Genomic DNA, 117,693 nt, shown 5'->3' on the forward strand with positions numbered 1-117,693 from the left:
AGCTTTAAAAAAAACCATAATAAAATTACTCCCCATAGCACCCTCAGCTTTGCTATACCCACAGCTCACGGAACCCGTCGAATCTGGGTTTGGTTCAACTCGAGCTGAACGTAGCCACATCAAAGCCGCTGCGCCTCCGCATGGAAAGGGCCCACCTTACATCGAGGTAACCAGCGAAAAGGCGCTGATCGTGCACGTTACATCAGCCTTAACGCCAGTAGATTCATGTCACTGGGGGAAAGACAGCCTTGGGAACAGCTATTTCTGCATTGCTAATGGGAGCAAACTACAGCCAGCCAGCGCTTGCACGTCTGAAGCCTAGCGAGCGAGTGACATAAACCAGTTTAGGACCTAAACACGAGACTAGCATTTTCAAGCAATTTCACCGGTGAAGCTATTTTCCTTTCCACAGAACCACCGCTTGTTCTTACCCCAGCTGACACAGCTGCACAGCAAGAGTTAACATTATTAATCAGCTCTCTGCCGAGCCAGAAAACGTACAAGGTTACGCTCTCCGCTGCTCCTTGAAGACTGCACGGTTCCGCTTCTCATCTGCCAGCCCCCAGCGCGGCTGCTCCAGCCGTCGGGCTGAAGTCAGCCTTGCCTCCTCAGCTCCCCAGGGGCCCAGATCCCTACCCCTGCCGTTTGCAGAGCCCCCCTGGAACAAGTCACAAGGCAGAGGCTTAATGTTTTTATTAGAGTATGCAAAGATGAGAAGTTCTGACAGGGGAAGTACCAAATTCAGCCTTTTCCTCCCCAGAAGATGGAAGTGATTGCGTAAGCTCCCCCTCCCCTTCTAAACGGAGCAAGAATATTTAAGTATATTTAAGAATCTTTCAACTTCCTCTTTCTCAGTATTGACACCAGCGGCCATCGTGATTGCTGTTTACCAGAGCACACAAGAGTTTGCTTTTAAAGGTTAGCTATTGTTCCCAAAAGAGGGAAAAACCAGTAAAACAGCTGCGCAATAATTAATTCCAGTTTCTGGGGGTGAGGAGGAGGAAAGCGGTGAAGGTTCTGTATGGTCTGTTGGCCGCCGGATGGAGGTTCAGCTTACCTAGCACCGGGGCAGCAGCGGAGCGATGTGGTATCAGACAGGGCGTCAGACCGGAGTTCCAGCCCAGATCTTCCAGTCAGCGCCTTCTCTGTGATGTGCAAATCGCTTCAACCAGTTTCTCTGGAGGGTGGAGAAAGAAATCTCTATTCTTTTTGTTCTAGCACTATGAGATCATATTAATATTAAAGAGGGGCATGCCCGTCTCTAGAATTATGGCTCAAGACACTTTTCTTCAAAGATCTGATGCATAAATCAGACAATTATTCCGGCAGCAAATCAGGCAGTTACGGAGCTAGATTACCGGTTCCTACTACTGAGGTACTATGTCTCAGTTAGACTAGAGGATCGAACCGTGACAGAGTGGGAGCGCATCCGTGAGACTCTCATTCAAAAAAAGGTGCCTTGCCCGCTCCCACGGGAACCAGTAACTGAAATGGATAGTAAAGGAGGTAGGACGGTGGAGGTTAATTCCCTGGACCATTTCCAGGTTACAGCTGAAATGCCCTGTGACCCTACATCATTTTCACAACCCTCTTACGATTTCTCAGCGTAAGCCGACGCCAACCAAGCAGCCAAACAGAAAGTCCCCATCTCACAACGTCGCCTTATTGCCGCTGTGGAAAGGGCGAGGTCACGCGCTACCAGGTTCCATTTTAATTATCTGGGGAAAAAAAGAAAAAGGTAAACGAGATGGGAGAACTGTGTTCAAAACTACTTGAACGAGTTGATGGAAGAATTTGCAGTACGAGTTCCTTAACCAGCTTCCTTTGCCTTGAAGAAAGTGCCGACCCTCAGTGCTGCCCCAACTGTCAAAATAAGCATATTCATATCCCTCCCAGGTTCAGCTGCAGAATGCTTTGATATCCCTTTGATGAAAGGCTCGGTGTGCTGCTATTGCCCCATCCCACATCTTCTCCTTCACGTAGGGTTTTGGGTGCCGGTTAATGCTTATTAGAGAAGAAAAAAGCAGAAAGCAAAGAAGCGAGGAGTGCCTAACCCACACTTCCCACTGCTGGCTAAAAGACTCGCGATACTATTAACTCTGTTTGCTCAAGCCTGCGTTAGTGTTTTAATACAGTGTGAAACCTCTTATTAGATACCGATACAGGCAAGGAGAGAACTACCCGTAACATGCAACCTGGGGTAGTCCAACTACGTTTTACATCTTTCTTATTCCAATTGCAAACCAAAAAAAATACTTCCTCCATCTTTTTCCTTAACAAGCACCCATTTTCCAGTCAAAAGCCAATGAGGTGGTGACGTAAAAAGGTCATTTAAAACTCAGCCAGCGCGACCCACATGCAGAGCAGCGAGAGGGAAGGAAGTTCACCCTGACAAAATAAACGCCGTCAGAAGGCTGCTTAACACCTCACTTGCTCAAAACTTGCTGTAGCAAGGAAAGTTTTGGTTCGTAAAATTTTTCTTTTTTGATATAAACAGGTGCTCTTGAAATTACTCAAGCCAAGCGTAACACAGCAATGCGGCTATGCAAGTGTAACAACCCACTAACATACGCTCTAGACCCTGGTATGCAGAACTACAACCTGACAGATAATATCAGAACTAGCACAACGCTTATTACTCAAAATAACTCTTGCGATAGTTAAAACCTCCCTACCGATCAACACTGGGCAAGGGAGATTTTACATCAGCCTGCTTCCTCTTTATAAATAAATATGTAAAAGGCTGGCCCAGCTTTTGATGTGTGTTTAAACACAAAAGTTCACTAAACAAATATTTTTAACTGCTTTGATGTAAAGAATAATGGAAACGATAGCCTGCACACATTAGAAAGTCTTTGGCTAGGAAAGGACTGTTTCATTATCAGCAAACAGCACGGACCAAATTAACCAGATGATTCACAAAAAAAAAAAAAAAACCAAACAAACCAACAAAACCCAAAGCTGGCTGGTTTGGAATAGACAGTTATTTCTCTTTAGGACAAACATGTATTTTTCAATGTGAGCTCTGCACTGCGGGCTTTAGCCAGTCTCAGATCTGCACATATTTCAGAGGAGTTCAAAGCAGCTCTGAAAAATGAAAGAATCCAACATAACAAACCAACCCAAAAGAAAAAAAAAATGAACCAAAGAAATTGTTTCTGTGCTTCCATGGCAGTTCCAGAACAGAGCCTTAAACCTTTATTACTTTTAACAGAAAGGTATGCTAACGCTGCCCAGCAGCAAACCGGTAATCCAAAGCCACAGCCAAGACTTGCAAACTGCTCACTTTGCCCTAGCTCAGCTTCCAGCCGCTTGTGGGTTTTTTTTTTTCCTAAACCTGATTTAGGAAATCAGGTTTGTGGTTCAAGAGCACGTCAGACCACACCTCTGCCAGTCACCTGGGTGCAGGTGGGGTGTTGATAAAGAAAAACGCAAAGGCAGAGAAGACGACCTTGGGCTTAAAGTAGAGAGAGAACAGAGACATAGGGTAACAATACAGCCTGGATGTCACAGCCTCACGTAAAGCACCCATAAGGTTTGCAAACGGGCAACTTTTAGCATAGTCCTGCTGCACAGACAAAAAAAAGAACAGTTTTGAGCAGCGACACCATCTAAAGTCCAGAAATGACCATGAATGCAAAGCTTTTTCCCTGAATAGCTGCATTTCTGAGAGGATCCAAGAGGCAACTTTTTAAAGTAACTAAGCTCTAAATACACAGCTACAAAGAGCCTAGGAGCCTCACAAGTCAGTAATTACAGTGAGAATGATGCAACTATGCACTTTTGAGAAAGTCCACTCGTATTTGTTCCGACTCTCTAGGCTCTAACACCTTTAAGCGATCCAGCCCTACATTTCTTATTGTTACAAGATCACTGTTTTAAAAGGAGGATGTTCCCGTGCTATCAGTGAGGTGAGGGGAAACAGCATTGTAAGTAACATAAAATATCCTAAAGGAAAAATCAAGTGTTCTTAGCTACGTAGGAAATAATTTACTCTACCCAAGCCCCCCATAAACATATGGCATTCACTTCTAAGGGTGCATGCAGGTATGTTATTCAGTTAAGATTGAAACTAAGTTGTAATTACAAGGTTGAACTATAGATGACAACAGCACGCGATGATACAGACTGTGTGTGGTTGCCCTCTGGTTTCTAGTACTTGAGTTAGATGGATTTGGAGAGGAGAAAGGCAAGAAGAAGGGCAGCTTCAGGATCCAAAGCTGTCAGCAGTAATAGTTTGGGGCGTACTCGCTCAAGACCATCCACAATTTTCACAGATGCAATCAGTGCGTTTGCCAGTTTGCAACAGCAAGCATAAGGTCTTTTTCCTAACCGGAATGAAATGAAAAGAAGTAACTGAAGCGATTTTGTAAACTCAACGTGTGTCTGTTACTGCATAATCGTCTAAACCTCTCCTGTAGGTATCTGTTACAACCAGGAACAACATGGGAAATTCACAAAGGTCCAAGCAAGAGCAAAGCAGAAATAATGGAAAGTTAAAACTGCCATCTAGACTATGTGCTTGTACCGCTTTTTATCAGTTTATTCACTGGAAGCACTTAAAGAAGCCATCCAGAAAATATATGCTAAAACTTTATTGCAAACTATTAAATGATTCTATCTTAATTACTCTTGTTTTTCTGACAAATACTTCATTAAACGTCCTTATACCTCTTGTAAGTCCACCGAAAAGGTGCTTTTTACTCCCCTCCTGGCCCAGTATCTCGAGCCCATACAAAAGACACCAGTAAACATACCTCAGGCTAATTCTTCCTCCAAACCCAGGTTCACTTGCAGCCTCGGTTTTGCTTGTTACTAGGAAAGACCCTTTTGCAGAGCCTGAAGATTGGGAAGCATTAGCAACCTTACTGCAAAGCACCGTCAGAAACATCACGCAAACAGGCTGAAAGAAAAAAAAGAAAACAGATTCTGCCTGCCTGCTAGAAGACTTTTGATTTATCGCAAAAGCGGAAGTTGTTTATAGCAGAAAGATGCTGTTCAATCGACAGTGTCTTGCTGTCAACTGCCGAGTTGCTAACTCTCGTAAGGACCTGCATTATGCTACCAACTCTAATGCTTATGGATGCGAGTCATCTTATTAACCTAAATGAGGATATCCACAGCCGTAAGTATACGTCAGTAAGATTTGTCAAAATCGCTTCGCATAAAATATCCGTGGTCACACTGATTTTGAGAGAACGATGAAAGAAAATTGCTTATAATTTTATTTTAAACATTTTTAAAAAGATAAGCATGAACTAAAAAGTTACATTTCCTTAGCGCATTAGCATACAAGTTACAAAAGCAGTATTAAAAAGCACCGTGCAATTAAAAATTACCTCTACCTTAAATTAAGAAATAACTTGGGTATCGCTAACACAAGAAAAACAGTCCTTGCACACAAGCAAGGCCTGATTTTGAAACATGAATGCACGAAGATGCGTATGCATGTTTCTGTGTGAACATTTCCCAATAGCCATGTTTGCACATCCAGGTGACCGCGTAAATAAAACCAATCTTCATTTTTCCAAAGACTGAACGCATGATCACTTGTATCCACAATTCCGGTTAGAAATACGTGTTCATACCAAAACTGCACAAGCACAAACTATAGCTATTTTGAAACCCCACTGAAAAGGTGGGCCTTAATTTATTATCAGCTACCTTAAATCCTGGTTAAAGCTTTATCTGAAATAACCTCAATTCGCCTTACTGTTGTAAAGATCATGTGAATAAACCATGAACTTCCTAACACAGAGAAAGGATTCATTTTTACTAAAATAAATGGTGTTCAGAAACAAGCAAAACACTGAATAACTGCGGCGGCTAACAGATCACAGAAGTGGTTTTAACTGTTGCTGTCAGCAGCTGATATGACTTTTTAATAGTACCAAAACATACGCAGATCTAAAATTTTGCTTAGTAAATATTACTTTACAAGAGATTCTTCTTTCTATAAATACTACGCTGGTTTGTACAATATTTATGTTTAATTCCTAAAGACTTAACAGAATTATCTTCATTACAGTTCCAAAGGACTAAAATACTTCATTAACTAAATTTTCTTAAAAAGTTTGACTTTGTATTTTTATTCTTCTTCATTATTTTGAATCGCTTCCTACTTTTTGCATATGCATTCCAAACACAAATTTGGCTGTCCACCCCTGCCATCAAGGTAATATTTCAGACTTTGACTTCTTAAGCCTTCGCAGTTTTAACTTCCCGAGACCATTTGCAACCTCTTTCTTTCTTTTTTGGGTGAGCTTCTCTGAAGACACAGGCTGCAGTTCTAAACAAGGTGATGGCATCACAGGCAAGTCTTCAGTGGTTGTGCTTAGCTCATTTTTGTTTGTCTGCACTATATTGTTCCTCACGGAAAGAGGCCGGGAGAGGTTTTCTCCCAAAGTTAGCGACTCCTCATCAGACGCAGTCTTTGTCAAGTCTTGTTTAGAAAACAACTGGGAATTAAGTGGGGTCTTCTCCTCCGGGAACGGACCTAAACAATCATCATCACACTTACTCATTTCTGTATTGCTAGGAATTAAAGGAGTCCCTTCAGAGGATACTTTTTTTAAATGCTCTAACTTTTCTTCTGAACCACAGCTCTTCTGTTGAGCCTGTGTTTCGGTCGCTTTTTGACTTTGTTCTGGACCTAGCAGTGCTGACTCAGAGCTACAAGGAAGGTTCTCGCTTAGAAGACTCGACTTCAACCACTCCACGGAGTGAGGTTTTTGCTGGCTGCTAACATCATCTGGCTGTCTCTGATTAACATAATTTTCCAGCTCTAAAACAGGAAGCCCCAAGCTGCTCTCGGCTGTAGTTATGCAGTCCTTCAGCAGTCCTGCACTCCTACATTTCACTTCAGATTGAGGACTGAGAGAAGTTTGACAGTCGTTCTTTCTGTTCCCTGTCTGCGAGTCCACTGAGCCAAGATACACTTTCTTGGAGTCCTTGCTGATCTGAGGTTTGCTTGTGCTACTTTTCCTTGGTTTTGTCCTTTTCACACTGCAATAAAAAGGAATTTTGTTTTTAAATTAAAAAAGAATCTTCGCTGCCTCAGTCTGCCCTTCTTACAAACTCTGAAACACCACTAGGGCAACCTAGACTGAATGTGGAAAAAAACCCCTGTATATCATCTTGACAAGCAGCAATGTTTGTCTAGTGTGGATAATATCAAGTGTTATGCATCTGATTTTCCACTGCACTAGGGGAACCCTATTTATTAATGACTAAGCCATGAAGGAGTTCACATTCTATTCCAAGAGGCAGAACTGGATTCATTACAGATGTTAAAGGTCAACGCGGCATAAGTATATTGAATTCCTTCCCAAACTGGCTAGATAAAATAGTATTTCATAAGTGCCTAAATTATTTCAAACCATTCCCATATATTCACATGCATAACGTATATCTAAAGAATAGAGGGGGCAGGCAGGGAGAGGCAGTGTGCGCGTCTCTCTGTGAGAGTTTCTAATCTCTATTTTAGAATGTTCCTCTGGAATTTTTCCCAGGACATTTCAAAGCATGACTTTTAAGTTAACCACTGCTCGTCTAGTATCAAGCGCGTTCATCTGGGAAGGACTTAGGTAATGCAAGTAGATGATATTCTAAAAGGAATTATACAGGAAAATGGGATCACAAGGGACCTGATGGAGTGTCAGTACATAAACACTCCTCAGCAGCGTGTTACCTACAAATCTAGATTTCACGTAGGCCGTAAGATGAACTTTGTGCACAAGTACTGAAGCTGCCTATGTAAGATTTTGAGTCTAAAGATATTACTACAGACCGTCCCATGCTGGGACCGCTTTCTGCTGCTCTGCTGATGCCGAGCAGTTCCCAGGTCGGCATATCTAACTCTTCAGAAAGAGGACTCTTCCAAAATAGGTAGAGCTGGCATACCTCCAAATCTAATCTCATTTCTAAAGACAACACAGATGAGATAACAAGGGTAAAAAGAAAAGTTGCCAGTGTTCACAGCAAATCCCCGATTCCACAGTTGATTTGGGGCTACTGGCAGCTTGCGCAAGTAAGAATGGCATCCGGGTTACAGCAGAGGACCAGTAAAATGTTCAGCTGACCAACTAACCCTCCCCATCCGCTACACCAGGGACACTCTTTAATTGTGACCAAAGATCCGGAACTAACATTGTGGTACGCTGCAGACTCTCAAAATGAACAAAAAGTAGATTTGCAAAGTGTTTTTCACCAGATTCAAACATCACATATTTATTTTGGCTCAGAGCTTCATTCAAGGGAAAAACACCCTGTTTTGATTCTGCCTAGCGCTATGTGACATATCTATGTGGGTTGTAATAGCTTTTTTCATGCCGTACAAAACAACAACGATCATTTTATGTGCTTATCCACACTAGAGTAGTAGTCGCTTAGTAATTTAAAACAATCTTTTGTAAAGGAGTTTATATTATTTGAAATTTTATTACATAGGCTAGATTCTATTTACCCAAATTTTACCAGATTATAAATTTAACACCTTAGAAAGAATAGTGACGTACATTTCTTTCAAGATGTCTTGCTTTATTTGTTCGTTCAGACTTATCTTAAGCTTCTTGTTCTCCGCAGATTCAGTAAAATATTCAGACGTCCCATTGGAAAGTTCTTCTTTCTGCTCCAAAAGAAAACACAGGTTTAAAACGTGACATATCAAGCTATGATTCTTCAACGCAAAACTCCATTTCTAATACTAAGACTTACAGATGTTCTTTATTATTTTGATCTGAGCAGTCTAAGAGAAACAGAATTATTTTTAATCTTTTAATATTTGGGAGTCTAGCCAGTGCCCTCCCCTTTCAGACTCCCAACAAACATATTTCATACGCTAAAATATACCGCAAACAAACAAGACTGTAATGTAAAGGATGTAGCTTTCCAAACTGTCTGAGGAAACTGTTGGCAAATATTTGACATCTTTGTGGCTCAAACTGTGACAAATGCCAGGAATCTCTCTTGCAGACAGGAGCATGTTTGTCTGTTTTTTTTCTGAAGAGACTGACTGGCGCAGTGGTCTATACACTTATTCTCAGAAGAATCCCCATAATTTTCCATACTGACAAAAAAATATACAGAGTGTTATTTGCTCATTTAAGAAGGCAAGGGTTAAAACTTTTAATACTAACATTCAAACGCTCACAGCTTGTAGTGGTTGGCTACTACAGGACAACAGGGGAATTCTTTCTGGTCTCAGCTAACAGCAGCACCATGGTTTTATATAATACGAGATTGGGGCAAGAGGGAGGGAAGGAAAATGCTCTTTTTCTTCAAGCTGTGAGCATTTCCTTTCACAATGAAACAATCTCAATGAGAGAGGGGCCATTTGCTGACTTCACTATTTACCACATACTTCAAAAAAGTATTATCTCTGAGGCTATGGAGAGGAGAGAAAAAAATGTGGCAAAGTCAAGAAGAGAAGAGGCTTTGTGCATCTCCTTTTCTTTGATAGCACTTTTCTTCATCAGCCTGCATGATGCAATTTCTGATTGGGGCTCATCAAATGTAGGGAGCGCTTATTTACACCGTTTCTTGCTCCTCACCGTGAAGCTAGCACACTGGAGCTGGGCGGTACGAAAGAACCGAAGAAAGCAGAGAAAGACTGCAAGGCCGAAGCGTGTACATGACTGCTGCCTGGAACGCCCCTCAGGAACCTGTCACTTACAGGGGATTAAGCCCTGCCCATTTGTATTTTTATTTCTATTTTGAAGGAGAGGGTAAACCTCACCGCTCTTTCCAGAAGAATAAGCCAGTGAAAACAACTTCCTGTTTTGTAAGCAGAAAGAGGGCAGTCAGGCAAAGAAATAAAGCCATTTCGAGTTTAAAAAACTACAGCTGTTTTGAGCCTTCCTTTCAGAGGCAAACTACGCAAACGTGTTTGTGTGGATGGAGAGATGCATGAAGTTCTGCCCGCTAATGGTGCAACACGTGTGTTCACAGCAGGCAGAAAACATATGGGACATACATGCAATGCGATTTCAACCTCAGAAATCAAGCCTAACTAGTTTAATCTGAGGGATTAATTGCTGCTTCTATTCTGTTAGCGGTATGGACTCCCCTAATTTGACTAAATACCTTTTCATATTCTGTAAACTATTAAAGACGGGAATTTTATTAAGATACTCAAGAGCTTTGCTAATTTTAAGAGGAGACACAGACTCTGAACCGTAAAGTCTGTAGAAACTATTCTGATTTCCAGTAACGTTCACACAGCTCAGACTGAAGGATCTTGCACAATCATTCTGCATCAAAGGAGCTGGAGAGCACTCTTACTTAGCCAGAGAACAGAAGCACAAGCAGAAGCATTTGAACTTTCCTTATTCTGCTTTATGGTAAGGCTAATTCTATTAAACCTTCTTCAGTCCTCAGCTGAGGACATCAGCATGGCACACTGAGACAGGATCACCAGTCCGCTAAAGGCAGTTCTTGTAAATGTGGTAAACAATGGGTGGAAAGTAGCACTTCGTACAAAATCCAGAGGAGGATTGGGAACGGTTCCTGTCCACATGTACTCACTACTGCAGATAAGCAATAAACCTCAGTTCTAACTTGCATCCCATTACACACAGTGCATGATCGTTGCCTGGAGTGTACCGTCATGCCAGGGTGTGAAGAGCAGACCCTGGAGAGAGGCAAAGATGACGAAGCCATCTCACTTGTGAGTTGAGTCAGACTGGAGGTTAATGGTCCAGAGCTGAAGGGCTAACACATTCCCTCACTACGCCGTCATCAACCTTTTATTTTGTTTTCAAATAACTTATCACATAAAGTAGCGACAGAAAAGGGTTAAGGCGTTAAAAAAATTAAAAATCAAAATGATTTATATGAGAAACACTTCTGAACATGCCCTCTAAGTACAGTAGATTTTCCCCTTGGAACCACACCCTCTAAGTGCTGTATTTTGAGAGCTGAACAATTAACATAAGGCATATGAGTCAGTCTTTGAAAAACTCTGTGGGAACCAGAGAGCCTTTTGCTATTAGGAGTGATGTAAACTCCCTAAGGCTGGAATAAGTCCACAATAGAAGGCAAAGAGAGTCATAAATAACAACAATGGGCACTCCATATACTCCTAAGACACTCAGCCATTATTGGTGCTACTTCCTTTACTTTCTTTATTAGACTTAATAATTTTAGTTAATTAAAAAAAATAAAAAACACCGTGTGTTTTGGGAATACTATTTATTTCCTATGGGAACTTCAGGACTTGTTAAAGAAAGAAAAAAAGCTAATCTGTTCTCATCCTGTCTAGTAATCCCAAATTCCTTTTAGGCAGTGAAATAATTAAAGAAAAATATTCCAGGCATAAAAAGGAGGACAGCAGAAACAGACATCATATAAACAATGACACCATGACAGAGAAAAACGTCAAAGCACCGCCAGACTTGTGACTTGACTCTGAAAGAGCTGCAGGGAGTGGGATTGCTGCTAACAAATTAAAACCACATTTCCTGGCAAATTGTTAAAGACAGACATATTTACATTTGTAAAGAGACTGGGTGGGCACAAAAGATTAAAATGCTTCTTTAGCCCTTGAACTGCCAAGTTCTATTAGAAATATGTGCTCTTAAAATCCTAGGGTAAGCTCACTCCTTTTTGTCACTAAAACTCAGCAAAGAAGGGCCTGCAGAAACGAAGCTTACAAAGTCTTACTACCCTACCTGCTCATAATACTGGCCTCTCAAAACCTGATTTTAAGATCCTTAGTATTTTTCCAAAGAGATGTCTGGGAAAAAACCTCTATTATAAAGACCTACAGAGAAACATGACTGCTAGGCACACAATATACTTGCTTTAAGGCTTATCAAATTGAAAATTCATTCCTTTACTCTCTTACTCAACTTACTATCTCACTCAAAATGAAAAAGAAACCCTCAAAAATGTAAAAGTGGTGACTGCCATCTGCAGCTCTCTCCAGGACAGCTGAATTCAGCAATACAGCATTAAGTACCTGTAAAAGAACTACTCATGGATCTGCACTTGTGAAGAATCCTTACAGCTCATTATCCTGAAGAAGAGCGAAAGGTTTGGCCTTTTCAGCCTGACAATAATACTCATACAAATATTGATTCCCCCCCCCCGTCTAGAGTTTGGGATGCTGGGCTGAAAGAAAAATTTCCAAAGTGAACAACGCTGCCCCACTTCCCGCCTCTCGTTCGGTTTCATACTTTCTAGTTGTCTCTTACTATGCTCAGGATAACAGTTGCACAGGCTTATGTACCAATAAAGTAACACTAAGGGATAATTAAATTTTGTGTCTGGTTAGCAGAAACCACACAATTAAAAACACACATTGTTTCTGAATTGCATTTATCAGTGTGGCTCAACTTGCTCATCAAAAATACTTAATAGAAAACATCAATGGGTCCAATAAGTCAAATTTAGTATCAGAGCGGCATACGGGAGGGGACTCTGAATATAATAATGTTGACAAAACAATGAAATAAAGTATTATCCCAGGCACACACAAGTGAATAAAATTAACATTAGTAAAACGAATCAGACAGAAACACTTATTCAGGGGAGCTTTATGTGAGCTTGCAGTTGCATGATTTGTCTTAGTGTCACTCTAAGCAGTATCATGAGCTCAACCATCTAAGATAACCTTTAGGTTTCAGAACTGTCCTAACAGATGACTGGCAGATCAGAGAGGTCAGACAGGACTCTTTCCAATCTGATAAACAGAAAAGGGCTCCTAAAGCAAGTGAGGAGGCTTGTCAGTGAAGGATGAATCAGATACTATAATCTGATAGAAAAGCAACAAAGACAGGACTTCGGGTCTAGTCTTCTGCCCTCTCCCATCCCACATGAAGGAAAAGCTTCCCACAATTTCACGATGCAAATTTTTCAGCAATTCCAATGTAGTGATGCATCTGTCCTAGAAATTCTACTTATGAACTCCTACTACATCATAAAACATTCGTAGAAGTTCTCCAAGTACAGAAATGGATATTATTCTCAACCTGAAATACAGTTCCTTGCTTGGACTTGCAGAATATTGCTCTACATTTTAAAATGGACTGTCCTGCTCTGTATGTCAGTAAGTTCCAGTAAAAAACATTAAGGATCATTCCATGTTACACATGGGAGTACTGATTTTTCATTTGAAATAAGTATTTTTAAGGAATGCTGGTGGTTTTAAAAAATACATTCTTTTCAAGATTGAAACTGAAGAAACAACCAGAGAAAACTGCATCTCTCCGGTGAGGAGCAGAGCTGTATAACCTACCCGTGGCCTAGCACAGAAAGCAAAATCTAACTCCTGGATCAGTACAGTCTTCATTATCTACTACCAAACTTCATTTTGATTTGACACCACGGATCTTAACTATTAAGTTCTTGCTTGTCAAGAGTCCCTATGGTCTGTACTATTTAGTCCAAGAGTTGGCCCAATCTGTTACAAGCCCCTGTGAGGCACATTCCACTTTCTCAAAACGCAAGGTGTGAACCTGGGATTCTCACTCAATACATAAATCCTGGCAATTCCAAACACTCCAAAGGTCCCCAAAGCATCATCAGATTAGCTTAAAGCATATGACTTCTATGAGGAAAATGCCCTCTTGCTTTTGAAGTCTTTTGTTTGGATTTTAATCATATTGTACATACAGCAGGAATCCCAGACCACTCTGAATGTAGGAAATTCAGAGTTCTCTAGATTTGCATTTGAACGCTTGCCAGATAATAGAAAATAGAAAAATTCCTAATAAGCTGTAAATGGCATAAAACAAATAAAATGCGATACTTCATAAAAAAACTAAAGTTGGGGTGGGGTCTTTTTAAAAATTGATACACATCTGTAACACAGATAGCAAGAACATACATAACACTTTCTAAAGCCGCAGAAGGTGCTCCAGAAACAAACGATTTATTTACATACTGAGAAGCACGTGATACATGCTGTGTGTATTTGCTTGAAGGCACAAAGCGTTAAAATTGATGTTAAGTAATTGAGCTATTAATCATTCTGATTTTATATACTGATGCTACACGACTCAGATTCTATCTTCAGAGAAAGTGTCCACTGATAAGAAACAGAGGAAAAGACAACAGCTTTTCAATCAAAATAACTTCTCTCAATGACACTGAAGAAAAATGTAAAGCATATTAATGCTGAATTTTTATTTTTTTTTAAAGAAAACCAATGTCTTAAAAGCATACAGCTTTAGCTAGCCTTTCCCATCAATTTTAAGGTTCCTGCCTCCAGTAGTCACGAAAGAGGACAGGCATGCTTGCATATGTTCTATACTATATCTATATCATATAGTATATCTATACATATGTTCTATACTTCAAAGACTTTTTTTATAAAATAAGAAGATAGCAATTTTATGTGGAGCTCGACCTCTTCCCCCAACTTACAAACCATGAGGGAAGGAATCTACTACTCAGTTGTCACATGAGTACCTGAGAAAGCAAAGCATTCCTGTAATCCTGTACTACAGCTTTTAACAGTCTGACATGAGGATCCTCTATCTGCCTACCAAATCTACATGGATGTCAGAGTCAACCAGTACAGATGTCTAAACACCTATCAGTAATACTAAAGTAAACTTTGTATTTATCCTTCCAGATACACCATGGGTTATATGACGTAACAGAATACTACTTAGAGTACATGATGTATAGAACCACGATTCATATACTTAAAACTTCAATTCTTACAGAAAAAAAATCTGGAAAAGAATAAATCAATTTTAAAAACCAACTGTTCTCTTTATACAATTACAATAGCGTTTAACAACTGTAGGAGATCTTGGAAAGAATAACTAAAACTCTTGATCTTGCTGGCTATACAGAAGCAAAATATGTAAAATAGGCAGAACTGCACAGCCCAGGAGACAATTACTGTTCAACAGTTTAGTCAATGTTTTAGCTTAGTCTCCAAAACAAACACTACCACCGCCACCCCCAAAGCCCCCAAGATTTCTGAGCTCACACTGTGGATCTGTCCCTCCAAATAATTTCAAATCATGACAAATCGTTCAAAAATCCTTCCGTGAACTTTATCATCATATATTTCAGCTTACTGTTCAGTCAAGTTATGAAATTCCCATTAGTCGTAACAGATTTCTTGCTGAAGGCTGAGGAATGGATTGCTCTTTAAAACAATAAAAAAAAAAAAATCCGTCAAATATTCTGTGCCCAACAGGAATATAGAGAATTATTATCAAAAACTAAAGTAATTTAAAACTTTTTACGTCCTAGAGTCATCAAAATCTCGCAGAAGCACAGTAGCTAAATAAACCCTTTAGCTCACTGTAGCTTTAAACATTATCACTGCCAGCCTTCCACCCTGCAGCTTTGCTGGAGGTGCCCGTTCTCCCAAAGCCTGCAGAGAGGAAAGAACATCATTCAGTCCGAAGTCCAGAATCTTAGCTCAAATTCGCATTAACCACCAGCATAAACTGTGACAGCAAGAGAGTGAGAGGGGAGAGGAAAATGAGGGAGGTGAAAGGATGATGACAGATGATAATATCTTAAATAACCACAAGGCTTTGACAAATGAGATCTTGTGAACACTGCTAAGTAGTTACATTTAAATCAACGGGAGCACTCATATAAGAAGCAACTACCAAAATCAGTAAAAGATTACTCAATTTGCCCCTACTTTTTGAAGATTGCTTCATATGGAAATCATTTTATGTGCTTAACCATTTGTAGTGCAGTTACAGGACCTTTTGTATTTCTGCTATCCTTCATCTGGATTTTGCACAATGAGAGGTGCATAATCTTTTATTGAGGATGTATTCAACCTACTTATTAGCTTTTAAGACAATTTAAGTATTACCTTTTACTTCATTCCCTATATACTCTAATATTCTGTCTGCTTTTCAGATAAGTAACGCTACCGAACAAGGATTTTCAAATCAGTTCCTTGTAGCAATGTCTTGGCCTTTTTCCACAAATCGTACACTTAATTCACTCAGCGGTATACATGAACACTGTAATTGCTCTTTTCAGTAAAAATACTGTGCATTTATCAACAGGTGATTTTCATTTACAGTCCTAATGCCCTTCTACCCATCTCTGTGAGGTTTCTCTGAAATTCTCCACAGCCTTCTCCAGTCTTGACTAATTGAAATAATTGCGTCAGATTTCATCTCATCATTTGTCCACTTCTCTGGATCATTAATATAACAAACAGCAGACAGCTATTAGACTTTTGCCATGCGGAAAATAAATCAGTCCGTTTGTAAGCTCTAAGAAGAAACTAAGACAAGTTCAGACAAATCTCACTGAGGCAATTCACAGCATTACCGCTCTCAGGTATCCTCCCTCCCCTTTTGCAGGAGGTTCCTACCCCCACTGCAGGGTTGGCAGAAGGGAGCGCACACACACGCCCCAGCTGCTCCCACCCGCAATTCAATGCACTAGCTTAAAAACCAGGGAAGTTTGGTTTGCATGAATCCACAAGACTGTGATATGCAGCAAGATGAGATGCAGGCACACAGCCCTTTTGGCAAACTCTGCTGTAGGAGTGGTAATCTCCAAGGAGAAGAGGCAGACAGCTGGGACAAAAGGGAATATTGTAAAACTGCCGTAGCTTTCTTCTTTATGACCAAGTCAAAGACATTAGTATCATTACTTTGTGATGTAGTTTCTCAGAGAGAGCAGTCTTATGATTCAAGCTAATTTAAAGCTATCCTAACACTGAAAGGGAAGTCTCACCCTTACCCAACGCATGGTCCTGCCAAGTCTCTGTATCAACACTAGCAGTCATGCAGCCATGCTGTGAGAGTCTGACCGAAGTGATCCAGCTTAAAGCTAACCATGCAAGCAACAAAAAAACCCAAAGCAAAAAACCCCCCTTGTTTTCAGAGGGATGAATGAATCAACCCAGCTCCCCACACATGCCAGTACTGACAGACACTGAGGACAAGAATGCATCGGTAAGAGAAGGCAGGAGGGACTGCATGTTTCAGTATCATCAGTCTTGCATCAGCATGAGCAGAACATGAAGGATGAGTAGAAAAAAGGGTCAGAAGCTTGAAGTGTCAAAAGTGAAAACTCACCAAAGAGAAAAGCAACTCTACCTGTTCCACTATGGGGTATTTGGATAGAGTTCATTAGTCTGCAGTTTCCCCTCTCTACCTTTTTGAAAAAAGTAGTGAACCCTGTTCATAGAGTTACCAAACTACAGCTTAATATTGTTTTCCTCTAGCTATGTTTCCTATAATGACTGAAAAGAATTAAGCATAGTATCTGAAAACACATGAAAACTCGATTTTATGAAATTTAAAAAAGGATAATGAAATCAAAAACCATCAACAAGACAAGTATTACAACAAATGTAACATTAATGTGTGTTTTGGATGTTACTTCCAAAGCGGGGTAACTATCAGCTGCTACCTAAAGGGGTAGGTCCTGCTCTCTTCATCCAAATCCTGGCTGCGTGCTCCTGCAACACGTTTTGTGTCACAACTGGCAACTGTGTGGGTACAGAATGAGTTGGTTCAGCGAACTGACATGACAGAAAACTAATCCTCCACTGAAAAACAGAGAAACTTCACAAATTTTTCTGCTGGATCAAGTCAATGAACTAATTCATTCTCGACTGAAGAATCACTTGGTCCATTGTAACCAGAAAGGAAAGGAATATGTAAGCTGGAACTAGAGGGGATGTGGACTGGTCTTTTCAGTCGTAGCCCACCATTACAGCAGTTTCACTGTAGTATTGTATATATACACACACACAGTTCCATGCCAAGATTAGCACTTACACAGTGTGAATTGTGCAACTGTATTTCACAGCGCTTCCTTCTTTCCCTACCCAATCTGATATCACTTAACAATAAAACAGTCTTTAAAGTATTTAAGATAAGTAAATTCCACATAAAGTCTTCTACTAATCTTTACAAATTGCTGCTATCTGAAAAAAGTTTGCCTTCTACCTTCCAATAGACACACTATTCCAGCAGCATATACTCCAATGTTGTCTCCTGTTAATTACAGCTAAGTGTACGTGTTTTCATGAAAGAACCAGAAGCCTCTTCCCAGCGTAATCAAGATCCAAGCAAATCATGTCATTTATGCTCTTATGAAAGTTAAGAAAGAGAATTCTCTAATGTACCCAAAGTATGTTACAACGACACAATTTATAAAATCAGACATGTATGAAGAAGATGAAATAGTTTGCTTTTATTTCTCTGTTGGGGATTTCAAAAGCACTGGGCGTACCTTTAGCACTTTTCTTCTCCTTGTGTACCTATGCGGGCTTTTTTGTTTGGTTGGGTTTTTTTAAGAGTAATATTCTGTTTGGAAAAGAATCTTTACTTTTGTAGAATATTCTCTGAAACTTAACAAGGCTCAGTGGAATCCCTGAGATCTTTTTAATCAAGACAGTATCTCCTACTCGCCACTTTCTTTTCTGATTTCACATGAAGGGTAATTCCAAATTTCCACTTTAATATCATCACTAGCTTAACCTCCTTCATGCTTTCCCTACAACTGCTTCCTCTCATAGATTCCAGTATAAAGCTGATGTGGTTATCAATGAATATTCCATTGTTAGCACATTTTCAAATGCTCACAAGCGTCCAGTAAGCCTTCCACCCATTTCCACTGTTTCTTCAGATAACCGATTTCCAACTTTCCATTTTAGCTCTCTACATAATAATCATCAAGAAAATGTCATCATTGACAAAGATGACTAATCTCTCCAGAGCTCTTATATATTTCCCTGGGTTTCCTCTTCTGCCATGTTCCCAAAACCCTCTTCTTTTTCAAGATAAGACTATTCAAGATTACAAACGTAGTTTGCCAAAACAGGAAACAATGGTTTTATGTTTAAACTTAGCATTAATCAGTCAGGCTATTCTTCCATCTTTTCCTTGAGACTTCCAATTTGCTTCTGTATTTTCAATAACTTGCTGTATTGTTTCTTTAGTAGAGAATTCCCTTCTTCCAAAATGATTATTACTGCCTGCAGCCTGATTTTTCGATATGACCACAGAAACAGAAATAGATTTTAGAAAATAGAAAATTACATATCAATAGATTTTCTTCTATTTTATTTTAGCTCTACTCCTTAGAAGTGCTCTCACATCTTTTATTAGTTTATGCTTAAAGCTAATTTGACAGAGACTGCCTAATCCATCTTTTCCTTGGTCTTACAAGATGCATCACAGAAGGCTTCAAATTGCTTCTCTCAGCAATTGATGCTAAGGTCTGTGCTTGTGAATATCTGAAAAAGCAATCTAATTATGATCTTTCCTAAGGTGTAGGACATAAGAATTTCATTTCATATCTGGCTACATCCCTTGAAACTCTTGGTTTAAGCACAGTCTATTTCAGAGATACAGAGAATAGCCGAAAAGGCAGTGAAAAGGCAAAGAACAAAGGCCTGAAGATAGGTGAAGAAAGAGAGACTTGCAATGAGTGGAAAAAAAAAAAAAAAATGTGTATCAGGCTGACATAAAATTTGTTCCAAGTAATGGGAAAGCAGTGCATTGAGCCTGACTTGTCTTGACAGAGCTCAGGACTGAAAGCTTGACCCATAAACCAGAATAAAAGCCATTTAATAAAAAATAAAATAAAAAAAATTGTTAAGTCTTGACTAAGTCAATTACAGTGACACTGAAAAGTGACAAAGTCTCCATTAATGTAGTCAACTACTTTTATAAAACACAGACAGGCCCTCAAAACCAAGGGTGCGAGCTGATTAAACGTTTAAAAGAACTTGCATGCAACATTATGAAATTATTCAAACCCAACAACATACAGAGGAAAACAACGCATATGCCTCATTTTTAGCCCATGACAGAATACACCGGAGTATATCAACGGAAAGGTCTTCTGGGTGGTCTTTTGTAGTCTAGTTTAGAGTTCAAGCATATTCACTGCTAAATTGCCTAGAGAAAAGTACACACACAAAGTGCAGATCCTTTGCCTTTACTTCTGAAGTGCCAAAAACTTGAAATTACCTCTCAGTGGCAATCCAACACTCCCCCAATTTGGCAAAGTACTGAACTCGAGTATATGACAAATTTGGTAGTAACATGCTGCAGAAATTCTGGATCAACAAAACAGGCTGGAGTGGACCCTTTAAGTTAGAGTGGTATGAATTAAAATGATACTCCAAAACATTTGCTGAGGGTCTGCTGACATCTTGTTAGTTCTTCAAATCAGGGAAGATGGCTTAGGGGTAACTTTATCTTATTCTCTCCTACCAACATACTACACTGACCGTTCCAGCCAGTTCTACGCTCACGTATTGCATCTGTAAGTAAAGCAAACTCCCAAGACTTTACTATTGATTAGCTTATGATCCCACTACGAGATTTATTTATTTATTTTTAAACATAAAAATGTTCAAACTCCCTCTTTAAACAACAAGAAGTTTCCATAGTTCAATATCAGATTTTGAAATAGTCAAGCTAAAGCCCCTAACATTGTATTTTTCATTTGCCTTCTCCTTACTAGACAGACTCATGTGAAAGAAATTAAAGAAAACTTCTCATCTTTTATTTTATGGAAAGATTAACAATACCAAATGAGGGAATTGGATACTTCATAAGAGATACTTAAGCAAGGAAAAAAACAACATAATTATTTCTCAGTCAAAATGCAGAGACAGGATTTTCTACTTAAAGCATCTAAGTAGTTTTCAAGAAAAAAACGAGAAAGTAATAATTTCCAAAATAGCAAATTACTTCTAAAGCAGTTAGATTTTTTTTTTCTGAGAGAGAAAAAAACATTTGCTTGAGCCTTTGACATTTAAGGATACTTACCAATCTAGGAATCAAGATAAAATCTGCATTTAGTATAATAAATAAAAACACCCTGCTTGATACTAAGAAAATACTAAATTGAACGAGTAGAAGAAAAACTTTTCTTTCAAGGGTCAAATATATTTTAACACATTTAAGATAAATTACTAAAATATACATAGACGTCAGCATGTAATTCTGACTCTTAACTGTGAGCACACAAGAGACCGCCTGCCATATAGCAGGCCACCTGGGTCAATGTGAGCACTCCTGAGACAATCAGCAGTTAACTGCAGCATAAAATTCATAAGCCTTTGACCCTGATAAAGCCTGCAGGATGAAATATTTAAGTAGAATTGTTTATGGTATTTAACTACACACCAGTGCCTTTTTCTGCATAAATGTTTGGGGATTTTTTTTTTTCCCCAGCAGGGCTAGCACTGATTCATTTGAGTTGTTTTGCAGAACAAGTGCTAAGAAAACATACAAGAAACCCATGGACATTAAAACCTGCCCCATTATAATTTTGGAAAGTAAAATGTTACAAGGACAAAATATAAAGGAAAAAAAGATCCTTAAATCAAGGTGTTAAAATCATACCTAGGTTTCTAAATACACGGTCTTTTTCCCTGAGCCTTATATGGCTCAGAAAATGCTGAGCTTCCAAAAATTCCCATTTTTGTCTGCTTCAGACTCCCTTCAGGACGTTCTTTTGAATACTTTGGCCCAACTGTTAATGTGACTTTCTGGTTCCAAGATGACAGTCACAAATATGTGAATAACTACCTCTATATATAAACATTCATCTTACCACTGTAAAATAAACCAGAAAATTTACAGAATGGTTTTGTACATACCAATACACCATTTTCACACGTCCAAGCACTTGGATTAGATTCAAGTTTACTGACACAAACTATAAATCTGTCTGGAAACACACGTAGCTCTATACAAAAATAATTGAAAAGAAGATTACAAAAATTATTGAAAAGAAGATTACAAAAATTATAACCATATTCAAAACCACACATAATGACAAATATACATGTTATTTTAGTAAATAAAATAATTGATTTTTTAAATTGCACGCTAACTCAATTCAGGCACTCCACTCGTTTCTTACCTACTCTCTTCAACATCCCATCCCTCCCTTTTGTTTTGCTTTTTTAAACCATTCAAAAAAAATCAATAAGTCAGAGTAAGTTTAGTTCCCAAGAGGATAGTCCTGGCTGCAAATTAGTCCACCTGCACCCTCGGACAAATATACCAGACAGAACCAACAGACAAACCACTCAACGATGATTTCTTTTGTGCTATTCTGGCAATGAGTCTTTTCATCACAAAAGCTGTAAATTATGTTTGTAATACAGCACAACATATTCAATCGGGACTTGGCATAAAAACTCAGCATAAGGCTTAAGTGTTTCAAACTCTGACTACAGTGATTTTTGAAGTCATTAAACAAATTGGTTAACTGCTACCAAATTACATATTTTACTCAAGATCACATGGTTTGTTATGAACACAACAAAGTTTCTATTGACAAAGGATTAAAAATTGAAGGGTTCTCAGATTAGAATAGACCAGACAAAGCTTTACTCAGTACCTAGCAACGCTATGAAAACAGCATAGCTGGATATTCTGTTCTTTTACGTATCAGATTATTTCCAGATTACTATCTTCATATTTTCAGCTCAGATGTTTTTGTTGTTGGTTTTTGTTTTGGTTTGCTTTTATAAAAAGAGAGTTACTAATTTTTAAAGTTTGCTATACTTCAAAAACAAGCCATAACACCCTGTTTTCTGGGATGAGAAAGAGACAAGGCATGCAGAAAAACCACGAGGTTGACCTCATAGATTTTTTTGGTAGAGTATCTCTTCACAAGGAATTGCATATAGGCATGATGTGCACAATTTGCCAGTGACGATCAGGTCATCCATACGGGTTACTGCCTCTCTACAAGGTACTGCTCCTTCACCAACAGCGTATCTCCATTAGCATCTGACAAACCCCTCTGAGCGCGTACCAGCAGTGACTTTTCTAGAGTCATTACAATGAAAGATAGGGAGGTTGAAACAGATTACCTCGCATTTGCCATTGGTTGAAAAAGCATACACAGAGACCTCAGATGCATCTGTACTGGCACAATAGCTTGTTAAGCTGCTGTAACTTGATAATGAATATAAGCCTTCCATAATCCTTTCAGAAATATCAACTCTCTTAACAAAACTGTGTCCAAGGAAGTATTCGTGCTGTGCCTTATGTCCAGACTATTCTTTCTCTGCTTGTATCCTCAAGACCTGAAAAGCCACGCGCAAAGGTCTAGTACAGTGGCTTTCAAACTGTGAGCAGTCTACGGACATCTTCCAAATGGGCTACAAAAGAAAAGCTGCACAACTGTTGCAAGGACTGAATTTGTTATGTGGGGTTCCAATAATAGCCTCTTAGGTAAGTTTACTTTAGATATTGAGTGAGCATCACCGATTAAAGTATGCAAGATTCTTCTGTAAGGCTCAACCTCTAGTTTTTGTTTGTGAAGTACTAGGTGTATCTTACAGAAAGGAAACATTGACACCAAATTATTTATTTTTTTAGGATATGTGGTTATTTTGCTATTTATTGGGAGAGAAACCCAGCAAAATGAAGTTCCTTTCTTGTTAAGAACTTCACGTGAAAGCAAAGTTTTGACTGCAGCATCAGAGCCTCTCTTTTTGGCACCACGAGTAGGGCAAGTTCATTCCAGTTAGACATTTTTATTGTTACATTTTATAACAAACTCACTTGCTGGCTAACAACACAGAAGTATCTTTAGGTATTCACTGATGCTTAAAAAAAGTTCAGATTTAATATACAGAAACCAATGCTGAGATACCAACACAGACACTCTGCTATTCTATTCTAACTATTCTTCCAGGAGGCTGGGAGAACAAGTTTGATGAAATATTTAAAATCAACACTCCAATCCCTTCAACCAATATGGACTTAGAAAACAACTAGTTGGCATTTGAAGAGAGATTTAAACATTTACGAATATAATGAATTCCTATAAAAATAAGAAATTCTTTAAAAATATCCATTCAAGTATTCAGTATTTTTAAGGGCACCTAATTGATGTACTTTGCTTTTTTTAATATTAAAAGCTCAACACAAAGGGCGGCGATTGTTATAGCTCCTTTTTATTGCTGTTGGCAGGACAGGATTGATATCACTTCCTTACAGAGCATCTTGGCTTGAGAAAACATGAAAAAAAGATCTGGTCCAATGACATCACCTACATAAAGATTTTATAGCACTGAGGTGAATGAAAGCCTTTTCTTGCATACACTTGTACCGTACAGTTGATGTCACAAGACACTCGAGCAATAATGAAGTGATTCATACTGCAACCTCTGGCTGATTCACTCTGCAGAGACTCCGCAAAATGCTGAGTCTCATCATACTTACAGAATTTGGCGTGGCTTAGCTGATTACCCTGGGGCAAGGCATAGACAAATTTAAAATTAAGTTTAAAAAAAAAAAATCCATCATATGTTAAGAAACACTTCTCTTTTTTTTTTTTTTTAGGAAACATCCTCTGGAAAAAAAAAACAAAACCAAGCTCTGAAAGAAATTCTGATTAAGTCGACCAAAATCTGACAAAGTATTAGTTTATGTTCCTTTTTTTTCCTCCCAGAAATGCAAAATTCTAAGTAACACTGTAAGAAACTGATTTCTTACCACGATAACGTTTCCCTACAGCACAACGGAGATTAACCCATCTCTTCATAAAGTAGGCAGTAATGTGAAAACTGTTGGCTGCAACATAAAACAAAGGGATAATGGTAAGCGTAAGGGTATCTTGGGCATTCTGGTCTCAAAGTGTTGCACATCTGTGAAGACAGGATTGAGAGAAAGCAGCAGCAGCAGCTCAAGAATACAAAAGAAAACGTAACTTTAAAGGAATATTTTTAAAAAGAAACTGCTCATACTGAAGTCTCAAGAAATTAGTATCTGAAATGGGAAAAATCTAAACAAATTACTAACCACCAAGTTCTGGTATCCAACCACAGAAATAAATTTAAATCGATTAATTGATCAGAGATGTCATCCACTTAATAGCCTAGTGGCATGGTCACTAGTCCAATAGGCTAGAGTCCTATTCACTATGATGTTTTCATACATATTCTACAAGAACGCTACAGATGACCACTCACTTAACTGCCTTCTAGAGAAAGGTAACGTACTCAAAGCTGACAGAAAAAACGCCGGCTATAAAAAAAACCAAACCAGCAAACACGAAAGGTCTTAATTATCTACAATTCCATTGAATTAAGTGAGAAATGCATACATTTAAACACCTCATTATCTACAAGTAGACAGAGCTAGCCTGGCTGACCCAGCAGATACCTGTAACATACACAGAGTCTTCTTCAAGTTTCTATTCCTGAGAACGACAGAAATCCTTGTGCACCAGGAGCGTAAGAAAAGGGCAGAAAGGATTATATTACGGCAAAGAGACTGTTAGACTACAGCTAAGGAAATCAGCTTTTACTTTTGTTCTACTTAAATTCCAAAATGATCCCGAGTAAATCAGTTAGGACTTGATTCATAAAGGTATTTAGCAACCTAACTCCCACTGCAATTGAAAGAAGTTAGCATCTGTGACTCCTCCTCCATAGTCTCTCTGTACACCTCACTAAAATGAACGTGCAAAAGAGGGTTAGTGGTGTTTCCCCTAACTCTGATGGGTGTTGCAAGACTTAAATTATTGCTGCTTCCGAGACAGTCAGATACCTTAGGTGCTATTACCACAGAAAAGTTAGAAAATTAAGTGCTACTGCTGTTCTCCTAATCTAACTATTTAAAAAGAAGTAAGGAAAGCTTGTTTGTTCCAGTCTCAATCTCTACTGAGCAAGTGCCAAGGCATTGCCTTATTTCTAAGTATAAACCCCCAAATGCATGTCCTCTCCTGCACAGTCTACAACTCTCCTACTTGTACAAGATCTCCTGGAGCTCACCATCAAGTGCTACTTGGTCTACTTAATCAAGTGCTGTTCAGCATCGCCTCTCATTAAGAGCTATAGTTATTGATCACAATCAATCCCTTTGAAATTTATCAGCCATCTTTTTTCCTTCCCCTCAGGAAGATACCTAAAATTTGACTTCCCTTTAGAGATCAAGTCAAGATGTGACAAGTTGAACCATCCCTTAAAAATGATGAGCGCTAGAGAAAAATTTGGATGTAATCCACCAGCTTTATTAACTGTATATTTACGAGCACAATTAAAGAAAATTACTTTTAGCTACTTCCAGTTTGGCATCCACAATTCTTTAACGCTGTTAGTAGAGTTAGCCAAATCAAAGAATTTGCCCCGTATATAAGTAAGTTATTAGTGTGATAATAGCATCTTCCACTGTGACCTCCGTAACACTGAAAAAGTAACATTCCTAAAAGTACAACTTCGCAAACAAATCTTCAAACAGAGAGTAGACATTAAGAGTCTTTCCACCTCCATTTGCCTGGGATATTCCAAATGTATTTTTCTTGAGAGGAACTTAAAGTGAAAAAGTGTGAATCTTTTGCTTTTCACGGGGAAAAGCACGATACTTCATTCCTGAAATTCTTTTATGAATCAGTGACAGGTATATCTGTTTATTTTCCTCGCTATCCTAGTATTCTCTGAGAGGTTAAGTGTTTAATCATATTTGATTGACTAATGGCCTGAAAAAAGTTTAAATTCCTCTTAAAGGCCCTTGATTCAGCTAGCTACTGTTCTCTGGAAGAGAACACCTACCTCAAAGCTAACAAAATAAATAATTATGTAAGAGAACAAGACACCTCTAACGCTATTTTTGCAGTGTCAGCTCAAGTCTGAAAGTCTTATAAAGCCTTCACAGGGAGTTGCACCTGAGCTAATAAGTTCAGCCCAGAAGGACTAACACTAGAAAATAATTTTAGTTTCCATAACTATTTACTATTTGACTTTGCTGAAAAAGCCTGAACAGATGATTTGCTGTTACTTATTGCTAACTGTGAGAAAATTTTAAGATGCATTACATTCAGGATACCTATATTTTGAAAGTATCACACAGCTACACTCATCTGATGTTTTGAAACCCTCTTGTATGTGACATCTGATCTAATCCACAGTCAGCTGGAATCTGCAAAACTTCCCTAATTTTAAAGTTGCCAGAGTTACTGCAGAACTATAAAAACTGCGATATCCTCTTTCTGCTTCCTTCAAGAGAAATATATTATCCAATTAATCATTCTGCTTTGTGAAATAAGAAACTAAAAAATAAGCCCCACAAGAAAACCTTCTTCTCCAACAACCTCACGCAACTTGCAGCTTTTTAAACTTTCTACACAGTTACTCAGCATGAGTCTAAGTCTGTTCTCAATTTCAGACTTGTCCACCATCAACACTGTTTATATACTAGCGTATACTAACGTTGGCTTTGGGTAAGCTGTGGATTATGCTCCAGGGAAGACAGCCAGCGTGTACTCAGCAAGGACCAAAAGCTGCTGTTCATGATATCTGGAAGGAGGGACCAACTGATATGTACCAAATGATCCATCACTAACTCCTTTTAAGCACACCATAGAAGTTTTAACCTCCAGCTACATACAGTGTTTTGCAGCCTGTAACATAGAGAAAAAGTTCACAGATCTTAGGCTCAGCAAACCCAGTTGGCCCAATCTTCAGCTTCCTCTTCATCATGCAACCTAGATGAAGCTCCATTCGTAGATTACCAACACAGAAGCAGAAATAAAATTGTTGTTAGTGATTTGGAGTTTTGTTTTTCTTACTTCAAAACTGTGCACCTATATCATGAGATCCAGGTTCCAAAAACAAACAAGAAAAAAAAAGCAAACAAGAAACCCCAAACAAAAAAACCCAAACCCAACAAAACAGATAGACCCTGAAACCCAAAATGTGACTGAATCAAAGTGGTTCTAGAAAAGCCACAGTTCAGTTTCAGCTGAAATACGCACCAGTGAGTGCTGCCTTTTAAGGGAATGGTAATTTGCCCCGCTTGTTATATTTCATAGTCCCACGACACCGAGAGGAAGTATCAGACACTGACTCTTTACTGTAAGACTATCCAGCAACACTTGTTTTCCAAAGGAGTCACAGCCAAGCTGACTTGCGCTTCCAGAAGGCTGCCAAGAAGAGGCTGTGGTACAGCGTGGAGCAATGGGAAGCCCTCTCCCACGGCTGTTACAGACCATTCATCTGGGAGCCTGGGAAAATGCCTCTGAGCTGCTGAGTTATCTGGAGCAGCCTGGCAGGTGTTCACTTCCCAGCGCAATCTGGCACCTGCATGGCTCTGTAACTAAATTCAGTCAAGTCTTCTCCAAAGCCACAGCACAAGCCCAAGAAGGCCAGCTGCCCCCCGAACATTTCCATATCTGACAGGCACCTATTTCTCATCGCACAGTATTTTTATACCATCTTTAAAAGAACATCTATTTTTCCTCCCAGCCTAGATGTTTCACATTTCTGACAGGTTGTTCTGGATTAGGACTGCCTCTACGTTTGGAAAGTAACAAATCGTTGCAACACACAGATATTAAAAAAAAAAAAGAGGATGAATTTCTTATGTTACAATGTGAAAGTAAATACATGGGTGCGTTAGACTTTCTGAAACACTATATTGTACATTAAAAAAAAAAAATCTACATTTTGCTTATGCTAGATTAATTATTCCACACAGATTAAGCTATACCAGTAATAATGTTTACAGTATATAGAGCTTTTCATCTTCAAAGTGCTCTACAGACATATTATTACACTGCTTCTTAGCAGTCATATTTCTCCACTTAAAGTTATTCACCACCAAATTCAAATTTCCGATTGTTAGTAAACAGAACAAAAAAGGAACATTTTATTCTAAACCTACTGTTAATCGTGCAGCTTTCCTTCCCCAAAACAAATGTTCATGTTCATAGCTTGTGCTCCAGAGTAGGTTGCCATTTCTAATTTAGAAGAGATTCAAAACCAAACGTTGGCACGTAAGTTTAAGTCCAAGTCTAGGATAGACCAGGGACAGCAGACGCAAGACAGCAGATACAAAAAGCTGTCGAGACTTCCTGAGCCTTTTCTGGTGTTCAGAATGGGTACAGAATTTCTGTATCATCTCAGACACACACACACACAAAATAAATTAAAAAATCAGTCATAGTTAATGACAGCAGCATCTTCACCTAATGAAAATTTTTATACACCAAATAGTGGGTTTCAGAACAACTTGAACAGCTCAGGATGGCATCCATTCTTTCCATCCATTCTGCCTTCAGTTCAAAGAATTTTTTAATTTTTTAAAAATTTTTCATTATTTCAAGTGATAATCATAAGCAAGTACACAGGAAAATGTGTACTGAACAACGTAAAATAAAGCCCATAAACTTCTAAAAAAATGTTTAATACCTAAGAAAAAAAACATTCAGGCCATTAAATTTATATACATAAAGTATGGACAAAAAAAAAAAAAAAAGACTTGGGTGCACTACTGGGTGAGTGAGTATTGCTGCAGGGTCTGATCTTGCAAACTCTTATACCTGCAAATAAATTCAGTGATGTAATTTGCCTCTGTTTTTTTCCAGGGTGCCTTACAGTCAGATTAAACCAAGTACAGAAAAAACAGATTACTGATTTTTTTTTTCCCTCCTTTTTCTTTCACAATTTTATTAGTATTAGTGCTATTCTTCTGTCTACTAAATCTTCTGAACACAGGCCAGTTGCCAACACAAATAGGTGAGAGATCTGTCCCATCGAGGATGGGGGGAACACGATTTAGTTCCTATCAGGGAACAGGGTCCCTGACTGGAAGAAAGACATTAACCTTTAAATTAATCTGATCAAGACAGGATGAGATACGCCCAGCAAAATCCTCTCTGCTATCAGAACATTGATAGCTGGACATGGCACACTAAAACCTTCAAAACGTGAGCCATTAACAGTGAAACCAGACTGAGCCATTTTATGAAATCCAAGAGCAAGGTTGTAGGGCTCTCCTTTAGCAGGAGAGGTGCGGAATTCACTCTGAAATCAGAACTATACTGGCCAAACTAGATCCAGGGTAAGGCATTTCTCAGCCTGCTTGCCATGGGTACTCTGGAGGAAAGAAAAGCATGTATGAGACCATCTGGCCGCAAGATGAGAAATGCACCTGATGGAAGTCCTGAGAACGTACCAGCTCTGAAGGAAAAAGACCATCTTCCCCTCACTAATACTTGAGATGGAAAGGCAGGCTGACCCAGTCCTGGAAAACAGTTCTTAAGATAGTCTCTCAATACCCATTCATAATGTATAAGCAATAACAGCTAGCACCACCTGCTAATGCATTCAAGCAGATAAACATAGAGCAATATATTTGATAGTGTACCATTATCAGAGACAACTGTTTTCTAATAGGAGACAAGATTTGATTTCACCTTTTTGTTGATCTCAGACTCAATGACTATATTATTAATTGCATGTGATGGGCTTTAACACATGAACTGAAAGCTATTTATGAATCCTCACTGTTTTGAACATATAAACTGTATTCCAGAGGAAGCCACGTGCCTAGACTTCTTTAACCACTGGAATGAGCCTGACAACTGAGAGAAAGGCTGAGAAAGACATCTGTCGCTACCAGCCAAAAGGCAGAGAGAATTGGAAAACAAACCCTGTGGTAAACGCTGTCTGACAAGTCAGCAGCAGAGGAGAATCTGAAGTCTCTTCGAAGTGGCTGTATCGCCACGAAGGAGCAGCTTAGTTAAAAACTGTCTGATGCCACATTTGCACATCAAGCTGAGCATCTCCCCTAAACTGGCCAGACACAGCTGTGTCCAAATGGAGCAATGTCACTTACATCACTGAATTCCTCACAGTGATAAAAGTAAGGTAGATTCTAGCTAAAATGAAACACAGACACTGTGATGGTGACAAGTTTAACTTCCAGGGCACTAGGGAATGCATACAGTGGCCTTTAAAGCACATGCCTCTTTCAAAAAAATATGTCCTTTCAGCCTGTCTCTGTGGTTTTTTGCCTTGAGGAAAAGGGATATCCATGAGCTTCATGAAATGTTTTGATGCCATGAAATACTTGAAAGGGAGGATTTCATATTTTAAATGTCAGGAATCTCTACAACACGAAGTCTCTTCTAGCACAAAAACTCAACCAAAATGTGGAAATGAGCCTTTCAGAATTTAACAGACACGACTGGTTCCCCTTCTTGTTCATTAGAACAACATAATCGTGGGTGCCAATACTATGATGCTGAAAGACTTTCAAAGTCAATCAAACCCTTCACAGGTCTCCAGGCTCTATTGTTTTTTTCCTCGGCAATAGGAAATAACTTCTGCAAAACTTCTTCCCCAAGAGGAAAGGGTTTTAACCCTATAGCTCCCACAGCTGACAAGACTTTCATCTTCTACCACTAACAAGGTCTCTAGGCAAGGGTCACTAAAAATGTCAGGGATATATTGCATCACATGGCTACAAAACCTATGGGTTTGGTGAAAAAAGCCCGACAGTCTGCCACTGGAGACATGATGGGAGACAATGAGAGGGAAAGAAAAGCTAGTAGCAGGTGTCTTCAACAGAACTTTAAAAAGATGGCATGAACATGAAAAGGTAGTTTCTTCAAAGCTGATCTTGATATATGGCAGCAATAAATGTTCTTGTCTTTCTTTTTTGAGGAATCCTGTTAGGACAGCCCAGTGGAGCTAAGAGGTAGATGTTGATGATCATGACTCCTCTTTTTTTCTACCACTATCATCTAGAGGACACTTCAAAAGAAACTGAGTTCGAAGAGACACATGTGGACTTGAACCAGCACACGTTTCACGCTGCTGTCTGAATAAAGGAAGTGGCGCCAGAGGTCTTGTCACACAACAGACTCCTGTTAGGTTTATAACAACTCGGAATATAAGGAAATTCTGGAGCATAGCAAATAGGTGGAAACTCACCACAATGGAGCCTCTTGTATTTTCTCTTTTTAAATGCTGGCAAATAGACCGTAATTAAGTCAGCTGCTGAAAGGCTCTATTTCCAAATAAGTATCAATCTCCTTCTGCTCTCACAAGCTCTGATGCAAAGAGGATACCACCAAAAAGACCAAGAACAACCCATGATTGTGAGCATCTGATCAGTGCCACTCAGCTCTAGCAGTGAAGCAGGTGCTGGTTGTGGTGCAAAGAGCTGGAGCCTGACTGCAAAATGGTTTGTAACAAACTGCTCATTTTAGCTCACTCAAGAAAGCAGTGTTAGAAGGGACCACCTGAATTACACAGCTCAGCATCTTGCAGTTTCTGGCATCAGTGTAACAGATGCTAAGTGCAAAAAAAGTACACAGAACATCCTCTTTCTCAATATTAAATACCAAATTTAAGGTCTTTTATACAAAAGACCAAAAACCACGAACCTGTCTTCTGCCATGGGAAGACAACAGAAAAGAACAGACAGGCATTGCCCATATCCTATGACCCACACATGCGCACAAAAAAACCCTAAGTATCTTAATTAAAAGAATAAGAGAAAGATACTCTGTAAACAAATACAAGACTGTCACCCCTTCGATCCTCTCTAAAGCAAGCTTTGTCATTTAAACAACTTTGTTTTCCACAGATTTATATAGTGAATATTTCACAGGTACAATGTTTCTCTCTGAATAAATGTAATTTGCTCTGCATTAGAATATCTCTTATCTGTTTGAAGTTGATGGAATACATCAAGTTCTGTTACTATGCCCACAACGCATATTCAAGATTGCACTGGACTTTTTTTCCTCCTCTTTTCAGGTAAAAGTCTTTATTATTTGTTGCACTACCAAATTTTTGTTTACTTCTATACGTTTTTAATAAATTAAGGCCCAGGCCCTGCAAAGCTTTGCTGGTGTAGTTTTGTTTATGGTCTGCCACTTGTGCCTCTGTAGTCAATAGAAACACTCAGTGTGTAATAAACACATCTAGTACCTTCAATGGTGAATCAAATGCACACACCAGCTCTCACTGAACTACTTATGCAAAGAAAGTATGCGTAACTTTTTTCAGGAATTAGCCCCCCATCTCTATCTGGATTTCTGTAATGCCTTATAAAAATTTTCCAAATATAAATAAACCCACAAAAATGTTTGCAATTTAAAAAGCTGTATTTTCTCTCTACCTTTGTCATATGATAGTGAAACTTAAGAACAAAAGAACAAAGGTGAGTATTATTGTGTAATATGGTAACATGGAAAGTTTAAAAGAATTCCTATTCATAGTTAGCCATGAAATTACACCCATAATTACTTCCAGTTATAATGAAAATAGAAAGGACTTCAATGTTCAACATACACCTATAATGATTTTTTTTTTCTGAAAATGTAATGACAATTTTTGTTCTTCTTGGACCACTGGTGATAGTTTGGGGACTTTTATATTGAGACTTTCAGGGAATGCAAGGGTTAAAAGATGTGTAAAACAGATTTTTCTCACAGCTTAAAGAGAGCAAAACAACACATTTAGGAAACCAGACAGCTAAAAGGTCAAAACGTTACACTTCCAGGTCAAACTTCTGGTTGCAATTAAGTAAATTCCTCTAAACATTTCTAGGGAAATCATATTGCTTTTAGGTTTTATTTCAAATCCCTATTCTTTCTTGCTTACATTGTAACCAAAACAATATTGCTCTCTTTAGAAACATTTAATAAAGAGTACTTACTTTTCTTTTTTTTTTTTTTAAAGGAACCTGACATTTCATCTCAAAACAAAAATCAAATCCTTATTTTTTTCCATCTCATTTAATAGACAGTTGAACTAATTAAAAAAAGGGCAAAAGAAGCTATCAAACCTAATTAATTTTTAAAAAATAGATACAGTCTTTCTTTTCCCCTTATAAATTGTATTTGCCTTTTCATCCACTTTCATTACCTGTATTTTCATAGTAGGGTTTGGTTTGGGTTTTCTGGGGTTTTTTACTAAACCAAGCTATGTTCCCCCCTTCCTGTGTACTTACATGAAAAACCCTCAAACCTAAGATGCTGACAATGGTCCTGATGTAAACGCTGACGTGCCTGCTAAAACATACAACAATCTCATGACTCCTATCACTGCCCGACAAGACTACTTAGGTCTAAAGAAATAGAATCTCTGCCCCCGTAACACACAGAGATTTTCAGAGTTTTTTTCAGAAGTCCCAAATACACAGCCACAGCATTATCTGCTCACGGACAACAAGCACAACAGGAATGCAGTGTATGTGTTTTTTGTAACGCACAAGAGGTAGACCTGGTACGCATCTAAACAACGCAGCCCACTATGTGTTAGCAAGTGATATGTGCTATCATATGTACCCAAGCTGAAAAAATGAAATCCTAAAGGCATATTCATACTACAGTAAAAATTTAGCCAAACACAGAAGACACAATCAGATTCAGACATTATTTGCAAACGCTTTACTTCAGCAGAATGCACGTATTATGTTAAACCGCCCTCACTAGAAGAGGATGACTCCTGTACTTTATCTGTAGCATATTCCAGGCATCACAGTCTTTGAGCTATCCCACACACATATTTGTAAAGGTCAGACAGTTAAGGAAAGTCAGGTCTATCACACTGACCAAGTAATTTCTTCTCTGGTATTTTAGACATTTCAACACAAGGAATTTGAGCATCCATTAAATGCAGACCACTGAATGTACAAAATGCTTCTAGCAGAAATCCTATTTGCCATGTTCACAAAGGATGGGAGAAGATAATTCAAAGTCAAACTTACTCTTCAGAAAATTTCAGCTGAAACAGTGAGCACTCCAAAAAAACCCCAAACCTATCTGCTACCTATTCCAACTGTGCCTAGTGCTTAAACAGGTCCAAAGAAGCTGTACACTGATACTCTATCCTCTGTATTCCTGCTTCGAAGTGACTGCAGAAGCTTTAAAAAAAAACTATACAGAGCACACAAGAAAGAGTACCTTCAAGAGGAACAGAAGTTGTAAAAAAGAATCAGGCAGTCAAATGAGAAATGGTAAGTGCTCAGGGACAGGTTTTCAAAATCACTTTGTGTGGATTCAAAAAATGCTGAATTCCCACTTGGGACAAACGGATGCTAAGGGCTCTTTCAAGAGGTAGCTGTATGTTCCCTGGCCTGGATGAGAGTCACTTTGATATTCTCAAGTGAATATCAAATCAGAAATTAAAGGTGGGGTTCATCTCGCCTAACTTGCAACATCTGCATCAAACTAGCATCTTAAACTTCGTTTTTAACTGATAGAGATTAATTGCCTATTAACTTCTAGCCAGCTTTTATAACCTGAAAGAGGAGACGTAATTCCACTTTGTAAATACATGATTAATGGATACTGACTTTCTGCCTAACTATATAATGAAAACTCCAAAGATAAACTTTAAATTTGCATAAATATATGTGCCGTCACATAAACTGAAGTACTAACAGCAAAATTGCTGTTCAGATCTACTTGGATGCTATAGAAAGACCTTTATTGCTTCTATAGGTACGCAAGATAGCAGCTGTCAAAATGTGTGTTTGCACGCACAAATGTGGGGTTTTTTGCACACACACACACACACACACACTCTTAAGAGTAATTTTCGTAATTTTTTTTCTTTCCTAAAATGAAAAAAGTCGTATGGAAACAAGAGACAAACAAAAGATGGAAACAAGATGGAATTAAGAGAAAGAAACAAAATTAATTAAGGCAGATATTAATTAACGGTTAGAGATCAAGGCTGTTTTCAAAACCAACACCAAATTCTTTCTTTTCACAAAAATACACCAAATTAAACAACTCTCCTGTTGTTTTAAACAAATGATATTTCTTTTCAATACAATACTAACTACATAAACCACTTTTTTAAGGGTATCTTTAAAATAAATACACTATTTCATTTCCTATCCAAGTCCATAAATAACTTCACATGAGCGCTGCAACTAGGGAAGAAGTAAAATAAGGAGAGTGCATTCAACCCACCTGGTGCTGCAGCTGTAAATGTCCCGTGTAAGACAGGGATAGCAATTGCTGAAGTCTCTGCAAATATCAGTGTAATAACAGGAAGACAAAGGTAGATCCTTCAATCTAGACAGTGCAGAACTTTCTCAGACAATCTTTGAAACACACCAACTCTCTTTGACATATTAATGAGTTGTCAGTTTATAGTGCAGGCTTTTTCCAGAAAAGTATGATGATGAGAAAGGCCATACTGGGTAAGACCAAAGGTCAATATAGCTAAATGCCTTGCATGTAAAAGTCGCTAAAATGGCTACAAGGGGAGACTAAATACAAGAGCAAAGTGCATGTGGTTATTTCCCCAATACTCTCCCAGACTCCAAGCACTCTCAGCTAAGGCCTTTATTGAACCAAAAGAGGTTTCTGTGAATTCTGTACCCTCCCTGGATTACTCTCCCATGTTCTTGTCCAGTTCTGTGCGCTCAGCGTAAGCTTTTATCATACCCATTAGCCTTTGGCAGAGAGTTCCACAGTTGTGCTAACTACCATGGCACTTCCAATATCTTCATTAGACGCCTTCTTGTTCTCAAATTGGAAGAGGAGAAGAAATTATTTTGTAGATCTCTGTTGCGTTCTCCCTAATTCATATATTTTCCAGGCTGAAGACTCCTAGCACACTTAACTGTTCCCTGTATTTTGTATGTTCCTTGCATTGCATTTCCTCATCTTGGATCATCTTTGTTGCCCTTCTTGGAGTTTTTCCCAATTCTACTGTATTATGAACTAAGGTAAGAAAAAAAAAATCACTAAAAAGAAAATACCCAAACAGTGCATAAATATGGGGGTTTTGTTCTTGTCAAATATCCTCTACCCTGAGAAAAGAACAAAAAAAAAAAATTCAGATATATAACCTTGGTCTTCTAGAAGAAAAATGTTTTGGTGAAAAAAAGATGCCTTTATTCCCCATTAGCTGGCTGTAAAAAATGGAAAAAAGTAATCTAAAGCAAATGCAGGAAATATTAAGTACAAGATACTAATCAAAACATTTTTCATAAGTTATTGCATAAGTTACTGCATACTTCAGGGAGCTATGAGGCTCTGTTGTCACAGACAGATGAATGTAAGTTTAAAGTTCACAAAGATCTGCAGGACTTGGCCACAAATCATAAATGAGTCCATTGTAAAGAAGCTGCAATATAATTCTTTTGAGAGACAGAAATTACAATGTGCAACTGCAAACATCAAAGTTCATTTAAAAGACTTCTGTCCTCCTCAGTGCCCTGTGGTAGCTTACCTGCTATAGCTTACTTTCCCTCCAGTTGCACCCAAATTTTTGTGGAGTTGCTCTTTAAGCAAGACAGGTGAAATGATGCTAGTTAAAACCAAAAAAACCCACTGTTTCACAGCAGAGGAGTAAGAGTTAACAGCTGGGAGGCTGGGAATAAATCAGTTTTGCTGCTACAGGATTGTAACGTGGAACATACCCTACAAGCACCTTACACATTTCACATTCTGCAGTAATAGTGAACAAGCCTAAAGCAAAGGAGGGCAGTCTGAAAAGGATGTTTTCCTTAAAAACATCATAATGTTCAAATTGAAATGCAAGGCCAAAACAGTTTGGAATATTTACTATCATGATTTATTGTATATTTTTTGTGTGCTTACAGGAGCCAAACAAATAGTTTCATAAGCAACAGAACAGAAATGCATTTTCTTATGAAATTGCATCTTATGCATTCTTTTATATTAAATGAAACGTGAACTTTGACTCCAGATCTTTGTAAGGCAGAACTATTCATAATAGCACTGTACTTCTTCCAGTTTCTCATTTTATTAAGCTTATCAGAAGTTAATGTCTGAAAATTTAGTGTCTGAGACTTCTACCTGTTAATAAAGTTCAATCACATTTGCAAAAAGCAACTGGGAGAAAAGATGGACAGACAAGACACACACAGAGAAAACATGATCACAATAAGCCCCATTTCCTTAGAAAACGAGGTTAAAAATACATAAAAAATATACACAATCCCAGAGAAAGCAGATAAAATCAAGCTGGGAGCTCATTGTGCCATGTGACAGCATGCTCTCTAATTATTTTAACTGTAGAAGAGACTGTACAATAAAAAGATCTGAAATCAGAGCAAAAATGTTCCACCTTCAAGCCAAGAAAAACAACAAGGATGCTAGGGAAGGAATGAGAAAAGATCTGAAAATTACTTGTAAGATAAACATAGTTAAGTTGACCCCCTCCCTCAAGTCGGGGAAGAAGGTCAGTTTACAAGATACCTTCTTCCTTCCTTCCATTTCTAACGTGGACATTTCTACCAGCCCTATTTTCTTCCCACATCCTCCTTTTTGTTTCTTCTGTGCCCATGTAAACTTTGCCTTCTTCCTTAATTTTCCACAGTCCTCCCTTTGTCATTCTGTGTTTAATATCTCCACTCTGTCCTCTTTATAGCCTCTTGTTATTAATTCTCACTGCTCTTAATCAAAAACAGCCACCTTCTGTGGAACATGAAAAAACAGGCTCTGCTTTTAGCTTGTTTAAGTCTACAGTAGGTGAGCATTATGACACACTAAGATGCTTGACATCATCACTAAAAACAAGTATGTGATTCTGAGTAGCACAAGTAGCGCAAAGTGAAAATGTATGGTGCATATATATATTAAAAAATAAGTTCTAACTTTAAAGATTATACATTTGAAAAGTGAAGTAGTGGAGTTTTAATGAATGAGAGAAATTCATTAATACATGGGGTTTGCTATTGGATGGCTTACATTCACTGAACTTCAAATAACGCAAGTGAATGATACCTCATCGATGCCCTTCTTCCATGATTTTGGCCGTGAAAATTGGATGCAGGCAAAATTAAATCTTTGAAAAATGTACCCTATTTTAATTTTCTCTTAAAAAAATAAAACAACCCAAAATCAAACACGTTTGGACATTAATTAAACACAGGAAACAGAGTTTATACCAAAGCCTATGTCCAAAGACTAAATTAAAGCTTACTTTGGCAAATTGTTCATGCTGGTCATTTGGGAGGGGTGGGGAAATTGTTCAGACAGAAAGGAGAATAGGAAGAACTTGCTTGTCTTGGCTACTTTCTCTCATTTTTCCATTCTTTCTTTCTTTCTTCTCCTGTGTGTAACACCCACAGATTTCCTAATGAGATGGTATGCGACCCACCACACACTGCTGTGTGGGTGTAACTTAAATGAAAAAGAAATGCAAATTAACAAGTAACATGCATGGATATTTGTATTATGTGCCACAAGACTGAAAGGTGGTATTAAATAATATTAATATTAAACATAACATGACATTAATACTAAAAATAAATTGTGATAGGTGAAAATTTTCTCTTCAAAATAGTTATGGTAGCCAGTTTAACAACAGTCTTCTCTGCTCAACAGATCTAGACAGCAGGATGAGATGTGCTCATCAAAGTAAGGTAGCTTGGCTTCTATTTCTGAAGAAAATCCTAATACAACATGTTTTGATATTAGAGGTAGTCTAAAATCTTACTAATGCTGGTCTAATAATTCTGATTCTAATAAATTTTGAATACATCCTGCAACGTGGAGAGCAAACAAATTAAAATTCACTGAAAAGATGCGAGTTCAAATAGGGGTGGAATGCTGACCTGGGATACTTGAAGTAGTAAATAACCAGCTAATAAGCACCCTAATGTTCCTTCTGTAGATACTCTTCCTTACAATAGCGGGGGTTTTACAGCAGTGAAACTCTAGACACAGACTTGCATAACTTTGAGCAAAAGAAACCACATACAGTTTGAAGAGCTCAAAAACTTTTAATAACCTCCAAATGCAACAACAGCTGCAAGCCTGAACATTTCAGCAGCAGCACCTATAGTATGTGTATGTAGTTAGCCACATACCAGGCTTGCACATTTCTTTGTATACTACAAAACACTGTAAGCCAAACACTGGCCAGCGATCTTGCACTTCATCTGTTTGTGAAAAAACACAAAAACGTATCTTTGTACTCTACAAACAGCACCTGTGATCCTAGGGAGGAAGGCAAAACACAAGAGGTTTTGGAGCCACATTTGAGTGATGAGAACTGCTAAAGACTATTAGACCTGTGGCTCACCTAAAAGTGTCAGTCCCTCAGAGGTAGGTCCCAGTTGCTCCAGTGAACACCCACCTATTCTGTTATTTCCTTCTCAGGTAAGAACAGACTTGAATGTAACTTGAATAAACTTGATTCTTGGACTTGAACAAAGCACTCCTTTCCTAAAATTCCAGCCCTGAGCAAAGCAGGCTGAGCGAAGAGGAAAGAGAGAGATTTGGAAATTAAGTTCAACATGAATGTTTGTTATCACAGACGGTTTTCTTCCTTTATTTGTTTAGCGTTAATTAATGACAGTGAGATTAACAGTAATTCTGCCTCATCCAAAGTAAATATTCTTTAATCTAAAACTGTCACAGATAGTACTGATGACCTCCTCAAATGCATATCCTTAAGTTTTTCATTTTCAGGAAATAAGGGGAAGAGTCAAGCAGAAGATCAGTTCACAACCCTGGGACAGCATACCAGTATTTTTACTGAAAAGTTCATGATATAAAAGAAAGTATAAGACCCTAAAGTCTCACAAACACCCTCAAATTAGCGTTGCATCTGTCTGCACATATAAAAACTATTATTATATCTGGCAGTTCTATCTTTCAAAATCATTGTTTCTGAAAACCTACTTTTTACTGAGGCAGGAAACTTTAAAAAATAAATAATAAAATATATCACTCAGTAAAAGAAAACACAGAAAAACCTCAACAAATCTCAGAAATTCTGATCCTACCCTCTGTAATGTCCCTCTGCTTTCACTAAGAAAATTCTATTTGTTCACTCAAAACCAGAAGAGTACAGGGATCTGAAAGTGCAAGTGTTTTACAAACATTAATACTACTTTAAAGGGATAAAATGTAGTTACAACTTGCAAGGAAAAAAAGGGTTTGGAAATTCTTTAGTGTCCTGAAGCGCTTTTTGCTTATGCGGTGTTGTGTTCTTGTGTGCAGAAAAAAACCTCCTGTCATGCCGTAACAATCTGGCTCCCATATATGCCTAAAATTTTGCAATAAGCCAACCATACAGTATATAACCTGTGTTTTCTTTATTAAAAACACTCATGAGTATTGATAATAGTGTTTAAAGCTGCAACCATCGACTAGAATTCTATAGGAATATACCTTTTCAATAACTGAAAACATTGAGAGGCAAAGAATTTGTTCGGAATTAAAACTGTTACTATAATATACATTGAATTAAAAAATTTCTATCAGTATACTGATTGTGTACTGTAAGTATGTAATTACATTCATTGCAGAATTCGTATTTCAGTAGAGATCTATTTCAATATGTTTAAGGAAATGTGAGAAACCATAGCCAGCACAGGGCTTTACTATTGCAGCCCTTCTTTTCTGTTACAAGTTTATAGCACGCTCCAGGCTAGTAATAAAAAAAAAAAAAGGTCATTATTTCCTAAGAACTATTTAAAAATAAATTGCTTGTGTGATATAACACCAACAGATAAGCCTATCAACTGTAAAACCCACCATGATGACCACAACAGCTAGAGAAGTAACATTAAACAAAAACTGGCAAGCCACTTAGCCCCAAAGCTGATCTAACATTAGAGCACAAGCTATAGTGATCACTATCTTTAGTTTAAAACATGCGTGTACTGAAATTGCACCTATTAGTCTCACCACCCTCACACACACACAAAAAAAAGTTCCAGTTGGGTAAATGCTCTTACTCCTGTTCTCTTCTGCACAGTAATTACTCCCAAGGTCATTGACACTACTGCCAAACCTGCAGTAACACCGGTGAAATGACAAATGCCATTTATCACATCATAGCAACTTTTTAAGACTGAACAGATTGTTAGAGGAGGGAGAAGTAAAGATACTATTTCCAAATTAAAAACCTCTAAACTAAATGTTCAAGTGGAAAGGAGACTTAAACCAGCAAGATTTCTATCCATTTTGGAGGACCCAGGATTATACCATTTATTCTTTTTAATTCTAATGAGAGGCTCTCATACTAATAGTACAAGTGTTATGTTCATTCTTCAATAACACAGAAAATTAAAACCCACTTAATTTTTTCAATGACATAGCTAAAGTAATTTCAGACCCCAACACCAGCTATTTCAGGCTTACTGGCTTTCCCGATGGGAGATTTCTCGTGGAAAAAATAAAGCACAGCAGTTTCCACCATACTTTATCTTACTTTATTTCACAGTAAGTTAAATAATTTATTTTACCGGTAAGAAACAAAGGACCAGATGGTGCACGTTCCATTGATTTCCATTGACCACGTTGTTTAGGCGTTTCCAAGTAATGTTTGACCCTTGAAGCAACAACTTCTTCTAGCAGCATGCAGACCTCCTGAAAGAGTAACCGTTGGCCTACTTAGATCTAAATTTACATACATGCCCACAGACACACAGCAGAAATCAATACAAAATCACTCCCTTTCACATAAAAAGGAACAACATTATCTGCAATTAAGTACTGAGGTATTACATAGAGGTGAGAAGCACATAATTTAGGAAATGAATGGGAACAAGGCAGGGAGGATTAAACAATTTTGCTCCAAAACAAGAGAGGAAGTACATTAGGAAATTCTCACTTGGCAGATGAAATACATTATGTTACAATACTAATAATTTCTGAACAGCAAATTAGTTTCATTTGTATGCAAAGTAGGAAAAAATACATGTTAAAAATGTATCATAACGTTAGGTATTTAAGCAAAATATTAGTAAAAATCCTCCCAGGAATTGTCAACACACTATTTCTCTGCAAGAATCCTCATAAACCACAACAGATATTTTGGTTTAATTCAGTGTAATTTTGGGTGAAGACTCAGAGCTAATTAGGTCACAGCAACCTAATTTCTCTAGTTCATTTTGATTTTTCTGCTCCTAAAAAAAACGTTCATATCTTTCATACTTCCTTCAGCAAAGCACAATAAAAACCACATACAATTCAAGAAGAACAAACCCTTCAGCCAGAGTAACCATAGGAAAAAAAGTTGGAGTAAAAGCAAAATATTAATCTCTTGAATACCAGAATAAGTTTTCAGATTAATACATACACACATATTTGAGACTTTTCCCTCAGCGTTCTCATTTTCCACTGTGCATAACTATGTGCTCACAGAAATGATGCTTTGTGGCACACAAAAACATCATTTTACTTTTTTTACAGTGTTTGGACAATAGATGAAATTATATTAGCACTATCTAAACTAAAATATCTTGGCTTGAAATTTACTTTTGATTAACGTAGAAAGTATGCAGAGCAACTAATTTTTAACGTATTGCTCTAAATGAAAGCAATGCACATATATTGGTCAACCACAAACAATATTTTCTCCTTACAGTAAGAAATACATTTTCCTTTCTGCTTGAAGAGTACCATTTATAAAATACTATATTTACTTATTCTTCTGTTTAACTCATTAAAGTGATCTCATTACACATTCCTTCACAGGACTATGCGTTCAGATTAGAATAAAAAGGTCTAGAAAGCAGCGGAAACATAGTGTGGATTTGGTTCCTTCTGCAACAACAAATATTAGCATGCACTTCCTTAATTTACATGGAAAATATTTTAATTGTTATAACTTGTGGAAATATTATTTAAATGGTTCTCCACAAAGAACTACACAGACCTATATTTAAGAAAGCATAAACAAGAGCAGGCTTCAAGAGAATCGTCTCTATGTACTTTCCACCACTAAAAAGAACTTGCAACTGAGACCTTCTATATGCATACGGAGAGATCATAGCAATGACATGAACAGAAATCAGTTTAATAAATGTTTCTTGAAGTGCAAAGATAAAACTTTGACTTTGTTATTCCAGGGAAAAATAGATGGGACAGAAGGGGCAGGGAAATTTGAAGGGTAGAAAGAGAGAAAAGCTCCCAAATGCCTCAATTTGCACCTCGCAGCAACCCCAAGATGACTCTACATACAACGCATGTGACAGCAGTGTGCGAACTGTGGTCTTTACAGTGCCCAGTCAGACAACGTGCACTGTATTTTCTTACACCAGCCTCATGCTTATGGGCACTCATTTAGTTCCCAGCCTGCTCTACGCAACCCATGCTCCAGCGGGAGCTGGCAGCTGACAGGCCAGCACTGCTCCCTCCTTCTGCCTGGGACCGCTTCGCCAGGCTCCATTTGCTACAAACAGCAGCCGCTGACTTTCACCCCGGGTAAGCAGGGGATCAGCAGAAATCGTGTTTCTGTTACAAGGGGTCTAAGAGGCATCCGCTTTTCCCACAGACAAGCGAAGAGGGCTGTACCACCATTAGCATTTTCCAGAATTTGGAAACAACAAAAATGTAGAAAACTGCTTGTGATGAATATGTAAAAGCTCTCATAAAAAACCATGTATGCGTAATTTACCCACAATACCTTACTGACCTTTTTCTTCGCACTTTAACAAAGATTCTGCACAGGACTTTTAGGAAGCGAATTGTAAAGCTATTGGAATCACACTTCTCGGTTGTCAAAAATACGCAACCTTTGTACTTCACTCAAAATGTGCGGTCACGGAAATGTAATGAATGCTGCCCTGTCATGCCTCTTTATTAAATCAATCATGATCTAATTTCCTGAAATTCGTATCTTTTGTTTTGGCAGTCTTACAAAATACATTTTGAAAACGCTTGAAAGTCAGATAACCAGGATAGTAAAACTGGTTATAAATAGAAGGGGTAATGAGTATTCATTTAGTCAGAAAAAAGAAGTCTAAAAGATTTCCCCTATTTTCTTCTTTCTCCGCTTAATAAAGCGCAAATCGGATGAACCACATGCTGTTAAATATTCTGCTTTCACTCCCTCAGGATATTAATTTATTGTTTCTTTTAATTTTATTTAAACATATTACTTTGAGACATACGGGGATGCTCTGCAGTGACAAGTTAATTGTGCCATTATTAGGAAAGCTATCTGCTGAAAATTACCGTAACAGAGACTTGCGGGAAAGTCCACAGGCATTTGAAACATGTCCTGCATTCGTTTTCAATAGGGAACTTCTCAAGTTCCCACACAGACTGAAGTAGGGGAAAACTCCTGCCAGTAACTTATCACAAGATCGTAGCAGAAATCACACAGAATCTGATGAAAGTTACATTCGTAATTTTGCTGGTCACTGATGCACTGATTTTCCAGAATTTCATCTGTTGCCAAGACATACAAATGATTAAAAACTTAAAGATCGGGAGTTTCTTTTCATAAGATACAATGGTTCTAGTATAGTTTATCATGCATACTCATGTTTTCTTGCACTCTCTAAATGCAACATCATTCACACTTCTCGGAACGAGAAAAAACAATTAATAGAAAGCTATTTCACCAACAAGCTCTGCAAAAATGATACCTGTCACAATCTATTTTATATCACTCAGCATTATTTACATTCATGAGAAATATGTTTTTAAAATTAAAAGTTAAGTCAGAAGAATCAAAACAGCACACACACATGCGTGTATGCACACACACAGAGTGTAAAATTAAAAGGCAAATTGAAAGTGGTCATTAGTGACCCAAAAAGCACATATGGTTGACTTAGGGGTCCCACAGCAACCGTTGACGGTTAGGTATAACTAACAATATTCTCATAACAGTGAAAAATTCTGAGCAGTTCAAGGCAATCCAACTTTTTCCCTGCAGCCACATGCTTTTGAAGTAGAATTGATATTTGTTGTACCTCTTTCTCATGATCTGAAAACCAGCTGGTGTCTTTACTGGAGCCTTGAGGCAAAATATGAACATCCACCAAAACAGCAAAGTTCCCACACTGAAAAAAAAACAAAGAAGAAAAAACGTTCAACTGTAGCTGCCAGGAAGCACATGTCAAGCAGACAAGGAGGTAAACAATCAGGTAAGCATATGCATCTGGTTCAGAGATACAGCAGGCAGGACATAAAACTGTGGAAGCTTATGAAGTATGGAATTACAAATTTACCATTGTTCGTGAGCTTAATGAGAAACAAGAGCACCAGACCTATCTTGGATAGCTCACTGAAAAGTTTAAACAATAACAACAAGCACAAGTACGTGGAGTTTTCTTCTGCTATCTATATGCCACTTTTAAATCTGAGTTCAAGCAAATTTTAACGTGTGAAAAATTAGCTATCCCTTCACCAAACTCCCATCATTCTATTTTCTGAGAATGTAGTACCATATTAGTTATCTAGTTTGCATTTTAAATTTATTAAGTCCTTAAAAACTCAGCCTCTTCAGAAATCTTTTTCTCTCTCCAAACTACCTAATGTAAAGAACAGCAAGTTTGAAGAACTTGTGGTAACTACCTAATATGCATCGACATCTGTCATTTGAACGGTTAAATGGTAAGGCTAACCTATTAATAAACATTATATATAGTTGTTAGGATGATACAGGCTACATCCCAAGACACATCAACTGAAAACTCCTTGATAGGCTTCAACTGAGGACAGTGTGACGTACGAGGTTTAATTATTTTCTTTTGTCAGTACACGAGTCATTACAATGACCTTTAATATAAGGAAGAGTGAACGGCACAAACACATCTCCTTAGTTCCGCTGTGCACTAACTCAGCCCTAGCAAGAGATTACTGCCTTTTTTCACGCACAGAGGTATGGTGCATTACAAGCTAATGCTCTCCCTTTCTTCTACTGTAACACAGCACCAACTCTCACTCAGACATCCTTTAACTAAACAACTTGCGAGGTAAAAGCCAATTTCATCATTCTGTTTTGGCTGCTTGTGCCGCACTTGTGATGCAATAAACCCACTCTTTGAGAAGACTGAACATGGGCGGTCATGGCAATTGCACATCTGGAATGTCTGATGGAATAGAAACAACATCCTGATTCCAGACAAATCTCAAATGTATATGTACAATCCAGCGTTAGATTGGTCTCGTTTCAAGCGGACGTTGCAGCACACACTTCCTGTCCTCTCCCTCTCCCCATATTTGCTCTTCACTGCCAAACATCTGCAAACCCCACGCCAGAATTCCAATTGCTAACAGAATTAGTTCTAGAAATGGTATGATACATATTTTTACACTATATTTGTACATCACCTACAGTCTAAGAGGTACATCTGTATCTTAGGCTTATGGCATAGCAGAAGTACAGTCTTTGAGAGTACCCTTACCTGTACAGTTAGTACAGACAAAGAACAACAAGATTTAGCATCAATTTTATTAATCACGACAGCGTATTTGGCAAATTTGAAATCTCTGAGTTTACAAAACACTTAGATCTGTAAATTAACCGTGAACAGAAGTATTTAAATAATGATTTAAATATAGTTAAAAATATAATTCATGACCACTATTGTAACTAGAATGCAAAAGTTTGGCAAATGAGACAGGCATTGTGAAATCATTTTGAGAAACTTCTAAGTTACTTATAGGTATCAGTCACTGAAAGAGCAGAATGCTTTGATCTATTTTATCAAAAGGCTTCTCTTTCCTCCAGAGAACCAAGAATTACCAGATGGCTGCAACAGCAAACCTCTCCAAGCTTTAAATTGATGACAAAATCTCTCTCAAAAATCTCTGGTGAATCATTAGTCAGCTCCAGCAGACTTTTGAGTTGACTACTGAACTTCAAAGTTAGCAGACACTGCGTATTATAGAGAAAGCCAGTAAATTATTTGTGGTTCAGCACTTACAACAACGAACAAGTATTTGATACATCAAGAAAATTCAAAATATCAAATGCTATATGTTAACTTGCATCATTTTCCATTGACTACAGAAACTTTATATATAGATACAGATGCAAAGTATAGACCTGTTTTTCAAGGAGAGATAATGTTTGTAATTATTTTCTTTTGAATGGCAGCATTTGTCTCATTTGCCAATCTTGAAACAACTGGAAAATAACAAACCATATTTGAAACTATATAATGGAACAGTTCAAAATTATCTTAAAAATATTACAAATAGACCAAACGTTTGTAGTACTTCAAAGGAAAACAAATGTATATGAATAATGCATAAATCCTTGCAACAGACAAGCTTTTCCAATTGAAGACTTCCATCCTTCTGAGTTTTGGAGCACTTTTCTTGTAGACGGCATACCTGGAACTACTTCAACATTCAAAAGCCAACAGTTTTGCCACCCAATTGGAAGAGCTTTGGGACAGGACATGAGGAAGCATAACTGTCACAGACAAAGAGGAATATGGGCAGTAAGAGAATATAAGCACAGATCTTTCTGGGTCTTGTTACCTCCTATTTTTCCTAAGTCCTGAACGTGATATAAGCAACAGCTCCCATGCAGGCTCCTTTGCACTCTCAAATTATCCAATACATTGTATACCCTACACCTGTACTTATACTTTATATGCCTTCACGTGGTACAGCTTTATGTAAGATATTTACACTAAGCAGCTCAATACAGCTTTGGCTGCTCCAGCAGCAAAGGAAGAGTTCTCTGTACAGACTAAATTCCAATACAAATAATTGTGGGGAACAGAGGGAAATGGAAGAAAAAAGTATACTGTTTATATTAACAGATTTGATGATCTTATACAAGTTTCTAAATAATTTTAATTTTTATTCTGAAGACACGCAATTCCATGAAAATACTAGCTTTTAGAAAATACTACGTTTTAGAAGAAATGAAACATTTCCAGTCATTGTGGCTGCAAGAAGCAACTTGTGACTCCTAAGTACTGTAACTGAAAGGCAAACAAAAAGAACAGAAAGTTTTAATTTTATGTTTTCAACCTCAATCTCAAAATTTGCAGTGGAAATTATTTTTAGAGGTGCGGTTGTCAAAACTGAAAGCTGAATGCCTGATCTGATGGGAAACACTTTTGTCAAGAATCAACGGGAAAACATTTCACTGAAAGATTAAAGACAGAAACAGATGCGCCAATTTGATTTCCTCCAAAATTCTAAAATTCCAAAACTCTTCATTTTTACAAGCTGTTTTTTAATGTTAACTTACTTACTGTAACAGTCTAATAACATTCACTGTGTTATTAAACAAAGGGCTTTAAATGATCTCAGAATGTTGTTAGTGTATTGTTGTACAGTAATGGCATCTAATTCAGAACATATTTTCAGGAATCAAACTGTTTATACAAATACATCAAACACTTCATAGATTCTGCAAATGGAAAAGATAACCAGACATGTAACGTAAACAGAATGAATACCAACGCAAAGTGGTCAGTCAGTCAAGGAAAGTCATCTGCTCATAACCTGTTAAAACCTTGGCCCAGGATAAGCACATATTAGATGGTGGATTATTATCTCAACTCCCCCAATGAGTAGATAAACCCAAACAAGTATTTTTTATTGCTATACTCATTTTTACAATCAGGGGGCTCCTACATGGGTACTCTCATTTCTTTAAACTGTACCACTTCAAATAGCGTAAAAACAGTCATTATAAACAAGACTACTTGGGATGCCGGGGATAAGCATGCTGAGTTTGTACTCAGTTACATCATTCCAAATGTGCTGTATCATTAAACCAGACAGGACTGGAGAGCCAGCCTCCCAAGACACATATTAGCGTTTCCCATTTCTGTGATTACTCTACAGATGCGGGCTGTAGGGTCAGAATTAATTGAAGCTTAGTTGAAAAGGAAACATACAATAGTTTGGCTAGCTTTTGGGGGCGGGTGGGAAGGAGGCGAGCTGCAACTGTCACACACGCTTTCACTTTCCAGAAGGATAGCTGCAAACATAGGTGACACCATCAGCGTAATAGTAGTAGTTAGCTTGAAGTTTGCTGTCTCTGCTTCAGATCAGAATGGTCCTTGTAGTACCAAAAGCTTGGGAAGTTTGTTATATTAATTAGTCTACAGAAAGACAATACTTTTCTCTATAAACCTTACTTTGTTTATAACTGTCCTGGTTTTGGCTGGGATAGAGTTAGTTTTCTTCCTAGTAGCTGGTACAGCGCTGTGTTTTGGACTTAGGATGAGAATAATGTTGATAATACACTCATGTTTTAGTTGTTGCTAAGTCGTGCTTACACTAGTCAAGGACTTTTCAGCTTCCCATGCTCTACCGACTGAGAAGGCTGGAGGTGCACAAGAAGCTGGGAGGGGGCACAGCCAGGACAGCTGACCCCAACTGGCCAAAGGGACATTCCAGACCATGTGACGTCATGCTCAGTACATAAACTGGGGGAAAGCTGGCCGGGGGGGGGCGCTGCTTGGGGACTGGCTGGGCATCGGTCGGCAGGTGGTGAGCAATTGCATTGTGCATCACTTGCTTTCTATATTATTATTATATTTTACTTCAATTATTAAACTGTTTTTATCTCAACCCATGAGTTTTCTCACTTCTACTCTTCCGATTCTCTCCCTCATCCCACCGGGGGGGGGTTGGGGGGGGGGGATGAGCGAGCAGCTGTGTGGTGCTCAGTTGCCGACTGAGGTTAAACCACAACAATAAACAAGTTTAATTAAAGACGATTTTGAAACACGTTTCCCAGTTCCACTGGGAGATGAGCATGCCCTACACTGTAAAACTTCAGTTCTCCAGGCTAAGCATACAGGGACTGTTTCTTTCTAATCTTACCTCTTCCCTGAAAGGTGTGATATTTAGTTGCAGTGATAATGTTATTCCACTCTTAGATGATGGCAATAGGAAAAAATAGACTAGATCGTGATGACCACTCAAAAACGTCCTCAATGCTGAGCCATTCGCTCTCTTATTGGGGAATTCACAGCTGCTTGTACTAGATGCAAAATGGGACTAAAGGATCTTGAATCATAAAAATGGGAAAAGGTGGAAGATGTGCACATCTGGAAGAGTAACTAGAAATTCATACCCACAGACTGAGCTCTGCTACGTTTCAGAAAACTTTACAGCATCTGGGCTGTATACTGCAGTTTCATGAGTGTCCAGCAAACAACCAGGCTGCCCTTCTGAAATCTCAAATGGGATTCCATTTTATTTGCTAGAGTTGTAAAAAAGTTTTGACAAATAGCTGGTCTTGTTAAAGAAGGATTATAGCCACCAGCTGACATCACCTAGATCTTTTTAGTCCCCTGCTTTCAAAAATCTTTGGGATCACTGTAACAGTGAAAAGGGAGCAGCAGATCAGCAGTAATGGCGTAGGGGGTTCTAACTTCAAGATCTATCCTCAAAGATAGCTCTACTAAATTATACACAGATTCAGCAGGAATCAGTCAACCTAAAATGCATTCAGACTTTCCAAAAGCAGGGAGGAAATTCCCCCTTCTATAAGCTGAATACAAGTTATATCTAAGTAATCTTTCGCACGTGGTTAGCTTGCTTTTTTAGGTGTACAGTTTATGTCTGAGAAATTCCTAAAGGGAGGAGTGTTCAATTTTCTGGTGTTTTAGTCAAATGAAAGAAGTAGTATCTGAAAATTCAACCAATGAGCTATAGAAGTATTAAGATCACATTCAGGAGTTCCCATGCCAAGCAAAGAGGTGCAAGCAGAGAACAAGCCTTTAGAAGAAACTTTTGTGAGAAGTGGTCCGAGAACACAACAAGAAACTAGGATGTAATATCAAGGCAGTATGTTAGACTCTTAGAAGATGCAGATAAACAGGATATTAAGTGTAAGAAATGATGGGAAAAAGAAAACAAGAAATACACGTGGATGATTCAACCCCTAGGAAAATGTAAAGAAATCTAAGTAGTTTCAAATCTGATGAAGCTGTGTACGATACTGGAGACTTTCAAATTAAGGACTAATACGCTGCTGTTAAAGCACATAATTGTGAGACAACCACCCAAATCAACAGATTAAAATAAATTAATCAAGACAACTCCTTCAAAAACACCCTAAGTATCTGCCGTGCTAAAGGATCTGCGTGTTTTTTAGCAATATAAGAATGCTTCAGTGCAAACACAGCCCTTCAGTTCATCACCCACAGTCAGGCTAAGCAGTAATTACTTAATCTAAACATCTGAACTGGTCTAGGAGAACTGCTCTATCAGGTACAATGTTGAAAAAGAGGCCTAAATTGCATGCGCGAATTAAGCTTAATTTAGGTTGTCAATCTATGCTGGTCTGGTTCCAATTCCGTAGGAGGTTTTGTAGCCTACATCTTGAAAGGAGCCATGTAGCTGGAGCTCAAACAATTGCAAAAAGCAAGTTTTTCCTCAGGGCAAAGTCTCCAAGTAACAGTGCAATCTCAACATTGTTTTGAAAGCATATATACCATGTCCCTGCCTGTGTCAGAACTGATCCAGAAAAACAGAAATAGCAGCACAGTATTTGTCCAAGATAATAGAAAGATAATTTGAGATTCTAACAAGCTGCTTTCACCCTTTTGTCGTAAAATATTATTATAAAAACTGTGGCATCTTTAAAATCATAGCTAGCAAGCCACGAAGAAATACTAATCTCTGCAGCAACCTGCATTTACGACACTTTGGGTTGGGGAGGGCGAGAGGCCGTATTAACTGGATAGCTGAACATATTCACGACCTGTTTAAATGCAGTTAATTCTTAATTATAAATTTTAAGGACATTTCTTGGGGCTTGGACACACCAATAGAGTGTCACAGGATAACACGTTATTGTGTATCACCTGATCTTTGGTAAGTGAGTGCAGACAAAGATTAGAGCTACCTTACTGAGCTCTCACCCTAAGCTATCAGCAACAGAAGTTTGGTATTACGAAAGTGATTCATGATGAGAAGAACGGCCTTGTCACTGCTGTACTAAACTGGAATTTGGGATGTCGTCTGTGGTTCTAGAAAGTCCATGCTGGGATTTAGTTACTAACCCAGGTGGAAAGACAAAGGAACTAGCACGCACCCTGTACAAAAAGCTCTGCATGTCTGAATCACTCATTTTGTAATGATCAGATACTACAGTAATAGGTATCACCACGTTAAGTATTGAGAACTGGTAACCCTAACAATGATCATTACTTCCTTTGATTTCTGCACTGAAGATCAGAGAAGTACCTAGCTCATTATCAGCTTCTTCAATACTTCCTCAGAGTAACTAAACTGAATTTCAAATTTAGCTATTTCTAACTATCACAGGTCTAGTGATTGGTTAAAACAACCAGAATGATTAGAGGTTCATAATACATAAAAGGGCTTGCTTAAAGTCCTGCTAAGAAACAGCAGGGATGACTAAAGCTTCCAAAAAAAACCTAAAAATCACAAACAGTAAAGTGACAATATAATTTTCTGAAGGAAATTACAGCCAGTAATAAAAAGGCTTGAGGGCCTTTTTCAGACCTTTAACTTGTTAAATGATTTTTCACAGGTCTTCGCGTACATGCTCTACATGCTATATTTTAATATTAATGAGCCAAACTTTAAAGAATAAACAAAAGATCACCAAGTATGGATTGGCAAGCTGATGTATTTGTTAAGCATATGAAAAGAAGAACCATACAGGACGGCTAAGGAGCTGAGTAATGCACCACCTGATTTTATGTGTTTCTGCATATGCTAGTCGTGACTAGTTCTTTAACATTAAAACATGACAAATTAAGTGCAATAAAAATTAAGGTAAAAAAGACCATCCTCAGTATCTTTTGATGTAAACTCTGTCAGAGGAAATAAATCCAGCCATTGGATAGCATGGAGAAAACAATTTACAAAATTCTCGTAAAGGTGAAGAAGAGGTAAACCACAATGTTTGTTTCGTAAGGTAATGTGCACATTACTAAGATGAAGGGAGCAGCAGTTCTCAAGCATATGATGCATCCAGTAACATATTTCTTGAGTTTATTGTACAACAGCTGCAGGGATGGGCCGACTTCCCTCTCACAAAAACAGAACAGGGAAGTGAGGGCAGGTCCCGTGCAGGAAATTGTTCCACGTTCCCCAACTTTGCAATTATTTCACAAAGCCTCTGATTTCTTTTTATACTGAGAGACAAGGTCTCACCTGCCCTAAAGTTTACTTCCTTCCCTCCCTCTCATGAAGATGTTACCTACCGCAGCATGCAGCTACTGAAGTGGGAAGCAGGAGGCAACAGAAAACCAAACCAAACATCTGCAGTCCATGTTTCAATATAAAATATTTGCAGATGTTAAATCTTTATGCCAAAATAATTTAACAGATTACAGATACATTGATCACACATGCTCAGACTTTAAGACAAATACATAAAGCAAACGTATTTTTTATTTGCAAAAAAGGACTAGCAAGCCAAATTTCTTAACATTGTTAAATTTGCTTAAGTGGTTGAAATGTTACATTTTCCAAGTGTGTAAAAGAGGTACTTTTTAACTCTGCGCTTTAACTAATTTGTCTTTGAAACAAAGCTAAGCCAGGAAAGTTTCAGAACTGCATGAAAGCTTTTTCAGAAATAACGTAAGAAAGAAGTGATTCACTTCTGAAAAAGGCATATTACAAAAGTGACGCCCTTTGGACAAAATCCTTCTGCTAAGTGGGAGCATATTTAGTCCACATAAAGCAGAGGAAAGCTCAACAAAATAACCAATGCTTTATCTACAAAGGTACAAGGGAAGAAATAGATGAGCCTTTCAAGTGAGCAAGTGATGCTCTAAATCTTATGGCTGAAAAAGCAGAATCAAATGGATGGAGAATACATCGTATTTCAAAATGGAAACAGATGAGCAAAAACCTCAAGGAATTACCAGCTGGAAAGCAAAGAAATATATTTTTTTTAAATGTCCAAGAGAAAAAATTGTTTTCATCTGGCATTGAACAGAGTATGTAATAGACTTTGTGCATAAATAAAGAGAAAAATGGATACAAAAGGAATAGGAGCAACAACTTTTATTTTAATTTTTATTTATAAAAGTATGTAAAATATTAACACAGTTGAACACTGAAGAGTTAGCAAGAACGCGCTGTGAAATGTACCACTGCTTCCTGGTGGAGGGGTTTGTCACCAGAAAGGCTGCTTAGACTAAAACTTAACCTGCTAAGAAAGCTATTTCCCCATTCGGCTGTCCTTGCCCATTCTGCCTCCATCTTACTTACTTCTTTAGTTACGTCCCCTAACTAAACCAGTTTTGATACAACATCTGTTTTAAAAGGCATACTAAAACCTACTGAGTTTGATAGAAATAAATAGGGAATGACTATTCATATACCTCTCCTAGCAAACTTAAGAAGTGGTAACCTCTGGTAGGAGAATAGGGCAATGAAAAGCAGGTGGCAGGTGACTAGATCTTAAATCAGATGCAGCTGAAAAAGTACACCTGACTCCATTCTAACACCAGGCCTTCAGGAGGCATCCAGTAACACATCACCTACCTATAAGGAAGGCAGGTGTGTACAGCAGTAGATGGTACACATGTTAATCAGTATTTACATGCACCTAGCAGGCACATCAAAAAACCTGAATCCTTCTGCAAATATTCCTCTTTCTACAACACAGTTTTCCCAGGTTGGGGGGGTTAAGTGCCTACCATTTTTCTTCTAAAGATTTGTAAAAATGAGTTAAATCAACTCAAGTCTCTTCCACTAGGGGGAAAGAAAATCCAAACTAAGTGTGATTGTTTTTAACATGAAAACAAACATTGAATGGACACAGAAAGAAACAAACCGTGTATACTTTACACAAGTATAGTTTAATCTGTAACTGGTTTTGTCAGTTTCTATAATTCTTTTTCACGCTAAGTGCATTGATAGGTTATATTCACATGTGGTCAATCAAGTAATGAAAACCCAAGGGAAAACACTTGTTTTTAATACAATGTACAGACAGTATGGGTAACACATTGCTCATTTTCACCTATTATGAAGTATAATAGAAACAACATGCTCCCAAGATTTCAAAGAAGTCCTATTGTAAAGCTTGGGGGGGGTGGGGGTGGGGGTGGGATGGCAAGAAGGACTGATTTATTCTCAAAAATATTTATCTATTTCACTCAGATCAAAAAACCTGTTGCCTCAAAGAAGAAAGGACGTAATTTTTAGTAAGGTTAAAAAGGACTACCAGTACCTAGGATTTCAACTGATATTTGGGAATGCATTTAAAAAGAGTTGACGCTTTAAATTTCAAAGCCAATTGTTTTCAAATTTCCCGTGGATTATATTACTAACTGGGACTATGTGGGAAATATTTCCCACAATTATGTTTATAAAAGTTCCAGTGATAATTAGTAGCAATCCTAACACACGTGGAAAACATTAAAATCACCAAAAATGATGAATAGTGTTGATTTGATGTAACAAAATGTACACTTTAAAGACATAAAAAGTTATATTGGGTCAATCCAAAGGTCCACAATGACCCGTATGCTCTGACAGCGACTAGTAGTAGATGTCTACAGGAAAGATAAAAAAGATAAGCAAATAATGATACTTTCCTCAGTAGATGTATTAGACATTCAGCAATGTGAGATTCTGGGGCTCTATATCCCATAGGCTGTATCTGTATTTAGAAGTCATCAGCAATTGTTTTCTCCCAGAATTTGTTAAACTGGTCTATAAAAGTGCATGAATTTTTGCATCCACAATATCCTGTGGCAGGCAGTCCCACAAGCTGATCACACATGCATGAGGAATCATATCTTCTAGTTCATTTCAAATCATATTGTTGGTTTAATTAAATACCTTCAGTTGTTAAATTAGAACAGTCATTTCTTATTTCTCTCTTCCTACCATCTGTGATTTAATAGACCACTATTATTCCCCACCCGCTCACCTCCAGCTTTCTCTCTTCCAGGCTGAAGAGTGTTAAATTGTTCCTTATACTGAAGGTTCCTTACACCTCTCACTAATTCTCTTAGTTCCACTAAGGAGAAGTATAAGCATACACAGTGTTTAAAAAGCAGATGTGCCCTCAATTTGCACCATGGCACAGTGATGGTATTACTTATGTTTTCTTCATTCTGTTCCTACTAATTCCCCAAATTGACTTTGCTTTTTAAAATGCTGCTGTGAATTGAGCTGATGATTTCAGAAAATATTATAAACTTTAAGAAGTCATTCCTGGGTGGTGGTCCTGTGTTCAGGACCCATCATTTGCATCCGTAAGTTCAAAGCTGTTCTCCCTCACCCCCACATACATTGCATTTACCTATTCATCTGTCATTTAATTGTACAGTCACTCAATACTCTGAGATTTTTTGCCATACTTCATTGTAAGCCTTTGCTATTTCTGCTCCCTTCTCAGGTCATTTACAAATACAGTGTCTGCCCCAGAGTTCCCTGTTTGACTCCAGTATTGCCTCCATCCACCCTTATCCTTTAGCCAGGTAATCTATGTAAGGACCTTCTTTTTCAGCTCACTTAAAGAGACTTTGGTGAGGCACCCTGTCAATCACTTTTTGGAGAATCTAAATGAGTTATAGCAACCAGATTTCCCTGTTCCTTACACTCACCAGTTCCTGTAAAGAAGCCAGAAGGCTGTGATGCATGACTTCTCTTCACAACGGGTGTTTTGACTTGTTTCCAATGTACTACACAAATCTGTATATCCATTCATTCTGCCTTAATGGAGTTTGTGCTGATTTGCCTGCTACAGAAGTTAGACATTGATCTGACAACTTTCTAGTCCTATCATACGAGGCACTCTCAAATACATGGAACTAGGGCAGTTTAAAAAGGACAAGATCTGCCAAAGTTTATTATTCACACATATGCTAAAATCCAGCTTTCTGTGTATTTATTCCAGTGCAGAGTACAAATTAACTAAAATAGACAACTATATTAAACCCCATTGTTTCTTTTGCAGCTAAGAACACTATGAAACTGGAAAATTAGTTTTCAAAGTTAATGCATCTGTTTCAAAAATTTCACCTTTTTAACGACATCTTAGTAAACAGCAAAACTCTACAAATGCATCTCAGTACCCTCTCCTGTTGTGTGCAAATACAGAGAATCACACTCAAGCTAGTGCTTTCTTCCTCAAGAGACTAATTCTGCTTCACTCGTCTCCCACATTCCCCCCATAGTGAACCAAACTGCTGAAAAAAAAAACCCAAGTTCTGTACATAAGATTATAATCTTGTGTAAAACAGTCCCTTAACTTTTTTTATTTTTATCATTTTCTAGCCAAAAATACATCTATTTCTACATTTATCAGATTCTTTTTCTCCTTGCTCTATCAGTAAGCCTATCGCAAAAAAGTGCCATAGGTCTCCTAATGCTTCACGACTTTCTTCATGAATTTAAGTTCATCATTCAAGACTTTCTCCATGCCTGCCAAGGTCACAATTCCTCCTTAACGCATCTTCTCAATGTGCGAGTGCTATAGTAAAACGCATCTTCTCAATGGGCGAGTGCTATAGTAAAACTGACAGAAGAAAGCAGCTCAGTAAAGTAAGGTATGCCATCTGATAACAAGCATCTAAGATGTCACCTAGCTGAATTAAATCTTGCTTAATTGCAATGTTTGTATCTATCCAGCAGTATGTTAAAATGGAAAACTAAAACTGAATTACTTAACGTGTCTGCAGTATACCTAATTTTCCATAACCTGTATCTACCTGCTTAGCTCTGTAAGGGGGAAAGAAATACAGTTTACACGCAACAAACTTCCCTACCTGCTGCATTGCAATTTAATGCCCATAATCAATAAAAACAAGACAACCATCATCAGAGGACAACTCCTCTGAAAAATGAAATTGAGACTGATACAGCATTTTGCATTAATAAAAACACTGCATTTTTCTTTAAAAAAGTCAACAATCGGTTGCTAGAGCTGTAAAAACTAGGCCCAGTTTACGCTACATGCCAACAAAAACAACTGTTTCTTAACTTGCTAGTCCTTTTAATTTATTACCATAGGAAGGAGATATCACTCAAATTTGTAATCAACAAAAAAATAATTATTGGTGCATCAGCATAAGAGAAGACTTCTCCCCCTGCTTGCTGAAGTACAGTTCTGGTCTATATCACTCTCAGTTCCCAAGCCTCTTTCCACCTCTCCTTATCTCGGTCTTCATTTTCCCACTGTCAAAGCCTGTTTTTCCAGGAAGGAAAGTTATGGTAAAGATGAGGAATATTGTTCAGCACCTCTTTGCCCTTTGGCACTGCTATCAAACACTGGGATTTTATCTGCCACATTAGCAGAGATCTTACAAAAAACACATTCCTTTTTGTATAATGTACATGGTGGTCACTCAAACAATAACCAGTAACAGATGTCTGAAGTGAGGAGAATGGACTATTTAAGTAGAACTTTATAAATTCTGATGATACTTTCCCAGATTTGAAACCTTGACACTTAATTTATAACCATCAGTATGGCCATATACGTTCCTTTGTGTGTTTATTTCTAGTTCCAACCTCGGTAAGTATACTTTGTCCATCATGCTTTAAGTTTCACTGTGACCTTGCAGATAATCTTACCCTCAACTTGCATTCATTTAATAGCGTAAAGATAGTGGTAAAAAATGAAAAACCCACTGCAAAGAATCCAATACCCAAATAAGGAATTCTGACAGGGGCTATGAACTTAAATGCTTACATAAAATTACTGGTCACATTCAGTACCCTGCAATGACCATCTGGGAAAGTTTTTCTTTCAAAGGAAACACAGAACTATGAAAGAAATGTAACCTGCCAGAGTCTTTTCCATTGAAGTTTTAATGTTACAAGATTGGTATTTAGGTCTGCTTTCCAGGGATTTTTAAAAAGCACTCTCACTCAATATGCATGGGAAATTCAATAACAACTGCTTTAGATATCCTTACAGTTTAGTATTACAAGAAAGTGTTGGAGGTTTTAGAAGAAAATTCTCCATGAATCTGTATATGTAAACCGTATCTGCCAATAGCACTTTTACTCGTATACAAACAGTAGAACTAAAGATCAATTTGGCATAATACAGAAGCAGTTTTTTAAGACTGAAGTCTTTATAATGATGCATTATGTTTAATTACCTTGTTTTCACAATCCCTTTTAACAAATAAAGATTCCTATATGTATTTCTGATTACAGCTGCTTAAGGAAAAAGTAATTTTTTTAACACATCATTAAAAAAATCCATCTCAGCTACAGAAACAAAGGATACCAACAATAGTAGCAGCAATGGAAAAGAATAGATTTTAAAAGACAAGGTCAAATTCTGCCATTGTAACATCTCTGCATAGATGCAGAAAAGGTTTACAGACATACGCTTAGAGACAATTTGTTGTACTTGAGGACAAAACGTATCCTTCAGGATCTTTAAACTTGCCAATATGTAAAATCAAGCAGATCCAGTAGAAGTTTCACGTTCCTGATTAAATTTTTAAAACAGTTGAATAAGATGAATAATAATCCCAGAAAACATGCAACTCTAACATTTTAAAGCTTTGCAATCAGCTTCAATAGCATAAATCCACTTGCATTTTGCTCAAGACATTTGGCCATGAATTTCAGGGTCATTTTTAGGGAATACACTTCCCCTTTCTTCTAAAGGCAGTGCAACAATAGTATCCTGTGTAAAGGTTTTACCCTCTGTAGGCAGTAGATAAACAGATCTATGAAGCATTCTTCCAATAGACAGATCATATTACAGGTCAGAAAGTTTCTTTCCTTCCTATTACAATATTCACCTGTACCCATGTTATTGGAAACCCACAAAGTTGAAAAAGACAGGTTGACGAGATGGAAAGGCCTCTTTGTATACAGCAATAACATTTCTGATGGAACTTAAGCAATGCCTACCAGTAGTCAGAAATTTTATATTAAAATACACGATGATAGATGCTGCTGATATAACGCGATTTCATTGGTTTTAGAAAAAAGTTATAGCTGTCATACAATTGTATGTGTGAAAATCAAAGGAGCAAAACCAAAGGATGAAGTCTCTCATGCTGCAAAAATCACCTACCAAAGACAATGGCTGATAAAGACTATGCCAACTAAGGGTCTTCAACGATATCTGCAAAGCTAGACTGCCATGGCTGAGTGTTCACTTCCTACATGTCTGCATCCTTTTAAAGAGTCAACGCAGGAAAGAGTACACTTTATAAATTAAGTTAAAAAACCCTAAATTTTTTCCATTGATTTCAACAGAAAAAAACCCTACATTACAAATTGAGAGGGAGTTAACCCTTGGAAAGCAACAGCTCATCTTTTAATTAAAAAAAATTGATAGTATGCTAGCCTCACAACTGTCTTTGTTAAAAGGAATGAAGAAACAGAGATGACAGCACATGACAGATTACAATTCCTGGATGTCAGGAACGCAGAGTACCACAGAGACAGGACCAAGTGAACACACTGTCCATTTTATCTGATTCACATTAGTAAGAGGAAGACAAAAAAAGAACTTTGCTTTAACATGTCCGATAATGTCGTTAAGCTTCATTATACTTACATATCGCCAAGTATTTATATCTTTATATTATTTTTTGCTTGAACTTACTAACAAAGGTCCACTCAAAGCTTTTTAAAAAGACAAAAAGATGAGCATTTGTATATAGCAAACACAGCAAAAATACGTGTTATTAATCAACTAATAAGACCTACTATGTTGCTAAGGGACACAGTTAAATGAAGAGGAAATATCTCCTTACTTGTCTGACACGAAGAATGAATTTATGTAATCTACTGTAAAGTAATTAACATCAAAGAGGACACTAGAGACCAGGGTGTTTAAATATTTTAATTCATTAGTATTAATGATTATCACATGATAAAAGTGCTAGAAGCTCCAAAACTTGCTAGCTTTAAAGTCTTTCAATATGGCTTTCAACCTTCCTTTATTAGGCTGAAGATTACTCTGAAATACTTATGCGCTAAAAATTAATAGATAAAAAGTCATCCTGAACTTAACAAAAGTTACATCTTCTTGAAATTATACAATATGTTATGAACAGCTGAATAAGCATCACTAGCAAAAAAAAAGTTATTAATTGATAGTATTCAGTGAAAAGTCTTTCACAGACCAAAGTTTTATACTTGATGCTTCAGAAAAACAATTAAAAATAACAACCTACAAAAAATCTGCAATTTTATCAACCAAGCATTTTTGAAACATTCAGGCAAATATACAAGTGTTTAAAAGCCATTAAGAGAAATATACACTACTTGGATAAAATGTTAGATCTTTTATATAATTGCAGATGACAAAAACATAATAAAATCAAAATAAAAATTCTATTCATACTGATTTTCTGTTTTAAAAGGGGTTTGATTTGTTGTTTAAAGCAGCAGTGTCTTTCTATACTACCGAGGATGTGGAGATTATCCAAATTTATTTTATCCTCCATTAACTGATTAAAAGTAGGAATAGCTAGGAGATAAATGTTCAAGAACAGGTCTGACCTTTCTAACCAAGTCTTGAAAAATGGACTCCTGGAATAGCTTACCTATATTCCAGTTAAGTACACCTTTAAAGACTTGCTCCTGTAAGAATACCACACTGAAGTGAACTTTATTTTTTCCAGCCTTACACAGATACTGTTCATCTCTTCGTAAGAAAAATGCACACAGTGAAGCAGTGGTACACTAAAACCACAATCACAATATACCACAGAAAGACTTCAAAAAAGGCCAAGGACACCACACATGCTCCTAGATGACCGCAGGTAGATTTGTTAAGTTAAACAGTTCCTGAGTATGACCTTGGTAAGGGCAGGCGGAAAACTGATTAAGGAAAATCTACCATATGGTGACACGCTGACTCCCACAGGGAAATTAGCAGGATTGGAAGCACCACAGAAGTCTCCGCCAATTGAACCCATACAATTAACCCACAGTAAACCACCATCCTTTCTTTGTATTAGTACTGGAGAAGGATAAAACATTTTGGAACTTTGTTTCACTTCAGGGGCCTTATGTTCTCCTTCCAGGGTGCAAAGGAGAGCACAGACTGTAAAGCAGACAATTGTCCCCATCATCCCCCAAAAGTGACACTTTCCAGCATCTGGATATTCCTAATCTCTGCCCTATTTCAAGCTGCCAAAACCAGTCTTTCAACCAATTAATCTTGCCACTCAAGATTTTCCATCAGTTTGAATAGTTTACTACTCCTAATCCTCATCTCATTATCAAGCCATTGCCAATTCCTGGTTTACTCCCCCTGCTCCATACTTTGGAAGAAGAAAGGGCAAGCAGGAGACTACTGCCCTGTTCCTAACCTTCTTTCCATTCAACCTTTTAGTTCAGCTTTCAGTTTGATACTCCCTGCACATCCCTGCTCCAGTGTTGACGTCCATCATTAATTTTCTCCTCGTTCCTGCTCCACCGCTCTTGTAACATCCAGTCTCTGTTCCTCGCCCAAACTACTGAATCCCTGTAGCCCATTCTCATGCCAGCTACCCCCAGTCTCTGCCCCATAAATAAGGATCCTCAGCAGTTTTTGGTTCATTCGCCTTTTGTTGTTGCTGGGTTTTGTTTAAGTAAGTCATCCCACCCTTTCTCTTCTTTACTTTCAAATTGGACAGACTCCATCTTCACCCTTCTAATCTCCAGTCCAGCAGAGGCCACTAAGATCACAGGAGATTCACTCTCAGTAGAGGGTTTTCTTAACTGAAAATTGAATCTACTGAATAAATGTAAACTGATTTTCCCAGATGTGTATAACTTGGTGGGGAGATTTCCAAACCAATGGCAAAGGGTTCATCACAAAACTCAACTTACAATTACTGTCACTTCTTAAAGCCTGTGATTTGTTACCATTCAAAAGATTACAATACATAGCTGGTAGGTATGTCCAAAATTTACCATTTGCAGGGAAAAAACAAGTAAAAACATCAACAACTTTTTTAATATATGTATTAATACATACATTATATAAACGCTATACAGTATGTATAGATGTTGAAGAGGCCAAACGTTGTCAGTTGACACTGGGGGAAAAAAAAAACAACCAACAACAAAATGGTCAGAACATCTTTAAAGGAGCTCTTTTACCATGCCATAACATGCAGCTAGAAGAAGATCTACTGGTTCTGGAAAAAATATTCTGTTCCAATTACTGTACTAAACAAATTATTTGCACAAAATTCACAATTTAAGTTAAATGTTTAAAATCTTGGAAAACAAAACTGGTATCAAGAATTTAGTTTTAACTCACAGATAAAGATGATTTGCTGCCTCACTTGGTAATTTATATTTATCATTTTTCCATCAAAGGAAACGAAGCTGGGCCAGACAGCTGAACAGGAATGATGAAACACATCAATTCTCTTTGTTCAAATGCTGTTTGGGAGAATGGTATGTTTGGTTTTTACTGGGCAAAAGATTTATTCAGATTTTAGCACTTACAAAACATCTGGCCTGAGTGGTATTCAGTAACGGTAACACAATTTAAGCAGCAAAGAGCATTTAAGTCTTAAAAAATGAAAAGATAGTGATCTACAAACAGAAAGCTTTACTAATCTCCTATAGTAATAGTGACACATTTATTAAATACTTTATAAGAGTGACTTTAAAAATACAGGTTTGCCTTTTAAGAGTTTCATATAATAGTTTATTCGATCAGCTGACTATTCCTAAAACTGAATTTCCCCCCAATAATTTAGCTCATCCATATTGTAAGTCTGTCTGTATTTTGAGATTTTTAAAGCGGCAGCCGTATGGATTTGTGTGCATTTTATACTACGCTGTTATTTTTCTCTCTTAAATAAAATACTCATAGGAAAATAAATACTTTAGGTTCGTACAAACTTATAAGAAAAGCTCAGGTGAAATATTTTAACAAAGTGCCCCTGAGACCATGGAATTAATTAATGACAACTTTCTCAGGAGCAGCGGCAAGTTTTAGTTGGCAATTATACAGCCTACTTCTAAGTAAACAAAAAATCCTTACCAAAGTTCTGCAGATATATCTAGTAAGCTTTGGGGTTTGTTTGGGGGTTTTTGTTTCCTGTAAAACCTCAAAGATACACGGAAACTAAATTCATAAATATATTAATAAAGACTTTGAGAACAGAGATAAAAGACTATATAAACCCAAATATTTATTATTTGACCAGATACGATGTCCGTAAAAATGCTTCTATGCCATCTTACTCTTATTAGCTCCATACTATAAACAAATGAACAACAGTCTATCAGGACTTGTAGTCTTCACAATTCTTTGTGATGAAGACGATATGGCACTTAGATAATATTGCACATGACCGGTGCACTCGCAGTTTCTAATGGTAATAAGAATGCTGAAAACATGCATTAATTACAAAAAATAAACAAAACAAAAAATCCTAGCCATGTTGAAGCCATGCCAGGTCTCACGATAACTGAGGCCTGGAAGAGACGTACGCTCCTGTCTCTATAGCTAAATTCATGTCAAACAGCAGTTACAGAATCTTATTTAATGCACTGTACCTGTGCCTACTAACATCAAACAGGTATAAGAACAATATTTATGAAATTTATTGCTCCAACGTCCCTTTAAAGAGCCCAAAGCCAGCTGAAAAAAAAGATAAAATCCTTTGTTTTACTAAAACCAGAGTGATGATGCAAAATAATTCTTTGATCTATTATCTATTTGAAAGTACTAAGCTAAATGCAGACAGTAATTGCTGACAAATCCCAGTAGTAAACAAACCAGTTTCACATTTTACATATTATCAAGAGGCTACAGAATTAATGGTTACAGCCAAAGAAATGTTGACACAGTTGCAGATTGAGCCTTAACATGCTGATCATGTTAAAATACTGCACAAGAAATATTTTTCCACTTTGTAAAAAGCCAGACTGTTTACACGCTTAAGTGGCTAGAGACCTTGTTGTCTGTGTGTGGTCTTAACATTTCAGTATCATAACCATGAATATAAAGAGAAGCAGCACGAAATAACCTATTACACTTACAATGAATGCCAGACTGCCAATATTAGAAGCATTGAGATTTAAGTGTCTTAAAACGAGCATTACAACATACATATACCTACATCTTTACCCCCTTTCATAAAAGTAATTAATAAATAAATTGAAACAAAGCTTTTCTAAAAGTAAACAGAGGACTCATATTTCACAAAAGTTATTTTTTCTTCCCTTTACACTGTTTAGAAAGGAAAAGAATTGGGGGGGGAAAAAATCAAGAAATTAAAAATAACAAACATCATCATCATTAAGAACCGAGACATTCTGAAACTATGGTAACTTCACTCATATTCTCTAGGCACGTAAGATGTATTAAATTATTCTAATTTTTATTACAACTGTAACTATTATATCACAGCCCTAGTACCTGAATGTCTTAAATCTCTAATTTGCTAATTTCCAGCAAGCTTTTGCTGAAAAAAATTTCCCACAAGCTTTTGTGGCAAACTGCTGTTGCTAATTTACTTAGAAATCACTGGAAAGTCTTCTGCAGCTACCGGTAACTTTTTTTTTATTAATAAAAAACAAAGCCCTACTGCTCTCATGTTTTACTGAGGACAGCACTGTGAAACCACTAGGGAAAAGAAGATGCAAGCTATCTGCAACACAGTGAGATCAACTAGTAGCTTTACCATTCACACACTTACACCTAAAGACTGCCATAGCTAAAGCATATCAAACTGTTCCATCTTCCCATTCTATAGCTAGCAATAAAACATATAATTTTAAAAAGTGTGCAGTATGAATCAAAAATATTTTCTTCAATCACTCAATACAAGAATTCTCAGTATTTTTCCACACTAACTGAGATTTCCTCACACAGCCAGCAATAAAAAGCAAAGGCCACCATCTTTCCAGCATCTATCTGTGAACCCCACTACCCATGGCTGAAATTTCTAAGAGTACAAGGTTGTTATCAAGAAGCTGGGTGTAAAAAGGTCAGAGACAGATTTCTGGTTTGATTTGCCTTTTTTTTTTTTCCCTAACGTTCATTTGCGTATGTGGGAAGGTGAAGGGGGAAGGAAAAATTCCCTGTTAAGTTTTCCATATGCTTATACCCCATTGATATTTTTAATGTGTGCACAGAAAACAAGGTTCTTCAAAATAGTTTCTTCCCTAAAATTACAGCAGTAAAGTTAGAAGACAAAAATTCAGAGATATATAACACTGTGTGACCATTGTAATTCCATTTGGGACACACATGCCTCATGAGGTTGTGTTTCTGTTCCATAAGCATTCAAGAAAAATAAACATGTCACCAAAAGTCTTTAAAAGTATACTTCCCAAATTAGAGAAATGATCAAGAAGTCATTAGAAAAGAAATATGTATGCAGGGTAACCCACTATAAAAACAAACAGTAAATGACCCTTGAAAGGGGTTCTTCTGCGTTTCCCCAAAGGAAGCAGTATGGCTCCGTAACTAGGCAGAACTGAAATGAACTAACACCCCTTTCCACCTCTCCGTCTTTGAAGAGGGGGGCTAGTTAGCTAAACTACACCAGGCAGGAAGAAACCAAGCGGCATTACTCGATCCCCACGTCGGTGGATCCACACCGGCCGGTCGGGCAGCAGGGCGGCCCAAGCCTAGAACGCAGGCCTGCCCACCGCCGAGGAGCCCGCCCTTCCGCAGGAGGGCCGCGGGGCAGGGGCGGGCGGCGGCGCAGCTGGGAGCCGCTGTCCGAGCCGGGCCTGGTGCTGAAGCCTCCCCCCGCCCCGCTCCGGCTGCCGCCCGCACCAGCGGGGGTCACCGCCTAGCGTACTCACGGCCCGAGGGCAGCTTCCCCATCACGAACATCATCACCGCCTTATTTTCAGTGCCTGCTGCTTTTGTACCATTGGCCAGCTAGACCAAGCTTCCTCAGACCAAACTTTATCTTGCATCGAAGGAGGAATTCAAGAATTGTATCCCACCACAACTGGACTCTCTAACAGAGGTTTGTTTGGGGGGGTTTTATTATTTTTTTAGCTAAATAAAGCTTGATGCTATGCATTTCTTCAGTGTGGAATTATTTGTGAACATTCAGCTTTTGCTCTAGTCCGGAAACATTAATGGATTGGTTGAAGACAGCTGCAAGCAGCAAAGAAAGGCCTGAGATTTTATTTTGCGTAACGCCAGATTGCAGAAGCTTCCTATGGAAGTCACAGAGGGAAACTCCACGACACACAAGTATGCAGTGACAGATTTTCTTTCCATTTAGGTAGCAGCATAACCATTCCAATCCCATTACCTGTTCACATGCAATCTGTTCCTTTGAATATTAATGGCACATTATTGCATTTTCATGCTTATAATCTGCAGTTTATCTGCAATTTAAAAAAGTTAAACGTACACCCCTGCATTCAACAACAGTTATACAGGTGAAATCCCAAAGTTGCTCCCCCCATGGAACACTGACCTTCCACAGGCTGTTCCACAACCCTGCCACTTTTCATTTTACTCTTTCCGAGTTCTGTCTGATTTGTAAGTCTCTATAAGGTGCCGCTATAAACATGAAAATAAAAGCAAGGGAGATCTTCGCTGCTGAGAACAAGCTCTCACAGAACAGAGTTTTCATAGCCCTTTCACTTTGTGGAAAAGCCTGGAATCCTCACCTTAAATACATGGGAACCTCCATCATGCAGCCCACAACAGAACTACCATTTGAAAAAAAAACCTTGCTGTTTTTCACCACACTAGTAAGATAATAGACACCATCACATTTAAACTACATTATATTTTAATAGATTTGGACTGATGTCTTACTACTTTAACATTTAAACACATGGCATACTGACTTTTTGAAGAGATCCAAACTATTACTGAAAAGACAAAGGGAACTAATCTAAGCATCTTGAGGATCACTGAACTCACTTACAGATGGTCAAATTAGAGAAATGAGCATGGCACTTGCTGATCAAGGTCTAACCACTACATCTGTGTGGCAACCCAAAGAGAAAGAAGTAGTATTTCAAAATCAAGTACCAATATGACGACAGCCAGCAGCAGCAGAGATTTTGATGTGGGCATTACTGTGAAGTAGGTGGTCACGGTGAATGAGCTTACCCTCTTAAATACCATTATGTTGCCTATTCTGAAACTACCAGTTGCATCAATTTAAAGTTCACTAGTATCTACGCAGATAAAGTCTGGTGTTAAGGACACAACCACTTCTTACATGGAATAGAAATACTCAGGAGGAGGATACAAGCTGAAGTTATTTCAGGAACACCGGTACTCTCCGAAGAGTAGGCACAGCTCTGTATCACTACTCAGGCATCATTTCAAAAAGCGCCGTGTAACAGAGCCCACAGCTAATGAGGGCTAATGGTGAGACTGAAGCTCTCCATGTTTTGCTTCTTAATAAAAAAGGTTAAAGTGTTTGACAATCTATTATTCCTAATATCTCCGTGTAAAGGAGGAATACCAAACTGGCAGAGCAACTGAACGTGAAGCGAGGCTCTGCTTACACGTGAGTCTCCAAGGAACAACGATGAGCAATGCCGCTGGTAATTCCAGAAGTATTTTCTCCTTCTAAACTAGTTTTGAATTTGTAGCCCACTGTGAAGATCAAACTTTCTATTGTATTTTAACAGTCTGATCATCAGTGGTACCCATAACACTTTGTTACAGATCCAACGGCCTAGCCAACTTACAAATCTGGAAATTATATTTTGCCACCTTCATTTTCTCTGCTTGGGGTGGGAATGCTGTCTCATAACGGTACGCGAAAAACGGTTGCCTCACCCTGTCACAACGCTGGCTACCAACAACAGAGCTTTAAGTGATTTTCTAGGTGTACAGCTTGAAATACTGTGAGATTTCTTGATGCTTGCAAAAGATACTCTAACAAAAAGGTAGGTTCTAACGATATCGGAGTATCGTTTCACTTCTGAACTTACAATGTGTTTTAATGTATTCTTCATCACTGGGTTTTTCCTTCCCAAAATTTGTATCATAGTTCAAATAGGAATTTACAAACCCAGACTAAATCCCAACAGCTCCTACATGCTTAGTAACGTAGGCCTCTATAAAATCATAGAATCATAGAATCATAGAATCATTGAGGTTGGAAGAGACCTCTAAGATCATCGAGTCCAACCGTCAACCCAACACCACCAGGCCCACTAAACCATGTCCCTAAGCGCCTCATCTACACGTCTTTTAAATACCTCCAGGGATGGGGACTCCACCACTTCCCTGGGCAGCCTGTTCCAATGTTTCACCACTCTTTCAGTAAAGACATTTTTCCTTACATCCAATCTAAACCTCCCCTGCCGCAACTTGAGGCCATTTCCTCTCGTCCTATCGCTTGTTACTTTGGAGAAAAGACCAACACCCACCTCGCTACAACTTCCTTTCAGGTAGTTGTAGAGAGCGATGAGGTCTCCCCTCAGCCTCCTTTTCTCCAGGCTGAACAGTCCCAGTTCCCTCAGCCGCTCCTCATAAGACTTGTGCTCCAGACCCCTCACCAGCCTCGTTGCCCTTCTCTGGACACGCTCCAGCACCTCAACGTCCTTCTTGTAGTGAGGGGCCCAAAACTGAACACAGTATTCGAGGTGCGGCCTCACCAGGGCCGAGTACAGGGGCACGATCACTTCCCTACTCCTACTGGCCACACTATTTCTGATACAGGCCAGGATGCCATTGGCCTTCTTGGCCGCCTGGGCACACTGCCGGCTCATGTTCAGCCGGCTGTCGACCAACACCCCCAGGTCCTTTTCCGCCAGGCAGCTTTCCAGCCCCTCTTCCCCAAGCCTGTAGCGCTGCATGGGGTTGTTGTGGCCGAAGTGCAGGACCCGGCACTTGGCCTTGTTGAACCTCATACAGTTGGCCTGGGCCCATCCATCCAGCCTGTCCAGGTCCCTCTGCAGAGCCTTCCTACCCTCGAGCAGATCAACACTCCCACCCAACTTGGTGTCGTCTGCAAACTTACTGAGGGTGCACTCAATCCCCTCATCCAGATCATCAATAAAGATATTAAACAAGACCGGCCCCAGTACTGAGCCCTGGGGAACACCGCTCGTGACCGGCCGCCAACTGGATGTAACTCCATTCACCACAACAAAATGACGATGACATATGAGCCATCTCCAATAGCCTTAGAGAAAATGGCTTCAAATTAGCAAAGAGTTTTCTGAACTGCATAGAATATGCTGGGCATCTGTAATTAAATCTCTTTTCAGGTCATAATCAGCAAGTACCCCTAGCTGTATCCTCCAAACATTCTACAAATCAAATCACAATTCCTGCCAATTATCAGGGTGAAGTGTTATAGGCAAAGAAACATTTTGCTTAACATTTTTTTTGAAGTCTTTTAAGGTCATTTCTTAACAGCACCCTCTGTTTTCACCAAACAATAAAAGCAAAATACATTATTCAACTCAATTTTTTGAAAGATGTGTAAACTGACATATAAAGATTTAAAACTAATGACAAATTCTAACAATTTTCTGAAGAAATCTATAAACCAATGTTGTTCTTTTATTCCAAATCCTCCTATAAGATGTCTCTCCCCTGGGACGCCCACAGCAGCCAATGATGATTTAATCACCAGTCACTGCTATTCAGTCTATTTCATATTATACTACAAACACTCAGTACTCAGCACTTGTTTGAGGCGAGAATCTGGTTTTGTTTGACTGCTTTTTTAAATTATGGGTTTCATTTTCAACTTTTGATGTGTCAGACTTACTCCTATCGTCTAAACTGTTTGTAAATTCCCCAAGACCTGGATTGCGACTATGTGACAGTTTAACACCCAGCAAAATAAGAACCAGAGACTTACAGACAGTACCACAAAGGGAATAACTCTTTATAAGCTTGTTTTCCACTACTGAAGATTACCTTATAATGGCAAGGCAACACACTATGGTAGCGCTACTTATATTACTCTCCTTCCTATTTTTATACTATAGGAACATCAAAATAAAGAAGGGAAAGTTATATACTGCATGACCCTACCAACTGTCAAATCCTGGGATCTTGGCATTGAACAGATGCTCTTTAATGGCCCAAGGCTTAGCTCTTTCCCAACTCTTTAGTTCAGCAAATATTTTATGTTCAGAGCTATACACTTCTATCAGCCTTTATCTGTATGATACAAAGCAGGATAAACCACAACCATGTATATTTGGTTAACTATGAGTGCTATTAAATCACTGGTATATTCAATGAACACAGATGACCCTCTGAGTTTAAAATAGGAGAATATTGGCTTGAACTTGAAAGGCTGTATTTAACTGTATCTTATATAAACTATTGTTTCACCAGTTGAGTGGTGCCAGATACGCCAGGCACCTTACTACTTCCCGGAAACTAAGCAGGACCTTGCATGTGGAACAGAGCTTAGTTTAGTTTAGTTGTTGCACAGGTTTTTAGAGCAAAATGAGGATAGAATTCTTGAAGTACCTTTACAGATATCCCCCAACCTCAGTCATCAACAATACAAAAATGCTGAGAAAATGTTCTGTGGCTATGCCACATTTTCTCATGTGGAAAGCACCATGTCATTCTTCCTTACCTCCGTTCTTTTCCTCACTCTCCCTCAAGACTAACAACTAACTATTCTTCAAGGAGTATTTGATGCAACATCTTTACAGCGATTCTCCACTTGCATGCTATTTCCTATGTATGTGGCAAGTTACATAGAAAAAGGAATAAAATCGGTGTTTTGCTGAAGCTTGTAGATTCAGGACTTCATGCAAGCGGATCTGTCTGTAAAACGTACAGATAGCAGAAACAGCAAAGAAGCCTCGACGAAGCTACAAAGACAAGAAAGTACAAAGCCAAGAAAGATAACAGTTGCTCTTAGGGCTTCACAAATAGACCATGCTTCCCTAGCAAAGTGTACGCAGCCAAGAGGAAAAGATAATCTTGAAGCACTCAAATCACTGAAGTTAAGGTTTTGGTTCAAAACTGTCTGCGCATGATCTAGACCACAAACTATCCTTTTCCCACTTTCCCACGTGAAAACCTCTCAGCTACAAATACTGTTTCGTAGTAAGAAGGCAGCGTTGTCTTTTGTGTAGGCCTCATTAAAAATATTGTGTTCTGTGAAGCAGGGAAATAAAAAAATAGGTTAGCTTGACATACAAAGGTACAGACAACATGGCTTGGCAAGATCTATCTTCATTTACCATTTCTTTGTATGACTAAATGAACCTATGCAGCTAATCTGATTTTTATTCATTATATAAATTTGTTTATTCTTTCTGTTTGTTTGGCCAAGCAATATCGCACAGAGGCAAAAGGAGACAGATTCTGTTAAAAAACAGAAGGATAGAACAATACACAACAGCAGAAGAGCTAGAATACGGACAAGCTCTACAGAACTTGCCTTCTGTAGTAAGAGTTCTTTTTTTTAATCAAGATATCACTTCACTCCATAGTGCAGCTTGGTTTTCAAATGTGTTTCTGACATTATTACTAAATTTTTTTATTAAATCTGTAAGTTTTTGCCTTTTCATTACCACGCTGCTTGTGGTAAGGAAAATGGTGGAGAGGGATTCAGGGGCAAAAAACACCACCACACAAACAAGCCATGATTTTCCCATATGTAATTTGTTGACATAGTTTGTATGACTGATATTATTGCATCTAAGAAATTTATCTTGTTTCTACCTTTTTTCCCCTTAATATCTGAAGTTAATATTCAATTCTGATCAGACCATTCTTTTCCAGACTAGATGAGTCCCAGTTTTTAGCACAGAATAAATACATAATGTTCATCTAAGTTTGAAATGAGTCAGCTGGAAAATAAATGGAAAAAAACCAAACAGAAATGGAGATATAACTAAAAAAATTGTAGGAGTCTACATGTTAAATTTTAAAGCATGAATTTTACTTAGTCAACATCTGTTTAAAAAGAAAGAGAAAATAATATTTTTATATTGGTCCCATACACACCCCAACATTATCCATTCTAGCAAAAGTTTCAATCATACACATTTGAAATCACTTAATATTTTTATTTTCTTAAGCATGGTGTCTCACAGCATTTCAAGTTCGAAATATTTCCAGTCAAAAGAGGGAAACTAGTGTAAGACAAAAATCACCAGTCGAACTCCTGATCGTTTAAGAGTGAATGAACCATCCCACACTACCCTACATTCAATTACTTGTTGAGAACCTTCTTCTGCTTTATAACATAGAATCATACACACCTAAAGTCTAATTTATTGTTTTTTCATAGTTCTATTTTCACTTTATCCATCTTTTCACAGTCCCTGGGTAATCACAAGTCGGCAACACAGGGGTTTTCATTTTACTCTTTTCACATTGGAATTAAAACTGATTTATGTTTTATTATTTGGCTGTATCACTTTTCAATATTTTTCCAACATAGCTTCTTTAGACATTGACATTATAGACAAACAGACTGCATTTAAAAAAGATAGATAAACTGAACTGAGGAAGGCTGTTTATGAAATAAATTAGTATGTCTTTAGTTAAGCTACAGTGTGCTACCAATATACTCCTACAGGCTCTGATCCAAAGCCCACTGACTTCAATGAGGTTTGGGTCAGATCCACAATAAGAAGAACTTAATTCAGTAGTGGTAAATGAAATCGAAAATTTATAATTTGATTAGAAAACACTCCAAGTAACACTGCGAATAACGTTGGTGACTTCTTCACAGCTCATACAGATTTTAGTTCCTTAAACTATTATTAAAAAAGTCTGGAATTTATAGTTTTTGCCAACCACATTGTCACAGCTTAATTGAGCAGCTGTCAACTGTTAGAAAATAACTGCATCATCATCGCTTTTAGAAGAACTAGTGTGGGAAGTGAAACACTTACATGGGATCTAAAGTTTCTGGAGTCATGGTAATGACTCTGTTTTCATCAGGTGACCATGAGTCATCAATTTATCAGCAGTTTAAAGGGTTTTCACAATAGCTGAGTGTCATCAGTGCTCATGCTTAGCAATGACTGCAGCAGAATATTGAAATAAGGTGCCATGTCCTGTGGTACCATTATTTAAGGAAAAGTTTGCCTATTGAGTTAAGAAAAATACTGCAAAGTCACGGTTGAACAAGTGCTGCAGGGAACACAAAATGTCGAGAAACTAAGCTCTTATTTGAGAATTGAAACTAAGCAATAATTTTGCTTTTAAAAATAGACACCTTTTAAGGAAGTTGTGAACTACATGGATGAAACATAAGGAAAGAATAAAAATGTGTTGTCAGTCTCTCTTCTCCCTTTTACTCCATAGTCCAGTCAGAACACACTCATATAATACCAAATACTCAGATAACTTCCACATATTAGAATCCATCTGCATTGTCCAGGGTGGGGAGAGGCCACACGAAACAATACAAAAAATTTTATATTAAATTTTCATGATACTAACATCAAGAGCAAAAACTGCATCACTGCATCATTAAACTGTTTGTACATGGCATTACCAGGTACTATATGAAACGTGGATCTCTACCTCCCAGCCTACTAACCTCCATCTGAACTCACTGGAAAGAATTGAAGAATTTCACCTACAGCGCAAGCTGAAGCCTCTCCCAGGACCTAAAGACATTCAGTGACCCCATCCAGCATCTCTGCTAAGCCCTGATGTTTTGCTGGACTCACAGAGACTGAAGTCTGCTTCTAAGTTTCCCATCTCTTCCTCCTTCACTGCTGGACTTGGGGGTCGAGCAGGCAGTACCACCAAGATCTCCAAGAAGCAGAACAGTGGAGGCGTAAAATATGGTAGTGCTGGTCAGAAATAAGGCATATGGCAAATATCATGGAGATTACATCTTTGAATTTATTAAATCTAAAAAAAATTAGTAACACTTGGTATGGTGTGTATTTAGAATCCCATATCACTGTCACAGTAGTATATAGCTCACAATTAGCAAAAACCTAATTTTCTGGCACAACTTGTACTTTTAAAGCTAATCAGATTTATTTTAATTACTAAAAAAAGTAATGCAAATTGAACCATCCTTTTATTCCTTATTTGAAGTGATCCCTGTGAAAGCAGTGTTTTCACTATTGTTGTTTATCCCTCTGGCTTCCTATTCCTTTCTCCTTTTGCTAACACTTTAATCTCCCAACTCTTCATCCACTCATCATTTCCCTAGGCTTGCAAATTAATCCTCTGAGGTCAGTGAGGAAACTTCCATTGACTCCAGGAGGTTTAGAATTAGATCCTACACTTAATTTTCCTCCCCTCTCTACCTCCCAACTTCCTCTTTTCTTTCTTCTGGAACTTATTTACTCATCACTTTAGTCATTCCGTATCTGGTCCCATGAAATTGGGAATTAAATACAGAGTTAAGAAAGAAAATCAAATAGATGTCCCTCCATCCATTATTATTGTTTTCTACTTCCTATTTTAAATCATATTTTCCCCCAGGTCCCTTGTTATCTTCTTAAGACATTTAAGCCCTTTGAGACAAGTATCATATTTTATCCATTCGTATAGAAACAAACATCACAGCTGAGTGAAGTGCATGATGCTACTTGATAATAACAATTCCAACCACCTGTATTTATAGTTGTTCTGAGCAATGTTGCTTTAGGAGAACACCATCCCTACAAAAAAACTACCATTAAATGGTTAATATAGCTATTCCTTAATTTTTAAAGACCCAAAAAGCAAATATAAGAACATACAGTACACATAAAACTCAATGACCTTTAATCAGTTTGGAGAACTTTTACAAACTCTATCAGATTGTAGAAATCAAACTTACAGCTTATTTCTATGGAAACATTTGCAAGTACTCCAACTACATAAATTTCACATACAAATGTCTTAGTTTTGCAATGGGGAAAAAGAAATGGACATCAGAAAACACCGTATTTATTAGTTATTTTAACTAAGCACTCTAAAAAAATCTAGTTCTCAAACTAGAAGTCAGTATGCTAAACAATTCAAAACAACATATGTAAAAAAAAGCATCTGTAGTATCAGTCTAGTAACTCTGAGCAGTCACAACATACAAGAAAATTATTTTAAACACAAACAGTATTCCTTACTCTCACTCTCCACTTGAGAGCACTGCATTCATGTATCTATAGACTTAATAGAGCAGTAAAATGCATTATTTACTATCCTCCATTACTCATTATATGGAATCAGCAAAAAATTAAAAAATGAGATAAGAAAACCTACTCATCTCCCTAGTTTTTTTCTCTCCAAACTCCTTGCAAGAAGCAGCAAACACACCACATTCTCACAGAGCAAAATATTTACAGAAATATTGATTAGCTAATTCAATGGACACACTTCACAGAAATGTGAACTTTAATCTGTCTTGCCCACTTAGATGTCTCCTAAGAATCATCCAAACAGACATATCTGATACAGAAATCTTTATCGACATACTATCGCTGTATTACATTTCAACTGGTAGCTAAAAGAAAGCAAGCACTGGAAAGGCCAGAGATATGGTGAAGCTTTAGCATTAGAAATCTGTTAATAGATTTAAACATGCATGGAAATATCAACAAAAGGCCCCTTCAAAATAAACTGCACATTTTCTTAGTCCAGACCAAAGACAATAATACCTTCTACAGGTCTGTGAGCAGACCCTAAAATGACCCGTACGGTGCTGTAAGTACCTACTAGCATACTGTCTGACAGGAAGATCTCTTTCCATTTCCTTCTACCTACTGTTAGGGCCTATAATCAACATTCTTTCTATGCACACTTTCTTTCATGGAGCACTTCTAAGACATGCAAAGACAGATGTTAAGACGCCTTTGGTTATAAATCAATATCTTAATGATTACATTAAGAAACATCAACATTAAAAAAGGATACATACACAAGCAAAATGAAGGGGAAAATTGACCACATTACAGTTGTACTGTCATTTTTCTGTCCCATCATATCCAGTACTTCCACCTTTGTTCCCAATACAAAACAAAAATATGCTCACTGCTTCAAAGGAACTTACAATTTAAAGCAAGCAAAAACTTTGAAGTAGCAAGCACCAAAAAGTTTCATATACACTTCCAGCATGCAGTAATTTAAATTGATAACAAGGAACACTGCTGGAAAACCGACTGCAGAGTGTGCTGGATGAGCAGAGGGAACACTGAAACTATAATTATCTTAATCTAAGATATGTGCTAGCAAAGGCCTACAAATCTGAGACAGAACAGAGCTCTTAATTTCTCAAAGTAGGAAATGGCAAAGTAAAAAAGCTTCTCTTTGAGTTGAGCTATTGAAATGTAGTAACAACTTACAGTCTTCAGTGTTTGGCAAATGAACAAATTGCAGAAAACAGTAAATGAATTTTTTCTATTACAGCCATAAAAATTACTATATTTAGTTTTGCAGTTTGGCATGAATAAAGTCAATTTACACAATTCTGGAAGAGCAATTCTTTCTAGTTTGTCCAAAGTTTTCAACAAGGCCCTAGTGATAGTATTTTTCAAATCCATACAGAGTTCATGATTTTGCTTTAAGCCTTACCAATTAAAGTTAAGATTTATTTCTCAGAACAGCAGTAAAATATTTTAGCAACACACACAGAAAGCTTAATTAAATTCATATGTCTTATTTTCCAGATTTGGGGGTATTTTACCATGCAGTGCTTTATGAAGTATCAATATTTCCTAAAATTGAAAATTGATGATCAAACTAACTTGCACAAAATATTATCTGTTGCACATCACAACACTATGGCATCCAGCCACTTGGCAAGTGAAGCAAGCATGTTTAGGACCTAACCATAGTTTTTGTATTAAGGTTTAAAGCTATTTTACTGCATCAATTATTTTATTTCAATCGCTCGTAATTGCCCATAAAACCAAGCTTAGGATCGCCTTTCAAAAATAGGCCAACTACTCCCTCTACTGAAAATAATTGACCATTACATTGGAGGTACAGAGATTCTCATATAAAACACGTGCTGTTAAGAAGCTAAGCCATTAAACACATTACAGGTGTTTTCCTCTTAATTACGTTCCAGTCAGCTAAGACTTGAAAGACTGATAAGCTGTACTTTTCGCTCTCTTACCAACAAGATTAACATACACATGCTTACAAAATCTGAAAACTTAAAAGTAGAGAACGTAGAAGACGAGACATGCATGGAACATTTTCAGACTCAGTAAAATACCCTTATCAATTTCAAACACGAGGAACCTAAAAGTAAGAACGTAGTATTTTCAATACTCCCCCTGCAGAGAGGAGTGAGAGTATTTTGTGCCTTTTAATGGAGAATCTTCTGCACAGGGATCTTCCTTGAAAAATTTATGTGAAAGTTGAACAGTCTTTAAAAAGGGAGTAGTTACATTAAATACAAATCCAGTTAACGTAAAGAAGCAAATATTCACATACAAAATCCCTGATCTAACAAGTAAAATGTTACGCATCTGTGCACAAAGCGAATGCCAGTCAGCTTTTCACATATTTACATTATGTATTTGATACATTTTAGTCATTTTACATTAACGTTCATGATATCAAGAGTTCTCAGGTGAGAAAAACAATGCCTTCAGCCTCAGCTCCTGTTGTTGCCCTCATCAGTGGCACATAGACTCAGAGTATCAGCTAAAACGTGCTCAAAATCAAAGGTATTTCTCCTAACTCCTATATCAATTCAGAAGCAGTGAATAGTATAGACATTGATACTATCAATTTAAGGTTTACAATCATGTTAAACAGTAAAAAAATTAAAGCAAACTTCCCACTAAATAACAGCAGTTTTCCTTGGAAAAGAACACATAGCACACAAAAATGAAGCGTTCAGTCTGCTTGTTGAACAGGTTGGTTACCCACAAAACCAAGCTTCAACAGCTTCCACAGCCTGATCAGTCAGGAAGGTTTTTGTAGCTGCCCTCCAAAAAACCCAAGCCAATCCACAGAGGAAAAAGTCTCCTCTGTTCAGAAAATTCCTGGAAAAAACATTTCCAAGAGAATAATATATTGTGCTAATCACTTCGAAATGTATGCGTTACCTAAACTACACCAGACATACAGGAACACAGAAACAGGAAAGAAGGTCCAAAAGAGAAGGTTTCACAATTTTTACTGAACAACTAGTTTTATTTATTGATAAGCTGATATAGTTACGGTAGAAGAATTATGAAGTGCTATGTTCATTACAGAATGTTTTGAAAAGCATTACTCTTCAGATACACAACCAAAAGTCAGAGACTGTTTGCAAAATAAACGGCAATGGCATTTTACTGGATGTAAGACAACTAATCCCTGAAAATGGGAAAAGAGGCAAAAAAAAAGATGCAAATAAAGAGTAAAATGTGATAAAGAGTTTAAGAACATTGCTATGCCTTAAAGCAGGAACTCTTAGATTACCTGGGAAGTACACAAATAATATTGCAAGATTACAGTAAGAGAAGAATCAATCCTAAATTTTATTTCAGGTAGCAAATACTGTTTTACTGAGAATTCATGCAGTTTCTAATTCTAACTACACAACTAACCACTTTTAGTTACACGATTTTAATCTTCAGCTGACCTCAGACACGCTATGCCATGATAAAGAGCAATTCAAGAAATTTGCTTCCAAAGAGAGAGAAAAAAACGATATAAAGTATGCTACTATGACCAGAAGCCTGAAGGACGCACCTCTTCATCATTAACTTTTAAAATCAACGTACACACATTCTAAGCAGTATTACAGATTTCTTTTTTTTTTTTTTAAATGAAAGCTATGACATTCTACTTACCTTAATGACAAATTTGTTGGATGCCATGATAGGTCAGTGTAAGCTGGTCCTATAAAAATATCAATTAAAAGTGATCAGCACTATAGAAAAACTCAGATCTCTACACCAACTGAGAAGGATTTTTAAAATCTATTACTCATTTTTTTCATTACTGCTGTTCTTCAAACCCTATACTCTGCTTTAAGAAAACCAAGGAAAACTCTTATTTAAAGGAGACTTACTTAGCTACCTGCCTTGGTTTGTTTTAGTGAACCTCATAATTGTTCAGGCACTTAGCATCCAACACATGAAGTACAAAATTAGAACTATTTTTCAGACCAGTACCAAGACAGAGACAAACCTACATAACTTACCCTCAAGAAGCCTTTCAGAGAGCAGCAAACTAAACCTGGAATATTTCTTTACTACTGTCTCAACCACTGGTCCCTATGCATACGGCCCCTGGCCTAGTTTCTCTTTCAAAATAATAGCTTCACATAAAATCCCTTTGCATAGCTTAAAGAAAGAAAGAATGACAAAGAAAAGAGGGAAGAAAACACACAAAATTAAAAAGGTATTGTTTTCAAGAAAAAATAATCTTAATACATGAAATAATACCTGCTCCAGTCAAGAGAGTCCTCTCTACATAAAGTTCATCCCTTCCTATCTTGTGGATACTCCATTTCTACTTAGCTAGGGAGCCCACAAGAGCCTGCATACAACAATGGCCCTATAGAAATAATATCCTCCACCATGCTCTTAACAGGGGCTCAGCAACACTACGCAAATTTCAAAACTTGCTTTCAGACCAAGCGGCAGTAAGCAAACTTCAGAATTGAGACACCTATTCACTACCTGCAGTTCTGGTAATCAGTAATATCAGAGTTTAAACCAGTTCAAGAACAAAGCGCAGTCACGTTTTGTTTTGTTTTTTTTTTAAGTAAGAAACTATGTCTTCCAGTGCACCTAGCATGCATATATTATTATGTATATTTAAAATTTTAGACTACTACATGCATAAAGCAATGTGACCTGAGCCTTTCTGTGGTTGCACAAAAGTAAAGTGAACTTTAGACATCCTCTTCTCTTGCTTACCCCAAACAGGGTTTAGACTGCTTAGTTTGGGATACTGAGTGAGGTACATTTAGCTGCACAGACCCTGATCCTGCCTCAGACCATTCCAAGTAACTCAGGAAGCATTAATTCATGCTGGAAGTTAAATGCACCCTCCCTTGGGCGCAAGAAGAAACCGTCAATTAATTGCTAAGATTCCCCACCACCACCCCTTAGAAGAACAATGTATCTCACTCAAATGACTACAATCTTCAAGCTGGCTTGCAAGCCAAACCAAGTCTAATCACCTTCCACACCAATTTCAGGTTTTTAACTGCTTTTTTTTTCTTCCCCAAACTGACAACAATTACAGTCACAGCACTGAAACTACTGGGGAAGCTCATCATTCTCCACATAAATGGGAGCTAAACATTCACTTGTCAAAAGGTAGAAGACAGGTTAAATTCCTGAAAGTCTTTCCAACTAACCCCACAATGCTGGGATTCAGAAGAGACATGGAATGGGCCCTATGGTACCAGATTAGTATCAACAAAAACCCAGGAATAAAAAAATTAAGATCCATTCTATTTTCACACAGGATAGGAACAGAAGCGACAGACAAGGAAGACACTTGGATTGGACAGAAAATCAGGTGAACAAGGGTCTTAGTATACCGGCAGAAGATACAGTTCAAACTTCAAAATCGAGAAAGAAAACAAGTGTCAGTAGCTGCTGCCTGCAATAGACGAACAGCAACAGAAATTACCCTGAGCATAGAGCTGCCTTTTACATTCTAAAGTTTCCTAAAGGATTAGTCTTTTAATAAGATAGACAAATCTGGTCAATTTTGTAAGAGATGGTATAGAAAAATAGTAAGAACACAGGTAGACGTACCCATTTCTCACTGCATACTTCAAGTTATTGTAAAGCACTGCGATAGAGCTGTCAAAATTTCAGGATACAAGTCAGGTTGGTGATATGTGTCTCTGTCAGGCACTAGACTTACACATTTCAAAATGCAGTCATTATCCTTATTTAACTTCAAAAAAAGCGCAAAACAAGATAAAGACCCACTTTACAACAACATAGCATAGCACAGATAATTTTGATCTTAAGATTGAACAGTAATCATTTTGAACTAAATAAACACTTCCATGCAGTGCTTCCATTCCAAATATCCAAATGCTGAGACCCAACACTTCCAAACAACTGCAAGAAAATGTGAAAGTAACAAGGGCACAATTCCATACACTGGCTCAAGGAAAACTCTCAATTACTTCAATGATTTTTTTCTATGTATCATATCAATATCCAAGCAGTAAGAAACAGAAACAGTAAAAAGGTCGTAAGGAGTGGGAAGTAAAGTGGTTGTCACTGTAACCAGGTTAAAATGAGTTTGAACTGAGAATCATTCTGCAAGTAACTACAGAAAATACACTTTAATATAGTTAATAAAATGTTTCAACTACGTTCTGAAAAAGCTCAAAGTTAGAGCTTTTATCAGCTGCATAGTAATAGTAAACAAAAAGTTACATAGAGCAAGCAAACTGAATTTTCAAATGACAGCCTGCAGACAGAGGCTGGAATACCATGCCTTGTGCCACACGACTATCATTCTTTCTTGCACAAAATAGCCCTAGAAACTTTTCTATCAGAGTAAATTCTGTCAACTTTACAGATAGCAATCTTGAGAAACACAATGTAAGGAACAGTGCTCTGGACCACTTGGAACATCACATTTCAATTCAGTCAGGTAGTAAGGTGCTACTCTATAGAAGTAAACATAATAGAACAACTATAAGAAGAATCTTAGTAGGAGACAAAACTCAGAAGTTCTTGAAACAGCAGCTGCTAGAACTAGGTCAGAAGAGATGCTAAAGGGAAATGGCAGCCACCAAGTGAAAACCAACTGCACTTCTCAGTTCCGTGTAACGGTGAACAACATTGTATTCTTGGTGTCCAAGAAATCCAAGGAAGGACCACCCACCCCATCATGCAAAAACAAAAAGCAAATAGTAAGATATTTCACAGCCTTTTCAAAACACCACAAAACCTGGGCACATACAACTCATCAGATTCTCTTAAAAAAAAAGTCTCACAGCAGCATTTCAGGCTTGGGTTTTTAATTTTAATGAAAGGCTAGTATCTAGAGCTTTACTAACAATCCCTACCTGCTCCCCCCAAGCAAAAAAAAAATAAAAAAAATAAAAAATAGGAAAAACAGTAGGCAAGACACAGCAAAAAGTAGAAGACTGTTAAATGCTATAGTCTCTTCTCCAAGTAGCTAGAATCATAACCTGAAGTTAGGAAATCTGTAATTACAAACACAATTTGCTGTGGAGCGCACCATCAACTAAAGGCTCCTACAACAGCACTGATAATATTAAACAAACCTAACATTTACTCAGAATTACCTGTACCTTGGGATATGGTAGAACACAAGGTACTTTGCCTCATGCTTCCAGGAACATAGTTCACCTAGATTGTACACCGTTTTTGAGCTGCATATGGCATACAATTCAAAATGGTGCTGCAGGCTTGTGACCTGAAGAACAATATTTGGACTGCTAATGTTTTATCATTAATCCTTACAGTAGCAATAATATGAAGAAGAGTTGCAACAAAACATGCCAGAGCATCATCTCTTTTCCAAATGCTTATGTCCTGCTTGAGAACAAACAAAGCACAGGGATGAATCAGCTGAACTTATTCTGGCATCACCAAGCTCTTTTTCATAACAATTTGCCATCCAGAATACTACTGTTGCAACAACTCTGCTACTAGTGATGTGAGAAGGACTGCTGGCAGGCAGAAATCCTCTCCAAATCCAATTTACAAAATAATAGAAGAAAAAAAAGAAAGAAAAATGGTGCGCAAGAGAAGTTACCTTTGGTTCAATTTGCTCTTCATGGGAATAAGCTGACTTTGGGAGTTTGCCAACTACCACATTCTTCTCACTGACCATATAGATAAGATAAAGGAAATACAGCAGACAGAATAAATGTAAGCAAATCCTTCGAAAACCAAGATGAATACACCTAAGGTGTGAAACATCAGGAAAGTCGCTGAACATTTACTAACGAAAAGATAACCAATACTAAGACATCAGAAAATGAGGAAAAACACCCACCAATTGTATAAGAAAAAAAGCCAGCAAGCCCCAAAATAGTTTGCCATTTTTCTGTGTTGAAAAAACCCCACAAGAAACACAGATCTATTACAATTGCTACTATTTGATAATAAGAATCTGTTTCATCGAATACCATATCTGTTGCAAACTAATGTGAACCTCTAAAGGAAACTGTACATAAAGAAATGTGAAGATAAGAAAATAAGGCAGAAAAAGTCCTCTCAGAAACTATATATTTATATATTTAAAAAAAAAAGTCTTGATACAGTATTTGCAGTATTTCAACATCTAAATTTTTGATAGACAGCCTGTACAAGAAAACACGATCTAGAATTAAACACATAGGTTGCCTGTAGCTAGAGTGAGACATGCTTCAAAAATAACGTGGCAGAATACCTTTCTTCCTAAATTTGACGTTAAGTGGAATGGTAGACACTCAGGAGAAGCCAGGAAACACGGCCTCCCAGAGAGCAAGCTACAGTGTTTTCTGCCAGCTGATGAACAACATCTTACCTTAGCAAAGTAGCAGCTTCCTTCTACTTCAGGAATAAGGAACCAAAAACTCCTGCCACACATGCCCACTTGAAGATACAGCAGCTTCTAACACAACAGCTCCAAACTATTCACACTGCCCATCTTTGGGTGCCTTTACCATGTGTGGGGAGAGGTGGGCACCTAAAAAAAGGCAGAAACAAAACCACAAATGCTAATTAAGGAACCCATTTCTAGAATAAGTTAATATTAACTATTTTTGCAGTTCAAAATTAGCTATCGCAACACAAAAGAGAATTTTTCTGAACTTTCCAGTCCTTAGGTAACAAAGTCAAACGTTGTCCAGCCCAGACCCAGCACTCTTTTAGTCAGTTTCTGAGAGCTGATCCTAAGCTTGGGATGAGCAGTGTAATACTCAGCCACCACTAACGCTCACATATTTAGTAAAGTATTTCTAGTTCTGAAAAGACATGCCAGAATCTTCACATTTTGCAGTTCCAGGATATTTAGGTCCACTGTTCCCAATTTCTCCACTTAACCTTTTGGAAACTAGTCTTCCAACAAGTTAGCATACCTTTAGCCTATTGTTATCTACACTCCTTCAATTAATGAACTGACAATTCACCTTTAAAGTTCAACAATTTGGTTTCAAAAATGTTACCCTTTCACCACACAACTGTATAGAACTAGAGGAATGAGAGACTCTGAGGAACATCAGCATGCTTATTACAGACAGGTGCCAGCTATTATCTTCTTGCATTGCTGGATGCCTTTTTTTTTAAGTTTTGGGAACAGTTGAATGCAATGAACATTGCATTCAGCCGTTCCACAAAACTTAAAAGAAAAAAATTGTTATACTCCTTTCTGTACGAAGATTAGGCATTAAAAACTTGCCTTTTAGCTACAGTTGTAAACTCTGCAACTATACACAAAATTAAAAATAAGCCTATACATTAACACATGAATATAATACAAGATGTTCTTGACAGCGACTGCAGGAGTAGGGGGGGGAAAGGAGAAGAGCGAGTACAGAAAAGGTGCAGTATAGAATAAGAGCTAAGAAAAATTTTTAGGAGAGGTCAGGCAACGAAGTTTTCTTGAACTTGGTCAGGGCAGCACTGTCCGCCTGCAGGAAGGCTCAGACAGGTGCGCGCAGAAGTAATGCGGAGTGACTGCAACAGGAGTTAAGCAAGGAAGAAAAGTCACGGAGATATACATATTTTAAGCCTGGCCGGTGCTTCAGAGGCTCGCCCCTCGCCGGGCCGGGAAGGGGTGCTGACGCGAGGGGCGGCGCAGGAGGGAACCAGCCGAGGCGGCGCCTGAGGGAGGGGCGGCGGGAGCCAGCCGGCACCGTCGCCGCAGCGGCGGCAGCTCCCCCGGCACCTCACCTCACACGTTTATCTAGGGAGGAAAGCGAGACTGAAGACCGAGGCGCGGCCGCTCCCCTCAAGAGCCTCCCGGATGAGGGTCCCAGCCGGGCGGCGGCAGCGCTGCCGCCGTAGTAGCGCCGTACCTCCTCCCTGCGCCGCGCCTGCCTCCAACGGTTCTAACGGCTCCTCTGCCCCCAAGTAAGATGGCTGCCGAGCGCGAGCTTCTTCTCCCCTATCCAAAATGGCCGCCGGCTGTCGCCGCCGCCGCCCGCCCTACCCTGCCCGAACGCAAAATGGCCGCCGGGGCAGCCGCACGCGGCTGGCTGAGGCGTACCCGGGCCCCGCGAGAGAGCGAGCGCGCCTCGTTGTCACGTGACGCAGGGGCTTGGCCAACGGCGGGCGAGAGGAAGAACGCTCCAGCCCCAGCTGCAGCCCCGGGCGGGGCGCGAGCCGTGCTTCCGGGCCGCGCGAGGCCGCTTCCTGCCGTTGGGGGTTTAAACGCGTGGGGGCGAAAGGGGGCGCAAGGGGGCGCGTGGCTCATGGGGACCTGTCCCTCATCGCCGTGAGGTGCTGGCCGTCGGGCAGGCGAGTCCTCCGTTCTCCTCTCTGGAGCGAGAGCTGAGGCGAGCGCCGGGAGGGCTGCGCCTTCCCCACCCGCAGCCTCTTGCTGCGTGAGGAAAGGGAAGAGAAGCCTCAGGTGCGCCGTCCCCCTCCCTCGCCCCGGTCCCTCCCGCCGTCCCGGTCCTGCTCAGCCGCCCCTGGCCCGCGGAGAGCCGCTCCCCACCCCCCTTTGGGCGTCCGCGCCGCAAGTTCGCTGGGTCGCGGCGGGGGAGAGGGGGGGTCGGCTGGGGACGTGTCGCGGCGTGACCGAAGGCGGGAGGGGTCTCTGCCGCCGGCCCGCCCGTTCCGAAGGCGGGCTGCTCGGGCTGGGCCGCGGCCGCTCGCATCAGCAGCTCGCGGCCGGAGTGCGGCTGCCTCAGGCGTACCGGCCGGCTGTGTGATTTTTGGGTCCGCTTTGCCTTGTGGGCTAAGCGGCGTGAAGCTGTGAAATCTCCACAGCGTGATGGAAGGGGGGGTTTAGTGGGACACGTTACTCCTGTCAGGTGGATGAAGTTGGGCGCAGGAACCTTTACTCTCCGAGTTGTACCTTTGTAGCTGTTCAAAGCAAGAAGTTATTTTGATATAAAACCTGAGTGTACATACATTTTTTTCCCTGTAGTTGGTAATTCTTAATGAACTCCCATGGAAAGTAGAGGCTTACACGTTCTTTTTAGACAAGGATGTATTTATTACGTTTGTACTGATACTTTGTAGTTTCTGAAGATCAAGGGCGAAGAGGGCTAAGGTAGGCAGGCATAGCTGCTGCTCTGGGCAACGTAAACTGATGTCAGAAGCATTGCGGCTTGTTTGGCCTGCAAGTTAGAAGTTCCATATTGTTAGGAGCTCAGTCATTGAATTTTATTAACTGGGGGGGGGGGAAAGAAAGGGTGTATTTTGAAACTGCTTTGTTTTAGACTTCAAATATTTATCATCTGAAGCAGGAATATTTGTAATTCGATAAACATAACAAACTAACAGAGCTTTAAGATTTAGCATGCCAAAGCTTGAAGGAAATGCACCGATTAACATTTCAAGATGTCTGAATTGAGGCTATTTTTATAGGCTTTCTTCTCTGAGTTCACAAAGTAAGACTTTCTTGTGTCATTTTGTCTTTTAATCATCTGCTGCACTGTAATTAAAAATATTAACATTCGGGTTCATCTGTTATGTGCTATTATAGAGTAAAAAGAAGGATTTCTAGAATATATTTAAAATAATAAATTATCTTTACCTAGGTAGATGCCAGTTTGCAATGGGTCTTAAAACCATCTGGAAGGACTACAAAGTTCTGATTGTTATGGGAACTAGCCTTGGGCTGGTGCACTGGGGGTGGTTTTACATCAAGTCCAGTCCTATTTTCCAAGTGAAGACAGAGGACTTTGTTCCAGAACCTGGGATTGTGGCATACGTGATGCGAAGCGATCACAAAAATAAAGAAAAATAGCATTAGTGCTATGTATTGTGGGTAAGTTGCCTAATTAGCTGTATCTGTATCTTTGAGGCAGGAGATGAGTCAATTAAATGAGAGTTTTCCAACGTGCAGTCCTGCTGCTCTAACTTTAGTCTTCCAGAGTTCTAGTCTTTTTTTGCAACTGAGATAATCTGGTAGTTACATGGACCCAAAAAATGTGTCGTACATCTCAAAAACTACTACTAAATCACCATCAATTAAGTGATGGTATTATAGGTCTTAAAAGATATTTAAAAATAAACTCCAATAACTTCAAGGCAATAGTCAAACTCTTGTGACTGGGTCTGCAGAAGTGTCCTTTCAGGCTCAAAACTGCCCAGAAATAATTGTGACTTCATGTAGGAATATATTCTGTGTTGTTAGTAGGGATGGTCATTACAGTAGAAAAGAAACTCAAGTATGAGAGAAGTCTAAATACTGTACCTTTACATAGAAATGTAAAGAAAAATATCCCTTCAAGTTTTGAAGTGTTTAAGAACCGAAAAGAATTTTATATCTTGGGCATCTTGAAGTAAAGAACCTTTCTTTCAGAGGTGGAGATTTCTTAAAGTTTAGTTCTTAAACTAAAAGCTTTTGTTTCTGAAGTGGTTGCCAGGGAAGCAGCGCTGAGTAGTTCAGTTCTTTTGTGCTCAAGTGAAAACAGCTTAACCTCACTACAGTTTTGACACATTCATATAAATAAGTGCAGTTTATAGTGGCCTGTTATGTACAGACCTACAGGTGAAACAGTATATAAACTGGTGGTCAGAATTGAAGTTATGAACAAACATGTATAATTTCTGTACTATATGCTTGTAGTATATATAATATTAATGGGTTTTCTCAATTAAAAAGCATTACAGTTTGGTATTTGTCCGTATGTGAGTTTTTTGTGAAAAATAAAATAGCCGTTCAAGTTACACAATATTGTCTTAAGATTATCCTAATACCTTTATGTTTTTTATTGTAGGTATAATTAGCTTTGAAGCTTTTCATCTGTGAGCGTTGCTGGAAGAAGAGATGAGGAAAGCTAGCTGGAGTAGAACGAACTTTCTGCTTGTGGCAGGACTGTCACTTATAGGTGTCCATTTTGGAAGCATGCTCGTGAACTTTGTTGCAAAAAAATCTGTTCAATCACATTCAGGAGCTAAAAAGGAAGATCATCATGAATGAAATAGCTTACTGCTGTCATTATGTACCAATTTCACGATAGGATTTAATCCTCATTTTAAGAGAGAGATGATGAGCAGTCACAGGAATGTTGTTATTGTAGTGTATCTACTGTTTCACATTTAAAATAATAATCCTTGGCTGCAAAGAATTAAAATGTACTACTTTAAATTTAAAAAGTGCTATGAATTATAGATCCAAGTAAAAATGAAATATGTTTTGCTGGCCAGAATTAAAATCTTAATTTGAGAATGTCTCGTCTTGAAGCTAAAAAGCCTCCGTTATTTATTAGTGAACCTTTAACTGAAGATACAGTTAGTCAGTCACTGTCTCTGCTAAGTGGAATACTAAAATCTTGCTATGGTCCTGCTGGTAGACTCAAACAGCTCCACAATGGTGTGGGAGGCTATGTTTGTACAACTTCACAATCTTCAGCCATACTCAGTCGTCTTTCTGTCAGTCATCCTATATTAAGTGTTTTGGTGGCCTCTGTGCAGAACCACATATGCCGCTTCAGTGACTGTGGCTTATTTACTGCCATTCTTTGCTGTAGTTTGATTGAAAACTTTAAAAGCCTAAATGTTGCATCTTGCACTGTCATTAAAATAAGCAAGCATCTTTTGAGTTTATGTATGGACTACCTCAAATCTGAGGCCTGTGGCTGCCGGGTGTCCGTGGATTTTAGCAGTCTTGAGACTCTTCTTTCTTTGGTACGTAGTGTATTAACAAGCAAACCTGCTTGCATGCTTAATAAACTAGAAGTTGATCATCTCACCATGCTGATTTTAAAGGCTTTTATGTTTACTGTTCCATGTCATGTAGAGACTAATGCTGTTTTAGGAAAGTGTATAATAGTACCTGTGAAAGGTAGAAGAGTCATGGATTCTACAGTTCTTCCTGGACTACTGATAGAAACACCAGAAATTCAATTGGCAAAACCACTTGCTGTCAAAAGAACTTGTTCAAACATGATCAAGATAGCGCTTTTCTGTGTGTCCATGTCAGGAGACCTCCTCAACCCCGAAGAAGGAACTATAACAGTCCATCACGGAATTTCTCTAGAAATGTCAGAGGTGAATCAATTGCTTAATGTGGGAAAGCAGCTGGTTAATGATGAGGTCGGCCTTGTAGTGTGCCAGAAAGTTATCCATCCATCCTTGAAACAGTATCTGAAAGAGAACCACGTCATCGCTGTGGACAGAGCTGGGCTATCTCTGATGGAACCCCTGAGTCGGATGACAGGTAACGAGCGAGTTTTCTGTACTAAACAATTGTCCTTAATGTTCGTCTCGTAATGAAAACCTGTCTAGGTTGGTGTCATTGCCAAGTAAGAATTCTCTGATTTCTGTCTGTATCCTACCTTAGCAGCTGAGCAAGAGTTGTTCTTTTCTAGTCTGAAAACCATTTTTTTTTAAGGTGAGATTGGTCTTTTGCAGGCTCTAATGGTGACATACTGCACATGTGATTACTGATTGCTGCACGAGGAATATCCAGTTATAGTAACTGTTTGCAAATGTAGATTACTTTCAAACTCTTATTTAATGAGACTAAAACAATTACTTTTTGTACCTTAAATTAACACTAAGTCTTGCACTTTGAAAACACGTTCGTTTCTGTTTGTGATTTCCTGTGTAGAGTGAAATGTTAGGTATGGAAGAATATATATAATTTAAAAAGCCAAGAGGAAAAAAGTCCATGCTTTATGAAATGCAACAGATAGCTCTTCTGATGACAGTAATACATACCGTTCTCTGCTTTTCTTAATTGGTTATAGGTTCAAAACCTATAGCTTCCATACATTCGTTGTCCCCCAGTTGTTATGGCAGTTTGAAAGATGTGCGCCTTGAAAGTTTTGCTTCAAAACACTTTGTGCACCTAATTCCTAACGACACGGTTGTCTGCAGCTTGATACTCTGTAACAGAAATGAAACGGCATGGGACGAATTGAAGGTAGGCAAATTTTCTTGAAACCTTTCTTGGAAAGCCACGTTTTTAATGGAAAAATAAAGTAGTGAGAAATACAGATATGGTGAGGTTAGAAAAGTGATTTTTTTTTTTTTTTTTTTTTAGTACATAAATGGGATTTAGTTAGAGTTTAGGTATACAATTTCAAGAAAGCTAGTCAGAAACACCCTTGTTTCCAGAATTCCCTGGAGTGCTCATGCTCATGTAATGCCTCTACTTTAATGTGGGAGTTGTTTAGAGACAGAAACACTTTTCACCTGTTCTTGAGGCCGGTGCTGGGTAAACATTTTCATTCTCATTACTTGGTCCATGAGAGCATAGAGAAAAAATCGTCCAGCAAAAGGCCAGCAGCAATATCTGCAATGGTAGTCAAGCATAGTTTTGCATTGAATAGTTGCTCTAGAAATGTCATTGATGCTGATTGACTTTTTATATATAACCCTGTTTTTCTAAAAGAAGGAATAAAATACAGCTTTTTTTTATTTCTGCTTTTCCATACCAAGTGTGGACAAATAAAGACAATTTCTCATTGAGTGAATGTGGTTTTGGAAATCACTCAGCGGCTTTATATCAACACGTAATTCAAGTTTATGAAGTCTGTACCAGAAACTACTGAAAATTGTATTCCAGTAGTTTTTTTTCAATGGTGGAAAATCCTATTAATCGTGGTATGTCTAATGACAATTTCATATGGTTTTCAGCGTGCCTGCGAAACTGCAGAACATGTGTTACAGTTAACAGTCAAGGAACCTTTGGCATTGTTAGGAGGTGGCTGTACAGAAACTCACTTGGCTTCGTACATAAGGCACAAGGTATGTAAGACATAAGGCTTTTTAAAGCTGTTTGATATGCTTAGGAAACAAGAACTTATGTAGAATCACTGCTACAGATAAAACTCTTGTCTCTTCTAGATTAATGTTGCATTTTTGCTGCCTACTAATATAAAACAAAGGGGTCTATTTGAAGCACTCGGTGCAAATTACATCTTTCAGACTTGTTAATACTGTATTTGTACTTGTCAGTCTTTCTTTAGGTATTTATTATGGTAAGTGCTTATTTTTTAAGTGTTAAAATAAAAATGTGTAGAATTTTTATATTGAAAGATAATTGCGCAGAGCTCAACTTTGACTTGTCTAGAAATCTTTCCTATTGTGGAATAATTATCACATGAACAATTTTTTTTTAGTTAAGACTGAACCATCTGTTTAACAAAAAAAGGCAACAGTATGATATATGTTTAATTAAAATTATTTATGTAAAACAGTGTTCTAATTTTCTGTTTTCTTGGTTTTGTTTTTTTTTTTTAGAGTTGTAGTCTGTCCACCAGCTGTTTTAAAGATCTAGATTGTTCTCGGACACAATACCAATTGGTTGCTGATGGTTTTTGCCGCTCCCTGGAGTCTGTAGCTTGCTCTCTGAATCATGATGATGGAGAAATTCTTACAGACACGGTTTATGGACACTGTTGGCTAGTTCCATCAGGTTTTCCCTCTGTCTCGAACTGGTCAGATTTAGTTTCAAAGTGTGGCTGCGGGATTAATGGTAACGCTGAGAGTCTCAACTGGAGGCTTTTGCAAGGCCAGTTTGGCTCTCCTATTATACAGGGCTGCCCTAAAGACCCCTCAGTAAAGGTTGCTGATTTTCTGACATTGGACTGTTTTGCTGCGAAGTGTAGTGGCCTACAAGTAGCTCTGGAGACAGCCAATCTGATTTTGGATCTCTCATATGTAATTGAAGATCAAAATTAGCTCTGATCTTACATGAATTGTGTTGCACAGCAAGATACTTAATTGAAAGCAGAGTCATATATAACATGTTAAGATACTTTTTAAATGGTTAGAATATGGACAACAGACAGAAATTTTAAGTCAACCAGTTGGCCATTAAGTACTCTTCTGATTGTTAATCTAATGTGCCCTCAAGCATTTTCAAGTGTATAACACTTTGTTAGGAACTGTTAAATGATTAGCCACATATACAGTGAATCGTAGTAACATACGACTTAGGAGTATTCAAATTAGTGTATTTGAAAGAGTGAATGACACTTAAGATTGAGTTTCTTGTGTCCTGGGAGATTTGAATGTTCTCCTTCTTAAATTCAGCACTTATTTACCGGAGTCCTGTATGATACTCCCTCTGCATTAAGCAAAGTTTTGGATTTTTCTGTTAGCTCTGTGGCATCTTCAAAGGAATGGGAAAAATGAATTCACTTGCTGAGAAAACATATGTTATGGATTAGAATTTATGTAGTCTCAGCAAAAGCTTTACACATTCAAAGAGACTTTTGTATTGCAGCAGAACTTTATCACTGGTGTTTTTAATTTTGTAGGTAAAAAAGAAGGCTTTCCTTAGCAAATATCTTGAGCCGCTTGTTTTTAAATTTTGTTCTGAAGATCTTGTCACCTATGCTATATGCAGTTTCTGCTTCTAAATGGCTGGAAGAAAGATTTTAATTCCTATATGTAATTGATTTAGAAAGTTATTAAAACTCAACCTGGACATCTTAAGGTAGCAGGTAGGTAATAGAAGATTTGAAAAGAAACGGCAGACTGTATGGAAGAAACTTTTCTAAAGTGGACCTTGATTGCCTTCTGCGGAATACAGGACAGTTTATAAATAATGATGTTTCTGTCATTTAAGCAAAGCTGCAAGAAAGAATGTCCCACTTACCATTCAATTAACTCTTCGACTGTGCATAGCTTCTTTCCTTTTAATGAAGTAAGGCTTTAAGCTGCTCAGGCTTGTTTTGATCTTTAAATAAGGCTGTAGACTGAATGGTAGAAACTTTTCCTCATTTTCAGCTTGCATGCAAGATCAAAAGGGGTGTTACAGTTTCTCACTTAAACTCATTTTCTTTGCCCCTTTTCTTCTCCCTCTTTGTTTTCAGTCACAAGGGACAAATTGTTCATGACATGCTTTTCCAGAAAACATCCGAGTTAGTTATAGACTAGTCTGCTTATTTGTTTCCTGGTCTCTTAAGTTTTTAATATATTTACTGAGTAGAAGCAGTAGAATTGTTCTGTATAACTCAGTTTTGAAATATGTAATTAAAACCAGATCTTTCCAGACCTTTTGTACAAAGTCCTTTTCTTTTTAAGAGCATAAATAATCATTTTCTCACTGGAAAAAATGAAAAGTTATTTAAAGTTTTTTATCTTTTTATGACCTGAAATGATTGCTTCAGTGCTATAAGGCATCCTTTGGGAATTTGTGGAAGAATGTTACAAGGGTTGAGATGGAGGCTGTTGAAAGTTGGTTACTAAAAAGGCTGCTTTCATATCTTGATCCTCCCATATACCATGAACCATATGAAAACATTAAGAATAATGAAGCCAAATGATGGTGTATATCTTAAGGCACAGAAGAATCTTGGTAATACTTCATCTAATTATGAGTCTCTAACTCAGTGTTGAATTAGAGTATTTTACTTCCTGTAATAGCAGCTTGTTATGCAGTGCAAAAATGCTGAATTTAGTGACTACAGCTGTGAAGTGAAAATTAAAACAATATTTAAGTAGAAGTAGTTGCTAGTGTTTGTTTGTCTTGGTATCTGAAGGTCGGTTCACAGCTCATAAAACCATTGTTAGCTCTGATTCTATTCTCTGCCCTCTGCCCCCCACACCGTTTTATGAAAAGCACACACTAGAAAAGTGTGGAAAAAATTAAATTTAACTTTTCGTGAGTAGGTAAAAAATCATTTACACCTGAACCAAAGATTGTTTCATATGCAGATAGTTTTAATAACAATTTTTGTCTCCCGATGTGACGGAAAAGGATAAATAAGCAGCTGGCACTGCTGCTTATGGGCAGTTCAGTTCTCAGTTGTGCTACAGTCTTCCTGAACCCTTAGTGGTTAGTGTTACCCTATCTTTAATGTGTAACACAGGAGGGAGACAACTTTGGATACTGCTTAAAATGCAAGTAAATAGAATTTTGACTCTCAATCTGAGAGCAACATCAAAATAACTTTGCTGAACTCCCGTGTTTCCTGATAAAACTGATGCAAAAATGGTGGGCTTTCCCCCCCGTGTTTTGAAACTGACAAAATGAAATATCCCCAGTTGTAAGTCCTCTGAGAAGCCACTATGGTTTTATTCCTGCTCCCCTTGGAATTTAAAGTTTGTTCAGTGGGAAAAATTAGCATTACACAAGTAGTATTAAGAGACGTGTTTTCTGATCGTGACCTCAGTCATGTCTGGCTTCCACAGATTGCTCAGAGGCTGTTAATTTAAACCTTAATAATTCTACTGGTAATGCACAAGAAGTAAGAACATTCATCTCCAGCCTTCTCGGCTGTGTTAGTGCTCCAGGCCTAGCAGGAGCAAAAAGAAGTGCTGATGTTATAATCACTCAGGTCAGCGTATTTAAGTAAGATGCCAGTTTAATATAGTTGCTCCTCAGTTCAGTATTTCAGTTTTCGTTCGGTATTTCAGTTCCCATTTGATATTTAAAACTTCAAAGTGAAGACGATCTGAAAATGCTGATTAGTTTAGGGATCTTTAGTATTTCTATTATTGCATCCTATTCCAAGTAGACGTAGCATTAAACATTACTGGCATGGCAAAGTAATGCAGAATACCTGCTTTCCACTGATTCTGCTACCGATTTGTGAATTTGTAGGGTCACTGAGCCGTATCTGAAGTCTTTTTCTGTCTATTTTCCCATCTCTAAAATGGGAACAAAGATAACTTTTCCTAGGGCATGGAGATTTGTGGGTGAAGAGTTCTAAGTAAGATCCAGATGTAAAGTGAAGAACTACTTGCTGCACAGGAACAAAGAAAGAGAGAATTCCTCGCTAAAATATATAGTCATTTCATTAAGGGAACTTTGGCCGGGATTTATGTAGACTCCTTAAACTAATCTGCTAGATAAAACTCCCTTGTTCTCCCTGTATAGTGAACCTCGATGCATTTTCTTTTTCTCTGAAATTTCGGCAATAGGATATTACTGTTGCTAACAGTAACCTAATTTATGGCCTTACATCTTCAGTACACACACCCAGAGAAGTGTGACCTTAAAGCCCTGTGCAGGAATGCTTGAACCTCAAGATGAGCATTGTCAGACACCTCAGCAATCCTTACTGTATCATGTATGTCTTCGGAGTCTGTGCTCTGCATGTGTTTCAGACCAGATGTTCATATAATGCTAATCCTTGAAGGCAGGGTAGAAACAGATTTATGAGTGTGGGAAACCTAACCTTACTGTATTGGTAGCATAACACTGATTTTCCCCCCCTAAAGTGTTTGGGTATTTTTAGGTTAACCAGCTGTTATAGTGTTAGATCTATCCTGGTAGGGGAAGAGAGTATTTATTGTTGTCAAAGCTTGGAAGAAAAATACTGCCTGGAATATCGCAAATACAGTAGAGCACGTATAGAACGATTCACTTTACCCAAAACCTGAACTTTTGAATTTTACTTGTGCCCTTATTTTGCCGCGCTGAGTAGCAAAATGTAGTATTTGTCGCATTTTCAGCAGTGCCACGTGAACGGAGTCGTGCAAGTACTACACTCTTCAATCTCAAAAATCAATATCCATGAGTTAGTCAATGTCATAGGAAGAACTTTAATTGGATTTGCATTTACTACTGTTCTAAAGATGTAGAAACAGTCTGTTTTTATTGCAAAGAGACTGCCTCCAGCACGCTTATAATCTGTGCAGACAGGCTTTTTGAGAAGTCGGCTGCTAGTCACATTACAATGTTTATTTTGAGAATTTTAGTAGCTTTTATCCAGTAATGTAAATACAAGTTATTTCTACCTGCTTGTCAGCAGAGACGAGTCGCACAGTACTAATAACTAACTCTCTGGCCAGTAACACTGTGATCTGAAATTCTCAGTTAAGAAATACCTTTACTTTTTGTCTGTATACATTGCACTGTATAAATTAGTCATGCACGTTACAAGCTCAAAAGTATATACGATTTATTCTTTATGCTGGAAGCAGAAATGTAGTCACAGCATATGTAGATAGAGGCACCATGTTGTTAGTCCAGACACCAATAAAATTAATTGCAGAATAGGTTCCAGCATTGGGCTGGGCACTTTGTATCTTTCACTGTGCTGACTTCCATTATTCTTGACCTAGATTTACATTAAACATATATAAATATCTTGTAGACATACCTCCTGCAGAATTTTATTTCCATACCTTACTACAAACATCTTCATAAACTTGAACTTTCAAATCTGCTTGCGCATGAAAACCTTTTATTCAAGCTTTCATCGTGTGCCTTGAAGGCCACAGCTGTGTACTGTCTGGCTTCTGCAAACTGGTTGCTGGTGTCTTTGTTATTTCCTGTCCTGACAACATCAGCTCTCTTCAGGTACACATTAAATACACATTAAATACTAGCTGCTTATTATTATAACGCTATTATATGTTGTCTGCTAAGCATTTGTGTGGCAGCATACCCCAACATCAACAGCTATTCCTTATCAATAACTCTTTTATAAACCATTAAGTCTTTTTACAAGTAGAAGCTGAACTACCTCTCTTTAATCTTTAATAACCATCCTTAGTATCTTCTCCCTTAAGGCTTATGATATTGTTAGTCTGATCTGTTACACCTGGTGAATATTGGGTAAAAAAAATGGGAGGTTGGGGGGGGAAAGGAGTTCCCTAGTCTGTAGTGATGACTGGGAAAGACTCTGACTCATCACTTGTGTATGGGGCTACGCAGGATCCTCTGCTGATGGATGGTGTACTAAAGGGTGATGACCGAGTGATTTTTCAGGGAATTGTAGGGACTGTGGTAGTTCCAGTTCTTGAAAGACTTTGTGACTTTGAGAGGCAGAAGTAAAACTATTACACCCTCATTTATTACTCCTTGTTCATGTGCCAGCAGACCCTAAGCTCTAGCAGGGTTTGTCTTAGGGTTTCTGGTACATTTGATTGGATTACGAGTGTGCTTTTGCAGGTGAATCTCTACGGGTTGTCCATGGCCGGCTGCCAGGTGCCTACCCAGCTGCTCACTCACTGCCTCAACAGGACAGAGGGAGAAAACAGGATGAAAAACCTCCTGGGTCGAGATAAATCTCCTCCCCCTGTGTTTCTTATGCTTTTCCCCCTCATTCCTCGCTTCTGAGTGGCGTTTTGCCCTTTCTTAAAGCTGTTTGTGCAGAGGTGCTGCTGGCATGGCTGAGGGGCTGGGCTGTGCCCTGTGGTGCAGCTGCTGGAACCGGCCTCTCCCCACAGAGGCCGCGCAGCCCCTCCTGCTGACTCCTTTGAAATACCTCGCAGGATGCCATTTTGTGAGCCCTCTCTCAATCGTTGTTGAAGGATGTGGAAAAATTGCTGACTTTAAAGAAACTTAGAGGAAGGGCAAGAGCCAAGGAAGAGCACTAGAGATGGTTAGCAAAGCCTAATCCTGGAGGAGGTGCTGTGGAAAGGGAGATTCTGCTTGCGCAGCGAGTGCTTCGGGAGGGGCATGTGCCACTCCTGGAGAGCAGCCAGCCAAAAGGGCTGACCTCAAAAAACAGGCAGCAGGGGCAAAGAAAAACCCAACTTCTATTGGATGTGGGTGGTGTAAAGGTGTGGTTGCTGATGGCTGTCATCTAGGGCAGGTGTGACAGGGCGCCATGCTCCCCTAAGAGGCAGATCACTGGGACCTACCTGTGGAGAAACAAGGGTTCGAAGGTGTGCTTAAAGCCTGAGGAGCTTCCTGAAACGGGCACTTTCTGGGGAGGCTGAGATGGCTTCCCAGTATCTTTGAGATGGGGAATGGCCCAAGAGCTGCTTTGTGTGGGGCTCCCTGGCTGGAGTTCAGGTGGGAAGACCACCTACCCGCACCCATAAAAGCCTCCTTAAGTGTGGTCTGAGGATATGAGCGCGTATGTGATACGACAGAGGATCGACCCACAGCCCTTCTGTCATCGCTTGAGTGTTGCAGTCCATGAGGTGACTCCAAAAAGTGAGTTTTTCTATATTTACTTTGCACCGGCACGGTGCCTACTAAACAGGGGTGCGTGTGGCATGGCCGTCTGTCTATGCTAGCCTTTTTTCTCTTTTTTGCTTTCCATTGCTTCATTTTTAGGCAAGCAAGCAAGCAAGCAAATAGTTCTTCTGTAGCTAACAAAGGTAGGACAAATTCTTCCCTTGGTTTTGCATGCCTTAACCCTGGCCTCCTGTTTTAATTGTTTGTTGGGGTCAGCCAACAGAGGTGAGGAAAGGAAAATTAGATTTTTAATTTGTACCTGAGTTCTTTTTGGGTATGGAAAATCATGATCCTAGAAAGTGACTCCCGAAACTGTCTGTCCCTGTATCGCTTAAGTGTCGTGTAGTTCTGTGATCAGCGTTGCACTGACTTCCATGCTTTGTGTTTGGCCCAGATATCTTCGCTGAATTGGGTCTTGAACTGTCCTGTCGTCATGCTTTACTTGTAAACATGAATTTGTCTATAAATCATGCTTTTTCAGTATTATACACAGGCACTGAAGTGTTTGGTCTGGCTACTCAAATGTGTTAATGTTCCCCAGCTGGGAACATTTCTGATTGAAAGTGGCTCTCAGCTGAAACATGATTAATCAGCCTGTAGCTAAGACAGTTGAAGATGTCCCTGCTGTCTTACTTTTGAAATAAACTGTTTTATATGTGTTGGTAATTAGAAGAATATAATACAAAATGCTGAGAAAGTGGAATAATTGAACCCTGCATTGAATAATCCAGTCATCTTTTTTTTTTTTATTGGTACGGTGCAGGCCTTTCCAAATAAAGTATTCATCTCCAAAGCAAAGCAGCAGAGAAATTAGTTTGGATTTTTAATAAGGAAAATTGCTGTGTAAAATCCTCCTTTGAGTACTGAAATATTGTAGCGTCAAACAAGAAAAGCTGTATGCACTTGATGTCTTTGAATGTAAAATCTCTTCAAGGACTTCTTTATATCAGTGTTCAACAGAATAGCAGCATTCTGAGAGGAGCGTGAGTGCATGTGTCCAGTTTTTAGGTGTTAAGAAGATCCATTGCGTCTGTTTAATCAAAATGGCTGCGAAATGAAAAATCTTGTTCCTAAAACTGCAGGCGAAACAGCAGATGTCACTCCAGCCTTTCTCTATGTGGGCCGGAGAAGAACTTGCTCCTGTACAAGAATAACTTGTGTGTGACATTATTGTTTATGTTTAATAGTGTATGTTAAGGAATAGATACAGTGCGTTACAGAATTTCTGAGGCTAACTGCGGATTGCTGTTTTACGTACTAGAGAAACACCCTGTTTCTGGACTGTCTCCATTTGGATCTGTGTATGTTGGCACGGGGTGGAACCAATTTATGAAGAGATGTGGGCAACGAGTAGCAACACAAACCTTTCTCTAATGCATGGCTTATGTTTAAGACAGTGGGGTTATTTATTAACCGAGAAAAATATACAGTTGCATGGCTCAATTGTTCTAAGCAATTGTTTTAAGATTGCATTACGGTTCGTAAGTTCAGGATGAAGTTAACATTTTAAGCAAGCTACAGCAAATAGTTTGAATGAACAGTTCATTTCAGCATTCATAGTTTGGTCATAACAATTGCTAGATTTATAATAAATTTGTATGATAGGAGCCTAGAATGAAAGTCTTAAGCTTCTTGAAGTAGTGCTGATTTACGTACACACATCTTATATGACTTTATGTAGCGCGTGCTGCAAAATAAAGGCCAAAAATCTCATGAGAAGGTGGCAAAATTAGTTTCCTGCATCACAGAGAATCATAAGCATCCACAAACTCTGCAGTAGATGCTGTTGAGTACTCAGTGTAATCTTGAAGAATGGTGGTTTTCAGTGTGTGGGTGGTTTTGGTTGGTTTTGCTTGGTTTTGCACGCTGGTGGGGATCTAGAGCCTACCTTGCTGTTGGCTCTAAAGACACTAGAGTAGAACGCAAGATATTTCTTTCTTATAGGTTACTTTTAGTTGCTTAAAACTCTTACTTATGGGCATAAAGTCACCCAGGACTACATCTGTCTGTAGTCTACATCTGGCCTGTAGGGGAAGGAAGATGAAGTGGTTCTTACCTTGGCAAAAGAAAAGAAAATTTTTACAATATCAAAATGCACTTTAAAGGAAAAGAACTGTGGTGTTTTGTTTTATTTTTTTAATTAAAATAACAGTATAGCCCCACGTCATTCTGTTTTAAGAAAATTAGACTTAATGAGCCTGTGTTGTTACAGAAGACAGGAGCTTAGGAATTGTAGGTATCTTTGGCACTGCACAAAAGTGTAAATTTTTTGTTTACCTGTAAGTTCAATCCTCAATTACTAGTTTCTCTCCTGAGACTTGGATCTTAACAATATTAAGAGTGCTGCTGTTTTAAAAGCTTTGCAAGCACATACAGCCTCTGCTCCAGTAAGTGCACAGTCTGAATTTTGTTACTAGGTCTTGATATTTTAAGTAACTGATTTTTCCCTTCCACCTTTAAACCTTAATTTTTTGAATCTTGTGATATTTTGAGAGGGACAGGAAAGTAAGAACTCGGTTGTCTTTTCTCTTTTTTGTTTCCTCTTTTAAATCCACAACACGGTTAAGTGATTGAAAAGACCTGAACTTACCATTTTCAAAAAGTAAGAAAATTACTCTTGGGCATTAGACATGAGTTTCGGGGGGGGGGGATTCCTTGAGTGGTTCTTGACAGTTCCTTAAAGTGCCTGTGAGCAGTATCTGAAAATTTTGGGGACATAATGGTTGACTATGAAATGCCTGGTCTCCAAGAGAGGTGTCTATGTGAACTGAACAAAAAAAACCAAGGCTTAACATTTCATCGAGCTTTCCTAGGAATAGTTCCACCTCTGAGATAAAGCAGAGGTGAGTTTACATTTTGCTGACAGACATTTTGCCTGCAGCTTTGCATAGAGAAAGATGTTGCAGATAGTTACCTCTTTAACAGGTTAATAGTAACCTCTCTTGAACATGCCTACCAGCCTTAGAAGGACTACTTGTATTATTGGAGTTTATTTGTTACGATGCTTTGGTCATACATAGCAGCTGTTGCAAGGTGCCAGGCAGGTGATATTAAAGGATTCAAAATAAATGTGCAAATCTGCTTTGGAAATCATGTATTTCTTTGTTCTGCTGTGAGGCCTTGCGGCGAGGCTGCCTGGCTTACTATGAGTTTTGCCTTCAATTAATCACTGGCTTGCCGTTGCTAGCATTGCAAGTCTGTCTTACTTATCTGTATATTTACAGCTCCAAATAGAGAATATTTGCCAGCCTAAATGATGACTAGGCATAGCGAGTGGCAAACCCAGCAGTAATTGTAAGGCACAAAATCAATTCTGTAGCTGTAATAAATACAATTTTAAAAACAACCAAGAAATGCAGAGGAGCGAGTGGATTTGGAGCCACAGGCCAAAAGATTATTTCTGTACAGGGGGGAAGGAAAACACTCAATTTTATCATAATTGTGTAGAAAGGCTCACTGAATAGAGAATTAGATTGATATTTCCAGGTAATAAAAACATGGAATAGTTTGTGTGGCAAGTACACTATGGTCTTTGCTATGCGGTTAGTGGAAAGAATACCTGAACAAAAAAATCAGGGCATTGCATATATGAGCTTGAACTTTATTTGGTGAAGATGGGCAAACTATGTCCAATATGCTTGTCACTTGTGTTCAGTAATGTTTAATCAAGAATTAGACTAAATTACTACACAGACATACTCTTTATAGCTGTCCCAGGAAAAAAGGGTTGGTCCTACCCCAGGGATCTGGCTAGGTACAGAACTCCAGCTGAACGTGATGTTTATCTTTGTCACAGGTAAGTCACTTAGATACAAACTTTTTGCCGTAAGGAGACATCCAGAAGCAGAAAACTCTGTGCTTCAGCCTCTTCCTGGCAGAATCCTCAGGGACAGGTTGATAATAAATCGAGTTGAGGAAATTATCTCAACAGAAGGTTCTTCAGGTGATGAATTCAAAGACAGTCGTAGGTCTGTGTGGTTCTGGTTATCGTCAGAGTATGGCAGGCTGTGCTCTGTGCGTAGACCTTGATGGGGAACCTAGACTTTTTTTTTTGAAGAGTGTCTTCCAAAGAGATTCTCAGCTTCAGCCAGATGGTAGATGCGGGAACTGCTGCGTTCCCAGAGCTCGCACCAATACCTAATGGTTTCTTTGGGCCTTAAACAATGTGCCAGGAGGATATTGTCATAGTGCTGTGCGCTCAGCTTAGCTCGCAAGAGCTGGAGTTGCTGAGATTCTGGCCTTTTGGAAAATGAGCGTGTTTGTTTTTCTTTTGATTGTCTGATGTGTGTTAAGCTTTTTTTGGCTTCCTTTTTCTAATGGGGGGATTACAGTGACTTGCATGGTAAGAAAAACTGTAAATCTGATTTTATTCCAATTTTTAAAGGGGGAAATATTCAAAATCTGGGCCAGATCTTAAGAATGTCAAGGAGACTTTTGTCTGTTCTTTGTCCTGTAAGTGTGGAAAAGTCTGTCATTTCACCACCACGATGTCGAGAATTTGGTCTGTTCCTTGATGCTGTTTGAGTACAGAAGGCGCAAAACAAGGTACAGACCAAAAAGATGGTCCCTGTCCTCAAAAGATATGACTGATGATGAGACAAAGTAAGCACACTCTCAGGTGAGATACAATTATCTTTATTCTCTACAGCGGCTTTTAAGTGCTGAGGGAGGAACAGCAAGAACTCTTCTGGACTGCTCTCTTAGCTTCTAGTAATCAGCATTTAAGGACTTTCTGGGTCAGACCAGCAGGAGTAGGGAAGTGATCGTGCCCCTGTACTCAGCACCGGTGAGGCCGCACCTCGAATACTGTGTTCAGTTTTGGGCCCCTCACTACAAGAAGGACATTGAGGTGCTGGAGCGTGTCCAGAGAAGGGCAACGAGGCTGGTGAAAGGTCTGGAGAACAAGTCTTATGAGCGGCTGAGGGAACTGGGGTTGTTTAGCCTGGAGAAAAGGAGGCTGAGGGGAGACCTCATCGCTCTCTACAACTACCTAAAAGGAGGTTGTAGCGAGGTGGGGTCGGTCTCTTCTCCCAAGTAACAAGCGATAGGATGAGAGGAAATGGCCTCAAGTTGCGCCAGGGGAGGTTTAGATTGGACAAGAGGAAAAATTTCTTCACCGAAAGGGTTGTCAAGCATTGGAACAGGCTGCCCAGGGAAGTGGTTGAGTCACCACCCTGGAGGTATTTAAAAGATGTGTAGATGTGGTGCTTAGAGACGTGGTTTAGTGGTGGACTTGGCAGTGCTAGGTTAATGGTTGGACTTGATGATCTTAAAGATCTTTTCCAACCTAAATGATTCTATGATTCTAGGCTGCATCTGGATTGTCAGTTTTAATAGGCACTGTTAGGACTATTTCTAGGTTATGTCTAAATGTGTGTTTCTTTTAGTTTGTCCATATTTGGAGTGACTATTTAAAAATCTGGCTCAAAAGAAAATAAGGGGATGAAGCAAGCAAGTGTTCAGGTGATATTTCAGATCTGTGAAGGAGTATGTCTAGGGCTGAACCTTGCTTGGGCTAGTTCTGACTAACACCAGTACCATAAAAACCATAGTGAAAATACTGAAATGGCAGGATGAGGTAATAAAAGTGTTTATATAGACTGTCTCTAGGGCCCTGGACCATGCTTTAGAGAGAGATTTTCAGGCTCTGCTTCGGTCATAAGAATCATGAGATCATGGAAGTCACTTATCTGCTTTGGGGACAGAGCAGGAGGGCTGAGCTTAAGATCCAAACAGATTTATTGTGTGACAGCAGGGAAAGAAATCTGAAAGATGTGCATGTCCTATTCTTGAATTCTCCAGGTGTCCCTGTTCTTCTGCACACCCATACCGAATGCCATCTCTTCTGTAGCCCTCAGAATCAGATGGTAACAGTCATAGTGCTGAATACAAGAGATTTACAGGTGAAGTTGCCTAGGGAACTTACAGTAAATGTATGCCAGACTGGTTAGCTCTTCTGTAATAGCAAGTATTTAAGGTGGTTTAGGTTCCTGATGCCTAAATGGTCACATTGCTCTGTGTAAGCCAATGTGCTAAGCTGTTATAAGCTTGCAAAACACAGCTTCAAAAATACACCTGCAAAGCACGGTGTAGGCTGGACAAACCACCCGTCATGGAGTACTGTCCTCTGCGGCAGGGGCAGCCTTGAATTATTCATAATGTAAGTGCTAGTAGTAAGAGACCACAAGGTGAATTTAACAGATCTTTGAACGTACACGGGGGACTTAACTTTGGACTCGTTTCCTGTTGTGATAATAAATACAGTAAAATAAGCCCTATTTGCCTTTTTTTTTTAAATGGGGATGAAGGAAGTTAGGAGAGACCCACTTGGGTGTAGCTGATATTCTACTGATTAGGGCATCGCCTGAGAACCTAGTTAAAATCCTTGTGCTGTGTGGCAGCATCCCACAGTCCATGGGAGTGCCTTAACTACCAGGCTGAGTCTTTTGAGAGGAAAAAAAAAAAAACAACCCACGTATATCTCCTGTTTTTTTATTAAAAAAAGCAAACAAAAAAAATTGTTCTTCAGTCAGAACTGTCTGCACCTAAAATAAAGGGCAGAGTCAGGCTCACTTTGTTAGATAATCCTTATAACAGAGCAAGCGTAGAGAGATGTGGCTTCCAGATAGACTAGAAAAGGATGCCCAGTTTAAGATGCTGTTGGTCACACCTTAGGTGAGAAGAGGTGGTATTTGATCTTTTGTCTCGTGTTTCCTGAACTCATGTCTTGTCTACAGAGGGCCTGAGGTTTTCTGCTTTACATCCACATCCTTATAAATTAAAGAGTAAGGGTTTGTTTGATCTGGACGTTTGGGATTTTGCAGCTCTATACATATCGGTTCTCCTATACCTGTGTGTGAAGTTAATACTGAAGTTCGTGTTGCAGTAAAGGTTGAAACCTTTGAGATGCCCTTGATATCAAGGATGAGAAGCTCCATTCTTCTAGAAACAGCTTGTTGGCAAATTGTTGGACTAAGGAAACAGGCATAAGAGAGAAAATCTGGGCCTTTTGCTGAATTTATGTCTGGAGTAACTATGCAAATCAAAGACAAGATCTCCTTCTCTGCTTTTGCTGCTTTTCTTCCCTCTGCTATTTGTATACTTTAACACTTTTGTCAGCTGCAGATGGGCAATAAGTGAAGGACAGAGAAAGTGGCAGGTGTCCAATCCTTCCAAACTCAATCCCATTTTAGCAAAATAAAAAAAAAAAATTTGGTTGCTATGATAAGACTAAGTCATCAATTACTCTGGCTTGCTGCAACGCTGTCATGGGACTGCAGTCAGGCTTCTGTGGTTAAGGCAGACACCTTATTCCCAATCCTTTGGTTTAACTGGCACAAAATGCTTGTAAAATTTGGAACGGTGATAAAGTTGGGTTGCAAACATACATTTTACATTTCTCTTGCTATTGGACATACCTATTTCCAGAGCAGCTCAGGCCTTAGCAGTATTTGTCCCCCATCCCCAATACACCGGTGAAACACTTCAGTGTTACTTATGTTGATTCACAAAACTGGCGAGTGAAATACGCAAGACTCGTGGCAAATCTTTTAAAGAACAAGCTGTTGAACTTGGATTCTCTATATGTTTTGCTTCTGGCTGATGGGTGGGAATAGCAAGACCAAAGAGGTCAAACGCCTCCGTGATCTGGCCAGCCTCTGTGCTTGCAGAAGGCCCAGAACTGCAGCAGTATATGCACTGCCTTTTAATGCAAATAAGTGATGACTGACGCTAAAACAGTGCTGTGCTATAAATAGAGGATTTCAACAGCTAATTCGTAGATGTTTCAGTCCATTGTATAGTAGGTGTGGGTCAACTAGTTGGGGTTGCTAACCTTGGCAACTGTGCCACATCTGTTCATTGAACAGGTATCTTTAGGCCATTGCCCATGCTAGCAGTCAGTCTATCCTTCCTCTTTCTCATTATCCCCTTTGGAATAAACAATGGGTTGGGTTCCTGGGTTCTCTGGTGTTTTGGAGGTTGTTTTTGCTTGCTTGTTTTTCAAGTGAAATGGATTAAGTTACAGAAGAATAGCCAGCATGCTAAAAGTGACGCTGGGGGCATGACATGAGGGCCAAGAATTGTTCTTGAAAAAGGGAGCCAAAGCAGATAGCAATAGGGGAAAGTGTAAAGGCAGCTTTAAGCTAACAATAATGGTGCTCTGTAAAGATCTGCATTCAGCCATTAGCTGTCTGTGTGGTGTACAGTGCTTTAAGGAAGAGCTAGCCTGGGTAAAGAAAGGAGCTAAAGCTGGAGGTTTTTTCACACTGAAAGTGCTTATTTGGATCTATATCTATAACCACTTTCTTTATTAAATACCTCTGTTCAGGAGGTACTGTTATGTCATATGTTTCAATAAATCTAGTATCAAACAAGTCCTGATGGCTGAAAAGCATTTTATGAAACGTCTAGTCTTTTTTTTTTGCCTTTTCAGTGGGTAACAGCAATATATGAAGTCATGCACAGCGTATCCAGATGCTACTGCTCTTCTGAGATGTATCTAAAAAACCATTCTTCTTCTGCAGTTTTAAAAGCAGAAAAGCTAGAGATCCGGGTTGGTTTGAGTTTTCCACTTTACCGGTATGTCCAGGATGAATGCAAATAGCTCTTTCCATAATGACTCAGTGGGGTATGAATTCTCTCTCTTTTTTTTTTTTTCATAAGGTCAAGCTAGTGTAGTGCTTTGGGGCCCCAGGCACTATTTTGGTCTGTACAGTAAGTTTTATATTTAAAATTACTATCTAATGGGTTCAACTTTTTCTTTTTAAATGCAATATATAAAGCAACTTCCACCAAACACATCAGTTTCCCCTCCACGTCTGGCCATGACTGTGTCTCAGGATTTCTATTTTTAAGGCAAAATTTTAAACTTACTTTCCTTATACAAGCAAATGTGTCCTGGACCATATCTGAAAATGTTCCGATCCAATTATTTTATGTTCTAATATATTTGCTGGATTCATCTATTGGTCTGTCCTAATTTTGGCAGGGGGTGGAGAGGGTGGGGAATGACTTTCTTTTCCATGAGACTAGCGGGAGTGATCTCTAGCAGCAAAAAGCCAGGGATGTGGTTTGTGTACTTGGAGGAATTGAGAAACTTTTTTTCTTTAATGCTTGCCTGCTGGTACTTATTTGACTTGCACAGCCAAGAGAGTCATGACATTCAGAGGACTGAGCTACATGAATGTTCAATGCTTCTGTCGTGTTAAGGGTAATCATGTAGTCTTGGAGCAGTGTCATATAACATGCAGCATCTCACTACATGGCGTTGTCATGGCTCAAGCAAATCCATGTAACCCATCATTTGTTCTCTGTTTTAAAAAGGATCTTTCCGTTACTTTTCCTCCAAAAGTCTGGGGTCACTTCAATAGGTACTTGTTACTGAGGTTCAACACTTAAATTTGCATATTTATTACAAAGGAAGTAGCTGGTCATAAGCTGTAAGTCCTGTTAAGACATCTCACATTGAGTCATCTTAATCTCCTGTATTTCACAGGTAAAGTGGCTGTGACCTTATAGTCACCTGCCGTAGCCAAAGGGACCTGATCTCCAAAGGGTGCCAAGCATTATCTTTTTAAAAGAAATGGCAGTGTTCAGACTTTTGCACTAGTCACAAACTGTTTTATAGCAAAAATCACAAGTCATCTCTGGCAGTCGTCATCCTGTGGTAGGTTTGTGGCTTTCTAACTGCTTCACGCCCACTCGCAACTCCCTGTTGCTGTGACTCAACAGCAGGAGTGCTTCTGCATTTCTGCGGCTGGCCTGGAGCTATGCTAGTCGTTGTATTTTTGTCAATTCACATCTAGGCAGTCCTCTTGGTTCTGATATATTTTGATTACTTGATGTGAGCTCTGAGTAGGGTGAGCTAGTGAAGCTCTGCACAGGCTAGTGCTTGTCCTAAGCATGCTGTGAACGGGAAGATGTCGGCTGTTAAGTGGTTAGTGGGCATCCTGTGTACTCCCAGCCTCTTTGTTTGCTGACAAGCTAGCTGTCCCTGCTGCTTTTCATCACTTCTCTTACAGCTAGCTGGGCCAGACAACAGATACTTTCCTGTGGAAAAAAATAAGCACTCTTACTTTCCAATGTCTTGCATGTTTTCTCTGTATGCACTTCTTATTTTCCGGCGATCCCAGGGCATCTTATCTCGGTAGCTGATGCAGTGCTTGGATGTCTTCTGTATCAGTGTACTGTCAGCAGAATTTCGTTACTGAAAAAGAGGTGTCTTTACATTTTACCTGGGTACCTCATTCTACCAGCTTGGTTAATTGAATGTGGGAATCTTAAGGGCAGAACTGATAGAGGTAAACTATTCAAACAGCTTTCAGAATTCAACGCTACAGTGTATAATCAGCTTGCTGAAAGAAAGCGTTCTCAGGAATAAAATGTATTTTTGTTACTGAAGAGTTCTTGTAAGGAAAATACGGGAGTTTTGCACAAAGAAGAAAAGAAAGTAAAACAAAATACCAAAGCCCCTTTTGTTGTTGTTTAGTAGTGCAGAGAAAATAAATGTTTAACATCAAAGGAAATATGGATAAGATTAAAGTAACCATTAACTAAACTAGTTTCACTGCAGGAACTTGATTGAATCCATTTGAGATTATTGCCTTGTGATCTCTTCTCTTGTCAGAGTGTGTTTTAGGTTAAAATACAATTAAACATTACTTGAGCACCCAAGGATATGATGAAAATAGGATTACTGCAGGGTTTTTGAGGAAAAGAACTGATGCTCTGTAATTTGAGTGTTTAGACAGTTGAAACGGGCTCATTAAATTAAAGGTTACTCAATAAGAGTAAATATTAAGTGGCTGCCTTAAGTTATTATATAGTAATTACAAGGATATTTTTTAGAAAAGATGTTTCATAGGTATATTTGAAGTTAGGTGAAAATCTTGCTATAATTCTGTTTAGAAGTCAAGCAAGGAACTTGTGGGGAACAGAATCATACAGGAATAGAAAGAACAGTCAGATCGCAGGACACTGAATTGTCCTAGTTTTGCCATTCACAGGACTCCTTAGGGTCCTTGGTCCGGTAGCTGATCAAGAGATTTCTAGGCTTAACCAGCCAAAGCAAGGTTGGTTTTTTTGCTGGAGACAATTTACCAAAATAATTTGTGCCACGGTCTATGTCACTAGCTTTCTTTGTGTTCTTCCATCTCAAAACAGCAAGTAAAAGGAGCAAGCACTCTTACAAACACAAAGGGGACTCTTTGTTCTGGCTGCTAGAGACCCCAAAATTCCTGGGCTTGCATCCCCAGGAACACAAACTCATGGGCAATCACAGAATAAATTACCAGGATTTCTGGCCCATTGACTTGTTGTAGAAATAGCTGTTAAGTATTCTTCAGTCTTTATTTATTACAACTGGTTTTCTCTGTGGCTTCCGCTTCCTATAGAGATTAAACTAAGCTTTTCAAGTAAAATTTTCCAAAATACTCCTCTTTGTCAGTGACCCGGTGAATTTAGACACATATTTTTAAATGCTACAGTTTCTTCTCTAAAGAGACTAAGGTGTTTTGTCTACATTTTGGGACTTTGGTAGTTCCTATCTTGAATCCAAAGTCAGTGTCCTCCTTTTCCTCCTTGCATTATTCTGACTTTGTGAAAGACATTCAGCAGTATAGAAAGCCTGAAAAATTTGTTAGAGCTCTCTGAAGATCTGATTCACTACATCACAGTAGTGGATCGACTATTATTAGTCCAAGCCCTGTGGTACTGATGTTTTTGTCCCTTGATCTTTTTAGGGAACTGCTTCAAGTGATATTTGGTCTATCTGGCTCCTCAGACACCCACTGTGCATGTATATTGTTGCTCCTAGGAAGGCTGCCTCTTAACCGTTGTAGTGGCAAACGCAGTAGAAAGTTGCTGGAAAAGTCTGATGGAAAGGGAAATATGCAGGCGGTTTTCATTTTATACATAGCAACGTTTAAGGCAGTAAGCGACTTTTCACAACTGCGACTGTAGAGTGTGGACCACCAGAAGGCCTCTCAACATGAGACTGCCCTAAGAGTTAGGGTAGAGGATGAACACTGAGTCCCTGAGATCTGTATCAGGAAACTGGGAAATTTGGGAGTTTGGATGAGATATTTTACTCTTCTTTTAAGAAAGAAATTCTTTAAGAAAGTTCCCTTTTGGAATCAATCAAACAAACAAAAAAATCATAGTTCCTGTACTCTGAGGTGTAAAAAAGAAAAAAAGAAAAAAAAAAAAAAAGAAGCCTGGTTGCTTAAATGACAGGAACTAATGGTAAAGATCCAAATCAACCTCCAAGAAGTAACAAGTGAATTAATTCAGATCCTTTTCAGTTAGGAGGGCTCCCTCTGTTTCAGTTGGGCTGCTTTACTTTAGCCTTGTTTCATCTTGTCCCGTCAGTTTTCACAACATTAGCCGAATGCATTGCTGGAAAGTCATCCACTGCAACGGCCTTCCTAATTCTTATGTTTTAATATACTTTCATATATGTGCATGTATATGTATGTATATAAACGTTTTTTGCTTGGAGCTCTAGTCAAGAGAAGCGGCCATCATGGAGTGTTAGTCTTAAGATGAGTCCAAATCATTTCTACAGAAGTACAGTGGAAAGTCAAATAAGTACTCTTTTGTTAATCTGCTCAAAAATGTGATATCATTTTTGACATATTTGGATCATAAATGAGGCCTAGCTCTTCCTTTACATGTGTGCTCGTGCAGCTAATAGAATTATAGTGAGGATATTGTACGTGCAACAGAGGGCAAGTGCAGGCATCATACAGCAAGAAACCTGTCCCGAATCCCTACTTTTGGGATAACCTGTAACCTTAATTTCTGCTAAGATACTCTTACATTCATGCCCATTTACTGATCTTGAGTGTCCTCTCGGGTTTTAGAGCGTGCATAAACAGCCACAAGCAGTTCCACCCTTTGGCAGCAGGAGTTTTACTGTGTAGCTGGGTAATTCCTTGTAAATCATGGTGCAAGTGTCCACTCTTCTCCTCTAGGAAGGCTGGAGTACTCCTCTACTGCGGTATTAAATAATCAGATATAATGATTTAACACAAAATTTAACTCTTGAGATTTCTGTCTTGAAGCGGTGGAAATAGGCGTACCCGCACTTCCTGCAAAAGCTTTCATGAGCTTGGCTTCTTCCTGCCGTCACAAACACTCGGAGCCCGAGTTTTCAGTTTAAAAAAAAAAAAAAAAAATCCATGTGTACTGATGGCAGTACAGAGACGCTTGAAAATATGAATCTGACAGTTTCCAAGCAGGTGAAAAACTAACTATAAAACCAATCTTTTGGTCTACCTTATTGTAAAGGGCGGGCATCGGAGGGGGTTTAAGGGTTTGACGTGACTAATACTGGTTTTAAAAATGTGAGTTAGATTAGTGTATGTGCTAGAGGACTCCAGTGGGGAGTCATGATGAGTCAGGCTGCCCCATACAGTTATTTTGTCCCAGAGATGTATAAGGAACACATTTGCTTTCCCCACTGATGTGTGTAGCGAGACATACTTTCACATAACACAGCCCATCATTTCTATTAGCTCTACAGCTGCTGTGGGGTTTTAATTTTTTTTTTTTATTTTATTTTCTATCCCCACCCCTCATGCCTTCCAGCTTTGCCATGTCCATCCCAGCTTGAGGAATTGGACGAGCCACCTTTCTTCTTTCCCGTGGGCAGCGAGTGCAATTCTTCCTGGAAGCGTGAGCCGTAGGAAGCCTAAGGAACAGCCTGTTCTCCTCCACTGTAGTGTTATATAAATAATGGGCTCCTGAGATCTCTGCCATCTCTGCAGTGAGAGGACCAGCTGACCGACACGCAGCCAAAGCAGTAACTGGGAGGTACGGGGATAGAAGAGGACCCTGCCGTTTTGGAGGGGATGGCAAATGCCACTGTTATCCTGATGCTGTCAGACAAGATCTCTCTCTTTTCTTTTTTTTTTTTTTTGTAATGGCCTCATCAAGTAATAGGCACATGCTAATTTATTTGGCAGTTAACAAAGTAGGTTGTCTCACAGTCTTCCACTTTTTCTTCTGGACACGTGGAGATTAAAAATGTAAGAATGAAGAAGGAAAACAGCCAGATCTCAATAGCTGTCCACTGTCAATCCTTGCTGCTTTTCCACATCATCTGTGTGGCCAGGGTAGAAAGCAAAACGCAGGACAGGTACTGAAATCTGCACTGGTTTTTATTTCTTTTTTTTTTTTTTTTTTCTTTTGAGGGAGAAGTTGCTAGTTGTCGAAGGCATAAATGGGTCATGTAGCTGCTGCATCTTAAAAATAAAATCGTTGGCAGGCTTCCCTGTCTGCAATGTAATGTGCTGAATTTCAATGAAAATCACCCAAATGTACAGAGCTCATAGGCAGCTCAGAATGCTGCAATATAAAATGCTGCAGCATACATTTCTAGGCAACTTCCGTGCCATTTGATTTGCTTGTTCATAAATCTTTTCTCAATCAAAGTACTATTGAGTAGCATTAATAATACTCTGTTTCCTCTTCCATACCCATACAGCGGATGACTGTTACTTTGAAAATACGAAATACATTCTTCTGAAAACAGTCAATTTAAAAGGCAAAAACCAAATCCCAAACCTATGGTTTTGAAGGAGTGGAAAAAATAGAAGTTTATTGTAACAATTTATTTTAACAGACAGATATGAAGACTTTGTCCTGCTCAGACTGTTGAGCAATCTCTTTTCCCTTTGATTTCTTTTTTCGGTAGTGATTTGCATGTGTCAAAACTATCATAGATGTGAGACGGCAATATAGGATTATTGGATTATTGCTGTTTAACCAGCCTCCTGGCTAGTTAACAGCTCTCATGTCGATGCTGACGTTGTTCCCCATGCTAGTTAGCCATTAGTTCATTTCTTCCGCGTTGAGCTCCTATCATAGTACTGTGCCAGGTAATATGTATAAACATATTGCAAAGTATGTGTGATCAAGTCTAAATCATCAGCTGGGATGGGATGAAATCTCTAGAGCCTCTCTTGGATTCTCCACTGGTATCTCCCGGTAGCACGAAGTGCAGACTGAGCAAAGCAAGCACCAAGTCTTTTTATTTCTGTATTCTTCCCACCAGCCTCAGATTTTTTTTGGCTGTTCTTCATCCACAAACTGATCTTATCTAAATGACTAGCATTAGCAGTAAATTGTATAACGCAAAGGACTAGAAGAATGATGTGTGCGTATGGCTGGCAGTGGAGTCGCAGTCTGCGTATCTTATCTGGTGGCTGAATGTAAGTGCTGATGGAAGAGCAGGAAGAGGTTTGATTCCGGTGTGATCAGTAAGTGAATTTCCTAGTGGAGGGTGTGCATCCTTTTCACAGGGAGGAATCTCTCTCCAGAAGAGCTAGGACCGTTTTAGCACATTCCCCTAAAGCCCTGCCACTTATGTCGGGCAAACGCACAGCAAGTTCTCACTTCTCCTGCTGCAGGATAGCGCGGCAGCATCACAGAAGACGAAGATGGGTGTCTATCTTCTCTCCTTTGGCAACACATCATGCCTGAGTGATATTAATGTACTTTGAGTTCTGTGTCCCAGCCTAAACCCAGACAGTGGCAGACCTAAAGTATGAGCTTTAGAGGAACTGGTGGCTGTGGTTTGGCAAGATCCTTTATGAGGTTGCTCAGGAATGGAAATCTTGGTAGTGGTCAGCGACTGGGGAGCTCCCTGTGACTGATCTGTCTAGCAAAACTGTCGGTAGAAGGGAAGGGCTCTCCTCTGAATGAATACTTAAATCACATGATTTTACCCTCACTGACTGTACAGAGTATCTAGCTGCCTTTGCCATTTTATCTAGTCACCGCAGACAAATTTTTCCTCGTGTATTTTTACATCAGTTAGCACTTGCTCGTGTGAAGGTTGCCTATGGTAAGAAATGTCTGATATCGCTGGACCGTGGAGTCATATTCTCCAAATATTAATGTCTCCATGTGTGATATCTAAAGGGGATGTTGACCACATTTCAATCTAAATGAACCTCATTTATGTTTTCTTTGAAAACATTAGCTGTCCTGTCCTTCCTTCTTCCCGGTAGTTAATTTTCTCCTATTTATTCTTGCTGGCTGATGAATGTCTCTGTGCTAGTTGTTTAATTGGCAGTTGGGTTCATTTAAGTTGATAGAAGACCTAACTCTGAAGGGAAGCATGTTATCAAAATGCATAGACTAATCTTATTAGGTGAAAGCATTTTTGTTTAAATGGCAAATGATTAGACTATCTTCGGTATCTCTTCAAGAGTGGCTATAGCTGATTGCTCTTCCCGGAGGCTCATATGTTCCTGAGTCATGTGAACAGAGAGGCAAAGGAAAATGGTTTCCCCTAATTGTAAGTGGTGAACTCTGTCTTGCTTCCCATGCTGAAATGACTGTATTGTGCTGTTTTCAAATAGCATTGGAATAAGCAATATGATACAGTGCATGTTGGGAAGTATATGAAATCCCCCCCCCCCCCTTTTTTTTTATCCTCCTCCTAACTGAATCCACTCTGTTTTATTCCTGGCTGTGCCTGCAGCTGAAGTCATGTGATAGTACATCTGCTTTACACCAACAGGACCATTTTACATAATTCATGATGTTCAACCACAATGTCAGCTGCTAATACGGGCTAATCCAGCACTTCTCTGAAAAGCTGCATTAACAAATCTTGCTTCAGCATTTTCAGCTCAGCCCTTAACGGCTAGCGGTCCACGGGATGGCACATGGTGCACAGAGCTCAGAGGAGGTCAAGCCAGGGTGTGCAGAGCCACCGGTCTCCGTTCATCCCTGATGGCCGCAGCCCTCCAGGGCAAGGCTGCAGCAGAAAGCCGTGGGGTGCGCTGCCGGACTTGCTCCTCAGCCCTCTGTCCGCAGAAGCTACAGCGACACAAGTAGACGTGGGGCCTGGGAGAGCCAGCTCTGAAAGCAAAGAGCTGATGTGCCAGGAACAGGCAGAGCCCCTAGTCCGCATCAGTGACTTCTAAAACAAATCCTGACGAGCACGTCTCTGGGGGAGTGCAGATTGTGGTGCGCGGTGTGGCCTTGCATCCCTGCATGGCCAAATCCAGGGCCTATCCAGAGATCCTATTTGTTTCCCTGAGGGTGAGCGGGGGGGGGGGTGGTGGTGTGTGTGTGTCACAGTAATTTCTGCAAATTGGAAGAGCATAGTCGAGGGTGTGTGTGAAGGTTGAGGAGATTTTTATTTGCTTTTTGGTTTTGTGGTGTTGGTTGTTTTGGTTTTTTTTTTTATACCTGTGCTGTCAGGAGATGCCTCCTGGCATTTGGGGAAAGGGAGCTCTCCTAAATGGCAGTGAACACCTGAACATATGCTCCTCAAGTGGAGCCAGCGAGAGCTAAGAGCTCAGGCTGTACTCCCGCAGAAACTGTTGAATTTCAGGCTTCTGCTTCAGAGCCCCTTTCGCTATTACGAGTCTTAGCACCTCTTTGTTGAAAATGACAGCCTTAAAGCTGTTTTCTTTTTTAATTTACCCTTAAGTCCTTATTTCTGACTGAATTTTTCTTTTCTACCTACGCCATTTATATGGCCCTACTTTCCTGGTATAGGCTCTGTACCTCTTGGCCTATTTGTGCTGGAAACAGTGCTGATAATAGAGGGATGTTTTAGTTATTGCTGAGCAGTGCTGACACAGAGTCAAGGCCTTTCCTGCTTCTCACCCCACCCCACCAGCGAGGAGGCTGGGGGTGCACAAGAAGCTGGGAGGGGACACAGCCGGGACAGCTGACCCCAACTGACCAAAGGGATATTCCACACCATATGACGTCATGCTCAGCATATAAAGCTGCGAGAAGAAGAAGGAAGGGGGGGACGTTCGGAGTGATGGCGTTTGTCTTCCTGAGTCACCGTTACATGTGCTGGAGCCCTGCTTTCCTGGAGATGGCTGCACACCTGCCTGCCCATGGGAAGCAGTGAATGAATTCCTTGTTTTGCTTTGCTTGTGTGCGCGGCTTTTGCTTTACCTATTCAACTGTCTGTATCTCAACCCACGAGTTTTCTCACTCTTACCCTTCCGATTCTCTCCCCCATCCCGCCAAGGGGGAGTGAGCGAGCGGCTGCGTGGGGCTCAGTTGCTGGCTGGGGTTAAACCACGACACATCCCTATGGTTGTGATATGCTGTAGCACATGGGGGTCAACATCAGAAACCCATCGACAGCCAGAGAGTGTGTGCTCTGTTTAACACTTAGTACCGCTCTTGCAGCCATGCTCATTTTAGTGGGGCTGCTTGAGACTTGAGGGGAGAAATGTTCTGTCCTCCTCTGAAGTATTTGTTCAAAAAACAGCAACAACAACCTAAACCACAAGCTGCGGAAGCATGACTTCATCTGCTTGGTTTTTTCCACGCTGTGCTGGGCAGAAGAGCAGCTAAGGCATTTGCAGATGCAAAAATATACTTCTGGGACTTCTCCCTGCGGGAAACCAGTGTTTCACAGAGGAATGGTTTAAACAGCTGTAGTTTGTCTTGACAAGCATATTTTCTTTACTCTGAGCTACAAAATAACCTTTTTGCCAAAGTTACTCTCAGCTGTGAAAATCAGATGCTGCACTATATGCCTTTGCAGGTGTTGGGCATTTCTTGAAAGAGACAGAGATGGTTGAAAAATGGAGATACAC

At 38.8% G+C, this 117,693-nt stretch overlaps 4 protein-coding genes across 14 annotated transcripts; 3 read left to right on the forward strand and 1 right to left on the reverse strand.

Moving 5' to 3' along the window:
* Window positions 1-5,207: 5,207 nt before the first annotated feature.
* SLX4IP (SLX4 interacting protein) lies at window positions 5,208-86,404 on the reverse strand. 9 transcript variants are annotated; one of them, XM_076335089.1, is made up of 9 exons: window positions 86,130-86,195; window positions 84,638-84,799; window positions 79,963-80,011; window positions 45,387-45,476; window positions 41,925-42,048; window positions 24,435-24,512; window positions 21,575-21,663; window positions 8,517-8,626; window positions 5,208-7,005 (listed from the first exon to the last, which is right to left on the reverse strand). In XM_076335089.1, exons 3-9 carry the CDS (start codon window positions 79,987-79,989, stop codon window positions 6,171-6,173), a joined length of 1,353 nt encoding a protein of 450 aa, XP_076191204.1. In that variant the 5' UTR covers window positions 79,990-80,011; window positions 84,638-84,799; window positions 86,130-86,195; the 3' UTR covers window positions 5,208-6,170. The 9 variants fall into 9 exon arrangements, with proteins under 9 accessions (XP_076191204.1, XP_076191205.1, XP_076191203.1 ...); XM_076335090.1 differs by lacking the exon at window positions 86,130-86,195 and adding an exon at window positions 83,882-83,951 and having other exon boundaries at window positions 84,638-84,684; XM_076335088.1 differs by lacking the exons at window positions 79,963-80,011; window positions 86,130-86,195 and adding an exon at window positions 86,321-86,404.
* Window positions 86,122-88,030, forward strand: LOC143158742 (uncharacterized). Of its 3 annotated transcripts, none has more exons than XM_076335096.1 (2): window positions 86,122-86,184; window positions 87,822-88,030. In XM_076335096.1, the coding sequence occupies exon 2, from the start codon at window positions 87,839-87,841 to the stop codon at window positions 88,028-88,030; it is 192 nt and encodes a 63-aa protein (XP_076191211.1). In that variant the 5' UTR covers window positions 86,122-86,184; window positions 87,822-87,838. The 3 variants fall into 3 exon arrangements, with proteins under 3 accessions (XP_076191211.1, XP_076191210.1, XP_076191213.1); XM_076335095.1 differs by lacking the exon at window positions 86,122-86,184 and adding an exon at window positions 86,602-86,683; XM_076335098.1 differs by lacking the exon at window positions 86,122-86,184 and adding an exon at window positions 86,621-86,683 and having other exon boundaries at window positions 87,826-88,030.
* A 1,026-nt stretch (window positions 88,031-89,056) lies between these two features.
* On the forward strand, window positions 89,057-89,460 carry LOC143158743 (uncharacterized). The gene has a single exon (XM_076335099.1). The coding sequence runs from the start codon at window positions 89,057-89,059 to the stop codon at window positions 89,207-89,209; it is 153 nt and encodes a 50-aa protein (XP_076191214.1). The 3' UTR covers window positions 89,210-89,460.
* Window positions 89,458-94,239, forward strand: MKKS (MKKS centrosomal shuttling protein). The gene is made up of 4 exons (XM_076335085.1): window positions 89,458-90,448; window positions 90,981-91,156; window positions 91,873-91,983; window positions 92,479-94,239. The coding sequence occupies exons 1-4, from the start codon at window positions 89,458-89,460 to the stop codon at window positions 92,917-92,919; spliced, it is 1,719 nt and encodes a 572-aa protein (XP_076191200.1). The 3' UTR covers window positions 92,920-94,239.
* The last annotated feature ends 23,454 nt before the right edge of the window (window positions 94,240-117,693 follow it).

Source organism: Aptenodytes patagonicus, chromosome 3, assembly GCF_965638725.1.
Source record: "Aptenodytes patagonicus chromosome 3, bAptPat1.pri.cur, whole genome shotgun sequence".
Taxonomy (NCBI): Eukaryota; Metazoa; Chordata; class Aves; order Sphenisciformes; family Spheniscidae; genus Aptenodytes; species Aptenodytes patagonicus.

What these genes read in the sequence shown, in the direction of transcription:
- SLX4IP (XM_076335088.1), bottom strand. Translation starts at nt 84,700, where the DNA reads ATGTGTGGCAGGAGTTTTTGGTTCCTTATTCCTGAAGTAGAAGGAAGC. An exon ending in GAAGCTGCTACTTTGCTAAG is followed by an intron (nt 45,477 to 84,637) that starts GTAAGATGTTGT and finishes TTTTTTTTTCAG; the next exon opens with TGTGGGAACTTTGCTGTTTT. An exon ending in CAAGACATCTTGAAAGAAAT is followed by an intron (nt 7,006 to 8,516) that starts GTACGTCACTAT and finishes TTTTTATTGCAG; the next exon opens with TGTGAAAAGGACAAAACCAA.
- LOC143158742 (XM_076335096.1), top strand. Translation starts at nt 87,839, where the DNA reads ATGGGTCTTAAAACCATCTGGAAGGACTACAAAGTTCTGATTGTTATG.
- LOC143158743 (XM_076335099.1), top strand. Translation starts at nt 89,057, where the DNA reads ATGAGGAAAGCTAGCTGGAGTAGAACGAACTTTCTGCTTGTGGCAGGA.
- MKKS (XM_076335085.1), top strand. Translation starts at nt 89,458, where the DNA reads ATGTCTCGTCTTGAAGCTAAAAAGCCTCCGTTATTTATTAGTGAACCT. An exon ending in ACCCCTGAGTCGGATGACAG is followed by an intron (nt 90,449 to 90,980) that starts GTAACGAGCGAG and finishes AATTGGTTATAG; the next exon opens with GTTCAAAACCTATAGCTTCC. An exon ending in CTTCGTACATAAGGCACAAG is followed by an intron (nt 91,984 to 92,478) that starts GTATGTAAGACA and finishes TTTTTTTTTTAG; the next exon opens with AGTTGTAGTCTGTCCACCAG.